Here is a 144,179-nt window from a genome sequence, read left to right as displayed (position 1 = left end):
ATTTATAATACAGTTAGAGTTTTTCCTCACATTCTGCATTCCTTCTTGGGATCCCATGACCTCTTAAATGATTTTTTATACATAAAGAGTCCCTCTTCAGTCAGTAAAATTCTATGGGTTTTGACAAATGCCTCTGTCATGGATCCACTACTGCAGTATCATGAGAATAGTTGTTCCCACACTAAAATGTTCCCTGTGTTCATTTATTTAAACTTTCCCCCTCCCCTTGACTATTTGTCAAACTCTGATCTTTTCTACATCTTTGTCTTTTGCAAAATGTCATATAATTGGAATCATACAATAAGTATAACTCAGACTTACTTCTTTCACTTAGCTATATGTATTTGTTTTACGTATGTATTCTTGCAAAACAATGGTTTATTTTTTTCACTGAAGAATAATATCTTATTGTATGGACGTAAGCAGGTTATCCATTCTTCTACCAAAGAGCATCTTGTTATTTTTCCAGTTTGGGGTGATTATAAATAAAGCTTCTTTAAATATTGACATGCATATTTGTGTGAGGAGGTAGGTTTTCAAAGCAGTGGAAAAAGCTAATATTTTTCTTCAGAGATATTATAAGATAATGAAAACTTCAACAGAAATGAACTAAGAAGAAATCTGTGCTTGAAAACAGCTCTTGGAATAGTTTTTTTTTAGCCAAGACTCATACTGGCTATAGGTGCCCTCAATGTACCTGAGGTAAGGGTGTTTGAGATCCAAAGAACAAATACAAAAAACAGGAGCAAGCCCAGGAAAAACCATGTGGTAATTCTTTAAGCAATATTGTATGAAACTACTGGATTTGATGCTTCTCTCACTCCATTGTTAAACAAAACAGAGCAAAACTAACAAACACAAAAGGAGAGGGAAAAAAAGTCTAGATTTTGAATGGTAGCCAAAATTTGTGAATTACTTTCTAAAATAATGCATGATCTTAATGGAAGGCAGGCAGATACCCAGAAAAAGGACCTTTTATGATGTGAAATATACTACACTACTTCCAGAGAGAACCTATCCTTTCATGAAAATTTTGCCCTTATCAGTTTCAATTTTCCAAATAAAGCCTTTAGAAATGTTTGTCCTCAAAGTACATCCAGATATACCTACCTTTAAAGGGAGGTGCCCTCTAAGAGAAGACCTACACAAAGACAAAGAAAATAAACCACAGCTGACTACAATTAAAAATAACTCTCTTTCATGTATATGTTTATTAACAATTACATCCATGGTGGGGGGGTGGGGTCTTTGTATGTCTGTAGTGTAAGCTGTGACAGTTGGGTTTTCTTTTTGTAATGCAAGTGCCTTATTTAAGCTTTGATAGTGGAAACATCCACTTCAAAAAGACTCATCCATTTCACAGAGGCCTCTGCTTCACTAAAGGCTATCTAAAATAAACATTTTGTCAGCCACACTACTAGATAAAGATTCATGCCACTTTCTCCCTGTGAGATTCCTTTGTTTTAGAGATCTTGGTTGATTTCTATAACTGACCATTTGGTCCACTGGGTTTTCCTCTTCCCATGTTTCAAATTCCTACTCTTGTGTTTTAAATTCACCAACAGTGAGCCTGTGAAACCCTAGGTCCTTACCCTTGACCCCAATAAACAGAGAAACCCAGGTCAGTCTGTACATGCGATCTCTCTCTCTCTCTCTTTTTTTCCCCCACCCACCAAATTTCTCTCCACCTGTGACTTCAGTGTGTGTCCCCTGGTATGCCTTTTATTCTCCAGGGCTTATAAGCGACAAACTATGTTTTTCTTCAAAGTTTTCTAATGGTTATGGTGGAAGGGCATCTTGGAATCGTAAAAAGAACCACAAAGGTTAGTTTAGTTGTAACACTGGCTAAGAAGGGGAAATGTCTGAGGGAAGCTCACTTATATTTAATTTTTTTTCTTCCAAATTGTCCAGGCATTTCTAACCCATAGCATTACTACAGATAGGCTCAGGCCAGCACAAAACAATGTCTAATCGATTTCTAAATAGTTTCAAAAGAATTTTTTATTTAGAAAAAGAAACAGCTATCAAAAGTACTCAGAGAACCATAGATTTAAACTTGTACAATACAAAATAAAACTTCAGTTCCTACATTAAATAAGATAGTGCATGATTAAACACAAATTTTTTGATTTGTTGCAAACTTCCAAAAAATATTTCCAACATATTTGTTGAAAAAATCTACATATAAATGCATCCTTGCAGCTCGAACCTGTGTTATTCATGAGTCAACTGTATAGGACATTCTTGGAAAGGCAAAACTATGGATATAGTAAAAAGATCATTGGTTGCCAGGGATATGCGTGGGGTTGGGAGATGGAGATGAAAACGCAGAGCATACAGGATGATAATGGCAATAAAAGTACTCTATATGACCTTATAATGATGGCTATATGTCATTATACTTTTGTCCAAATCTATGGAATGCACCATATCGAGAGTGAACTGAATGTAAACTATGCACTTTGGGTGATTATGATCTGTTGATATAATTGCATCCTCAGTAAAACATACCCCATCTGGGGGATTGTTATTGGTACTGGGGGATGCCCTGTGGATGCGAAAAATCTCTATATCCTCCTCTCAAATTTGTTATAAATATAAAACTGCTTTTAAAAATAGTCTTAAAAATAAAACAGAATGTATACGTTTTTATTCCAAATTGCTTTGGACATTCTTGGTTATGTATATTTCTGTATAAATTTTTGAATCATCATACAGTTTCAACAGAAAAACACTCTGGATTATTAATTCATAACACATGAACCTATCAATTAGTTTGGGGGAAAATTCACTTCTTCCCAAGATAAATACTTCCAATCCATGAAAATATACTTTCTACATCAACAATAATGTGATAATCAAGCAAATAAAATTATTTTCCCTTTCTGTTTCTAACTGTATTTTATTTTTAGTTTACTTATTAATTTTTTGGTGGGAGGGTATAGTAGAGAGAGAAAGAGAGAGAGAAAATCTAAAGCAGGCTCCATACCTGACATGGAGTTCAACTTCACAACCCTGACATCATGCCCTGAGCTGAAATCAAGAGTCAGACACTTATGATTATCATAAGTAATCATGATATTCCTTATGCTCCATGCTTATTTGTGCAGCATAAGGAATAACACAGAGGACAAGAGGAGATGGAGAGGAGAAGGGATTTGGGGGAAATTGGAGGGGAAGATGAACCGTGAGCGACTGAGGACTCAGAAAAACAAACTGAGGGTTTTGGAGGGGAGGGGGTAGGAGGTTGGGAGAGCCTGGTGGGTATTATGGAGGCACATATTGCATGGAGCACTGGGTGTGATGCATAAACAATGAATTCTGGAACACTGAAAAGAAATTTAAAAAATAAATAAAAATTAAAAAGAAAAGAGTCAAATACTTAATTGACTGAGCCACCTAGTCACTTTGTTATTTCTTATTTTGAGATTCATTGTACCAATTTTTAAAAATAGACTTATTGAGACGTAAGTCACAAATCATATAAACCACTTAAAGTGTACAACTCACTGATGTTTAGAGTAGTTACACATTTGTAAAACTATCACTTCAATCTAATTTTTGAATATTATATCATTAGCAGTCACTCCGCATTCCTTCCCATCTCCTACTCAGTCCTATGTAATCTAATCTACTTGGCCTATAGATTTGCCCATTCTACACATTTCCTATCAATGGAATGACAGAAAGTGTTCTTTTTGGCTGCTTCTTTCATTTGAGTTGGTACTTTCATGGTTCATCTCTATTTCTGTGTTTCTCTACTTCATTTTTATAATACCTAAATAATATTTCATCATATGATATACAACATCTTACTTTTTTATTCATCAGTTGCTGGAAATGTGGGTTGTTTCCATTTGGGGGCTTTTATAAACAATGCTGCTATAGACTTTATGTGGGCACATTTTTAATTTCCTTTGATTATACAACTAGGAAGAGAACTCCTGTGTCTAGTAGAAAGTCTGTGTTTAAGAAATTTGTTATTCTGGGGCACCTGGGTGGCTCAGTTGGTTAAGCATCTGTCTTCAGTTCAGATCATGATCTCAGGGTCTTGGGATCTAGCCTTGCAAAGGGCTCATTACTTAGGGGGAAGTCTGCTTCTCCCTCTCCCTCTGCTGTTTCCCCTGCTTGTGCTCTCTTCCTCTCTCTTTTTCTCTGTCAAATAAATAAATAGAATCTTTAAAAAAAGAAGTTTGTCATTCTGATTTCCACAATTACTGTTATCATTTTATATTCCTACTAGCAGTATATGTGGGTTCTAATTTCTCTACCTCTTCACCAAAGGTTGTTACTGTCATTTTGATTATAGCCATCCTAGTGGGTGTTGAGCAGCATTTGAGTGAGTGTTTTGATTTGTATTTCCTTAGTGATTAATTAACTTTTGATTTGGCCAATTGTATATCTTTTTGGATAAATAGCTTCTCAGATCCTTTGCCTGGTTTTTAAAAATTAGTTTGTCTTTTGAATACTGAGTTGCCTAAATTCTTTATATGTTCTTTTTTCTTTCACATATTCTTGATACAAATCCCTTAACATTACATAATTTGTAAATATTTTCTTCCATTCCATGGGCTAGCATTTTAATTTTTTCATTGTATTATTGTACAAAACCTAGTTTTTTAAAAAATTAATATATAATGTATTATTTGTTGCAGGAATCATCAGCCTCACACAATTCATAGCACTCACCATAGCACATACCCTATTTTGATAAGGGTTTTTGTTTGTTTGTTTTTGTTTTTTGTTTGTTTGTTTGTTTGTTTGTTTTTTTAATTATACTAAAGAATCACTGCCTAACCTAAGATCAGGAAGATTTTCTCTTTTCTCAATTAAGACTTACATTCTTTTAATTTACATTTTAGCTTCATAAGTTATTTTTAATTTATTTTTGTATATGGTACATGGTAGGGCCCAACTTCGTCCTTTTGCATAAACAAATACACTTATCTCAGAGCCATTTGTTAAAAAGACTACTTCCCCAATGACGTGTGTCGACAATCTTGTTGAATAGTAATTGGCCATAAGCAGGGGTTTATTTTGGACTCTTAGTTAATCTATACATCTATCTTTATGTCTTGATTACTATACCTTTATAGTAAATTGAGAAATTTTTTGTGATTTTTATACTAAATTTTAAAGTTAGGAAATTTCTCTAACTTTTTTTCTTTTTCAAAATAGTTTTGTCTAATATAAGTCTCTCATCTTCCCATATAACTTTTAAGATTTGATTGTCAATTTCTACAAAAAAGTCAGGTCTGATTTCGATAGCAGTCAAACTAACTTTCAGAGTATCTTTACAGAATTCTAACTCACATCTGAGTAACTTTACAGTAGCCAAAATCTTTGTTAACAACCATATTACTAAAATGCATAAATGACATATGTTTATATTCTGCTGGAAGTCATGGTTACAAAATATTAGTTCCCCCAACCCCTGCATAAAAAAAAAAAAAAAGCCAAAAAACCCAAACAAAAAACATTAGTTCCATTTAAAACATATGAACAAATCTAATGGCCAGATAGTAAATTTTAATATTTTCAGGTCTCTAGGTAGGACAAGTCCTAAGTTGCTTAAGTATAAATGAATATGGATGTTAACCAATCTTTAGAGTAGTAGGAATTGTGTTTCCATCCAATTTGAATAAGAAAATACCACAAAGTTCCATATCATTGTTAGAGAAGGCTGGTATTCTTCTTCTTCTTCTTCTTTTTTTTTTTTTTTTTGTAAGTTTTTTTTGTTTTGTTTTGTTTTGCTTTGTTTTGTTTATTTGACAGACAGAGATAACAAGTAGGCAGAGAGGCAGGCAGAGAGAGGAAGGGAAGCAGGCTCCCTGCTTAGCCAGAGAGCCCAATGTGGGACCCGATCCCAGGACCCTGGGTTCATGACCTGAGCTAAAGACAGAAGCTTTAACCCACTAAGTCACCCAGGTGCCCTGAGAGGGCTGGTATTCTACTCATAAAATCAATTATTTTATATCTGTTGTGAGAGACCTAAAAATAGAAATAATCTTCAGAACTGAGGTAAGTTTATTGGTAAAATATAGGAACACAAAAGTCTGTAGTTATTTAAAACATATTTGAACCAGTGTGCTTCTTCCATTTATTCTTTGTGATATACCTTGTACTGGTGCCTCACACCAGTCTGCATTTTCAGCTGTGGTTGGAGCCATGACTCTCCCATTATGCTCCTTAGTTAGGACCAACAGCATTAGAACCAAAGGTGAAACAGAAATGCAAATTCTCAGGCCCCAATCCACAACTACAAAATCAGAAAATTTGGTGTATTGGATCCTTCAGTTTGTGAATTAACACGCTTTCAAGATGACTCTGATGGCAGCTAAAGTTTGGTAGCCTCTGAGAAATGGTTTGAGAAAAGGATATTCTAAATTTGCCATATTGATTTAACACAAGCCTTGCTTTCTTTTCTCATTTCCTCTCCTGGATTCTGTATTTATAATGTTATTTTAAAATTCTGGTTAGCACCTATTGTAACATCCTGCATGTCTTTATCTATGGTTAGTGTTTTACAATTTAAGAACCTTTTGTGGAGAAGGTAATTACATGTGGTATTTAGGGCACAGCTAAATAGTTAAAGTAATGTTTTATCCTTTTAAAAACTTTACTTGTTATCATGTAGTTTTATTTATAGTAAAATTTAATATTTATTACTTGCAATATATTACAAAGACTTAGTATACATAAACACATGCACACATATATGTACATATACACACATAACAGAATATTATGTGTATTTATATTAGATATATATATTTATATATACATACATGCATATATATGTATTCAACAACTTACATAAATACATACATATTATTTTAATCATACTGGTTAACTCAGGAAAATAAAATTATTAATATTCCCATTATACAAATGAGGACACTGAAAACAGAGAATAATGAACTGGCCCCAAATTTAGAACTCTTAAGGGGCAGAGGGATTTAAAAAAGGCAGTCTGGCTCCAATTCATGATGCATGCTGGGGAATATAGACTGAATAAGCAGCATATGTTTGCTTTCCCCATTACGCATGATGTAAAATATTGGCACAGAACATATCTGTAGCAAATGAACTTGGATTCATAAACCATCCTGCAACTATGTGGGAATGATTTCCTATACACTGGCTACTTCTAAGCCAGTTAAGCTGCCTTTTGTAAAGAAAATAACCCTAGATATGTGATGAATACACTTCTGGCAAAATATGGCCATGGTTACATTTCTTAAAGAATAGGATCAAAATCAGATTAATAGTAAAAGTATACTCCACAACCAAGATATACTGTGATATCTTCAGGGGAAAAAAAAATTTACAAACTCAAGATGATGAAACGTTTTTTCCTTGCATGCTTTGGAGAAATGATGGCTTGCTACCCCTGGTGGGGAGAACACTGCTTTAAGTGCTGAACACTCCTCCCCAATCAGAGCACGGAGAAATCTGGACAAATAAAATCCTCCATCTGACTTAAGCCTGAGCTGACAGAGTGATCAGACATGAGGAGGAACACAGCACACACACATCTTTATCACAGTAGAGACAGACCATGGAGACAGATTTACGGACTGGCACATGTTAAGTATTAAATAAAGGTTGCTACAAATAAACAAAATTGCATGATAACAGGTAAAATTTCTTTTTAAAAAAGTCAAAAGAATCCTATTATAACTAATTGTGAGTGAAGGAAGATTATAGGTAGGTAGAAATGGGAGAAGCAAGTCATAGCATCCATTCAATACTCTACATGACAAAAGAATGAGTAAGCTAGATATAATCACATTAATGTTCCTCTGATTCAGTAATGCTTTGGAATGCTTATCTGAACCATGTAATAGAAGCACTTCAAAGTGTGTGTATTCCTGGTTTTAGGAAATGATTTAAGGAATTCTATATATCCTCTGCAAGTAGAGCATGCCCTTCACTTCTCCACTATTCTATGAAAAGTTCTATGAATGTGGAAACTACTGCATTCTTCAAAATGTAAAAAACTTCCCAACACATTTTATGAAGCCAGGATTACGCAATGACATGAAATACATAAAACAGATAAAGATATTACAAGAAAGGAAACCCAAAGACCAATATTCCTCATGAATATAAATGTAAGAATCCTCAACAAAATATTAGTAAACCAAGTACAATAATTTATAAAAATAAGTATACACCATGAGCAAGTGGGATTCATTCTACTTCTATAAAAATGTTTCAAAAAATAAGAATCTAACAATGTATTCCTTCCACATCAAAAAGATAAAGAAGAAAATCACATGATGATATTAAATGAAACAACAAAGTATTTGGCAAAATACAACACCTACTCATGATTAAATTTTCAGCAATTTAGGAATAAAGAGGAACTTTCTCAACTTGATAAAGAACATCTACATAACAAACACACACACACACACACAAAAAAACCTAGAGCTAACTTTATACTTAATGGTGAGCATGGACACTTTCCACTTATAACTGGGAAAAAGTAAGGACGCTCTCTTTCATTATACCCATTCAATATTGTACTGAAATTCTTAACTAGTGCAATGAAACAAGAAAAGAAAAAAAATGAGTACAGACTACAAAGAAAAAAATATAAATGTTTTTATCCATGGATGATATGCTTTTCTATTTAGGAAAACTCAAAAATTCAAGTAAGAAATTCCTGGGAAAATAAATGAATATATCAAGAGCATAGGATACAAGATAAAACTTCTAGAGATAAATAAAAGATTAAATAAACATTGACTTGGGTTTTATAATGAGTTTTTATATACAACACAAGAATACATGATATATGAATAATGAAAGTGATAAACTGGACTTTAATAAAATTAAAAACTTCTTCTGTATGAGATAACTTATCAAGAAAATGAAAATATTAGCCACAGATTAGAAGAAGAATATAAGATGTTGCAAAATACATATCTTCTATAGGACTTGTTTACAAAATATACAAATAACTATTAAAACTGAACAACAAAAAATATCCAACCCAATTAAAAAATGGGCAAAAGATCTGAACCTTACCAAAGAAGTTATGTGGACAATAAATAATCATATGAAAAGATAAGAAACATCATTTGACATTAGAGAATTACAAATTAAAATAGTAATATGATACCACTACTTACATATAATCATGGCTAAAATCCAAAAGGAGTCAAGACCAATTGCTGATTATACAACAGAGCAATTCATTCTCTGCTGGTGGGATTGCAAAAAGGTACAACCACTTTTGAAGACAATTTGACACTTTCTGAGAAAACTAAATGTAATATAGCTGCAGGATTCAGCAACAGTGTTCCTATTGACCCAATGATTTGAAACTTATATCCACATAAAACTTACATGCACATAAAATCCTGCATGTGAATATTTATAGATACTTTATTCATAATAGCCAAAGATCAAAAGCAACAAAATGTTCCTCAGTAGAGAACTAGATAAACAAGTCATGATACCTCATATAATAGAATATTGTTCAGTGATTAAAAAAAAAGAGCTATAAAGTCATAAGAGGATATGGAGGAGCCTTGAATGCATAATCTCCAAGTAAAAGAAACCAGCCTAAAGAGGCTATGTACCACACAATTTGACTTATACAACATTTTGGGAAAACCCAAACTATAGAGCCATTACAAAGATCAGTGCTTGTCAGGGGTAGGGAGGTGTGGAGAAGAAAGATTTAAATAAATGAAGCACAGGGAGTATTTTAGGACTATGAAACCATTCCAATGATACTATAATGATGGATACATGGCACTATGTATGGGTCAGGACCCACAGAACTTTACTGAACAAAGAGTATAAATTAAATAGGAGATCAAGTGATTTCTGGTAAAAATATAACATGTGCAAAAAGAAACTATTATAAATGTATGAAACAATTTCACTTAAAAGAATGGAACAAAAGTTGCTATGTAAGTAATTCTGGAAATAAATGGATTAAGACTAAAGCAAATCAAAGCAAACCAAACAACCTAACAAACTTTATATCTAAGCATTGTACTCTTATTCATTGTCATTTCCTGTGGAGTTACATGTTAACAGTTCTGATACTGCTACACATATATATTGGAAACGAACAGTTAAGTAAATTGATACTGTTAATAGGAATCAGGTTCTTCACTGATGGAAGTGTCTACAGATAAGCAAGTTTAGGTGGCTGAAATGACTCAAGTGGTAATGGATTACAGTTGGACATACTAGCACAACTCATATTTACTTTTTTATAAATTCATATGGTTACAGACAGAAATATGTATAGATGCACGCATATACACTGTTTAGTATACATACATATAGATAGATACTTAGTTGGAAAAATCTAAACAAATACAACCCAGTGACAATTATCTCACCAGGTGCTAAAATTTGGGTTTCTAATATTATTCTTAATTAAAAGAAAGAAAAGCTCCTCGGATAAATATCTAATTCTAAGTAATTGTACAAGATGAGGGTAGAGCATCCACAAAATAATAAAGTGTGCACACACACGTGCACGCACGCACACACACACACACACACACAATTGAGGTACGTCGAACGGACAGAGGAGATAACTGAAAGAACTCCCAATAACCAAAGCTGAAAAAATTTGAACAAAATAAATACAATTATATTAAATTATAACTCAAAGTATGAAATGAATATCATGAGCCCATAGTTATATAAATGAATGAATGAAGAGAAAGAGGAGACAAATATTTTCTGAAAAAGAACTGCAAACGATTTATGCTGATTCTTCTTCCCCAAGGATAAGAAACACAATTCCAACTCCTTTAGGTGGACTTCACATAGTAACTTCCTTTCAGATAGTCAGATATACATATAGATTTATAGATATAGATATAGATCTCTGTGGATATATATATATATATATATATATATATATATATATATACATAGAGAGAGAGAGAGAGAGATGGGGGAAAGGGAGAAAGTAACTTTGAATTTGAGAAACCTTTCAAATACTATTTCAGCCAAATAATCGAGGTTAACATAAACAGTGATAGGTACTGTTGATATTACGTGCCATTAATAGGATGTGATACAATGTCACCCTATCGGTGTTCTTCCTCCTGCAAACATATAATTCCATTCCAATGAGAAAGAAAAATTCAGATAAATCCAAATTAATTCAAAATACCAGTGCTCCTCAAATCTCTTAAGGTCATCAAAACCAAGGAAATTCTGAAAAAAAAAATTGTCAAAGCCAAGAGAAGTATCAGAAGATAGGACTATAAAATACAAAGTGGTATTTTGGATGGTATCTGTAACAGAGTAATACTAGGTAAGAACAAAGGAATCTGAATAAAATAGGGACTTTAGTTAAAAATAATACATCAGTTGATGTTCAAAATGCTCTCAATGAGTTCCAATCTAATCTAAATTCTCTAAAAGCTAGGGTAACTGAGACAGAAGATAGAATTAGTGATCTGGAGGACAAACAGATAGAGAGAAAGGATCAGGAGCAAGCCTGGAACAAACAGCTTAGAAACCACATAAACGGAATCAGGGAAATAAATGATGCCATGAAATGTTCCAACGTCAGAACTATTGGAATCCCTGAAGGGGAGGAGAAAGAAAGAAGTCTAGAGGATATAGTGGAACAAGTTGTCCATGAAAATTTTCCCAATCTCATGAATGGAACCAGCGTTCATGTACTAGAGGCAGAACGGTTTCGCCCCAAGATTATAGATTCTTGATAGTCCTCAAGACACCTAATAGTAAGAATGAAGAGTTATAATTGTAGGCAGACCCTCTTGAAAGCAGCCAGGACAAAGAAGCTCCTTACGTACAGAGGAAAGCCCATCAGAATACCGTCAGACCTGTCCACAGAGACCTGGCAAGCCAGAAACGGTTGGCAAGATATATTCAGGGCACTAAATAAGAAGAACATGCAGCCAAGAATACTTTATCCAGCAAGACTGACACATTCAAAATGGATGGAGAGATAGTCTCCAAGACCGGCAAGGCTTAAAAGACTATACAACCACTAAGATGACACTGCAGGAAATATTAATGGGGGGTTCTATAAAAGAGAAAAAATCCTAAAAATATCATTGAACAGAAATATAGAGACAATCGACAGAAAGAAAGAAAGAAAGATAACACGATGTCAATAAAAACATATCTATCAATAACCACTCTCAATGTGAATGGCCTAAATGCGCCCATAAAACCACACAGGGTTGCAGATTGGATAAAACGACAGGACCCATCCATATGTTGTCTACAAGAGACCCATTTTGAACCTAAAGATATACCCAAACGGAAAGTGAAGGGATGGAGAAGAATCTTTCACGTCAATGGGTCTCAAAAGAAGGCCAGGGTAGCCATTCTCAAATCAGATAAGTTAGATTTTAAACTAAAGACTGTAGTCAGAGATACAGAAGAACATACATAATTCTTAAAGGGACTATCCACCAAGACGATCTAACAATTGTAAATATCTACGCCCCCAATATGGGAGCAGCCAATTACATAAGAAAACTATTAATCAAGATAAAGAGTCATATTGATATGAATACATTAATAGTAGGAGATCTTAACATGCCTCTTTCAGTAATAGACAGATCATCAAAGCAGAAAATCAATAAAGAAATAAGAGAATAGAATGACACATTGGACCAGATGGACCTCATAGATATATACAGAAAATTCCACCCTAAAACAACAGAATACTCATTCTTCTCAAGTGTACATGGAACCTTCTCCAGAATAGACCATCTATATACTGGGTCACAAATCAGGACTCCAGCTATACCAAAAGACTGACATTATTCCCTGCATATTCTCAGATCACAATACTTTGAAACTGGAGCTCAATCACAAGGAAAAGTTCGGAAGGAACTCAAACACCAGGAAGCTAAAAGACCATCTTGCTTAAGAATGCTTGGATCAACCATGAGACCAAAGAAGAACTTAAACAATTCATGGAAACCAACAAGAATGAAGACACTTCGCTCCAAAACTTATGGGATACAGCAAGGCGGTCCTAAGGGGGAAATACATAGACATCCAAGCCTCCCTCAAAAAAATTGAAAAATCCAGAATACACTAACAGTCTCTACACCTTAAAAAGCCAGAGAACCAACAACAAATCAAACCAACTCCACACATAAGAAGGGAAATAATCAAGATTAGAGCAGAGATCAATGAGGTAGAAACCAGAGATACAGTAGAATGTATCAATAAAACTAGAAGCTGGTTTTTTGAAAGAATCAATAAGATCGATAAACCTCTGGCCACACTAATCCAAAAGAAAAGAGAGAAAGCTCAAATTAATAAAATTATGAATGAAAAGGGAGAGATCACAACTCATACCAAGGAAGTAGAAACAATTATCAGAAATTATTATTAACAGTTATATGCAAATAAGTTAAGCAACCTAGATGAAATGGATGCATTCCTGGAAAACTATAAACTCCCAAAATCGAACCAGGAAGAAACTGACAACCTGAATATACTGATATCTAGTAACGAGATTGAAGCAGTTATCAAAAACCTCCCAAAAAACAAGAGATTCCCTGGGGAATTCTAACAAACTTTCAAAGAAGAAATAACACCTATTCTCCTGAAGCTGTTTCAAAAAATTGAAGCAGAAGGAAAACTTCCAGACTCTTTCTATGAAGCCAGCATTACCCTGATCCCCAAACCAGGCAAAGACCCTACCAAGAAGGAGAATTTCAGACCAATATCACTGATAAAAATGGACGCTAAGATTCTCAACAAGGTCCTAGCAAACAGGATCCAAGAGTACATTAAAAAGATTATCCACCATGACCACGTGGGATTCATCCCTGGGTTACAAGGATGGTTCAACATTCACAAATCAATCAATGCTATAGAACAAATCAGTAAGAGAAGAGAGAAGAACCACATGGTCCTCTCAATTGATGCAGAAAATGCATTTGACAAAATCCAGCATCTGTTCCTGATTAAAACACTTCAAAGTATAGAGATAGAGGGAACATTCCTGAACTTCATAAAATCTATATATGAAAGACCCACAGCAAATATCATCCTCAGTGGGAAAGAGCCTGCAGCCTTCCTGTTGAGATCAGGAACACGACAAGGATGCCCACTCTCACCACTCTTGTTCAACATAGTATTAGAAGTCCTAGCAACAGCAATCAGACAACAAAGAGAAATAAAAGGTATCCAAATTGGCAATGAAGAAGTCAAACTCTCTCTCTTCGTAGATGACATGATTCTTTATATGGAAAACCCAAAAGATTCCACCCCCAAACTACTAGAACTCATACAGCAATTCAGTAACGTGGCAGGATACAAAATCGATGTACAGAAATCAGTGGCTTTCTTATACGCTAACAATGAAAATACTGAAAGCGAAATTAGAGAATTGATTCCATTTACTATAGCACCAAGAACCATAAGATACCTGGGAATAAATAAATAAATAAACAAAGAGGTAAAGGATCTGTACTCGAGGAACTACAAAATACTCATGAAAAAAATTGAAGAAACAAAAAGATGGAAGACCATTCCATGCACTTGGATCAGAAGAATTAACATTGTTAAAATGTTTATACTGCCTCGAGCAATCTATACGTTTAATGCCATTCTGATGAAAATTCCACTGGTATTTTTCAAAGAGCTGGAGCAAATAATCCTAAAATTTGTATGGGATCAGAAGAGACCCCGAATTGCTAAGGAAATGTTGAAAAATAAAAATAAAACTGGTGGCATCACGTTACCTGATTTCAAGCTTTACTACAAAGCTGGGATAACCAAGACAGCATGGTACTGGCATAAAAACAGACACATAGAGCAGTGGAACAGAGTAGAGAGCCCAGATATCGACCCTCAACTCTATGGTCAACTAATCTTCAACAAAACAGGAAAAACTATACAGTGGAAAAAAGACAGTCTCTTCAATAAATGGTTCTGAGGAAACTGGACAGCTATATGTAGAAGAATGAAACTCGACCATTCTCTTACACCGTACACAAAGATAAACTCAAAATGGATAAAATACCTCAACGTGAGACAGGAAGCCATCAGAATCCTAGAGGAGAACATAGGCGTTAACCTCTTCGATATCAGCCACAGCAACTTCTTTCAAGATATGTCTCCAAAAGCAAAGGAAACAAAAGCGAAGATGAACTTTTGGGACTTCATCAAGATCGAAAGCTTCTGCACGGCAAAGGAAACAGTCAAGAAAACAAAGAGGCAACCCATGGAATGGGAAAAGATATTTGCAAATGACAGTACAGACAAAAGGTTGATGATATCCAAGATCTATAAAGAACTCCTCAAACTCAACACACACAAAACAGATAATCATATAAAAAATGTGCAGAAGATATGAACAGACACTTCTCCAATGAAGACATACAAATGGCTATCAGAAACATGAAAAAATGTTCATCATCACTTGCCATCAGGGAAATTCAAATTAAAACCACATTGAGATACCACCTTACACCAGTTAGAATGGCCAAAATTAGCAAGACAGGAAACAACAAGTGTTGGAGAGGATGTGGAGGAAGGGGAACCCTCTTACACTGTTGGTGGAAATGCAAGTTGGTGCAGCCACTTTGGAGAACCGTGTGGAGATTCCTCAAGAAATTAAAAATAGAGCTTCCCTATGACCCTGCAATTGCACTACTGGGTATTTGCCCCAAAGATATAGATGTAGTAAAATGAAGGGCCATCTGTACCCCAGTGTTTATAGCAGTAATGGCCACCATGGGCGCCAAACTGTGGAAAGAAGCAAGATGCCCTTCAACAGACGAACGGATAAGGAAGATGTCGTCTATATACACTATGGAGTATTATGCCTCTATTAGAAAGGATGAATACCCAACTTTTGTAGCAACATGGACAGGACTGGAAGAGATTATGCTGAGTGAAATAAAACAAGCAAAGAGTCAATTATTATATGGTTTCACTTATTTGTGGACCATAACAAATAACATGGAGGACATGGGGAGATGGAGAGGAGAAGGAAGTTGAAGGAAATTGGAAGGGGAGTTGAACAATGAGAGACAATGGACTCTGAAAAACAACCTGGGGGTTTTGAAGGGGCAGGGGGTGGGAGGTTGGGGGAACAAGGTGGTGGGTATTAGGGAGGGCACATGTTGCATGGAGCACTGGGTATGGTGCAAAAACAATGAATACTGTTACGCTGAAAAGAAATAAAAAAATTTCATATATCAGTATTTGTTACTTAATTGTGCCAGATATACTATGTTAATGTAAGATATTGAAAATAGGGGAAACTGTATGTGGGATATATGGGATGTCTCTGAACTATCATGACAATTTTACTGTAAATTTAAAACTATTCTAAAATCAAATGTGGTTTTTTTTTTAAGATTTTATTTATTTATTTGACAGACAGAGATCACAAGTAGGCAGAGAGGCAGGCAGAGAGAGAGAGGGAAGCAGACTCCCTGCTGAGTGGAGAGCCCGATGCGGGACTCGATCCCAGGACCCTGAGATCATGACCTTAGCCAAAGGCAGCGGCTCAACCCACTGAACCACCCAGGCACCCCCAAATGTGTTTTTTGTAGTGAAACTTTCAAACATGTCTTGTATTATACTGACAGTCCTTTAATTTTGAACATGAACTTCCTTGACATTTTAGCCTCAGATATTCAAGTTATTACATTTTTCTTGAAAATTTTCATTCTCCCAAAGCAATTTTTTATGATGAATATTTATTATTATACTAGTTAAATCTTTTAGTGGGTGTTAATTTAAATAAGACTGTTTTGATGATGTTGGTAAACCTTCCTACTAAGCAGGTTAAACATATTTTGTACACAATGAAAATGTAAATCCATAAGTACTTTAGAACTGGAGGCCTTTTGAATTATTTTAGGTAGCTAAATTACTTAAAATTAATTAAATCAACTAAATTTAATTTAAAAATTTTAATTTAATTTAACATTAAGTTTAAATTATTAAAATTTAATAAAATCTCACAAATTACAGGACTGGTGAATCAGCATTTCTAACATTTTTCAGTTCAAGATCTATCATGAAGTTCCTTTAATAATTTCACTAAAGCATATTTCAAAGTGCAATAAATACAACTAGAGTATTTTATGTGAGCTTGGACTAAAATAGGATTTCATCCAAAACTTCTTAAAAATATTTCTGAATTTAAAACACAAGTATGCAATATTATTCACTTTTTAAAGTTATGTTTATTAAGTCTTTTGTTTACTTTTTTGCTTATTTTTCATATATGCTGTTAGAGTGAAAGTAGTTTACATGGAAAATAAACTAGCTGTCTGCAAGGTATGGTGTTCAAGCAAAATGGCAAGTACGCTTTGAATCACAATTCTAGTTTTGTGGTTTAATTGTACATTGTACAACATAATAATCACTAATTCATTCCCTCCTATGGTTACTTTTGGGTGCTACCATATATACACACAGTTTGCATAATTCAAGTCATTGGAACTTTGACATTTATGACAATGAGGCTTCTGAGAGGTGGTTAGTTTTCAAGCTGCTGTTAATAAGGGATATTTGAAAACAATCAGAACTATCCAATAATATAGAACTATCCAATAATATTATACAGTTCAGTATTCTATAGTTCCTAAAATAAATTCCTATTAAAATAATTTCCTACTTGACACATGGGTGACATGTATTTTGAAACCTGTAAATTTGAAAATTTTCTACTTATAGTGTTATTAATTGCATTACTATCAGCATGATTTGTATTCCTTTAAACTTTATTCTGTTGCGCACATTATCAATATCTATAATGTGTCATAAAAAAACCACAAAGTACTTTTTATTGGTCAAGATGAAAAAAAGTAAGAACTTAAGAATTAAATAATGTGTTTAATTTCCATTTGTCTCTACCAACAACCTGTGAACAAACATTAATATCTAGTCTAGTGCATGGTAATTGTGTAAGATGCAGGTAAAAGAGGACATGAAGGGTATTTTTTAGCCTTTAGATACATTGATAAAAGAGAAAAAAAGGTCAGATTAATGGTTCAGCCATCCCATTAAGTGATGAAGCAATGTGTTTTAAGATGGACACAACTGCAATGGATTCACCAAGCACTGGGCTCCCAGAGTGGGATTCTGTTCCCATGATGTTCTGCATATTTATAGAGCAAGAAAAATAGAGAAGCATCTAGGTGTTTACAAGAAAAAATGAAAAAGATGAGGCAAACACTGAAGAAGTTGTTCCCTGCTTAAAAAAAAAAAAAGGAAAGAAAAAGAAAAAAAAAGAATGCCTTCACAGATCTGACACTGGTATTAATCTGTTCTTCAGTTGAGCTAGATAAGACCGGCTGAGCCAACTTCTTAAACTACTTGGAAGGGGAAGGATGTGAATTTTCTAGACTTGTGTTTTTTCAGAAGAAAGATAATCCCAACTGAAAATGGTATTTATTATTGACCTTTTACTGAACAAGCTTTATCAAGTAAAGAAATTTCTATTCTATTTTCTAAAAAAAGAACTTTTTTTAGAAGCAATTGTATGAATGTAATGAGTCTTACTGGTAATGTGAGAAATCTGCCCTGCCTAAATTTTCTCTTGTTTTATTTCTGATATCTCAGTAGATAATTAGATTACATTAAAAATCCCAAGTAAAAGGATTTTATACATGAAGAAATTTACATTGACCCTTTTCATTTTGTGATTTAATAACTCTCATCATTTTGTGATGGAAGTGAGTTTTCTCAAAGTCAACAATTAACTTTCTTTTCTCAAATCAGGATTCTCTTGTTTTTAAAGACTTATTTTTTGTTTATGTCTTTTGGTTTCATTTTATTTTTGTTTTTGGAGTCATAGGTTTACAGAAAAATTAAAAGAAATGCATAGAGATTTCGCAGATATACCCTGTATTCAAACATGCATAGCCTCTTCCATTATCAATATCACAAACCAGAATCTACATTGGAACACCATTATCATCCAAAGTCCATTTTCTACTTTACTTTATGGGTCTGGACAAATGCTAATGATACATACCCATCATTATAATATCACCCAGAGTATTTTCACAGGATATCTGGGTATGTGGTTAAAACATACCTTAGTTTTTAATGTTTTTGGTGCCTACATAAATGGTATTGTGGTTTTACTTTCATGTTCCTCTAGTCCATTGTTGGTATCTAGGAAAACAACTGAGCTCTGTAAGTTAAACTTGTATGCTTCAAACTTGTTATAATTGCTTATATTTTATAAGAATTTTGATGTTGGTTCTTTTGAATTGTCTACACAGATGGCCAAGTCATCTAGTTTTATATCTTCCTTTATACTCTTAAATCTTCTATTTCCTTTTCTTGCCTTAATACATTAGCAGGGGCTTGCAGTGTGTTGGTGAAAAAGGAGTGATGGAAGGGGACAACTTTGACTTGTACCTGGTATTAACAGAAAAGCTTTGGGTTTCCAACCACTAAGTATGATGTTTGTTGCAAATATTTTGTAGACAGTCTTTATAAAATTAAAATTTCCCTTCTAGTTCCAGTTTACTGAGAAATTTTAGCATGAATAGAAGTGGATCTTGTCAAATGCTTTTTTTTTTTTCTTCTGTTAATATGATTATATGATTTTTGTTAGCCTGTTGATGTGGTGGATTATACTAATTGATTTTCAAATGCTGAATCAGTCTTGCATACTTGGGACAAATCCCTGTCCTTTTTATATTTTTTAGATTTGATTTGCTAACATTTATATGAGAATTTTTGAATATATGTCCATGAAAACTTGTTTTGTTTTACTGTAACATTTTTTGTTAATTTTTTTTAAAGAATTTTTTTTGTTTTTTTTATTATTTTTTTTTTTAAAGACAGATCACAAGTAGGCAGAGAGGCAGGCAGAGAGAGAGAGGAGGAGGACGCAGGCTCCCTACTGAGCAGAGAGCCCGATGCGGGACTCGATCCCAGGACCCTAAGATCATGACCTGAGCTGAAGGCAGAGACTTTAAACATTGAGCCACCCAGGTATCCCTACTGTAACATTTTTGTTTTGATATTAGGGTAATGTTGACCTCAAATGAATCAGGAAATAGTCCCTGTGTTTCTGTCATCTGAAAGAGATTGTAGATTATTGTCATAATTTTTTCCACAAATATTGGGAAAAATTCATTAGTGAGTCTATCAATCCAGTGCTTACTGTTTTGGAAGGTTCTTAATTAGTGATTCAATTTCTTTAATAGATACAGCCTTATTCAGATCCTCTATTTCTTCCTGAGTGATATATAGCAGATTGTATCTTTCAGGGAATTGGTCCATTTCAGCTAGGTTATAAAATCTGTGGACAGAGTTGTTCACAGTATTCTTTTATTATCCTTTTAATTTTCATAGATTAATATTGAGGTCCACAATTTCATCTCTGATATCAGTAATTTGGAGTCTATCTCTTTTTTTCTTAGTTAGCCTGGATAAAGGATTATCAATTTTATTGATCTTTCAAAGAATAAGCTTTTGTTTTCATTGATTTTCTCTACTGATTTCCTGTTTCCAATTTTACTGATTTCTGCTCCATTTCTTATTATTGATTTTATTCTGCTTAATTGGATTTAATTTGCTCTTCTTTTTCTTGGTTCCTAAAGTGAAATTGTAGGTTGCTGATTTTAGATCTTTCTTCTTTTCTGAGATATGTATTCAATGCTATAAATTTCCCTTAAGTATTGCTTTTGCTGCACTGAGCCAAAATTGTGTTTTTATTTAGTTTAAGATATTTTAAAATTCCTCTTGAGATCACTTCTTCAACTCATGTGTTATGCAGAAGTATATTGTTTAATCTCCACTGATTTGGGCATTTTCCAGTTTTTTTTCTGTTATTGATTTCCAGTTTAACTCCCTTGTGACATGGGGGCAGACACTGTATGATTTCCAACTTTTTAAATTTGTTCAGTTCTGTTTTATAGCCCAGAATGTTAATAAATCCATGTGAGCTTGAGAAAAATGTGTGGTCTGCTTTTGTTGGATAAAGGAGTCTACAGATGTCAATTGTAGCCAGTTAATTGATGGTGTTGTTGACTTCAATTCTGTCTTTACTTATTTTTAGCCTGCTAAAATCTGTCCGTTTCTGGGAAAAGAATGCTAAAGTCTTCAACGATGATAGTGTCTTTATCTATTTCTCTATTTTCCCTGCACTTCTATCAATTGCTGCCTCATATTGTTTGATATGTGCACTAGGCACCTACATATTAGAAAGTATTAGCTCTTCTCAGAGAATTGTCAGGTAATCCCCTTTTCTTCTCCTGGTAACTATTCTTTGAAAACTGTTCATTCTGAAATTAATGTAGCTACTCCTCCTTTCCTCTGATTGGCATTAAATGACATATTTTTCAATATCCATTTACTTTTTGAAATCTGTATATATCTATATTTATAGGCAACATATAGTTAGGTTATAGCTTTTGCTCTATTATGAAAATCCTGATATTTTAGTTGGTGCATTTAGACACTGACGTTCAAAGTGATTATTTGATATAGTTAGATTAATAGCAGCCATATTCATTAGTTCTTTATGTTGTCTTTCTTCATAACTATTTTTATCTTCCACTTTTTTTCTGCCTTTTGCAGTTTAAATCAAGCATTTCATAAGACTCAATTTTCTCTCCTTCTTTAGCATATAAATTATGCATTTTTCCCCCTCACTTTTTTCAGTGGTTTTCAATACACATTTACAAATAACCCCAGTCCAATTTCAAATATCACTATACCACTTCCCTGGAAATGTAAGGTATTCAACCTTACAATAACAAAATATTTCTAATTCTTCTTTCTCTTCCATTGTGTCATTGCTGTTATTTATTTCTTGTATATATATAAGCATACATCCATATGTGTGTGTGTGTGTATATATATATATATATACATATATATATATATATATATGCATAAGCATACAAAACCAAATATACTGTTGCCATTATTGTTTTGGTAGAAAAATCTGTTGCCAAATCAATTAAGAGTAAGGGAAACAAAAGTTTCCATTAAGGGAAGGGAAGGCAAAGTCTTCACTTATTGTTTCTTCAATGCTCTTCCCTTATGTAGATCATATACTACTTTCCATCTCTTTAAAGAAGGTAGGCAACAAATTAAATTTTTATTTATCTGATAGTCTGTATTTCTCCTATACTTTTCAAGGATATATATACATATATATGTATATATATGCACATACACACACACACACACATATATATATATATATATATATATGAAGAGAGAGAGACAGATATTTGATAAAAATCTATGCAACATATTTAAAAATCTATTACTAACCAACAAGAAAAATGGTATAAATGGCATAAATCTAATAAAAAGTGGTAAAGTATTAAACAAGAAGGTCTTAAACAGATATCCAAATGATTGATAAACCAATGAGAAAGTAGTCAACGCTATGAATCATCAGGGAAATGAAATTTTAAATTTAATACAGTATCAATCCATACCTATTATAAAGTATAAAATTAAAATGATAACAACTTATAAAGGCTATGACATATTAGGAGTGCTCATAAAATGTTGATAAGAATGTAAATAAATATGGTCATACATAATTAAATTCAACATATTTTTTTTTCTACTACCCAGCAGTTGTACCTCTGAGTACATACTCAAAACAACTGTTCTAAGATGCTCATCATTGGGGGGTGCTGGTTGGCTTAATCATTAAGGGTCTGCCTTCTGTTTAGGTCATGATCCCAGGGTCCTGAGATTGAGCCCTGCATCAGGCTCCCTGATTCTTCCTCTCCCACACTCTCTGCTTATGTTCCCTCTTTCACTGCGTCTCTGTCAAATAAATAAAATCTTAAGTATATATATGGTGTGCCTGGATGGTGCAGTTGGTTGAGCGTCTGACTCTTGATTTTGGCTCAGGTGATGATGTCAGGGTGATGAGTTAGAACCCCCATCTGGCTCTATGTTGGGTGTGAAGCCTGCTTGGGATTCTCTCTCTCCCTCCTTTTGCCTCCCCATGCTCCCTGTCTCTCCCTTTCTAAACAACAACAAAAACAAAATACAGAATTATATAAAAATACTATTCATAATAGTCCTAAGCTAGAAAACTCTCAGAAGTTAATATGCAGTTAATTGGATTAAAAAATGTGTTACTTACTCATTGCCTAAAAATCTATATAGTAATAAAAATAAACTGAAATTTAAGCAACTAGAAAGAGTTTAGATGAATCTCACAAGCATTGATAGGAAAGAAGCCAAACATAAAATAATACATATTGTATGATATTAAGTATATAAAGTTTAAAAATAAGAAAACTATTCTATGGTAAAAATTACAACAGTATCTGTATTAGTTATCTCTAAAATAAGTGTGTCAATTATAGAGTGTGTGTGTTTATATGGTATGCATACATATATGTATATATAGGAGACATGTATATATGAATATATATGTATATATAAATTGATATATTCATATACAAATATTTAAAAATATAAATGCATTAGATTTAAAATACATTATTTTGCATACATTACATAGACAAACACATATACAATAAATCTGTGGTTTTAGGACATATTCATCATTTAGAAAGTCTATAGATATTTCTTATTTTTTTAAAGATTTTATTTATTTATTTGATAGACAGAGATCACAAGTAGGCAGAGAGGCAGGCAGAGAAAGAGGAAGGGAAGTAGGCTCCCCGCTGAGCAAAGAGCCCGATGTGGGGCTGAATTCCAGGACCCCGGGATCATGACCTGAGCCAAAGGCAGAGGCTTTAACCCACTGAGCCACCCAGGCACCCCGATATTTCTTATTTTTATAGTTTATTTTTTGTTATTTTCTTTCCAAAATGCCCCAAATTATTTCTTCCTCCTCATAAATGTGACTCTCAGGAATCATTTACCATTTCTATAATTTTTTTGCTTTTGAAGCAACCATAATTACTTTAAATAACTTTAAATGTTAGTGTTTAAATTAAGACTTTCAAATTGAAATGTCATCAGCACTGTTAGCTTCTGAAGTAATTATCTGAAACACTGGAAAGTGAATACTTTTTGCAAACATTAAATAAAATAAACAAATCCTCATATTTAAATGTATGACATCACATTGAATTACATGTTATTCTCATTTTTAATCATTTTCTGTCTTTATTTTGATTTTTTAAGTAATCTATTTTATTTTTTATAACCAATTTTAAAGTTCTTTCACCAAAATGAGTTATCAGGTACTCTTACAATTACTATAAATGGGTAGTATTGAGATTCATTTCTATTTTGAAGAAATTAAAAACTGGAGGACAAGTGACAAAACCAGTATTAGAAACTATATATTTTTATTTTTAATTTGGACCTCATTATGCAATGACACAAACATCCATGTATGTGACTTTCCATTGAAATGAACATCTAGTTCATGAATATTTTAAAAACTGGTTAGAAATCTTATTTGCAACCATTTTTTGATGCTGTTATGAGAATAAACTAAATTTATAGTCAACCGGCAGTGCTCTACCCAAGCTCTAAAAGATACTTGAGAAGTGACCTAATACTAGAGGAATGTTGAATGCAAAATTCAAAAACAAGGTTAAAGAGAAGATTTTCTCTCCTATAAATTATTAAAATCAAAGGACTTATTATCCTAAAATTACAATTTTTCAAAGTAGCAGTCTCTTTCAAACTAATGGCTTCTTCAAGACGTTAAAGAGAAATAATTTTGATTGGTATGTAATTTTTAGTTTATTAAATTTACTATATGCTTCTTTATTAAGTACAATCAAGATATTGTTCCTTCTTTCAATAAATTTTTATTAAGCATCTTCTATTTCATGGTCTGGCTTACAAAGTGCTTACAATCTAGAGTTTAAAGTCATACACACATGTACTAAGTATTTATAACTTTGTTTCTTTCTTCTTCTTTTTTTTTATCCTAGACAAGTTTTGACATAAATGAAAGACTATTCGAGAAGACAGAAAACTACAAAATACTTACAATCAAAGTGATAGGAAAGATATTTAATGGTACATTCTAAGATAAAGAAAAATAAGAAAGTACTACCTGCATATGAAATGTCAAATTCAAAGAATTCTCCTTATTCCAGTGGCATATAAGTTATTGTTTCCTAAAGGTTCACATTCTATACCATCTATTCTTTGCAAAATTGGTTACTGAAAAGAAGTTAAAAACTATATGTCAACTATATGAAACACGGCTGATTTTAGCCCACCTGTTCACAGTACAACAGGACATGCTTCTAGCTGCTAAATGGGCTGGAAAAGAAAGGGAATTGTGCAAATCTGCAAGGAAATACAGTTGTGACTGATATTTCTGCATATAAAATGTGTCTATAGTAGACAATATAAAGTAAAAACTACAGTTGGGTCTGTAAGTATACTTTTGTCAGTATTCAGAATGCTGTCGTATGAATCAACATATAAATAAAGCAAAGCACAGCAGATGGTCCTTAACAATATATGTACTATTACCAGAACCATTCTACATCTTACAGTATTTTGAATTATTTGCTATATGTGATCTATAAAGAATAAAATTGATTTTTCATTCACATAACAATACAAAAACATGTTTTAATATAAATATATAAAATATATTTTGTATTTATACTATGTTGAGATTCTCTTTTTCTCTCTCTTTGTCCCTCCCTCCTTCCACTCTCTCTCTCTCTCTCATATATTATTATGTATACATTTTATGTATACATATTTTGTTTACACTGAAGTGAAAGAAAGGAAAATATTAAAAATGTAGCCTAACTCAAACTGTAGCATAACTCTGCAAACTGTACTACTTTTTAAGCCCATAGCTAATTATCCCTTTGAAAATACTTTTAAGTTACCAAGTTGATGAGAAACATCCTGCAGTTTCTTAATATCATGCCATTTAACATGGAAAAGTAAACAGTTCTTATTTAGGATCCAACTACCACAATTAAATGTTCCTCAACTTTCAAATTCTTAATCCTTACTTTGCTGAAAGTTTTTTTTTTAAGATTTTTTATTTATTTATTTGAGAGAAAGAGAGACAGAGTGAGAGAGCATGAGAGGGGAGGTCAGAGGGACAAGCAGACTCCCCATGGAGCTGGAAGCCTGATGTGGGACTCGAGCCCAGGACTCCGGGATCATGACCTAAACTGAAGGCAGTCACTTAACCAACTGAGCCACCCAGGTGCCCCTGAAAGTTTTTAAACTCATTTTTTTTTTTTTTACCTCAAATTAATGTATAGATTTCCTAAAGGCTTCTAGTTGGATTGTCACTTAAAAACATTTTCCATCTAAATATATATCAGGTACTCTTACATTTACTATAAATGGGTAGTATTGAGATTCATTTCTGTTTTGAAGAAATTAAAAACTGGAGGACAAGTGACAAAACCAGTATTAGAAACTATATATTTCTAACTAACATCAAGAAGTTAAAAAAATATATTTTTTTCTCAGTAAATACATCACACCTCTGTTGTATTATAGTATTGTGTTATAGTTAAACAATCACTTTCTGACTTAACAACCACAAAATAAAATCTCTATAACACCCAATTGGAAAAGTTTACTGACAGTGAAGTCTCCATGTAGCACTGTTAAAAAGATCAGTGAGGTGTACCTGGGTGGCTCAGTTGGTTAAATGTCAGACTCTTGATTTTTGGCTCAGGTCATGATCTCTGGGGTCAGGCTCAGTGCTCAGTGGGGTGTCTGCCTGAGATTCTCTCTCTCCCTCTCCATTTACCCCTCCCTCAACTCCCCCTCTCTCTCTTATATAAATAAATAAATATTTTTTTAAAAAAGGTCAGTGAAAAGGAACAATACAAAAGGCTTTTAAATGTATGCGATTCCATGAAAAAATACACAATTTATTAAGAGAAAATGTTTGTCAATCAAAAATGATTTTATGAGATTCTTTCACTTGATCTGTCTTTGGGATTTCATGCTGTCTTACAGTCCCTTCCCACTATGAATACTGTTCTGAAAATAGTGACTGTGTCAAGAAATCCTGGGAGCAGCTTTTTATACTCTCAAACAATGTTTTAAAGAAAGAAGACAAGATTTATGCCTACTAAATGAACTAGACCTTTCAAATTTTCAATCTTCTCTTCCATCATAATATTGTGTTTTTCTTCTTTTACTATAATGTTTTAGTCTTTTGCCCTAATTTCAAGTGGAAATAAAAGGGACAAATTTAACTAACACTCTGAAACTCTGAACGTAAGTATCCAGAGAGACAATTTTAAACATGAAACTATCTACTTGGACTGTAATTGTTTAAGGTTAATGTGGAGACAATTATTAATGGTTTCTTAACCTGTAGGACAATATTATAGATTACAATTCTCCACAGACAAAACATCTTCAAACTAACAGTACTTAACTTAAGAAATAATTACAAAAGGGAAGAAATTCATTAGCTGTACTTTCTTTCAAAGTAAATCTTGACAATTTATGATTTTAGGCCATCAGGCATATTATGAACATAAAATGAAATGCGCTAAAATAACGTTCACAGTCTCCTCCAAAAGTGGGAGTTGTTTTGTCTTTCTTTCCCCCAGATTAATTGATATTATAGATTTTCCTCATGAATAAGACATGCTAACCCTTGATCAAGACATGTAAGCAACCTTTCACATAGTCTCAAGTACTCTTGAGTGTTCTTCTAGATTCAAAATGATTCTTTTGGCTACTGTTATTAACTTTCAGAGGAAAATCACAAAATCTAAATGATTAAGAAAGGGTTACTTGCAGATCAAATGTGTTGTCTCCAAGGAGCTGTGATACTGAATTTTCACTATTGGATTTATTGTCATGGACTGACTCTTTTCCACTCCTACATCATCCATTCCTACTGGATCACTCTTCCATTATCTCTTTCTGATATTCCTTTAAGCCCAAGTTCTTTTTTTTTTTTTCCAAGTAATTGAGCTACTCAAGCTTTTATCTTTTATAGTGAAACATATATTTTCAGCATGTGTCCTCAAATAAAGAATTTCCAGGCTATCTTACCTATTTTTTAGATGCATAACGACTTCCACCCCTTTTATTAGTGCTTATAATTTTTTGAATTCAGAAAACTTTCCAACATGCAACTGGAGCTCATATTCTTCAGAAATATTTCCTGTACTTTGTTATTGTCCCAGAAGAAGCAGAAGACTTGATTCTAACACCAACTAGTTGAATTGTACTGAATATTGAGTAGCCCTGGAAAATGTATGAGGACATACTCTGGACATTTCTATAAGGACAACCACATGTGTACAACATACACCTTATGTAAAGGATGTTTCACCTGAATTGTTGATTGGGATGCAATATCTGGAGCAAAGTAAACATGTTCTATGTTCTAAACTTACAAATGTATGTAACTGTTATTAGGCTACCATGTTATTGATAAGGTTTTAAGTTGTTTTAATGAGGATATGACTATTTCTCATGAGAAAAAAAGCACCTGCTAGTGCTTAAAATATAAAAGGTAACATCTACTGTTTTCACTTTTGATGACTAGAGCTCTGAAGGCAGTAGTAAGAATGATGTAACCCTAGACTCAGAGAACGTAAGTCATGTCTAAAACAACCAGTCAGCATAAAAGTACAGTTTGCTTCACCAGCATCAAAAAGCCACAGTATCAGTCTCTCTGTGTCTCCCTAGAGGGCACTAAGCTGGTTGTGGACCATTTCACATATGTCATAAGGTCACTCTAACCCCATTACTCTCTTTGGATTAAACTTTCATGAACAAAGTATCATTTTGATGCACACACTAGAAATATAGATCAGTCAAAGGCATTAGATAAACTACCGAAAGTTGGCGGAAAGGCAGTGTCTCCTTCTCCTCTGTTGGTTTGTGCTTGGTGATGAAGTTAGTTAAGCAGCCATATTAATTAAGAGAATGGCCTCTTGACTGCTTGACTGAAGAGACTATTTGAAAAACATGTGAACAGAAATACATATGTCATAAGTAGTCAACGGTTTGTAGTTTTCTTGGTTGCCTCTTTCAATGGCATTCTTGAATTTCATATTTATCTTGAACCAAAGCCAAAATTCAGAGTTTTCATACAAATATAATAACTGCCAGTTGGCTGAAATAAAACAGAATGCTGAATCTTATCTGGCAGCAGTGATCAAGAAACTGAAAACCTCCTGCTGCTGATTCCTCTTTCCTCTCCATGGTTTAATCTTAACAGACAGATTGCAGTGAGCTCAGATTTAGACACCTGCCTAAAATTTTCTTTTGCATTCCAATCTGAAGTAATCAACAAACTCTAGGCTTTCTCCTTGTTATCTAATATTAAGAGCTAAAAGAACCCTTAACAGGCTTCAAGGAGGGGGAAAAAAAAAAGAGCATTTTTCTCTTATTTATTTTGGAATGATGAGCCTTGCTGCGGGAAGGAGAGAAAGGTACATCTGAAGGGAGGGAGAATTACTAAAGATAAACTTCAGTGCCTCAAACTGCTTAAGATCAATGTAATCTTCACATCATGAAGAAAACATAATAATAATATATACTTTGGAAAAGTTACATGATGCACATTAAGTAACTTGAAATCTTTAAAGGAATGAGAATTATAATCACAAGTGCTTTATAGTTTCAAACATTTCGATGACTCTTCATGATTGTATTTTACTTTCATGTCTACCTTTTCAGAATTATATTTACTTTCCTCACATGTGCTGAAAAGTTAGAGGTGGATATTATCCTAGATGTTCATATAATCAGATTTTTACATTTTTGAGGTTGAACCGTAGGAAATTAACATTTTTTTGAGGGTTTGAAATTGTTCACTACCGGCAATTTCATATCGCTCAACGTATTTGGATTTGAATATTGACTCACTGTCATGTACTCACAATGTGGTTATCCTTTTATTCCAGCTTTGCTGCCAAGAACATATGTAATTCTAGAAATAAAGTAATAAATTTTTTCACACTTTCTGTAAGTGCTAAAATGTATGTCATTTCATACCTCTGGTGTCATTGTGAAAATGCAGAATTTATATTATGCTATCTACTCTTGTCCTTTTCAAGACATTTCGCAGTGCTGATCTATTGAAACAGCCTGGCCAACTTCTAAATAGCCAGATTTTATCTCAACATATGAACCATAGAGTTGCAGCCAAAATCTATCTTTGAATATGAAATGAAATCTAGTTGTTGAAAATTTGCTATGATCTAAAATCCAAAATGTGTCAGTGGCTTTAAGTCTTGATTTGTTGGACTTAAACACACACACACACACACACACACACACACACACACATTTATCTAACTAGATCCTAGGTGAACCAATTTCTAAAACAAAGAAAAATACTCACAAATTATTTTCATGCCTACCTGTGTAAAAAAGACATGAGAACTTTCCTCATCATGAAGGAAAAGAACAGTAATAGTTATAAAACTGTCTTATACAAGGCAGTTCTTAAATATATTTTATAAATATACATTTTATGTATTAACTTATGTCCCTAAAAACAAGCTTCATTGAAAAGAGATTTAAACCTCTGTATTCACAAGACCATATTGTCAGGAATTCGATCATTTAGGGCAAGAAAATTATTTTATATATTAGTGAGAACTATATTGAAATTATATTTTAATATACCTTAATTCCATAGAAATGACAATACATTTACATGAGAATTTTCTGAAATCCTACACTAAGTAAAACACAGGAAGAAATACCTAGGAATGATATTTGTGATACACCAATGTATATCAGTGTAAATACTGATTTTATATATAAAGATAAATAGTAGTTTATTAAATTTTAATATGATCCATGATCTTATTACCATGTTTATTTTTATAAAATAAGTCACATTACACAAATCTGAGCTTACAAAAGACAGAATAACATAGTGATGAAGGCATCACTAGTGTCTGCTAGATAGGAAAGATATGGCCCAGCAAAAAAAAAATCATATGACTTAGCCCAGTGAATTAGATATGCACATATTTCTTAGTATTTCATTTGGAACACTCAGGAAAGTTGACGGTTATTCAAAATGAGCCTTGACAAAGAGGGAGTTTTGTCTCTGAACCTTTATATGTAGCTGGTTAATTCATCCACTATTGATAACAGAGAGTAACAACAAAATAGTTAGCTAATGGAAAATACTTCTATCTCGTTATACTTTACTTGCCTTCTTGTTTCCTGTTCATATTCTCCTGTCTTTTTAGCCCTGTTTTAAATTCTTATTTCTCATCATCACCCAAATCCACCCTCACCTCTTTCAGAGACTTACGGTATGTGAAATGCCTTTTAGTGAGCAATTCAATATACAAGCATAATGAATTATAATCATTTTAGGATGAGATGAAAGACTGAATATAATAAACTGAATAAACTGTTGAATACAATTATGTATATCATAAATACAACAAACCCGTTAGATACTGTTTTAATAAGCGAGAAAGCTACAGCAAAGTTATTTTCATGATGTACATGAAGTTTCATCTGTCATGAGATTCTGTGTGTTTCATTTTTAGCATATATCTAGAACCAGAACACTTCTCTACCATCACCACTTTGGTCAAAGCCACCACTGTTGCTCAGCTGGAACACTTCATGTTCTACTGCTTCTGCCCCTGTCCCATATGATGTATCAGAATCATAGCAGGATATTATACAATAATTTCAGATATGTCACAACTCATTTCAAAATCCTCAAAAGGCTACCCCTCTCCCCTTAGAGAAAAATACGAAAAGCCCTATTATATTCTACCAGGCTATATGTGATTCGAACATCCATTCCATTTTCTATCACTCCGTCCTTAGATCATTCTGATCTGTTTTTTGTTTGTTTGTTTGTTTTGTATTCTTTCTCAAACAAGCCTCTTCAAAATTTGACCCTTTCAAGTACTTTCCCCTCTGCATGGGAAGTGTTTCCCTCAGATACCCATATGACATATTACTTCATTTCTCACATGTCTCCGAGTAAAGACGATGTGGCCATTCAGACATTGCCTAACTCTCCATACAGAACAGAAACTCTGGCTTTCTGTCTCTCCTTTAACATTTTTTTTTCTTAGTTGCTTTTATTATCAGTTGAGATTATATATACTTACTTGTTTACTCTATGTCCTGACTAGACTGTAAACTTCAGGAGGTTAAGGCTATTTCACACACTATGTCCCCAATGCCTGGTCTAATGCATGCTCATAATAGGTAAATGATAAATAACTACTGAATTAATCCATGATCCACTCCCTACCAGGTGTTCATTCTAAGGTAGTCATGGTAATACCACCTCCTATGAAAGGTTTGTTTAAAAAATGGTTTTGTGACAACATAAAAGGAGGTCGCAAGAGGGATGTGGCAATTTTTTTCTCTTCCTCAGATAGCAAGACCTCAGAAAGACTACTCCCTTCTGCCTTTGCTTTTTCTTTGTGGAAAATGATGAGTGGAACTGCTGTTATCATCATGTTCTGAGCCTTTACATGCCACAGACACTGTGACTATCAGAGAGGAGAGGCAGAAAGACCTGAAAGAAACCTGATGTCATTTTTGCACTCCCAAATCAATTATCTTGGAGAATACCCTATCTTGGGGCTTCTGATACCCAAGATAATGTATTTCTTGACATTCAAAATGGATGGAGAGATAAAGAGTTTCCAAGACCAGCAAGGCTTAAAAGAATATGTGACCACCAAGCCAACACTGCAGGAAATATTAAGGGGGAGTTCTATAAAAGAGAAAAAATCCTAAAAATATCATTGAACAGAAATGTAGAGACAATCGACAGAAAGAAAGACCTCAAAGGTAACACGATGTCAATAAAAACATATCTATCAATAATCACTCTCCATGTGAATGGCCTAAATGCACCCATAAAATGACACAGTGTTGTAGATTGGATAAAATGACAGAACCCTTCCATATGTTGTCTACAAGAGACCCATTTCGAATCTTAGGATACACCCAGACTGAAAGTGAAGGAATGGAGAAGCATCTTTCCTTCCAATGGGCCTCAAAAGAAGGCCGGGGTACCCATGTTCATATCAGATAAATTAGATTTTAAACTAAAGACTGTAGTCAGAGATATTTCCTTACTCTAAACTTGAGTTACAGCTCTTCTGTTTGTGGCCAAAGCACTGTTTCCCTATCACAAAAGGTGGAATTCTACCCTTGAATCTGAGCTTGCCATATGACTTACCTTGGCCAATGAGACACTGTGACCAAAGATGGAATTTACAAACCACTGGGAAATGGGGGCTTTCATGCACGCTACTTTTGGAACTCTTTAACAGATAATATGTAAACAATTCCAAGCTAACTCACTCAATAATGGAGACCCAGTATGATGTGAAATGTACAATATTACCACTGAATCAAGTGACAGCCAAACATGTAAGTAGAGTCACTGACTGCCAGATGATTGCCAGTGCATGAATGAATCAAGTCATACCCAGCATACATGCTGCTTAGCTGAACTAAAACTAAGTGGTCCCCCAAACTGTAAGCTAAGCAAGTAGGTGTTATTCATACCACTAAATATTGGGTAGATTGTAACATACCAAATCTAAAAGAAATAGCATTTTGACTGATATATACAGTGACAAAGCAGAATTTGTTTCTACAACTATCCTTTCCACATTTTTTTAAATTTTTTATTTTTTATAAACATATATTTTTATCCCCAGGGGTACAGGTCTGTGAATCACCAGGTTTACACACTTCACAGCACTCACCAAAGCACATACCCTCCCCAATGTCCATAACCCCACCCCCCTTCTCCCAACCCCCTCCCCCAGCAACCCTCAGTTTGTTTTGTTAGATTAAGAGTCACTTATGGTTTGTCTCCCTCCCAATCCCATCTTGTTTCATTAATTCTTCTCCCACCCACTTAAGCCCCCATGTTGCATCACCACTTCCTCATATCAGGGAGATCATATGATAGTTGTCTTTCTCTGCTTGACTTATTTCGCTAAGCATGATACGCTCTAGTTCCATCCATGTTGTCGCAAATGGCAAGATGCACCCGAATGTTTATAGCAGCAATGTCCACAATAGCCAATAGAACCTAGATGTCCATCAACAGATGAATGGATAAAGAAGATGTGGTATATATACACAATGGAATACTATGCAGCCATCAAAAGAAATGAAATCCTTTCCACATTTTTAATATTAAGAATATTCAATACTTTCATATTCTACACCTACATATCCAATCTAAAGCTTAAAATTTGCAATAAAAAGGGACCAAATGGGATGATTAACAAATAGGTGTATAGAGTAGAAAAATATAGATAGGAAGGATGCTGGGATCATACTGTAAAAAAGGTCAATTTTAAGTGAAACAAATACCATTGCAAAGATTTGATTAAGAAAATAACATGAAAATCTTACCTTACCAGATTAATTTGATAGTTAAATGCAGGATAAATTATAGGGGAGAGTTAGAGGCCGTTAGAAAGCTTCTAAATCATTTAAACTTAATGGTTACTCAGAGCAGAAGATTGGGAATAGTGTATTTGTGTCTCTGTGTATTTATGTATGTATTGTGATCAAATAAGGTTAACAGATGCAACAGACAGTGTGAGGGAAGAATTGGCAAATCATTACCAACTGATTGTAGGTTACAATGGAGAAGAATACAACAAAAATTATATTTGTCCTGGGTGATGGCAAAGCACATAAATCAGTCATTCAGGAGAAGTGTTCCATTTCACAGGGAGACTGAACTGGTTTCAGATGCACTGAATTTTGTCTGATCCTGACATCTCGAAATGAAATTAATAACCAAATGAGAATTGTGGCCTTCACATGCAGACTGAGATCATAATAGGAATAAGTAATGAGAATAATGGGGACTCTCAAGACACCCTATTTAATTTTAAATAAAATTTAAAATGATTGAAAAATAATTTCACAGATGTTCAAAGTATGTTCTTCCCCTGAGACTGATTTGTAGACTCACTGGTTTAATCACATTACATGTTGAGCTAGTTAATATATAAACAGCATTCCAGCAAGAATTCAAAGCTTTTTTGATTAAATTCCTAGAAAATAATTGCCAGAATGCAATTAGAACTTATACTATTGCACTTTGAAGGCAGAAGTCAGAATGTGTAAATGTGGTTAGTCTAAATTAGCTGTAAAATGTCAGGACTAGACAGATGATTTTATTCTTTACAAACTAGCTTAATGTTAAATTCACTTTTCAATATCCTATATTTACACCTATGGCCAATTTTACATAAATATGAATATAAAATGAAAATTTATTTTTAGTTTTCTGTAAATCTTTATTCTCCTAAACTTCTCACTAGTTCACATAATTATCTTTCTACAGGCTCTAATAATATACTTAGAATTCAAATCCCATTTTCATGTGTTATTAGTACTGTTTTTATATACAAAATAGATACTTCATGTTAACATCCTAACCAAAATAATGATTACAGTGACATATTACTTTTAAGCATGGATATTAAATTATTAAATTGTTAACTATTAAGATCTTAAAATTTTACATATGGACTTTATTTTTTAGAAGGTTTATTTCTTTACTTTAGATTGAATGTGAGAATGCACATAAGTGGAGGGGCAGAGGGAGAGGAAGAATCTCAAGCATGCACCTTGTTGAGTTCAGAGCCTGATGTGGGACTTGATCTCAAGTTGCTGAGGACCTGAGCTGAAACCAAGAGTTGAACACTTAACTTACTGTGCCACCCAGGTGTGTCCCATATTTTTACATATGAACTTTATATGCCACAAAGAGAAATATCAATTAGACTAAAACAAGTATGCTAATTAAATTTCAAAATACTCCATTCATATTGCAATTACAATAGACTTTAAAGGTTTCCAAAAGCTCATATTGATCCCATTTTTATAATATTTAGATTATATTAACAAAATTATATCACATTAATATAAATAAAAATATTGCTATATATAAAATATCTGAATTAATTAACATTTTAAATTTTAAAACATTTAAAACATTTAAACATTTAAAACATTTAAAATTTTCTGATTAAAATTTAAAAAGAACAGAATTCTAATTACTAAAGTAGAAACTAATTAAGATAGGACAAAATGAACTTAATATAAAAATATATGAAATATATTTAAATTAAAAATTTTCTAAGAAAAGGATTTGTACAAATATTTATGTGAAGAGGTTGTGAGACATTTCAGAAAAAGATATCATTTTACTTTAAGTTAGTTAGCATTACAAAATTCCCACTTAACTACTTTACCTTATCTATCACTGTTACATTTACATATTTATGAAATGTAAAATCAATTGAGCTTTCTCTTTTTTTATTTCAATAATAAACAAATGTTTTTTGAATACCATGAGCTTAGTCAAAGATAGGTGATCTTAGATACAAATAATGATAAACACTCTGGATGTTTATAATGTAGTCCATAGAAAAATTATAGATGTAAAAAAAAATTAAGAATTAAATATACTTTTCTGTTCATCCATATTGTACCTAACTCAATGTCTTTTAAGAAAGAGGGAAAATAAACAGGGGAAAGAAAGAGGGAAAATAGATTAAAAATTTATGTGCAAAAGTGAAAGTGTAACTATTCCTGCACTGCACTAAAGGGTTGTATTAGTTCTCTCTCTCTTTTTATTAAGGTTTTATTCATTTATTAGACACACAGAGAGAAAGAGAGTGAGCACAAGCAGGGGGAGCTATAGGGAGAGGGAGAATCAGGCTCCCCATTGAGCTGGGAGATGGATGCATGATCTGAGCCAAAGGCAGACCCTTAACTGAGTGAGCCACCCAGGTGCCACGGTTGTATTAGTTTTCTAAGCTACATAACAAAAAAACATAAATTCAGTGACTTAACACAATATACATTTATTATCTCATTTTCCTTGTTTCACAAATGTAGATAACAGCTTAACTGGTTCTTTTGCTTAGTATCACAAGACTAAAATCAAGATATTGTCTGGACTGGATTCTCATTTGGAGTTTAGGGTCCTTTACTTACCTCACGTTGGGAGCAGAAATCAGTTCTTTTTGGTGGTAAGACTGGGATGCTCAGTTCCTAGAGCCAACTCCCTCCGCCCTAAGCCCCCACCAAGGGAGTTCACTACGGTGATATTTGTTTCTTCAAGGCCCGCAGGAGGAAATCTTTCCAGCTTTGACTGTTCTTTCAGGTAATGCCTGGACCCTATCCCCCCAAAATATCCCTTTTGAAAACCTGAAAATCAACTGAGTAGGGACTTTATTTATAGTAGTTTACCCTCGTCTGTGATCTCCCATTCTTTAGTTTTAGTTACCCATAGTCAAAGGTGGTCTGAAAGCAGATGATCCTCCTGTGATCAGTCATGAGGTCATCATAGCCTGATGCAACATTACAATGCCTACATCATTCACCTCACTTTGTCTCATCACATAGGCATCGTATTATCTCACAACATCATAAGAAGTAGGGTGAGTACTGTACAATATTTTGAGAAGGCAAAATCACATTCACAAAGCTTTTATAATACCATATTACTATAACTTTTCTATTTTATTAGTTATTAATCTCTTACTGTGTCAATTAATAAATTAAGCTTCATCACAGGCATGAATGTACAGGAGAAAACAGTATATACAGAGTTGGGTACTATTTGCTGTCTTAGGTATCCACTGGGAATCTAGAACATATCCCCTGCAGAAAAGGGGAAACTACATTACATCTCCAAATTTCTTTGGCTTTTGCTATGTCCTATCAGAAGCAAACCACATCTCTTTTCACACTCAAGGGGAAGGGATTACACAAAGATGTGGATAACTGGGGGAGGAAACCAACTCATTTTAGAATTCTCCTAACTATTACAGCAATAGGAGTGTAGCAATAGGAGTGTAACTTTAGTACTGTTCCAATCAGAGAAGTGAAATAAACGTGTTTGAACCATGAGTTTTATATTAAATTTTATCCTTAATGATTCATAATTTCAATAATGGTGATTATACAATGAGGATTACAAAGAAAATGGAGGCTATATGTATCACTAAATGCAAACTATATTAAGATTTTCAGTTTTAAAATTTCATTATTTGAATATTATGATTTCAAAATCCTGTTTGTCACATCAGCAAAACCTAACTTACATGTTTTGCATTTTCTAATGAATACTATTTATAGAATCATTTGCTTATTCAACAAAGTTATTAACTGTCTGAAGTATGCCTGTAAATTTGTCAGATTCTTAAAAGTAAATATTCCAAGATAAGAAGACAAAAGTCTCAAACCCTAAGGGATTCATAATCTAGTACATATACACTATATAAACACACAATCATATTCAGGTGGAGTTAGTACTAGTGGGTTATGGAAGGCTGGTATAAATAGGATGGGATGGAAAAGTAAGGCTTCCACACTTACTACGGAAACAGTACCTTAAAGAAACACTCTTTGGATATTGAGAAAGTATATGAATTAATAAATATACATACGGAAGCATGCATACATGTTCTATAGAAGAAAAATCAACTTACTTAATATATTATTATAAAGTTTGGAAATAGTCCTTAAGAACACCCTCACGTCTGACACTAATTTCGTGTCTGAGAGACTTCAAGACCACCTTCAGTTTCAATAATTCCCTTGAAGGACTCACAGACTCAAAGGATACAGATTAAAATCACACAGGGCAGAGTTCAGGAAAGTTCCACACAGAGAGTTCCAGTTGTTCTCTCCCAGTGGAGTGATAGTATTAAATTTCTTGGCATAAATGGGTGATAATATGCAGAATATTGCCAACCAGGGAAGCGTATCTGAGCCTTGGTGTTCAGAACTTTTATCAGGGCTTAGCCATGTAAGCTACTTAGAGGTTGGTCTCTCATGTTGCAGACCTCAGCCTCCAGGCCTCCAGAGACTGGACTAATACTCTGTGACCTAAAGCCCCCTCCAAATCACAATGTTAGACTATCCAGTATAGCCCATGATCCCAAGACACACAAAAATATTCTTATTAGACATTCTTACTATGATATTTTAAGGGCTCAGAGGTCATTTTCCATCAACCAGGAGTAAAAGCCATACTTCTTATTGAGTAAAATTAATTCTAATTTGTAAAATGAGATTGAATATTTTATAAAAGTTGAAAGTAATAGACATAAAGTTTATCTATGAGTTTTTTCATTACTGACCTGAAATTGCTTTCAATTATTCACAAAATATAACTTGTTTCTATTTTACTAAATTTTTATAAATCAAAGCTATGGTATATTGGACAAAATGGGGGGAAAAAAGCAATAGTCGTTGGAGGAAAGAGTATGTTATAAAATAATTAAGTATAAAGTCTGCAGAAGTAAACAAAAAAAATATGAAGAAGGATCTAGAATATGGAATTTATCTTGAGAATACTGGAGACACTACACTAAAGAGTGGTAAGCAGGGGAGTTACATGATCAGATTTTATTTCAAAACCTCATTATGGGCTTCCATGTTGAGAATGGTTAGGAAAATGTTAAGTCTGGATGAATAAAAGCCAGGTAGAAAATAAGAAAGTCTGAACTAATATTGTAGTGGGAGTTAGAGAAACATTCACAAATGTCAGATATGTATATTTGGTAAAGTCAATTACAAAGGGTCATAGGAGTAAAGAATGAAGAAGCAGGAGGAGTCACAAATGAGGACAAGATTATGGGGCTTGCATGCGGGGATGGGGCTTGCAGAATTAGGAGGTTATGGCAGACAATGTTCATTAGCTGTGAATTATCTCTAACGCTTCTTTTTTCCATTTCTTTTTGCAGATTCTAAAAAGTCAAATGCTCATTCTTACACTCTATTATTCACTATACTTAGTTCTCCACTTTATATATATGTCAGGCTTGAAGGCAACGTAATAAGATGAAACCAGTATTTTATTTTATTTTATTTTTTTTAAAGATTTTATTTATTTATTTGACAGAGAGAGATCACAAGTAGGCAGAGAGGCAGGCAGAGAGAAAGAGAGGGAAGCAGGCTCCCTGCTGAGCAGAGAGCCCGATTCGGGACTCGATCCCAGGACCCTGAGATCATGACCTGAGCCGAAGGCAGCGGCTTAACCCACTGAGCCACCCAGGTGCCCCGAAACCAGTATTTTAATAGATCCGTGACCTATATTGCACATTAATTGTTTTAAATTTGTGAGTTACACAGTGATATATATATGTATGTATATATATGTATATATATACATACATATATATACACATACACACACTAATAGTTCAGTGAACCTACGTGAAGTAGAAACAGAATGCTGGTCTAGTTCATTTATCTTTGTTTTTGAAAAGGTTATGTGATCTAAATAGCTAAAACTGTTTATAAGTATTAAGAGTATTAAAAAGTTTTGAATGGAATGTTATGAATGAAAAGTGAGGCTGCAATATCTTAATAGAGAAGCAGTATGCTAAAACAATCTTTAGATATTGTAAGGATATATATCTATATTTTTATCTATCTATATTCTGTAAGTGTATTTGCATGAAAAATAACTTACATTTTTTGAGGGCTTACTATTTATAAGGCCTTGGCATTGCTATTGAGTCACTTTCTTTAATACTTTTAACACTTTCAACAAGAAATTAAACAGATATATAATCATCCCCTTCTAAAGTTAAAGAAATTAATCATATCCACAAAGATCTTACCATTTGTTTGGGGGCAGATCTTGTACAAGAATCTAAGTGTCGGGCGCCTGGGTGGCTCAGTGGGTTAAAGCCTCTGCCTTCCACTCAGGTCATGATCCCAGGGTCCTTGGATCAAGCCCCGCATTGGGCTCTCTGCTCCTTGGAGAGCCTGCTCTCTCCTGTCTCTCTGCCTGTCTCTCTGCCTGCCTCTCTGCCTACTTGTCATCTCTGTCTATCAAATGAATAAATAAAATCTTAAAAAAAAAAAAAAAGAATCTAAGTGTCACAGACTTTAAGCCTACAGTATTAGCTTCCAGGTTCCTACCTTCCAAACCAGCAAGCATTTATTCAATAGGTAGTTTTACTAGTTTTAGCAAATAAAAACACAGAACATTCAGTGAAATTTGAACTTCAGATAAACAGTGAATGATGAATAATTTATAGTATAAGTATCTCCCATGTTAATATTTAGGACACGCTTAATAGCCTTCCCCCAAAAGTTGTTTACCTAAAATATATTTCAACCGGAATTCTGTATTTTTTCGTGATAACCCTACAAATAGACTGTCATTTTTTAGACAAGGTGTAGAGACCTGACCATGAACACTTGCACCTGAAAGTGAGTTCCAAGAAACTAAAGTCTGTGGGAGATTACAGATCATTTCTCAGCAAGCAGAGTTGCAAATGACTTGGCCATTTATTGTGACTCATAAATAAGAAAATACTATCTAAAAGAGTTATTGGAAAGGGGCATGTTTTATATTCTTCTAGACAATGTCCTGTAGTACACTGCATGGTGAGAGCAGTAGTGACCCTATAATGTTTATATGTGTTTAGTCTTAGGAATCTTCTGGTTGCCTGTCTTGAGTAATTTTATTCTGTTTAGTGCTAAGTTGTTTTTACTTCAGTGTGTTGGTCCTTTACTTTAAAAGCTGTAATGTTATGCATTAATGAGTTGAGGGTCAGGTTAAATTAAACAGCTATTTAATTAATTTCTCAATGCCATATTTTCACCATTCAGTGAATAAATGAGAGATATCAGTTTTCTCTCTATATCTTAGGCTATTACATATGTCTAGGAATTGTGGAGGAAGAATACCAGTTAATATGCTAAATTGCTTTCTCCCTTGCTTTGTCTCTCTTGAGAATTTTTAATCTACTTTAATATACCTATACACCAACTCGCTACTCTACCAATTAACCATTCATTACATAATTATCTCCTCCAGCTGAGAATTCCACTTCTTTAGAATAATTTCCCCCTTGTTATCATTCTTGTAACAGTATTATTTGTACTCTTTACTAAGTGATTTCCAGTAATTTGAATTGCATTCAAATAATTCAGCTAATTTACGGCAGACATTTTTTCAACTTTTCTTGGATTTTTGTTATTGAAATAGGTATCCTCTAATTTTTAAGTCCATTTCAGAATTATCAATCTCTCTTAGAATTTTACAAAATGTACTAACATCTCTTTTCAATGCAGAATTATAAAAAGTTCCAGGATACTAAACATATGGTAGAGGAATTCAACATTTACCAAAATGATTCATGGAATGAATATTCTGGATAAGTAATATCATTTTGTGATTCTGAGTAATTAGGGAAAGGAAACAAATATATTCCCATTGAAAAGAAGTTTGTTTTTTTTTTTTTTGTTTGTTTGTTTTTTTAAGTTTAAATCAGTCATATTGGTGTCCAGACTAGCTGTCCTACTATCAAGATTAAGAGAACTGTTTTCAGGCAATGGGATCAGGCAGCACAAGGCCCTGATACTTCTATAAAGGGAAACTCAAGAGTCTGAATTTCACACAAATTCCCAGCTACTGATCTATGGATAATATCCCAATTAACCACAGCCCAGAGCTGCGAATCTAAGAGAGAATGAAATCCCACAAAACTGAGAGAGTAGAGACTGAGGCAGGTGAACTGGCTGGAATCTGTGGGGTTAAGCATGATAGAGAGCAACACTTTGCAGAATGGGAGCTCTATAGGTCAGGGTTAAACTGTCTTATGTACAAGGGCCAGAAAATTACAGACACAAAATGAGGCCCTCAAATCTAAACAGATAATCAACTTCTGCAAGGTTGACCAACAACAGAACAGTGCTGGTCATGGGGAATTGCAAAAAAGCAGCATCTGGGGACATCCATCCAATTAGAGAGTTTGCCTTAACAAGTAGCTGAGATACCAGAAAGACCTCAGAATAAGAATCACATCCTAACAAAGGTGAAACCCAAATCCTGAAGAATATCCTTCAAAAATGTTATAAAATTTGAGCATTGCTAACTGAGTGAGACTAGGAAACACCTTCGGCTTCCCTTGGGTCTCCATCAAGAAAGTATGAAAACAAGTCTAAATAAATTCAAAAGATCCATCAATGACTAAACTGCCAGTTTAAGAAAAAAATAGAAAAATGTAACAGAATTCTACATTTCTGTAAGATAGTATCCACAATATCCAGTACTTAATTAAAAACAACAAGAGCAACACCAAAAACAGCTGTCATCAACAAAGCAGCTAAGAGGATTGACTCAGTGGGGAAAGAACAGTCTTTTGAACAAATAATGCTGGGACAACTGGATAGGTAGCTACATGGAAAACACTGAAGTTGGACTCCTACCCTCACATCAAACACAAAAATTAGCTAAGAATGGATCAAAGACTTAATATTAACTAAAGTCACATAACACTTAAGAAAAAACATAAGTGTACATATTCATGACTTTGGAGTAGGCAATGGTTTCTTAGATATGACACCAAAGCGCGCGTGCGTGCAAACACACACAAAAAGATACGTTGTACTTCATTAAAATCAAACACTTCTGTGCTTTAAAAAAAAAAAAAAAAAACCATCAAGAAAGTGAGAAGACGATCCACTGAATGGAAGAACATGTTTATAAATCATATTTCCTTTGCAAAAAACATTTTATTTATTTATTTATTTTTGAGAGAGAGCAAGTGAGAAGCATAGTGGGGAGGGGCAGAGGGTGAGGGAAAGGGACTTCCCACTAAAGAGGGAGTACTATATGGGGTTCTATCCCAGGATCCTGCGATCATGGCCTGAGCCCAAGGCAGGTGCTTAACATACTGAGCCACCTACACGTCTCTATAAATCATATTTCTGATAAGAAACTTGTATCCAGAATATATCAAGAACTCTTACAACTTAATTAAAAGACAAAGTACTCTTTTAAAAATGAACAAAGGCTCTAAATAGATATTTCTTAAAAAGAGATCAACAAAAGGCCAATAAGAATAAAATTTAAAAACAAATGCTCAACACCATTAGCCAGCAAACAAAACCCAAGCTGCAATGAGATACAACTTCACACCCACAAGGGCGGCTATTATATAAAAAAGACAGATAAGTCAATTTATGGAGAAACTGAAACCCTCATACGTTGCTGGTAGGAATGTAAAATAATGCTATCCCTTTGACAAAGGGTTTGGCAGTTTCTCAAAAATTCAACACGTAGTTACCATAACCTAGCAATACCGTTCCTAGGAATCTACCGAAGAGAAATAAAACGTGAAGTTCCCAGAAGCTTCACACAAAAAGGCTCATAAATGTATTAACCGCAAATAACCTTCCCAAGGTGGAAACAACCCAAATGCCCATAAACAGATGAACAAAGAAAATACCGAGTACCTGTGAAAAAGCGTACTTGTTCACAAAAAAGAAGGATGGTCGGCCTTGGCGCGTGCGCACTCCCTGCTGCTGGAGCAGGCTGAGCCCGCGCAGGATCTCAGGCGCCTGCGCAGTTACGCTGGTGGCGGTGGCGGGAAAGCTCCCAGGGGGCGGAGCTCGTTTTGAGCCTCCGTGAGATGCCCTGCCCTGACTGGGTAAGACGAGGGAGGTGTGATGGTCAGGACGCTGTGCAGACAGGTGTCAGAACCCCAAGGAAAAGACGTCAGATCTTTCACGGAGTTTGTGGCGGCCTTACGGGTGCCTTTCATGAATACTTCCGCTTAGACTGTCGCTGAAACCTTTCCTTTCGGGTAGCCTCGCTGCTGGTCCTCCGTGCTCGCTTCGGTGGTCTGCGGGAAAGCCCAGGCAGCAAACTCATCGCAAAGGTAAAATCCCCTGCCCTGAGCGTGCGACCACCTCGCGGTTTAGCCTTGGGTTGCCGGTTTAGCCTTGGCTACCGCTTACCCTGGCGGGCAGACCCTTGAAAGGGCACCTCTTTTGGGAAGCCCGACCCCAAAACACGAGACTGAGCCCTCTCCCACCGACGTGAGCCTCCGCCTCTCGACAGCGCTTCCTCCTGACCTTTCTTGTGCAGTCCCAGCCTGGTCCACTGCCTGGAATGGAACACAACTAGGAAATATGAATTTACTAGCATAGGGCTATGAAATTATAGGTTTGTTAAGAGCCATAATGCTGTGTGTAGTGCCAGACACGGAATGGGTGTGTGTGTGTGTGTGTGTGTGTGTGTGTATGTATATATATAAAATGAGTCACCTATGGCCACGAGTTTCCCCAGTGTTGCCAGAATTTTTTAATGGCCCCCAGTAAGGAATACTGCTTCTCATGGAGCTGAATTCACGAAAATATTAGGAACCCTTTATTATGCATTATATTCTAACTTTGTGCTTATGTTAAAATGTCTTTATAAAATTAAGATGTGTATAATAGGGGTTTGGGGTAAATTTGATAATCCATTTGGCAAAATAAATGATATCTCCTTTTTTACACACCACCACCCCAAATTGAAGTTTTGTTACATAGTACAACACGATGGAAAAAAAGCCAGGCATAAGAGACATTATGTGTATTATTTTTATTAAATGTGTGGAATAAGAAAAGCTGCAGAGATTAAAAGTAGATCAGTGGAGGAAGACAGAATGACTGCTAAAGGGTGCATGGTTTCTTTTAGGGGTGATCAGAATATTCTTAAATTGATTATGGTGATGGCCTAACGTGAATATACTAAAAGCAACTGCCTTGTTCATTTTAAATAAATGGTTTAATTATATAGTATGTTAAATTTAATTCAATAAAGCTTATACCTCCCCATCAATGATCATACAAAGAAACAAAAGTGTATATGTAATCCGTAGACTATGGAAAAGCAGTCACTAAAAATCAAACCTGAATGGTACAGTCTAACAGGGGTTAGACTGAGCAAATACACATTTAAGGCATCCATTACAAATAACTTAATTAAAGGAAAAATATCTGAATTAATTATAAATGTTAATCTTACCAGATAAATGGAGGTGATGATAAATAGAAAATAAATCTAGAATTAACTAAAACTATAGATAAAAAGAGAGCCAGTAGATTGAGGACAAATCTCAATTATCAATTTGAAAAACCTAGGGATAATGATTGAAGAAAAATGAACAGAGTCAGGAACTGAGTGGGACAATACCAAATAACACATTGGGACAGAGAAAACATTCTGGAAAATAATCAGCTAAAGCCTTTAAAATTCTATGAAAATTACATTTAGGTTACAGTAGCTGAGCAAAACACCAATGGCATAAATATAATCACCAGGTACATTAAGGGAAATTAGTAAGAAAATCAACTGAAACCTTAAAAGCAACCAGAAGGAAAAAAACAAAAACAAAAACAAAAGTTTCGTGCGGGTAAACAATGGTTAAGAGTTATTGCTGACTTTTTATCAATAATAGTAAAGCCAGAAATAATCAGTGATATGCTTAACATACTGATGAATTTATAATATGTTGAGGTAAAAGATATCATAAAAGAAGACGAGATATTAAATAGAGTTGTACCGTTTAATTATATTTACAAAGATGAAAGTGGGAATTTGGACATGAGGCTCTTAAGTGAGAAAGGAGCTATAAATTATTTGTGTGAAGATGATTAAGTGTCTCAGAGATTTAATTCTTGGACAGAGTTCTTAGTATTATTCTAGACATTGTACAGTAAGTACAGACTACATCACTGAACAAATAGGCTTTGTCCCTGTTTGAAGTAAGGACAAAAGCAGAAGGCAATTGTGAAGAGTCTTGTAAGGAAGATAATTATACTGATGTTTATTTAATTAGAGTTGAAATAAGTAATAAGGAATATTAAAGTGTAAAATTTGATAAGGATTATGTGGAGAGTTATTTTGATAGTGATATAAAGCAAGAAGATGTTATGTAAAATTTAGCAAATATTTCCATAATGATGTTTCTGTTTTGTTTTATCCCCAATTTATGGGGACCTATTTTAAGGCAATAGCAATCTTGTTCACATTTGGATCTGTTTGCTATACCTAGCCCTGTATCTGACACAGCACAAAATACACCTTCAAAGATCATGGTGTTTTCAACAAGAGAAGCAAATTCCATAATACAGTAAATCCTAGATAGATTACTGTCAGATTATATGTCAGGTCTTTAAAAAAAATGATAACTAAGTTAACATTTTCTGGGTGGAGAATAACACCCAGGCATATTTTCAAGATGCCCAATTTTGAGGTCATATATTTAGAAAGAGCACACTTTCTATAGTCCTTTTCTTAAATGTCCTTTTATGTTAATAAATTTAAATATTAGGAGAAATTTGTTCTCCTGGCATTCAGGAAACTTTCTGGTGTTTCTTTTGTGAATACTTTCTTGACTTGGGGACTCAGTGTTCTCTGTTTTTCTTATTTAGCTCAATTTTAATTATTAAGTAACAGTGAGAAATATTAAATTTTTCAAAAATGAAAACTAGATACCTGATTATTTTATTTTATGATACCTAAAATCTAAAAGTCTAATTTTTTATTTAACTATATTCTATTTTATTTTGTAGCATAATATAGAAAATAACATAAAGTATGTATTACCATACTAATTTTAATTATACATTCCTTAAATTGCCATTGTCTTATAAGATTCTTTTTCACCTTTGGTCATTTGAAACTATTTAGATGTTTGAAAGAAAAATTCAATTTTCATCTCAAAGTTTTCTTTTTCCGATGATTGGCTATTTCCAAAGTATACAATGATGCCAGAAAATTTTTCTGATTCAAATAATTCATTTTAACACATATTTATTTTATTGTGTTAACATAGTTAAATTTTTTTTTGGAACTGTTAATGGAAAGAAAGGAAAGGAATTTGTTCAGATTATTTTTAATGTTTAAATTGAATCTATTAACACAGCTAGCAAACATATGGCAAAGGAAAATGTTTACATTTCAGCAAAATTCTTTCCTCTTTTCAAATCTTAGCAATTACATATAGTTTTTAGGTCCATAATACAAAAGCGATTGCCATACATTTGACTAAATAGGAAATGAATGGCTGAGGGCATTAGTATTAATACTAAATCTTTCACACCTAGATTACTTGAATTTCTACCAATCAAGCTAGTTGTTTTAGTTACTAATCCATAGACAAAGACTCTATCACATATCCATTAATTTATCTAAAAGTATTCATGGAGTCTTTATGATTATACTAGATAACAAAAATTCAAAAATAAAATAAAACACAATCCTTGTTATGAATATTTTCACCATTTAGTCTGGGGAATATTCTTCTAAAGAAAAAAAATAATAAAATATGATAACTGCATCAGTAGGATTGGGTGATGTTGGCCTAAAATAGGTACAGTTTCCTAAGTTCCTATATTTATAATCATCAGTGTTACACAGTTTGTTATCTGAGAATGGTTGAGAGATACAGAGATGGTATTAGTATTTTAATTTGGAGCTGTTAAGAGAGTTTAGAAATGTCTGTTGATACATAAATTATAATGTACATCTCCAGGTATACACCAGCCTGAGTGTAATCAACATGAATCATAAATAAAAATAATACATTCAACTATCTATGATGCAATTTCTAACAAAAAATCTTTTTTTTTCCCCCAAATCTCAAAATTATGAAAAGCAGGACACTTCTTGGTTAGGGTTTATTAGTGAAAACTCATAGATGTTAACCATCCTGTAGGTAAAAGTCATACCTAAATATTCTCTATCAGGTATCAATAAACTTTTTTCTAAAGGGCTTGGTAGTAAATATTTTTGACTTTGTGGGCCATATGGTGTCTATTGCAATGACTCACTCCTACCACTGAGCAAAAGCAATCGTAAAAAATGAACAAATTGGTATGACACTTTTTGGCCCAGTGGCAAGCCGGATTTGGTCCACTGATTGTAGCTATTCCATTTCTATATGTGTATTCCCACAGCTAGCACTGTAGAGGTGTTGTTTAGTATCTCAACTAACATGAAAACTATGTCTTCACTTAAAGAACATAGACACTATATAAATCATTGGATTTGCTTCCTGGTTGCATTTTCTGGTACTAATCATGTTTTTTAAAAATTTTTTAATTTAATAGAAGTTAGTAGTGAGAATAAAAAAACAATAAACAAAGTAAAATTCTTTTAGAATAGCTTATCCTAAAAACTGTCTTATGATTTCCCCCAATATGCAATACCATAAGCAGAATGTTTAAATGTTATGTCAGAAGTGTTCCATGTTAAATTCAGTTTAATGAATATCTCTTAAACAAAGGTTGAGGTTAAATGTTAGACCTTTGTCAAAATATGCATGGTGATATTGAAGAAATTGTGTACTGTGACATCTAAAAGAGGAATTGACTACTTTAAATGATTCCTCATATTTATTTTACTACTAACTTCTAACTTCTAACATCTGTATAGAAAAAAACACATCAGGTAGATATGATATGTATGAATAGTTTGGGGCTGGCTTATGTCACTTAGTTTATAAAATTCTTTGATTCATTTATGTACAGTCATAAATAATCACTTGAAATATGGCAAAGAAGCATAGTCAGTTGGCTACAAAAACATGGTTATTTATAAAGTTATATGCACACACACCAACTGATTTGATCAAGAAATAAAATACTCATTATATCACTTCTTATGTCAACATTGAAGATAAACAATGAAGATATTTTAACTGGCATTTGGCTTTGGACAGTGGAGTATTATGCCATTTTTTATTAGAAAATAAAATGTACAAATTCTTAATGGTGACTAACATAATAAAAAAAGAAAAAATCTCTATGATTCTTTACAACATGGATAGTTACCTTAAAATATTGTAAAAAGTGTTCAGAAGAAGAATATTGGAATATATTTTAGGAAAGACATAAAAGTTTCTAGTAGTTAAGGAAAAAATGAACTGTCTTTAAGCTATGCATGCATTGTCTTTAAGAGATAAGCTTTGTGTTACTCTGCTCTACTGTAATTAAAAGAATTGTTAATTCATTGTGCAAAGAGGAGATGGCTCTTTATTTTAGACAGCTAAAATATATAAAGAAAAAACAAGTTAAAGGTTAATGGAGGAAAACAGAAAACTAAAGGATTAGGATCTGAGAAAATGTACCTACAGGAAGATGAAGTTTTCTATATTCTCTGTGCCCCCAGAGAAATCTGCAGATTCCTCTACTTCAGTATTTCAGTTCACTGTTGTAATTATCTATGTACTCTAGTCTTCTCAACTGCACTGAAGAATCCTCCAGGGCAGAAACCATATTTCTTAGTTCTTATATCCACGGTTTTTAGTGTAGTAGCTGACCCATAGTTGGTTCTCAATAAATCTTGGTTGAGTGGATATATTGCCTGATTACAGAAGGGATGACAGACTGAATGTGTGCTTTCTTTCCTCTGGTAGTAAAGGGTTTTGGTTTCCCTCCCAGATAATGCCATTAGCAGTCGGCCATTGTCCCTATCCTCCAGCTGCAGTGCCTGTGGACTATTGGTTTACAACTTTGCCCTTCTCTACAGACTTGCCTCAGCTTAAAGGTGGTTCAGAGGATGGTGTTATGTTTTTACTCTAGACGTGAATTTCACCAGCTAAAAAACTTTAGGTAGCAATGATTAATTTACAGTGCTGACAGGATAATTAAAATTAATTTATAAAACTCACATGCATGCCCAGTGTAATTATGCATAGTAAAATTTCTACAAGTATGTGCAGCATCCCCAAAATAAGTGGTACATATTATTTCTAGGGAAAGAAATGTTCCTAAATTCATGTTGCTTTATTAATGAGTCGTGCAGTTAATGAGAAAAAAATCTTGTAATTTTTTTCCAAAATTGATTCTCTACTAAGATAAATCTTCAACTTCTGAAAATGTAGGAATTATATTGACTTGCAAATTTGTTTTATTAGAGTAGGAATATATATTATTTCCTTCACAAAGTTTATGAGACCAGTTAATATTTAAAATGTTGGGAAAGTAACATGACAAACTGCAATTTCTTTACTGCTCACCACTCAAAGCAATTTATGTATTCAAATAAGTCAGAAACAACTTTCTGTTTTCACTTAAAATATTTCATCATGTCACCTACCTACCATTATAGTTCAAGATGCTGATACTTACTTGAATATCACCCTAAGCTGAAGAGTTCAGTTAATTATTTTATTTGGCTATCAGTGTGCAACTCATATTCAAGTTTCTAAATAGAAAAACAACAACAACAACAACAAACCCAAAACCCTATAAGTGATATAGCTTATAAGATGTGGTAATGATATTGCTAACTTCCATTTCAGTCATTGTTAATTTGGAGGAGGGAAAATATGTTAAAAAAAATTGAAAAAAAATTAAATGTATTATTTAATTCAGAAGCCAGGAAGTAGAAGTTACATTTAATGCAGAAGTAGACAATTGCTGTTAGGGGCACCATGCACCAAGGCTGCTAAGTATTTTGCACTTTTGACCTTGAAAAAATCCACTTTGATGTTGCAAATCAATCTTTCTTTCCTTCCCTCCTTCCTTCCCTCCTTCCTTGAATGATTCTCAGCAGAGAGGAGACAATGGACTCCAGAAAGAACAAATTGAAAACATCTAAATCAACTGAAGTACTCAAGTTGGATTTATTATTAAATTAAGTAATATTTTCTTACATGGAGGATAAAGTGAAGAGGAAGACTCAGTGTTGACTTAGCAGCATTAAAAATTATTGGAAATTAAAATTTAGTATGTTATTAAAAATAAATAGATGTAATTTTCAGATATAAAATCAGGCATATTTTTGTACATTATTTTAACAGCATAGTAACTGTAGTATAGTATTATAGTATTTTAAAATTAGGTACAAGAAGAAAATAAAGACAATGAAATTCAGTTAAGAATGTTAGGTCCAGAGAACTAACATTACAAAATATTGAAGCTACTTAAAATTAGAAAAACTAGAGATGAAAGTAAATGACGAAGAACATTCAGCTATACCATTTATCAAAGACATCACTTTTCCAGTAGTTAGGTTTTATGAACAATATCTTTAGAGTATTTCCTCATATATGGTACCTTTCTGGAAGAAAGAAAAAAATGCAAAAGAACCAAATGCATATAATTATTTTCTCACTTTTAGTAAATAATCCCATTTCCAAGGTAAATGCAAATGGTTAAGCTTAAAAACTGAAGAACTACTTAATGTGACAGCAGACATGAAAAACTTGCTATAAACCAAACAGGGCAGATTTCCTTGCTCAAGACCTGGTAGTGCAAATTCACTTAATGTCAGCAGAGCTAATTCCAGCAGAGTTGACACTAGGGTGATTCAGACCTTAATCCGTTTATATAGTCAATTTGGAGAGTCAAAGTCTTTGTTATATCTAGAAATATATTTCTTAGACATAGTGTTGTCTCAATTTTGAGGGAAAAATATTAAATGTATCTGAAGTTTCTGTGAAGTTTTATTAGGTCTGTTTTGTGCTTGTTTTCTATTTAAAAACAGAAATTTAAAAAAATGCTAAAGTCTGTTATTTTTCTACTGTTTAAGGTTACTTTTAAAAAGGTGACAGAATGTGTAATTCCAATAAAATCCTAGGCCGTCCATAAAAGACATATGTAAGTTTATTCTCTACGTAAAAAATAAGCCTATAATGTGATGGAGAATATCATAAAATGTTAAATAACTTTTTGTGTCACCAAATGTATTCTTCTCTATCATTTTCATAGAAAATTTTTCATTCCTTACTTTCTTATCAGTACATACTTAATTCAAGATTAAGTTGTATGTTAGAATGAATATTTATGTAATAGACTCATAAAATGGACAGTCTACATTATATCCACCTTTCTCTTGTCAGAGAATTAAGAAATCAATACTACTTTTGCCAGAAACTATCAGAAGAAATAAGATAATCTAAGAAAATCTAGTCTAAATTGCACAACATACAAATATGTATCTGAATATATATGAAAATATATGTATATGTATGATGGTTTTGAAATAGCCAGGGATATTTTGAAATTCCTGTCATCAAGGGGTGGAGTTATTTTTTTGGTTTTTGCTCTGAAACTATAAGAGTTCCTTATATATTTTGAATATTAACTTTTTATCAGATATATGGTTTGCAGATATATTCTCTGATTTTATAAGTTGCTTTTTCACTCTGTTGATCATTTCCTTGGCTGTGCAGAAACTTTTAGTATGATGTAGCTCTACTTGTTTGCTTTTGCTTTTGTTGCTTGTCTTTTGGTGTTGTATCCAGGATACGATCATCGAGATAATGGTCATGAAGGTTTTCCTCTGTTTTCTTCCAGAAATTTTATAGTTTCAGGTCTTGTGTTTATTTTTTTTTCCATTTTTTTTAAAGATTGAGAGAGTATGGAGCAGGTGGTAGTGAGGAGAGGGGGTAAAGGGAGAAAGTGAGAAACTTAAACAGACTCCACCCTGAGTGCAGAGTGTAGGGTCGAGGCAGGGCTCCATCTCACAATGCTGAGATCATGACCTGAGCCTAAACCATGAGTCCGCCATTTAATGGACTGGGCCACCTAAATTCCCCTCAGGTCTTATGTTTAAATCTTTAAATCATTTGTGGGTTATTTTTGTGCATGGTGTAAGATAAGGGTTCACTTTAATTCTTTCACATGTAGATAATCTAGTTTTCCTAAAATCATTTGTTGAAGAGAACATCCTTTGGCCTTTGTGTGTTCTTGAAATGTTTGTTGACTATCAGTTGACTGTGTAGGAGTGGGTGTATTTCTTGAGCTTTCTGTTCTGTTCCATTGGCCTGTATATCTGGTTTTATGTATATCTGTATTATGTCTATCTGTATATCTGTTTTTTTTTGCCAGAATCTTGCCATTTTGGTTATTGTAGCATTGCAATATAGTTTGAATTATGCAATCAGGAATGTGATACTTCTAGCTTTGTTCATTCTCATGATTGCTTAGAAATGTACAAATGACTTGAATAAACATTTCTCCAAGCAAAGACAGGAAAATAACCAACAGGTATATGAAAAGATGTCCAATATCATTAATCATCAGGGAAATTCAAATCAAAAGCACAATGAGATATTATTTCACATTTGTTTTAATGGCAATCATCAGACAACACCACCACCATATAACATGTGTTGGCAAGGATGTGGAGAAATTGGAAACACTGCATACTGTTGTTAGGAATCTAAAATGGTGCAACTTCTATGTAAACCAGTTTGGAAGTTCCTCAAAAAATTAAAGATACAACTACCATAACATCTAGCAATCCCACTTCTGGGCATATATCCAAAAGAGTGAAATCAAGATCTTAAAGCAATATCTATACTCTGATGTTTATTACAGAATTATTCATTATAATATATGAAATATATGAAATATATGAAAACAAACTAAATGTCCATTGATAGATAAATGGATAAAAATGTGATATAAAGAATACTAGCCAGTGTAAATAAAAGGGATATTTCATTTAAATATGATTAAAGTAGAAATACTAAATTGCTGTGAATTTCAGTATTACTCACATTTCTGTCTTTCACTAACAATATTTGTATATACTCTTGGCAGTATAGTCTCAAATAATGGGTTAATGGGTGGAGCATTTGTGTGTGTATGCCTTCAAGGGGGCAAATGTTTTACTAAAGAAGAGAAACAGTAAAAGTGGAAATAGAAACGTATAAATGGGCATTGTAATTCATTTTATAAAGTAATTGAAGGTGTGACTTGAAAACAGATGTGAATTTGAGGAGTTTAAGTAGTGCAAATGATTGCGAGTTCTCTAAGGATGTGACGTTTAATCTGAAACCTAAAACACTGAAAAGAACTGGTCATTCAGAGTTCCTAGAGAAGAAAGTTGTAAGTTTGAGGCACCATGAAGCACTAAAGGTCTTCTACAGGAAAAAACTTAATCTGTGTCCGGATGGAAGGGAAATTAAATAATAGTTGAGTGAACACTAGTGAGACAACACATTTTACGTATTTGTACATTATCTAAACATCCTTATCTCAAAAGTGACATATTTTTACTGAAGATATGTTCTCAAAAACTATCGGACTGCCAGGATGTTTATAAAGCCATTAACACCTATAGGAAATCCATTCTGGTCAATTTAGATACTGACTGGGAATTGTTTGTATTGGCTGGTTTTACATTCACCAAATAAGACACACATGAACTGAAAAATTGTGACATCTTTAATTTATCAGTCTGTAATTTACTTATTAGAAAACAAATGTTTACAAAATGATAGATAGCTATATGCTAATAAATTTATACAGACAATGATGGCTGCTCCCTAGGATATTTTTTAGTCAACACTAATTGAGAAGGAAGTTTATATCTGAGAAAAGGGCATCTTTTATATGAAAGGAAACAATCAACTCTAGGTATTATTCTCTATTCACTAGAAAACAGAAATATATAAAAAATTTTCACTTAAACTTTTCCTTTAAAAGACACAGGAAAGAGGGAATACCTGAGTGGAATCCCATGAAAAGTTAGGAGATCAATGGGTTTCAAATCTTGGTGGGGTTAAAATATTGCAGCCAAAATACTGGAGAATATTGTTGCTAAAAACATACAATATGGTGGTCAGTGAGTATGATGTTTTAAATTAAAATTTTGGAGAGCTAGATGACAATTTATTATGACAATGCTAAAGGTATGCCCATAGAAGTCATTAGATAGGACAAAGTCAGGTCTTTAGTAAGTATTAAATACCTGGGTTTTTTAAGGTACTTTTAATAGCAAAACTGGGAAAACTCATTGCTTATCAGTAGATTGCTAAGAAAAAAAAAAAAACATTATTTTGTATAAAATACAAAATACAAAATAATGCCATTGCCATGACCATGGAAAATTTGATAAATAGTAAAGACAGTTTACAAAACAGCATGTATATCATTTTTTGGAAGATTAAGTACATAAATGTGTATATGTTTGCTGATCTTTGTAAAAATATAAAGAATAATAATGCTTGGTAGGATGATCAAAAGTGAGTCATCAGTCATTATATCTTTAATTTTTAATGAACATATACATTTTTGATAAAACAGCAAAATATCTTTGCAAACATTTAATATTCAGATGAATATTGAACACATTTTAAAAATTTAAAAATCGCAATTTTTTAATTAGTTCAGATTCTCTTCTTTCTTTCAAGTAGAAGGAATTTTTTTAGGTAAAGCTTCCTCATCACTCAACATTTTCTAATATTTCTAAATATCCAGTGATTGTTTCTACTTGGACATGGGCAACACTACTTCAAGGTACCTCTCTAATTTATCTTCAAAATGCAAATTTTGATTATTTTATTGTATTATTTACTCTGAGATACAGATTTCCTATTGCCCCACTATTTTGTGCACTACAAAAATTAATATAACAGTGTTGTCAACCATTAATGATGGACAGTGGACTTCATTTTTCTTTCTCTCCACAGCCACTGGAGCTGAACCTTTCTCCCACTCTTTTGAACACAGCTTTGTTTTATTCTGTATTTGTTCAAAAGAAAAAATTCAGTTATATAACTCTTATGCTGTAAATGTAATTTCTTTATACTTAAAGCTAAACTGATCTGAAGCTAGTGACAAAACTTTAAATAAAAGCACATAATTAAAGTAATGCTTAAATATGAAAAAAGATATATTTGCATATCTCTGCACATGATTAAATGCTGCTGCTTAATCATGGTTAATAAACATATGATAGAGCAAGAAAATGTAAATTTTTTCTTCCACTCATAACCAAGAGAATTAGATTGTAAAAGGAGGATTTATTGATGATTCATGGAAATCAATTTCTTTAAAAAGCATTTTAAGGACATAAACAAGCATTGTGGTTACCCAGGGCAAAATTAAGCATAAAAACATATTGCCTCTGAGGCAGAACAAAATCGTTTCTTGCAGGGAACAATATTGCATAGTCGCAGCATGAGCTTTGCATTCTATTTCATGGAAGAGACTGAGGAAAGGAAAAACATAAGCTTCTGTCCATGATCACAGAAATCTAAAAGTCCTGATTTCGATATGTGTGTTGGAGTTAGAAAACTAGGCTTACTGTATGTAATTGGAAAGTTAATTAGTATCATGTTTCTATTACTCGGTTGTAGCTAAAGCATTCATTTTACTTAAAAATAATGGGTAATGTTATGATTAAGTACTTGGACTATTTTTTGAATCTCCCCTTGTTAAGTTGGCATAAACAAAACTCTTATTTTACTTTTTACATGTCACAAAGGAAACATTTAGTTTTAAATGTTTTCATAATGCTGTTTGCGGTAGTTGATAGATGAAACCATATGGCAAATACAGTGACATATTTTTGTAATACCAAGTAATTCTTTGCTATTCATTTTTCCCTAAATGTGTATACCTGTAATACCTTGCTTCCCTTTCTGTCTGCTGTATCTGTATTACTTTAACTCAGAATAAGGGTTTGGGTTAGTAGTTTCTCTTAAATCAAGCAGAAATGATATCATATGGCTGAACGGGTGCATGAGCGATTTGAACTGCACCTCAGCCACGGGAGTGAACTACCCTGGAGTATTTAGTCATCCAACAACATAATCAGTCCTGGGTCTGAAAAGCAGCCCATGTTCCAATATGGGATTTTTACTTTCCTGCACATTTCATTACTGTGTCACCTGGATTGCTTTACTTTTTTTTTTTTTTTTTTTAACTAGTTCCTTCAAAGCAGCCTTTTCTGCTCGCAGGTAATGAAAAAAGCAAAGGAATAGCAATATCCAGAAAAGAAAAAACAGCTGAATACACATAATCATCATGAAACTTCACACTGTGATATATTATCTCTGATGCAGTAGAGCAGATGTACTATATTTAGTTATAATATCTAGGAAACAGCATGGATTCAAAATTGTGCATTCGTCAGTCCTCATAGGAAACTATTTCATTTTCCATAATTTTCTCTTTTCATGGATACCAAGGATATAGTCTCTCTTTCTGTTTTTTTTCTATAATTTTTATATAGATGCTGGAAAGATTCCATTGTAACCTTTCTGAAATTCTGGATTCATCTGCCATTTTTCTGTTTGTAAAATTTCTCCATTTAAAGCTTTAGAAATGTTGTTTTGCCTCAAAGTTTTTTATATTTTTAAAGACAAGGACATCTTTCTGGATAAAATTTAATTTTGGTCTTATGTGGAATTACCATTCAGATTTTAAACCACTTTCATTTATGTTGGTGCATTTGATTAACTGGATAAGTAATTTCCTTTAATATCCCTAAAGATTACTATCCTCATTATGGTTAGCTGTCTCAACAGCAACTTTTTGAGAGAATGAATCTTCTGTAGTTCTCCTGATGTCGAATTTATTTAGAAGTACACAGCATGACTCTAGAAGGTGTTTTAAATTTTAGACCACTGTGATCTTTTGTCCCTCTCTCACCTCTTTTTATTCATGAACAAATGAATTTATTCATGAACTGACATTTTTAGTACCTATATAACATCACTTTCTATTTAATAACAAGGCCATATTTTTAGGGGCACCTGGGTGGCTCAGTGGGTTAAGCCGCTGCCTTAGGCTCGGGTCATGATCTCAGGGTCCTGGGATCGAGCCCCGCATTGGGCTCTCTGCTCAGCGGGGAGCCTGCTTTCCTCTCTCTCTGTCTCTGCCTGCCTCTCCATCTACTTGTGATTTCTCTCTGTCAAATAAATAAATAAGGGGCGCCTGGGTGGCTCAGTGGGTTACGCTGCTGCCTTCGGCTCGGGTCATGATCTCAGGGTCCTGGGATCGAGTCCCGCATCGGGCTCTCTGCTCAGCAGGGAGCCTGCTTCCTCCTCTCTCTCTCTGCCTGCCTCTCTGCCTACTTGTCTCTCTCTGTCAAATAAATAAATAAAATCTTTAAAAAATAAATAAATAAATAAATAAATAAATAAAATCTTAAAAAAAAAGACCATATTTTTAGAAATGCAGGTAAGGTTGATGTTAGAGTTCCTTTTCCTTAACTTTCAATGTATTCTGTCATATTATTATTAAAATTTATTATTATTATAAATTTATGAGTGTAGATTATTATAAAAAATGTAATGAAGAGGATATCTAATAGTAACAAATATTATCCTGAAAGACCAGATGGACATCACAGCTATTTTTAGAACATTCCATCCCAAAGCAACAGAATACACATTCTTCTCTAGTGCACATGGAACACTCTCCACATTAGATCACATCCTGGGTCACAGATCAGGTCTCAACCAGTATCAAAATATTGGGATCATTCCCTGCATATTTTCAGACAACAATGCTTTGAAACTAGAACTCAACCACAAGAGGAAAATTGGAAAGAACTCAAATATATGGAGGCTAAGGAGCATCCTACTAAAGAATGAATGGGTCAACCAGGAAATCAAAGAAGAATTTTAAAAATTCATGGAAACAAATGATAATGAACACATAGCTGTTCAAAATCCATGGGGCACAGCAAAGGTGGTCCTGAGACAAAGTATATAGCAATGTAAGACTTTCTCAAGAAACAAGAAAGGTCTCAAGTACACAACCTAACCCTACACCTAAAGGAGCTGGAGAAAGAACAGCAAAGAAAGCCTTAACCCAGTAGGAGATGAGAAAGAATAAAGACCTGAGCAGAGATCAATGAAATAGAAACCAAAAAGAACAGTAGAACTAAACAACGAAACTAGGAGCTGGTTCTTTGGAAGAATTAGTAAGACTGATAAACCCCTGGCCAGACTTATCAAAAAGAAGAGAAAGTACCCAAATTAATAAAACCATGAATGAAAGAAGAGAGATCACAACCAACACCAAAGAAATACAAACAATTGTAAGAACATATATTGAGCAACTATACAACAGCAAATTTAACAATTGGGAAGAAATGGATGTATTCCTAGCTATACATAAATACCAAAACTGAACCAGGAAGAAATAGAAATCCTGAAGAGACCCATAACATAAGGAGATTGAAGCAGTCATCAAAAGTCTCCCAAGAAACAAGAGCCCAGGGTCAGATGGCTGCCCAGGGGAATTCTACCAAACATTTAAAGAATTAATACCTATCTCTTGAAACTGTTCCAAAAAAATAGGAATGGAAGGAAAACTTTGAAACCCATTTTATGAGGCCAGTATTACGTTGATCTTAAAACCTGACAAAAACCCCATCAAAAAGAATTACAGACCAATATCCTTGATGAACACAGATGCAAAAATTCTCACCAAAATAGTAGCCGGTTGGATCCAACGTACATTAAAAGGATTATTCACCACGACCAAGGGGGATTTTTTCCTGGGCTGCAAGTTTGGTTCAATATCCACAAATCAATCAATGTGATACAATACATTAAAAAAAAAAAGAAAGAAAGAACAAGAACCATATGATACTCTTAATAGATGCTGAAAAAGCACTTGACAAAGTACAGCATCCTTTCTTGATCAAAACTCTTCAGAGTGTAGGGATAGAGAGTACATATCTCAATATCATCAAAGCCATCTATGAAAAACCCACAGCAACTATCATTCTCAATAGGGAAAAGATGAGAGCCTTTCCTCTAAGGTCAGGAGCATAGCAGGGCTGTCCACTATCACCACTGCTATTCAACATAGTACTAGAAGAGCTAGCCTCAGTAATCACACAACAACAACAACAACAAATAAAAGGCATCCTAATTGGCAAAGAAGTCTTCAAACTCTCATTCTTAGCTGATGATAGGATACTTTATGTGGAAACCTCAAAAGACTCCACTCCAAAACTGCTAGAACTCACAAGAATTCAGTAAAGTGTCAGGATATAAAATCAATGCACAGAAATCAGTTGCATTTCTATACACCAACAACAAGACAGAAGAAAGAGAAATTAAGGAGTCAATTCCACTTACAATTGCACCCAAAACCATAAGATACCTAGGAATAAAACTAACCAAAGAGATGAAGAATCTGTACCTAGAAAACTAGAAAGTACTCATGAAAGAAATAATTGAGAAAGAAATTGAGAAATTGAGAAAGAAATTGAAGAAGACACAAAGAAATGAAAAAATGTTCCAAGATTATGGATCGAAAGACCAAATAATGTGAAAATGTCTATGCTACTGAAAGCAAATACACATTTAAGGCTGCCTCTATCAAAATACCATCAAATTTCTTAAAAGAAATGGAACAAATAACCCTAAAATTTACATGGAGCCAGAAAAGACCCCGAATAGCCAGAGGAATGTTGAAAAAGGCAACCAAAGTTGGTGGCATCTCAATTCCAGACTTCAAACTCTATTACAAAGCTATAATCATCAAGACAGTATGGTGCAAAAACAGACATATATATCAATGGAAAAGAATAGAGAGCACAGAAATGGATCCTCAACTCTATGGACAACTAAAATAGAAATATTTACTCAGAATATGCTGAAAACTCTTATATCTAATAGTTAGAAAAAAAAATGTAACAGCCCAATAGAAAATGGGCAAATACTTGAACAGAAATAATACAAAAGAAGAAATATAAATGATCATTAAACACATGATAAGATGCTTAACCCTTAATTCATGAGGAAAACAAAAGTGAAATCCATTATTAGATACCTCTACACATCTACCAGAATAAATTAAAAAACAAAAGCAGAGAAACCCATAACAAAACACTATTTGGAGCAATGATGAGGGAACAAACAACTGAAACTACTATATGTTGATGATAGGATTGCAAACTGTTAAAGCCATTTTAAAAAACAGTTTTTCAATTTCTTATAAAATTAAACATTCTTTTGCTACATGAGCAAACAGTTTCATTACAATACAATTGTAATTGTATTTACTGGGTATTTATAAAAGAGAAACAAAAACCTACCTTGATGCAAAGTCCTGCACACAAAAGTTTGTAGTAAATTTATTCATAATAGCCAAAAGCTGGTAATAACTTAAATATCCACCAATAGGTAAATGGACAAACCATTTGAGGTATACTCTTTAAATAGAATATTTAGTAATAAAAAATTTTTTTTTTATGTTATAACATGGATGTATGTCAAAACATGCTGAATGCAAGAATCCAGACACAAAAGAATGTATGTAGAATTCTTTCATTTATAAGAAATTTTAGGAAAGATAAATCTAATCCATTGTGAAAAAAAGCCCCCAAAACCAAAAAACAAAACAAAACACACATACCACACATGTGTTTGGCTACCTTGGACTGGAGGTATGGAGAGTTTGAATGTGGTGGCACTCAAGGAAATTCTGTATTTTAATGTGGTGGTCACATGGGTGTTTGAAGTTGTCAAAGCTTGTTGAAGTATACATTTAAAATGGATGCTTTGTAATTGATATAAAATATACATCAGTCAACCTGATCTAAAATAAATAGAACTAACAGTAGTTTTTAGCTTGGTCACACATGGTATTCTTAAGTCAGTTTTTTGTTTGTTTGTTTTTAAGACTGTATTTATTTATTAAAAAGAGAGAGAACTCAGGAATGGGGGAGGGACAGAGGGAGGTGAATTATGCACCCCACTGAGCAAGGAGCCCCATGTGGGACTTGATCCCAGAATCCTGAGATCATAACCCAAGCAGAAGGCAGAGGCTTAACTGACTGAGCCACACAGGCACCCCTATTAAAGTCACATTAAAGTATATTTTAGCTTTATGGTGTTTTATAAAGTGAGAAGGATATAATTTGAGAAAATTATAGATTCTTATTTGTCATGAATAACATTTTGGGATAGCTATATGATTATATTTCTTTTGCTTGGGGAGGGGATCTATAATTTCTATAATCTCTACTCAGATCAAAGCATGGATTTTTTTTCATTTTTTAGATTTTATCTTAGTCTGTTAAATCATTTTCAATACTTTCCATTTAATCTGTGTAATTTATTCCCAGTATTCAGAATTGGGAACTGTTTTCTATCATTGTACTTGGATTATCATTTGATATATGATACGTATTTTTGTTGTTTTTAAGTATTGTGTTGACCCAGTTTTGAAGCTCTGGCTGGGTTCTCCTTGAGCATCTTGAGATGACTGATTAAGTCCATACCCCAACTGCTTCCCTAATAAGTCAGCTTTTAGACTTCAGGACCACTGTTACCTGTCCTAATTGCCTGAGGCCCAGTACTCAACACTCATATGCTAGAGAGTATGAAATCATTAAAATTAGCCAAACCATAGCTAGAAACTTTAGTTAGTGCATTTACACTTGCCATACATACATTGCCCCCCTATTAACTCCAGCTTTCTGTTATCCTATTCTGTGGTACAACCTCCGTGTAGTCCTTATGATAAACTTCTCTTACTTAGAGCTACAAGAAACAGAGTTCTGCTTTTCATCTCTCTGAGGCCATTTGTGTTGCATCCTGCTGTTGAAAGAATCTTTAAATTTTATAAAACCTTTGTAATACATGTTTCCAGATGGATCAGGAATAACCTGATATTTGAATTTGGCACAAGAGCTTAAATGCTAAAGCAATAAGTTTCTAGATGTACATTTAGCAGTAACTACAAAACAACCTCAGAAAGTGAAAATCTTTTTTTTTTCCTAAAATATTTAACTCGGTGTGATTCATGTTGTCCATACTGAAGAGTGTTATTACTATTTACATTAATTTGAAATATAGCCAAAGCCTTTAATTATCTTTGAGTTCTAGTTTATTTAGCATGTTTTTTTTTTTGTTTTTTTTTTTTTTTTTGTAAGTATTTATTTTATTTTATCTATTATGCAACTGTGCCAGAATAATTTGTATACTAAAAATATACACAAAATAAAGATCAAAGTGGTGCGATGGATAATACTTTCAGTTAACATCAGTTTATAACTTGTTAGAGTCCATGTTTTCATTCTATATAAATAGCTTAGATGAATAAAGATATTAGATAAATATTTGCAATTTTGGGGGGATTGTAAATTCTAGTGTCCTGTATAAGTTAAAAAAAAATACTATTTTTTCATGTATGTGCATAACATAGCCCTAAATTCTCATATAGTATGGTTATTGAGATATTTTTAGACTACCTCTAATCTAATTATTACCTAGATTCTCATTTTTAGATGAATGTTGACAAGTAGGATTACTGCAATACAGGTTGTGTAGGATAATGGATTGGGAATGAAGGGTTGTGGAAACCAGCCCCAAATCACACCACGTTTGTGGTACCTTCCTTCATTTACTCAGTCATAACATAATAACTGTGATTCAGGATGATGTCTTTGATTGGCTGAAAAGTAGACTCAAGATAATGTTAAATATATAGAGAGTACCATTAATGCTTTGTAATGCAATCTCCATGTCCTTTTATTTTAACTAAATCACATCTTCCCTGAACAATATTTCTGGGTCACTCTGCTTGATCAACTAATGGGTAGTTATTATGGGTCTCAAACTTGAATTAAGAATTTCAAATTAGTCTTCCTCTCAAACTTTAAGTTTTTCATGAGTTATTATTATCTTCATAATGGTTAAGAGAAGACAAGTATTTACTGAGTGCTGGATACTTACTTATTTTGCCAAACACAATTCCACATTGTCTCTCCTTATAAATATTTATATATTTATATATCCTTATAAATATTTATATTTATATTTTCATATATTTATATTTATATCTATATATTTATATATTATATATCTATATCTATATAGATATAGATAATATTTATTAATATAAATTAATATTTTATCATATAAAATATGTGATAAATATGTAATATTTATACATTATAATTTATACATTATAATAATATAAATATTACATATTTATCACAAAATAAATATTATGACTCTATTTGTTGGGTTTCCAATAGTTAAAACAAATTTAGAGGGTGAGAAATGTTGTAAAAATATAAGGTTTCCAGAAGAAGATTTCTGTAATCAGATAATTCTGGTTTTATTGTTGGCTGTAAGTGAAACCCAAATGTGTGATTTTGGATAAGTCACTTTGCTTTTAGGGTTTTCACTAGTAACATTGAGGATGTTGGAATACAGAAGCTCCAAAATTTTTCCTGCTCAAAAACTGCTTGATGTTATAACAATATTAATGTGCCAATATTAATAATCCCAGTTTAAATCAAGGCACTGAACATTTTAAGAAATTTTATTTTTGTCTCCTCTGGTTTCCTTTCATTTTATTTAGTAGAAACAAACTTTCACTAACCCTGGATGAAGATTCCTATAGTCTCATGAAATTTTCTCTACTTTTCTTTTTGTTATTATAAAGTACTATGGTAACTTTAATTCATAATGTAATCAAAGTGTGGTAATGAGAATTTCTAGTTCTATTTAGTATTTAAAAGCCCTGAATGAGTTAACATAAACTATGATAATCTTCCCCATCCCATTAATAATACTGTAACAAGAAAATTTCACATGTGGCCTAGGACATCATTTGTAGTTAATGCTACATATTATGTATGATATATTAGCTATTATTACATGTGAAAAACACTTTACATAAGGTTTGCTATTTAATACCATGTTTTAGGCCAAAATAAAATTTTTGCATGTTCAACATACTAGTTTTATTGAGTTTACAGAATATTTAGAATTTAGTGAATAGAGTGGACAATAAATAAAAGTAAACTGAACATATATAATTTAATTTGAATAAATATATGGCCTGATTTTCAAAAATATGCTCCCTCTTTTCAATTTGCATAATTTTTGCACAAGCATCTTTAAGAGAACGGTTTCTTTCTTTGTCATTCAGGTAAGGATTCCACATTTATGAATTAACAAGAAAAGGCCAAGATAGTTTAACAAACTTGAATCATAAAAGAGTGGCATGTTTTCACTAGTAATAGAGAAATAAGCATAATAGGAAAGATATTTTCATGACTCATGGTAGATATTCTGGTCTTCTAACCTTTCAGTCAGATATCCATCACTAATTCCCTATTTGTCCTATGCATAACCAGAATTATCAGTCATCCTTATTTCCTTCCTATCTGTGTTCCCTCTTAATGGGTCACAGATTAAATTATTTGAGGTTTTGCCTCCAAACCATCTCAAAGTAAAACCCTGATTACTTTAGATCTCTTTAATAACACTACATTACAAAGACACTTCCAGGTCATAGTGAAAGTTTTCTTTATGTTAAAGACAAAAATCTTACTTTAGATTGCTGAAAAATGTATTATTATTGAATTATTCAAATAGATTCATTTTAACTCTTGTTTTAAAAATTATAACATTGTAGGGGCACCTGGGTGGCTCAGTGGGTTAAGCCGCTGCCTTCGGCTCAGGTCATGATCTCAGGGTCCTGGGATCAAGTCCCGCATCAGGCTCTCTACTCAGCAGGGAACCTGCTTCCCTCTCTCTCTCTCTGCCTGCTTCTCCATCTACTTGTGATTTCTCTCTGTCAAATAAATAAATAAAATCTTTAAAAAAACATTATAACATTGTAACATTTAAAAATGAAGGAAATTCCTTCTCAAATGAATTTAAGAAGGGAAATGGTTGTAAGTCTGATGTATCTTAGTTGGACTAGTTTTGGTAATTTGTTCTTCCTGAATCTTTTAATTTTTTAATTTTTAATTTTTTTAAAGATTTTTATTGATTTGAGAAAGAGAATGAGTAGGGGAAGGGGCAGAGGGACAAGCAGACTCCCTGCTGAACAATCCTACCACCTTGAGATCATGACCTGAGCTGAAATCAGATGCTTAACTGGCTGAGCCACCCAGGCACCCCTTATATTGAATCTTTCTATAAAATTAGTGTTCGCCACTTAAAATTGCTTCCATGGTTTATTTTAATGCTCTAACACTTGCTCTTAGATGCATTCCAGACACTGTGAAGATAACTAATAATGGTAAGTAAATCACTGGTCTTCTTAACCAACAGTATATTTAAGGAAATAAATTACTTCAGTATGGTTAATGATATACAAATCTTAATTTGATTATTTTAAAACAGACAAAAAATTATTCATAATAGTGATTTTAAAAATGCAAATGAAAAATAGATTTGCTTCATACATCAAAAATGTTTGCAAATTGTCTTCATGAATTATATATATACATAGCTAATCACAGCCATTATATTTTACAAATTTTTGTAAATGGCATCATCATTCACTGATGTTATGGGAACCAAAATGTTAAAGTATTGAATTGGGATTCGTAAACCCTTCTATGGTGCACCTATATTCAATTTTAAGTACCGTCTAATTGTTTGAAGTTGTACACTTCAGGGAGAAGACAGATATATGGAATACGTTTTCATTCACAGACATATATATTAGTGGTATCTGCATTAATATGCTAATACTTATGAAAATTAATTAAGGAGGTATAATCTTCATTCCATATGGGACCACTAAATTAAATGTGACTTATTTAAATAGTAAAAATGATATCTTGGTTTTTTTCTTAACAAAAGAAAAAAAACTATTGCTAAATTATTTTACATTTTGATTCTGAAGTTATAGCCAGATATTTGATAGTTTGGGCTATTTTCCAAAAATTTTGTGCTAAACTGATGAGACAAATCACCCCAATTCTCTGTATTTTTCCTACACTCATATTTTTGAAAAATGAGTTCACATCTTCTCCCACCTAGAGAGAGAGACTCTGTGTTCCCCTCTGGAGTTGAGTGGCCTTTGGTTTTGCTTTGGTCAATAGAATATCACAGATAATGTTCCTTAAAAGGCCTTGCAGATTCTGCTATCTTTCCTAGTATTCTGCTTCCATCATGAGGATAAGCTCACACAAGATTTCTGAAGTATGCGAAGCTTGTGGAAAAAGCTCCATCATTCCTGGTCAAGACCATTCTACATATGTGATTGAGTCTTATAGAGACCAGAAAACTGTCAAGTCCATCTAAGCCAAGACCTGTATTATATGTATTATAGGGATAATACGTGGTTGTTGTTTTAATCCCCAAAGGATTTGGTTTATTACACATATGTTGTGGTATTAGAAAACAAACACTTTAAAAATTAGTAGCTATACTGTTCATTCTAGTAGCATGTAAATATTCTGAAAAAATACAAATTATTGGAGAGATGGAAAGGGATGGGCTAAATGGGTGATGGGTATTAAGGAGGGCATTTGTGATGACCCCTAGGTGTTATATGTAAGTGATTAATCACTAAATTCTAAACCTGAAACTAATTTTACCATATAAGCTGACTAGAATTTACATAAAAACTTGAAATAAAAATAAAATTTTGTTACCCCCCAAAGTCCTTCTTTAGTGAATTTTTCTTTTAAAACAATGAAAATAAAACAAAGGTAAAAAGATAAATAACTTGTTGTAAAGTTGTTTTTAACTTTACTGAGGTGTATAATTGACAAAATTGTGATGTATTTAAAGTGTGAACATGATGATTTGATTGATATATGTATACATTGTAAACTGATTCCCTTCTTCGGTAAATTTATTCCTCAATGCTTTATTTTTTTATGTTATTATAAATGGGAGTGTTTTTATAAGTCTTTCTTTCTGATAGCTTGTTCTTAATGTATAAAAACATCACTGATTTTTATATATTGATTTTGTATACTACAACTTTCTAGTCTTTGTTTATTTCTGCTCTGATCTTTGTTTTTTATTTTTTTTTTCTCTGATCTTTGTTATTTTCTTCTTTATACTAACTCTGGGCTTATTCTTCTTTTTCTAGTTTCTTGAGGTATAAAGTTAAGTTGTTACTTGAGATCTCTTTTTTTCTTAATACAATGTTTATTGCTGTTAGAACTGCTTTTACTGGGTCCCATAGGTATTGCTATGATGTGTTTCAATTTTTTTCTCAAGTTATATCTTTGATTTCATTTTGATTTCTTCCTCTACCTATTCAAGAGTGTGTTGTTAAATCTCCACATAGTTGTGAATTTTCCAGTTTTCTTTCTGTTACTGATTTCTAGTTTCACACCATTGTGTTTGGAAGAGATGCTTAAGATTTCAATCTTTCTAAATTTGTTAAAACTTGTTTAATGTGGTCCTCAGGGGCTCATGAACAGTAGATCCCATCATATCTCAGACCTTGGTGATTTGGAGCAAGGCCCTCAGGCGACCACCTTAAAATTTGGGGCACTAGACTTGTGCAGAAGCTCCATCCAGGGAGAAGCAGATTTGGTTTTATTTTTGGAGTAATAGGAAGAGAAGTCAGGGAAGTGCTGCCAGTTCTTTCAGTCCCCCAGGAGGATCTTGACTAGCTCTCAGACAGAGGCTGATTAAATGCCCAACCTTGGGCATCAGCTGGGAAAACATATAGTTTCTCCCCATCTAGGGAGAAACTGGGTACTTGGTGTTTTTGCTTGATCCCTCTGGGCTCAGAACAGAGAAACAGCCACAGAAAGTTTTCATGTGCCCATTTAAAAATTATGTCTTTATTTAGTTTGTCCCTGAGGGACTCACAAATGCTAAGCCTGTTGGCCTAGAAACTGTATGATTTGTGAGCCTGGTCTTCAGGTGGCAGCTGTAAATTTGGGATACTTGGGGTAGCTGGGTGGCTCAGTTAGTCTTCATGTCAGGGTTGTGCACTCAGCCATGCTGGAGCCTATTTAAAAAAAAAAAAAAAAAAAAAAAGGTTGGGATGCTAGATACACAGTCCAAACTCTTCACTCCTCAGGGAGAAACTGGGAGCTGGAAATTCTCTTCGGATTCTTCTAAAGTGCTGTGCCAGGGGTGGGGTTTTTGGTAAAGTGTGTTTTGCTTTTCCTTCCTGTTTTGATCTGAGTATTTTCTTATTCTCCTGATGTGTAAGAGTCACTCCACTAGTTTCTGAGTTTTCACCAGAGGGAAGTGATCCATGCATGTTTGTCTGGGAAGAAGGAAGGTTAGGAAACTCAAATTCTTCTATCTTACTCTGAAACAAAGTTTTATATAACCAAGTATATTTCTTTTCTTACCTTTTGATGTCTTGAAAACCTTCCTCCCATAGCCCCTAAATTTGCAGTCATTCTTCTCTCTTGTCAAAACCCTTTTAATCTAACAATGTAATTATAGCAATATGAGGTAAATATTCAGAAGATAACTTGATCTTTATTTCCATATTGTATTCTAAGTGCAAAAGGCTTTGCCATAAGTAGAAAAAGAACGTTACAATCTGGTGGTCTGTTGCATTATGCCATTTTATCAGAAAGATTTTTTATTTCTTTATCCCATTGAAATACCTCTTTAAAAAATTTCCAACAGTCACAAAATTTGTGATAGTTCTATTACTCTCAATACTAAACACAGATTTAGAACACAAACCCTGAAATATGAACATGTCAACTTGACTTTTGTAGAAAAATGTTTTAACTCTTGATAATCATTCATGAATTCAATTTAATATTCTCTATTTACTCTCTTATAGTGTCTGACTTATTACTACATGTTCATTCATTATAGTTTGTTTCTCCCACTAGAATGAATACTAAAGGAAGGAAGGGACTTCTTATCTTTTATTGATTGTCCACTCTAATATCTATAATATGAATTGTAGGTACTTCATAAATTATTGAAAAAAATGAATGAATTCTATTCAGTTCAATTCAGTGAATGTTAGACTTTCTTCAAATGCTAAATAAGTAAGATATTGTCTCTTCTTTCATGGTTTTACAAAAATCAAGTATAGAATTTATTATGAGTTAAACTAAAGGAGGGTCCTTGTTGTGATGAGCACTGGGTGTTGTGTGCATGTGATGAATCACTATACTCTACACCTGAAACTAATAGTACACTGTAATGTTAACTGGAATTTAAATAAAAACTTGAAGAAGAAGATAATACTGTATTTATGCTATATAGAAGGAGTATGTAAACAAAGGGTTTTAGAAAGAATGAATTTTTAAATGATAATAATTAAAATTTGAGTTCAGTTCTGAAGAGTGCAATGACATGTGAAACAACTCTCAACACTAATATAATCAGAAAATCAAAGCATGTCTTTTTGAAGATGGCAGGGCATACTAAACAAATGACAGGTTTTAACATACAGTTAAGATATTGAATAGCAATATTAGAGTGATAGAGACCAATTTAACCAAAAATGAATACTTTCTTCCAAAAATTACCTGACACGTTTTCATGAGACGAAATGCTATTGAAGCCCTTTGAATAGTAGTATAACTTGGTCAGATCTGTGTTTTAGAAAACTAATTATTTTGGCCGTACAGCAGATGGATTTGAAGCTGAGGAGATTGCCAATAGGCATACCAGTCTAGAGGCAATTTCTCTAGTTTAACTGATATATAATGTGAACAGGATTTGAAGAATGACAGTAGGGATGGAGATAAAGAAACAATTTGAAAGTTATATCAAGAAGAAATTGTAGACCAATCCGATATATTTGGTAAGAGAGAGGGAGGATTGAAAAATTCCTCCAGAGTCCTAGACAATGGTACAGATGGTAAAGCTAAAATTTTAGGTCAGATACCCAGGGAAAGCAAATCTAAGCATGCCAAATTTATTCTTTCAGTGCGTATATATAAATAGATGTATAATACTTCTTTTTAAAAAATGTCCAATGGAAACCCCTAATTCATAAATCAAAAGTTTTAGTCAAATTAATTTTCAGCATTTCCACTAACCTGCAATCAAACCTTTGTTTACATTCATTCTAGTCCTATTAACTTTCCTAACTATAAAGATATTCTACCGTTTTCAGTTTTATACAACGATTTGTATATTATCCTCTATCAGTAGGCTTATTGATTAAATCATACATTTAGTCAGCAAACACTTCTTTATCAGGAACTGTATGCAGGTAACGGGGTAAATTCTAGGAGTAAGAAGATGAATAAGGCCAAAAAAGAATCAGACTTTCAAGGGAGTTTATGGCCTCATCTAAGAGGTAGGGAAGAAAAATCTGTCTTTATAATGGTATATATCAGCTGTAGTGGTCAAGTGTGTGTTCTTCATTCTTGCTTCTACCTATCAAACAAATGGCCTAAAAATGTCTAAAAACCTAATGTCTTCTTAGCTTCTTCTCTGATTGCTGTATCTCACAGTGGTTTTTCTCATGTCTAAATATAAGCATTGTTATCTATATCATTCTGTTATATTTTTTAAATTAAAATTATTGAGATAATTATAAATTCACATATAAGAAATAATGCAAAGAGATCTCTCATGCATTTTGTCTTCCCAACGATAACATGGTACAAATTTATAATATCTCAACCAGGATATTGGAATTATTGTAATTCATCAGTCATATCCGAAATTCTCCAGATTTACTTATATTCACTTATGTGTGTCATAAGTTCTGAACAATTTTATCACCTGTGTAGGTTTATGTAGCTTATATCAGTCAAGGTACTAAACAGACCCAAGACCACAGTGATCTCTGTGTCACCCTTTTATAACCATAACCCCTCTGATACCTTCCTGCCCTTGGTCCCTAACCCTTAAACCCTGGCAAACACTGTACTGTCCTCAATTTCCAAAATGTTTTCATTTTCAAAAAATGTTGTATAAATGGAATCATACAACATGTAAACTTTAGGAATTGGCTTCTCCCCCCCCCCCCACGTATTAGTCCCTGGAGATTAATCTATGTTGGTATGTATAATAATAGTTCATTCTTTTTTATTGCTGATGAGTATTACATGGTTTACATGTACCAGCTTCTTTAAGCATAGCCATCCACTTGCTAAGGTACATCTGGAATGATTCTGGGTTTTGGCTTTTTTTTTTTTTTTTTTTTTTTTTTTGGTAGAAAGAGAGAGTGAGAGAGAGAATGAGAGAAGGTCAGAGGGAGAAGCAGACTCACCATAGAGCTGGGAGCCCAATGTGGGACTTGATCCTGGGACTCCGGGATCATGACATGAGCCGAAGGCAGTTGCTTAACCAACTGAGCCACCCAGGCAGCCCTGGGTTTTGGCTTTTACAAATAAAGTTGCTGCAAGTTCTTGTACAGTTTTTTGTTTGTTTGTTTGTTTGAGTGAAAGTTTTCATTTCTCTGAAGTAAATGCCCAAATGTATTTTCTGAATAATATAGTAATTGTATGTTAAGCGTTATAAGGAAATACCAAACTTATCTATGTTTGTGGCTGCAGCATTTTACATTCCTACAATCAATGCATGAGTGATTGGATTTCTCTTCATTCTTTCCAGATTTGGGTGTTGCCACCATTTTATATGTAGCTACTATTGTAGCCATATCCAAATCTTTGTATTTTTTGCATAGATGGAGTAATTACAAATAACTTCGATAATTCTGACTTCTTGGACGCAAAAGGTGTCACTTAGATCCTCCAGTGTTAGACTGTTGCTTCAGTTGTTGGGCGTAGGGTAGGCAGGCAATCTTCAACATCCTTAAGGATTGCCTCAGTGGCACAGATTGCATAAGGCAACATCCTTTTTGAAGATAGACCACATCTAATGGCTGACCGATAAGACAGTTTAAAGATGTGTCCATCATGACTCGACTTGGGACAACTGAGGAATAAGGCTAGTATTAGTTCCAAAGCTCACTCTGGAGTTGGCTGAGGATGTATGTCAACTCAATTTCTCTCTGCCATTTCCTGTTTACTTTTCCTCCCTTGAACAAGTTTTGATCTGAAGTGTGGTCCTTCACATTTCGCACACTAATGGCCATCTCTGATTCTTTTCAGGGAACCCAACCTTCAATACTAATATGATTTAATTTTTCATTGTTTAATTTACTTTATGTTCTGTTATGAATTCCTGAAATTTGATTAATGTTAGAGATTAGTAGTTGCTTTCCATTAACTTCCATTGTTGCTTATTAACTCCTATCCCTGAGCTTTAGACCTGGCCTCTGATATTTTTCTAAATGATGCTGACTTCTTGTTGCGGTTTTGCCCATTGAGGGCTCTCAAGTGATGGTGGATTGCTGGAGAAGGAAGGGACACATTCCTTTCCCTTTGCTTACTGCTCCATCAGTGTCACCAGCACAATTCATACCACTCGGCTCTCTACCCGAATCAGCCCCACCACATCCCTCAGAGATACCTGTGACAACCCCCCCTTTCTCTCCTCAGCAGTCTGACTTTGGGCTCAGTAGGGATGCTCCTTCAAATTGTACCATTTTAATAGTTTCAAACTCTTCTCTTTGTTCTCCAGTGCTAGGTGTGATAGCAGCTTCCTGCAATTACTAATGACCCGTCAGTATTCCCATTTGGACTTTTTGGTTCTTAAATAGCAGATTGCCGATTTGTAATATTGTATCTGTCTGTTCATGCTTCCATCATTTTTATATGAAAGAAGTTAATAAAATTCATGAGTTAAAAAGCAATGTTTTTATAAAAATGTAAAGTATTTAGGGATAATATGAAAATGGAAAAGATATACCCATCAAAATACAAGGTTATTTTTTAAATTAATCTAAGTATTTCCTAACAATTTTATATGCTCATCAGGGTAAGTATACTTCTTAAGCCCCATCATCTATTTAACCTGTCCCTCCCCTTCATCTCTGGTGATCATAAGTTTGTTCTCTATAATTAAGAATCTGTTTCTTGATTTGTCCCTCTCTTTTTTTTTTCCCCCTTTGCTTGTTTGTTGTTTCTTAAATTTCACATGTGAGTGAATTCATTTGGTATTTGTCTTTCTCTGACTAACTTATTTCTCTTAGCATGATATTCTTTATGGTTCTGTAATTTGACTATTGTAAATAATGCTGCTGTAAACAGAGGGGTGCCTGTATTTTTTAAAATTAGTGTTTTTATATTCTGTCCATAAATACCCAGTACTGGAATTACTGGATCATATGATAGTTCCATTTTTAATTTTGAGGAAACTCCATAGTGTTCTCCACAGTGGCTGTACCAGTTTGCATTCCTACCAGCAGTGCATGAGGGTTCCTTTTTCTCCACATCCTCTTTAAGACTTTTGTGTGTGTGTGTGCTTTTGATTTTAGGCGTTCTAACAGGTGTAAGGAGATATCTGTGTGTGTGTGTGTGTGTGTGTGTGTGTGTGTGTGTTTTAAACAGTTTCAAATTTTTATTTAAATTTACGTTAGTTAACATAAAGTGTAATATTCATTTCAGGTGTAGAATTTAATGATTCATCACTTAATTACAACACCCAGGGCTTATCACAGGTGCCCTCCTTAATAGTTATCCCTAAAATTGTTAGTTTGAATGGAGGGCTCTTCTTCACAAATTCATTCTTAGTTTGGTGCTTATTCATGCTTATTCATGCAAATGTACTATTTTTGGTGCAATTGTAAATGGGATTATTAATTTCTCTTTCTTCTCCTCCATTATTGGTGTATAGAAATGTAATAGATTTCTGCACATTGATTTTGTATCGTGCAAATTTGCTAAATTTGTTTACCATTTCTAGCAGGTTTTGGTGGAGTCCATCGGGTTTTCTATATGTAGTATCATGTCATCTGCAAATAGTTAAAGTTTTACTTCCTCCTTACTGATTTGGATACCTTTTATTTCTTTTTGCTATCTGATTGCTGTGGCTAGGACCTCAAGCCCTATATTGAGTAAAGATGGTGAGAGTGGACATCTTGTCTTGTTCCTGACTTCAGGGTAAAAGCTCTCTGGGTGATGTTAGCTGTGGATTTTTCACATACAGCCTTTAACATGTTGACATATGTTCCCTCTAAACCTACTTTGTTGAGGGCTTTTATTATAAATGGATATGGTACTTTGTCAGGTTTTTCCCCCTTGTGTTTATTGAAATACTATGGTTCTTACCCTTTTTCTTATTGATGTGATGTGTCACATTGATTGATTTGTGAATACTGAATCACCTTTGCAACCCAGGAATAAATCCCATTTGATTGTGGTAAATGATTTTTTTAATGCATTTTTGAATTCCATTTACTAGTCTTTTGTTGAGAATTTTGCATCAGGATCATCAGGGATATTGATTTGCCATTTTCTTTTTTAGTGATGTCTTTATTTGGTTTTGATATCAGGGTAACGCTGGTCTTATAGAATGAATTTGGAAGTCTTTTTCAAAATAATGCAAGATAGGATATACATTTCATTTAGAATATAATTTTTTAATCTACCTTTATATCACACATGCATAAAAATAGTACCTGAGGGGCACCTGGGTGGCTCAGTTGGTTAAGTATCTGACTTTGGCATGGGTCATGATCCCAGGGTCCTAGGACTGAGCCCTACATTGGGCTCCCTGCTCAGCTGAGAGCGTGCTTCTCCCTCTCCCTCTCCTGCTCCCCTTTCTTGTGCTGTCTCTATCAAACAAATTTTTAAAAATCTTAAAAACATAGTATCTGATGTAGTGAAAGAGAATAGATATTTACTGAGTGACGGAGTGCTATCATATGCTTTTTTAAAATTATTTTTTTATTAACTTTTTTGAGGTGTGGAAGGGAAAGGGAGAGAGAGAATATTAAGCAGCCTCCATCCCAGTGCAGAGCCAGCCATGGGGCTTGATCTCACAACACTGAGATCATGACATCAGCCAAAATCAAGAGGAGGGCACTGAATTGAGCCGCCCAGGTGCTCTCTTTTACATGCTTTTCAAATGTTATTGCATTTATAGATCTTGAGAAATGAGGGTTTTGTGGGGTTTTTTTTCCTTTTTTTTTTATTTAGAAAGGGGAGGTGAGGGGCAGAACAAAGGGAGAGGGAGAGAGAGATTCTTAAAAGCAGGCTCCATAGGACGTGGGGCTCTATCTAAACAACCTTTTAGATCATGACTTGAGCCGAAATCCAGACTCAGACACTGGACTGACAAGCCAGCCAGGCACCCCTGAGGTTTCTTGTTTTATTCATTATATAATTTGAATTGTAAGACATTCACTGCTACCCATTTGAACTACTCATTTGTACTGAAGTTTTCAGTCTGGATTTGTAGTGAGAGTGTAGTAAGTTCATAGATAATTTTTCCTGCAATTCAAGGAGGTCGTCCTCTGCATTGCTTGCAGTAACAGAAATTGGGGGAAAATAGTTTAATGTACAGCATAGAGGAGACTGGTTGAGTAAAATAAAAGATGACAAGCTTTTAACCAGCTATTAGATTTATGCTTCAAATGTATTTAAAAGTAATGGAAAATAGTCTTCTAAATGGAAAATAGATTTAAAAAAAAAAGAATGAGGAAGAGAAGCAAGAGACTTCTCTAGGAACATTATGCAATTTGCTTTTTTTTTTTGTTATGCAATGTAAATATTCTTCAAAATATAATCTGAGAAATAATCTTAATAATCTGTAATATAAGAAACTAGGATGGGGACGCCTGGGTGGCTCAGTTGGTTAAGCCGCTACCTTCGGCTCAGGTCATGATCCCAGCGTCCTGGGGTTGAGTCCCACATCAGGCTCCTTGCTCGGCAGGGAGCCTGCTTCTCCCTCTGCCTCTACCTGCCATTCTGTCTGCCTGTGCTCGCTCTCTCTCCCTCTCTCTCTCTGACAAATAAATAAATAAAAAAAAAACTAGGATGATATTAGACTTCATCATGTGTTGCTGCTATAGGTAAACTTTAAAATAATTGAATCTATTTATTTATTTTTCTTAAAATTTACCTACTGAGCAGAAATTTGGCAAATGCTTATAATATTCTGACTTCAAATTGCAAGTACTATCCTAAAACTATCAAATATCTGTAGATAAGTAGATATTTAGAGTTTTAGCCATTTGGGTTAAATAAATAAATTACTTAATTTTAATAGCAATATGGACATTTATTATTGACCATTCTTCATCAGATTTGGAGGAATGGAAATTTTAGTTTCTCAGTTATGACACACTTGTACCGTGGGTTTAATCTTCAGAATAAACTAGCTAATGAAGGAAAAATTAGGAAACATTTTGTGCATTTCTGTCTTCATAAAGTTTTTTTCTACAACTATTCTTTTAATAGACCAGTGCAAGTTTTAAATGTACTCAGGTTAAAGTTTCACACTTCTGCATTTTCTCTTTGTCATCTACATTATTTTCTTAAAAAAAAAAAATAAGATACTATTCAAGTCTAAATTTTCTTAGGGATAGGCTATGTATGGAAACAAGACATTTTGAGGAAAGTAAAATTTAATGTCTGGTTAAAATGTGATTTAGTAATTGCTTTATTTTAAATGGGCACAGAGGGAAGAAACTTAAGTATTATAAAAACTGAGAATCAGGTAACTCAGCACTGAGAGAGGATCATCATAGGTACAACAATTAAGTATTTGATAAATTGTAAAGCATCTTGCTAACAAGGGGCCTGAGGCAGTCATAAGTGTGAAGGCAGCTGTCCAGAGAATCTCAAAAATGAGCAGACCTAAACTTGCTTATGCATATATATGCATTATTTCAGTTTAGTGTAGTCTCCAGATTTTACTTCTAAGATTTTCCAATGTATTCTTCATTGCAAAACGATTGATCATATTAAAATCTTCCCAATGACTTCTTGTTACAGTTAGAATAAAATCCAAATGTCTCACTACACCCTATTAAGGCCCCTTATGAATTGTAGACTGTTTAACATTCTAACCTCAGGTTTTGTATGTTTGTTTGGGACAACTTCCAGCTATATGGATAAAACTGAAGCCACAGATCATTTCTTAATTTCTGTGTCAATATACTCTCACTGTTTGCACCAGCATATTCCTTTAAACCAATTTATCCTAATAAGTAGTTTGATAATCAACACAAATGGAATGCTGATGAAGAATTACTTCAAGACCCTTGCTAGCTGTAGCCAATAATATAAAACTGTTATTTCACAAGTAATTTTATGAATTTTTATTTATTTATTTGAGAGAGAGCACAAGCAGGTGGGAGCAGGGGGCAGACAGTGGGAGAGGGAGAAGCAGGCTTTCCACTGGGCAGGGAGCTGGGCTCCATCCCAGGGTCTTGAAATCATGACCTGAGCTGAAAGCAGTCCCTTAACAGACTGAGCCACCCAGGTACCCCTTACAAGTAATTTTAATACTCCCTCACAAGTAATTTTGATTGTAAGACTGGAATGCTATGCTTTAATTCACATTATCCCAGACCCCAAACCCAATATAAAATGCATTTTTCTTACTTGCCAGTTTGGAAACAACATTAAGATGAATACATTAGTAAGATTAATGAATTCAGTTTCATCTGGGCAACTGGATTTTATGACATTATCTACAGGGACATCAACAGTCCTAGAGTCCACATCAAAATCCAGATGTGATTGCCTTAGTTTTACAAGTCAAGAAACTTACTCAGAATCTGTGTGATCTGTTGCGTCCCTTGAGTCTCCTGCCACAGGGGTCTCTCCGTTTATGAAGGTGTGGTTTGTCATGGTGACATAAGTGCAGGATTGAGTCTGAGCTCCAGTTTCTTTTCACCACACCCTCTATTTTCTTCCCAAGAAATCAAGGTATTTCTTTTTAAGGATTCTTTGACTATAGGCAGATTTGAAATATTTTTGGTGGAATCTACCATGTAGCTAATGACTGTTTCTCCTCTTCCTTTTTTGTTGGGAATGCATTAAGACAGTTCTGAGGGAGGTCAACCCTGGGTTCAGAATGTCCCTGTCTTCATCCAGACTGGAGGGCTGTTGAGTAAAAATGTCTCTCTAGACTGATTTCTTACATGAGCAATTTTGCCTTGAATTACTTTTCAAAACTTTAGAACATTCCTCAGTCTATTTTGTTTTACCCATGAAAATTTAGTCAGAAAAATGACTTCTCTATACCTTTCTACCCCACTGATAGACAACTTTCAGGTTGAGTACCAGAGCCATGAATTCATCACCAAGATATCTAAATAATGCTTACCAGACCCTTGGGGATTTGTCTGAGATTAAGTCTATACTTTTTCCTTCCCAGAATTCTCTTATGTGTAGTATATTATGTTTTTGTGAATGCACTTAATTTTTCAAAATGACACAATGCTACCCTGTATAGTTAAGAATTACAATGGACACTCTAGAGAACTTTTTATATGGACAAAATTATCCATCTGAGAACTACCTAATGAACAAAATAAAGCAAAATTTCAAACAGAATGGTCTGTGTTGTTTGATTAGTATGGGGAATTTCTGAAAGAAACTCACTCAGATATCAAAATTGAATCCTGAATAAATTCTTTGTTGAAGATAAATCCCAGATATGAAAAATGTTAAACTTTGTATTTTCAGAGTCCCTCTCAATTTCAACCTAATTTTATTCTACACCCATTCTAAGCTCCACCAATGCAGGATGTCCTTGTCCCTTTTTCTGATCTTCTCATGTCTGTTGAAGGATCCAGAGCCCCTCAACATCAAACTGTCCTTAAATAAAATAGTCCTTCTTTATTTCTCTGTAATGCCAAAGCAAAATTTATGTATTTGAAAACAGTGATGCCATAGGCACAGCTTTGTGTTCTGCTTTGTGTAATTACTTTTTAATGTTTAATGGTACTATTTTTTATGCCCCCCCAAACATTAACATAACACTTAAGCAGTTACTTCTTAGTAGTTTATTGAGGTACCTGAATTCTTTTTTTTATAAATTTTTATTTATTTATTTATTTGACAGACAGAGATCATAAGTAGGCAGAGAGGCAGGCAGAGAGAGAGAGGAAGGGAAGCTGGTTCCCTGCTAAGCAGAGAGCCCTATGCAGGGCTTGATCCCAGGACCTTGGAATCATGACCAGCCGAAGGCAGAGGCATTAACTCACTGAGCCACCCAGGTGCCCTGAGGTACCTGAATTCTTTCCACAATCCCTGATCTGATATATTTAATATTATGGAACCTAATGTTTAGCACTAAGGAAGTTGAAGTTTCCTGCTGTTTTACTATTTTGGGTTTGTTTTTTGTTTGTTTGTTTTAAAGATTTTTTTTTTTTTTTTTTTTTTATAGACAGAGATCACAAGTAGGCAGAGAGACAGGCAAAAGAGAAAGAGAAGGGGAAGCAGGTATCCTGCTGAGCAGAGATCCTGATGTAGGGCTAGATCGAAGGACGCTGAGATGATGACCTGAGCAAAAGGCAGAGGCTTAACACACTGAGCCACCCAGGTGCCCCTGTTTTACTATTTTGTAATATGAGAGTGATCTTTTGCTATTTTTTAAATTAAAATGATTTGAAGTATAAGATAGATTCCATGTTTTAAATTCTATTTCCATGTTTTAGATAAGAAAAAATACAGAAGTATAAGAAAAATATATAGAAGAAAAAATATACAGAAGAGAAGAAAAAATGCACAAAAGTTAACATTTTGTTAAAATAAGTACAGTATCTAGGAGATGATGTATACATAGGAGTTAATCTTTCAATTCTGAAAGGCTGTAAGTCGTTCAAAGCTGTCATGTGTTGGTCACTAAAAGTATATTTAGAGTATAACTGAGTTTTATTAGCTACTGCGGGCAATAGGTCCCCACCTCTTCTGAAATTTTCTGATAACACTGAATGTTGGTATGAATGTGGAGCAAGAGACTTGCTCATTTATTGCTGATGAAAAATGGTAGCTACTTTGGAAGATAGTTTGACAATTTTTATTAAGTAAACTTAACCCATAAACCAACAATTTGGCTGCTAGGTATTTATACTAGTGAATTTAACATGTTTTATAGTTTTATAATTAAGTTATTCACAGAACTTACATGTGAATTTTTAGGAGGTTTATTGATGATTGCCGAAAACTCAAAGTAATCAAGATGACTTTGCACATGAATATCCAAACAAACTGCACTGCTTCTGTACAAAGTAATGTTGCTCAATAATAAAATAGAATAATCTATGGATACAAACAACAATATGTATGAATCCTACATGCGTATTTTGTTAAATGGAAGGAGACAGACCCAACTGAACATATATTGTAGAATCACATTTATATGGAAAACATCAGTGGTCCTCAGAGGTTGGGGCAGGGAGTAGTGGTTGACTATAAAAGGGAAACAAGGAAATGTAGGTGAAGGAAGGAATGGTCCTGTATAGTATAGAATGGTGAATAAATGACTCTATGTATTTATCATAGAACAGCATATCACAAAAGTAAGCCTCACTTTATGCAAAGTAAAGAAAAAAAAGATGAAATTAATCACAATGTCTGGGGAATTCCTGGGTGGAATATAGATTGTGCCAGATAACTAACTGCTATACGTGTATGAAAAAAAAACTACACTGAAGGGAGGGAGGGAGGAGCTGACTTAAGTTAATTAAAAAACAGTGTTTTTCAGAATTGTAAAGCTAAAGGCAAAAGAAACTGAAATAAATATCATATAGATTCCAAAAGTAGTTTTATGTAATTTAGAAATCAACAGTGTATGGTCTAAAATAACGCATTTGATTTACAAAGATATTTCATAGAAGAACGCGATGATATTAAATGTTAACTTAAAAGATTAAAGACTTTTATCTAAAAGTAATTTTAAAATTAATGTCACATATATTATCTTTGGAAAATATAGTAATTCACATTTACTAAATGGACATTTTATTAAATTTTATTCATATCTCTGAATGTAAGTATAGTAAATAGGCCAAAAATTTGTTTTTGGAAATACTTCATTGAGGAAATAGAAAATTTTCTTATTTTCAGGGTTACTTTACATGTAGGTGTGTTTTGCTTTGGTAATGAAAACCAAATGTTCCATCTATAAAACTTTATAGGGATTTAGCTTAATGGTGCTTAAGCCTTTCTTAAGTCCCATTTCCTTAAGAATTGCAGACTTTTTCTTGTCTATTCAACAAACATTCATTGCATCACTGCATATTGGATCAGGACACTGTTAAAAGATATAGCCAATGAATGAAATAGGTAACAATTCTTGTTTATGGGATTTACATTTGTGATTTTACTTTAAAATGTCAAGATTATTTAAGTTATGTGATTTAGAAATATATGTGTTTTGGGGCTCGTGGGTGGCACAGTCTATTGAGCATCAGACTCTTGGTTTCGGCTCAGGTCTGATCTTAGGGTCATAAGATCAAGCCCCACGCTCAGTGTCTGCTTGGGTTTTTCCCTCCCTCTCCCCCCTCTCCTCCCACCACTGTGTGTGTACTCTCTCTCTTTCTCTCTCTTTAAAATAAATAAATAAATATTTTAAAAATATGTATTTCATAATAGATGTTTCAAAATGATGTAGTGAAATAGCATCATTTCTTGTGGGACTAAACAGAAGAAAGCAGTTTATAAAGATACCTAATTATGACATGTTATAGCAACAATACCCTGTAAGTTTTCTTTTGGGATAATAGAATTTGACAACAATGACTAAATATTTATACTATACTAAAACTTTGGTTCTGGAAGGATCATATAACCTCTTACCTCTATACCCCTTGAACTTGCTATTATTAGTCATTCAATTCCTGTGCATTAAATTGCCAATATTTTTTATGAGAAATTTGCCAATAAAGAAATAGGTATTTTTATTTAAAGATTTTTATTTGATAATTTTAAGTCTTCACCAAAAGAAACTTTGGGGGAAAAAAAAGCTTATAAAAAGTTTTTTAAAAAAAATATAGAAATATATAGCATTTGTCTTTGAAATGTTTGAGAAATCATTTTCAATTTTGTTTTTATTTTATTCTATTTTAAGATCAATTTTGATATATTTATGGTGTGAAGTTCATTTTCAGAAATAGAAGTCCAGTTTATTTTTTATTTTATTTATTTTTTAAAAAGATTTTATTTATTTATTTGACAGACAGAGATCACAAGTAGGCAGAGAGGCAGGCAGAGAGAGAGGTAGAAGTAGGCTCCCTGATGAGCAGAGAGCCCGATGCGGGGCCTGATCCCAGGACCTGGGATCATGACCTGAGTGAAGGCAGAGGCTTTAATGCACTGAGCCACCCAGGCACCCCAGAAGTCCAGTTTATATCACTGGTTCTACCAGAAAAATAGAACTAAGCTAAACAATTCCCATGTGGCCAACACATAAAACATAACTTTATATGACATCCTAATGTACCAGCAAAATTTTGGTGTTATAAAAAAAATCGCAGTACATCTTATCATGTATACATTGAGAGTGAACATGTTGTTTTTTTTTAAAAAGGCATAATTTTTATTTATGTACATCAAGGAGAAAGTATAACTAGTTTAAACAGATTTTATATAGATAAACAAAGTTCATAAAGAAAATTCTAATGAGCATGAACAATAAAGCAAAATATTAAAATTTTAATAAGTTTTAATATTTTCATCATGCAGTGAAATAAAGTGTTATCTGAATATGAATACATAGGTAATCAAAATAAGTGAATAAATCCAGGTATCTATATCTCATTACTTTTGACTATGTATTATGTGAGTAATACATTTCAATTTACAGTATTAAAATAACTTCAACTCTACTCCCCTTTATCCATGTACCACAAATTGGTATCTATTTAAAGATTGCTAGTAGCATGTGGATATTATGTAAGTGTTGTAATACTTACAGTATTACAGCCTATTTTACTATTTAGAGATCTTCATTTGTCATACATGATTTTCCTGAGCAAATTAGGAATTTTAGTTAGCTGATTATTATTTGTTCATTCATTCTTTTTTTTTCTTCCTTTCAAATTATTTTTTCTTCCTTTTGAATTATTATTTACATATATTTACATATATTACATATATAGGTCAAAATTTAAAAGATACAGTAAGGTGTATGATGAAAAGAAAATTATCTTTCTTTTTTCTGTGAGACTTTTTATTTCCACTCTTTCTGCTTTCTAGCTTTATTAAAGTTTATTAATGTGGTTTATGTTTATGTCTTCAAGTATAATCTATGTACATGAATAATATACATCTACTCTAGCTTTTAAAAATTTGGAAATCAGTGTACTTAGAGTATCTCACTTTTTAAAAAATATTTTATCATTGTTCTCAAAAATTTACATAATGCTCTATAAATATAATACCACCTTTTCTTTTAGTCCTTATTCAGTAAAGCAGTTAAATACATTCAATGCCTCTTGACTGCTAACTTTCCATTTTTCTTTTGGTGGATGATATATGTTTTCTAAGAATTTCCTCAAAACGAACTTAGAGTTCAAATGAACTTCCTAGGAACTCTGGTTTCTTGTAAGTTCAAAAATATTGCTCCCTTGTCCCTGTTTCATTCATGTTTGAATGGTAGTTTGGCTAGCTATAAATTTATTAGGTCACACTTTCTTTCTTTGAAGATTGTATAGGTGGTTTTTCACAATTATTATAACATCGAGAATTGCCGTGGGAAGTTGAAGTTCAGCCTTTTTTTCCACCTGATAGATGAATCATATATATATATTTTTTTTTCCCTAGCTGCCCAAAGCATTCATTGATACACATACACACAGACATACACACACACAAGAAATTTGAAATTCGATTAACTTACCAGGTTTTATTTTATAGTGCATAATTTTAGGTCGGTGTCTCCTAGAATATAGCATTCTCTTTAAAGAAATAGATTGAATTTTTTTTTTATATATCTGAAAGGTTTTTCTCATATTTGAATCTCTAAATATTTTTTTAAATTTTTTCGATAATTTTGATAGAACCAATTTGGAGATATTAGTTAAGAGTGTAAGCTGTTTTGGATCTTGCTTTTAAAAAAGTATTGGTTATTTTAGTTTTCTTTATATTGTGTTCAGTCTTGTTTATCCTCACTTTATTTTGCTCAGTTTTTAGTCTTATTCTCTGTTGTTCCCTATTGTGATTTTAACTATGTGTATTACATTTGTTCTACTCCCACTTTAGCTTTTATTTCTAGGAAACATTTAAATTTTTATTTTTGAATTTTAACAGCCTAGGTTTTATTTTCTTTTACCACTCCTTTCCTATGGAAAAATGTCCATTGCTCTTGTGTTACCAAGATGATGACTTCAGTAGTTTTATAATTAACTGATATTTTTTAACAGTTCCACAGCAACATTTTTGTGATGAGTATTTTTCTTTTTATGGGTTTTCTTTTTTTTTTTTTTTAATTTGATCTATTTCCTTATATTTCATTCTATGAGTCTATTATTGTTACTTTTGAATTATTTCTCTTTTTTGAATCAGATGATTCTTCATGGGGTAGAATCCAAGTTCATGTTCCTGGAATTTCCCCCATATTTTAGGGCTATTCAGGGATGAATAAGATCTCCCCAGCCAGTCAAGTTTAGCAACAGAGGGCTGCTCACAACACAGTGTATCTCTCCTCCCCTTTGCTGAAATGTAATATTCCTGTCTAGACACACAAAAAAGGTGCATGTGTTCCTTGAGCCCCTGCCCTTCAAGCTACAAACCCAGAAAAGTCCCACAGCCAGTCTTTGTAAGGCTTTCCATAATCAGAGATGAAGATTGTTGGTTTACACTTTAGAGTGTGCTCCTTAATAAAGTGTGCTGTTAGCTTTTTTAACATCTGTAGCTGTGGAGGTGGCTCAGTGGGTTAAAGCCTCTGCCTTTGGCTCAGATCATGATCCCAGTCCTGGGATTGAGCCCCAAGTCTGAGTTGGCTCTCTTCTTGTCAGGGAGCCTGCTTCCTTCTCTCTCTCTCTCTGCCTGCTTCTCTGCCTACTTGTGATCTCTATATGTCAAATAAATAAGTAAAATCTTTAAAAAAAAAATTAAAAACAAAAGTGGATATACTGATCTACATTTTGCTGCACACATTATTTGACCTCCAAAAGCTTTTGGAAATAACCTCTCCTGTTTTGGGATTCAGAGTTTTAGATACTTTTGATTTCTTTGGATTTGATATGTTAATTTTGTTTCTCATTTTGCTGTTTTCTTTTGGGTGATTACCAAGAGAATATAAAAATAAATGCAATTTTTAAATGGTTGTTTCCCCAGATATTTAAGAGCAAGAGAACAAGTTTTATTAGTCAATGTAGTGTTTTTCTAAATTTATCAGACATAAACCAACATTGTAATTATGTATTTGTAAATTCAGGTTTGGCTTATATTTAGTGATTTAATTCCTATGAAAAGATGCGGTTGCATGTTCTTCCTATTTCTTCTAACTCATTATTTAGATACTTTGTCTCCGTTCATCATTTTTGTTCATCATTTTCTTATTCTGTATATACTCTATTTCCATTTTTTTCCACTACATATTCCTGTATTTTAAGACCGACTCTAAATTCACTAGTTTACATTTTTCTATGTGTTTATTTGTAACCTAGCTTTCATTAGCAGAGCCTAATTCTTCCATCTCTTATAAGTGACAGACTGGCAAAACAAATAGCTCATAGAGAAATAGAATCAAACTTAGTTATTTCTTTAATTTATTCATACACACAGGTATTCATTCATGATTTCTTCAAATAACAGCAACTTCCTGTTTATTTCCTCACACCTTGATTCCACTAAGCACATATAGTTCCCACCTAATTCCTTTCCTTCCCCCATTTAACTCAGCTAAGTTGTGAACTAATGTCAAATCTAGGCATTTTCCCTACCAAAATAAAAGAGAAGTTCATTATAAAGATATTGATGAATATGTTATATTTATTTTGCTCCCTGCAAGTTCTTTTTTAGCATTATTGCCTAACTGATTTTATATTTAAAAAAAAACTTTCAGACTTTCTATTCATTTATAGATTTGAAACTATCTCATATTTTTGTTGTTAGTTTTACTTCTTGGCAGAGTAATGATTCACTAAAAAATTCTAAATTTACTTTGAATCTCAGTTGTGATAATGTTTTTTATGTTACATATAAAAAAAATGAAAGTTAAGCCCCAGATTCCTTTAATAGTTATGTTGGTTATCATTTTATTTTATTTATTTATTTTTTAAGATTTTATTTATTTGACAGAGATCACAAGTAGACAGAGAGGCAGGCAGAGAGAGAGAGAGGGAAGCAGGCTCCCCGCTGAGCAGAGAGCCCGATGCGGGACTCGATCCCAGGACCCTGAGATCATGACCTGAGCCAAAGGCAGTGGCTTAACCCACTGAGCCACCCAGGCACCCTGGTTATCATTTTATGATTTTGTTCAGATAGGTATATAGTTGTCTTTGAGGGAAAAAAATCCTTTTTCAAAGTACATAATGTTTGAGAATGGTTTCTATATTAGTTTTAGTTTCTTGGAGTTTCAGAAAGGGGTTGTAGGGCAAAGCAAGGGACAAGACTAGAATTTCTAATTTTGAAGAATGTTTCCAGTTTTCCTTTAGGAAGAATATAAGGAATGATCGTAGTACAACTTCTGAGCCACTTATACTCAAGATATTGTTACATATTTCTAAGATGTCAATACACTGAAGAATGGTGACCGGAGGGAAATGCAGCCAAAGCCCAGAAACCAGGTGAAAATCTATTTGGAAAAGAACCAGTCTAAATTTTATCTCTGAACTCAAAGAGAAAAAAATATCATATTCAAAGAAGAAAACAATAGGGCAAAACTTTTAGAAAAATGTATAAGGTAAATGAAAATGTATCAAACTCAAAGATTATGTTGATGAATCCCATTCTTTCTATAATACGCATTGCAGGAAATTGTTCAGGTGCACTCTGCTTGCATATTAATGCAGTAATTGTGAGTATAATTTTGAGTATTAGGGAGTATTAATGAGTATTAGGGAATTATCAAGATTGATCTATAAAATATGAGCTTTTAGCTGTTAGAATTTAATTCCAAAATCATAAACACTCTAAGTAGCTAACTTTCATATTTGAACAAGTAATGCTATTTCCAGGTTAAAACACTGTGCTAACCTAATTTATAAGAGCAAATTAAGTAGAGTAGGCTATTGTAATAAAACAAAGAGAGTCAAAATATATAATGACTCACATAAAATGAAATTTCATTTCTTGTTCATCATATGCCAGTTCAGGTCAGGTTATTACAGGTCAGATTTTCATGCTCTAGAAAGAACATCAGTTGTCACCCAGCTGAGCCCGCAGAGGACAGAAATTGTGTGAGAGGAATCCTTCAGAATAATTGTCACTTAGAAGATGTAAAACACAATTAATCCTTTCTATAAAAAGAAATAGAGGATAGTCACACTTAACTTCATCTGATTGAAGTCCTGTCATAAAGCAGATGCTTGAGTTTTCTTGACAACGGGATATAAAAGAACATACTAAGTCCAATGCTTCCGTGAGAGAGGAGAGTTTTTAAATTTCTAACAATTAAGGCCTATAGTGAATGTATAAAGTATCTATTTTTTTTTTAATTTTAAAATTACATTTCTTTAAATAGAACCTTTGGACACCTTTTTTGGGTTGTGAAATTTTAACAAGATGTTTTCAAAAGAAGAGACATTTCTCTACATTAATCCTTGCTTCTACTAAAATGAAGCTTACAAAGGTCAGAAGCAGATGGAGCCTTCCTGCCCCTCCTTTTACTGTCATACCTATGGAACAGCAGGGTCCTCCAAACGAAAGGGCAGGAGTGATGTTCCCTATAATGAATAGTGCTATTTTGTTACTTGACCTTCAAGACAGCCTGAAAATTTCAAGTCAGAGATCAGTGTGGGAAAGCAAATTGATGAACGGGAACACTGTAATCTTAGCTGATAACTCTTTAAAAGGTAACCAAAGCGATTTCTTTTGCTCCCTGGATAACGATAAACTTTTCAAAGAACTTAAGAAAAATCCACTGGAGCATGAGGAAAAGTGAATATCTTGAATGGCTTTTTCAAGACCTTGGGTCATGTTAAGAATCTTGAGACAGTCATTTTTTACAAAGGGCTACTAAAAATGCTGAAAATACCCAAAACTAGAAATGAGAGTAATAAAAGACTATATGTAAACAAGGATTTGAAGACTTGGAGGAACTTCCAAGAGAAGTTCAGAAAGAAGAAAAATAATTAAGGGTGGGGGTGGGTGGGTGGAGCAGAAGACCTTTTAAGACAGGACCAAAGCTAAATCTTACTTAGTAGAATTTGGACTGGTGCCAGAGGCCATATTATCAGATATAAATATTAGGAAAACATAACAGAAGCAAAGGGAAACATTGAAAACACTTATTTTTTTTAAAGTTTTCTTAAAAAGAAGGAATGAGAAAAAGTTCAAAATGTGCTAATTACATTTTGTTTTATTTTGATAATTCTTACTGACTTAAATCCCTTGTCATATGCATGTATACACGCACATATACGTATACACATACATGAAATACATATATATACACAACACATATATATATATGAGTGTAGAGGAAAATGAGGATATTTCTAACCAGATAAAAGACAGTCATTATGCATAAATGTATGTAGACTTAAACATATATTTAGTCCAAAATTACCGTGTTTAATATACATTATAAAAGTGAAAATACTAAATAAAGCATTTCACAGAGTCAACAATATAATTTACTTTACCCAGATAAAAATAATTGTCTTACTGTAGTCACTTTTGTTTTAGTGACTGTTTCGATGGTTCAGATTAGCTGTATGACTGGGAAAAAGGGAATGATACCGTCAAAATAGGGAGCCGTATTAGCAGATACAGTGTTTTTCCAGCACACTTACATTTTCTGTTCCCCAGTAAAGCAACTAAGACTGAGAATACTAAAACAGCCAGCCTCAGGAAATCCTGTTAAAACTGAACACCATACACAATGCTGGTTCAGTCCCATACTCTTCCTTGTTCTTAATTTGGCCACAGGTTCTGTCCAGGTAGTGCTGATTGCACTGTTTTTCCTGATATTTGTCCTTTTAATCCTTGTTTTCATAAATCAATAGCCCCATGTCTTGCTTATGTGTTCTTTAAGCAAGCTACTTTAACTATTTTAAATGGTAAAGCCCTATATTCCAATATTTTGTTGTATGTTAGGAATTCAGCATGTTATTTTAACTGCATTAGTGCTTTTATTATTTTTATCAGGATAGTTAAAGCATAAGTTAATGTTCTTGTTGCACAGTTTCTTCAGACTTTAGATGTTCTGCCTCAAAACCTATTTCTCCATAGGTATATTGGTAATTTTCATGTACAGATTTGCATCATGCTATTTTATTAAAAATATGTATGTTGCATTATTGCAGATTGTCCATACATAGTAAAGCAATTAGTTAGGACTTGAAAGGGGACTACAATTGATTGACTCCTGGTAAAATATTTGATTATGACTGACATTATACACAGTAAAATCAGAAAGAGTACATTAAACATCATTGATGATAAATTTTCATTTTTTACACAGCAAAAATTTCTATCACATAGCCAATATAAGAAAATAGATAAATATGAAATTGAAGTCTGTTTCTTTTCTGTTATAGTCTTATGCTTTTTTTCAATATAAACTCCTGATTGTTTTCAATCAAGTTCTAGTTTAGATATGGAACAGAAAGTCTATACTGAAATCATATGAAAGCCTACCCAGGTCAAAAACTATAGTTTTAAACTATAGCTATATATTAGGTTGTGCTTCATAGCACACACAAGAATAATTTTATGCTGCAGTCAACTCTACAAAATGTTGCATACATGCTATCATCGTGTTCACAGATACTAGCATTGCCTTTTATTTAAACTGTGAGATTCCAACATAAAGCACAGGAGACAGAGGAAAATTGTTAATTATGAAGGAGAACGAAATAAATATCTGTACAAAAGTCACTGGATTTGCTGATCTGGGTAAATAGAAACCTATTCTGAGTGAGGGGAAAACTAACTGGGAACTGAACACAGTTTGAAAATTCTTTCCCATCTATCACAACCCATCGGCAACATTTAAATGACAGAACTGGGCGAACTTGGGTTGCTCTAACAAGCTTTAGCATCAGTGGCAGAGCTGAGAATGCAACATTCACTCATTTTTTTGAAACAGTGTTCTGACAAAAATGATCTGAACTCAATTTATTTCTTACCTGAAAAAGACTTTTAAAAGCTGAAAAGGAATGATACCGATTTTCCAGGGTTTCTACATCTACAGAAATCTGTAGCCTCTTTTGTCAGCACTGGGTCTTCCTTCCTCCCTTGATCAAAAACAAAACAAAACAAAACAAAAACAGGTCAGTTATTTTGCTCCTGAGCAAGTCAACTGTTTAAACCTTGTTCTTTGAGGTCTGGGATTTTTTTTTTTCCTTTCTTCTAGTTTGTGTGTTTAAAATTGAAATTTAGACTTGGAGCAGGGCTGATTAGATATTTACCTTAGTGACACACAGAATACTGAGAATATAGAACTGTTGGTAATAAAGACGTAATTATCAGAGTTTTGCTTCTGTGGTGAATCATGTTTAAAAATTTAATCTAACCCCATTAGATTTAGAAGATTCACCGTGAAAACCAGAATGATTCAGAGCCTGTATTATTAATATTACTTTTCTTTGATCTGATTACTACTTAACTTATAATTCAAGTATATAAGTTAAAAACTCTGCTATTGTCTCTATGGAAATTAATAGAGGGAAACCTCATTTAGAACAGGGGAGGACAGGCCTGAAGAGGGAACACTCAGGCAAGAACTTTCATCTCAGCTGATACTTCACAGGTCCTGGGTGGGAAAAAGTTCACATTTCCCCAAAAGAGGAAACAAACATTTTCTCCTAGCCCAGGGGAACCCTAGCTGATGAGGGAGCAGAAGGCAAGCTGAAGATAAAGCAGAAGCTAACAACCTGCAATATCCCCCCAGAGCCCTCCCCCACCCTCCTGGGGGGACAGGTGTGACTGTCTTCCTGGAATCTCCCAATTATGTTAATGTTAATACCTTGCTAGAGAGAAAAACAATCTCAACCTGACAATGGCAAGTCCTCTGGTATCTTGTAGGTCCTCTTTAGCATATGAAAATTTTATTGGAACCTCCCTTTTTCCTTCTCTCCCTAACCCCAAGTAACCTGCCACCCCCCACAACCCCAGGGCAGCAGCTCTTCATGCCCATGGGTCCTGTCCCTGTGCTTTAATAAACCACCATTTTGCACCAAAGACATCTCAAGAATTTCTTGGTCATCAGCTCCAGACCCTACCACACTGAACTTTACTTAAGTTCTGAAACCATCATAGTCACTGAGAACCTGCCACAGGTCTGCCAATGAGAAACCATCACCATGCTGAATACTGGCTTTCCCCCAGTAGAAGTGGTTCAGAGCAGCCCTTCCTCCTTTTTCTCTATAAAGTTCTTTTCCTTTGTTCTTAGAATTGCCTAGGGTTTGCCATAGTTTGCATGTCCTGAATTGTAATTCCTCTGCTATTCCCTAATAAACTCATCTTGCTGATGAAACAACAAAATATTTTTAAGAGTAGCATGTCTACCTAATTTTACCACTAACTAATTGTGCGGATATGTTTTTATGTGTAAAATGAATATTTTTAAATTCAAGTTTTTAAATTGTCCATTTCTCTTATTTCATGAAAGAGATTGTTAGATTTTTTTTCCCTTCTCCCATGTTAACAGTGAAGATAGCAGTTAAAATAGATCCTATTTAAGATCTCATAAACCTACACTTTCTTTAGGTAGGCTGTAATTCTCTCTATTTTTATCCTAGGAATCCTTACATTGATATTTTTAGTTACCATTGAACCTAGTAAAATACACACCTCAGAAAACATTTTGAAACTTCAATAAACATTCCTGGAGGAAGGAGTGAGAAACAAAAATTGGGTCCTCTCCACTTTCTTCAGAAAAATTAGCATTAAAATAGGTTTAATACAGCAATAATGGTGAGTATCTTCATGTATTCAAGACAATTTTTACTTTATTTACAACAATTAGGACTACCAGTAAACTCTACACATAGAATTGATTTGAGCTTTTGAATAAGAGTACTAGCAGATTTCAAAATTAAGGTAAAATCTGATAACTGAAAATTTCCACGTATATTTGCAAAATTAAACATTATACCAAAAATTATAATGATTAATGGGGAATCAAATTCCATAGAACATATTTAAATACAAGGATATATAGAGAGAATAAAATATATTGTAATAATATGCATTACCTATTTTACAGTAATAGATGGGTGTATGTATGCACATTGCTCAAATATTTAAGGAACTTCTTTATTGTATCTAGTTCATGCAAATCACAGAAAAATTTGAAAGCATTCTTTATATTAGAATGCATTCATTTGCCATAAAATTCAACACATTAGGGAAATTTATGTTTTATTCTATTGAATTAAATATTTTATGATTAATGTTTGAGTATTAAGTCCTCATGCAGTGACATGACATTTCACTAGTGCATTAATGCAGTACATTCTAAACATTTATTTTGCTGGTGGGAGATATGAAAGGAGGACAATGTTTAGTATTGTACATTTTTTTTTTAATTTTTTTTTAAAGATTTTATTTATTTATTTGACAGACAGAGATCACAAGTAGGCAGAGAGGCAGGCAGAGAGAGAGGAAGGGAAGCAGGCTCCCCGCTGAGCAGAAAGCCCGATGCGGGGCTGGATCCCAGGACCCTGGGATCATGACCTGAGCCGAAGGCAGAGGCTTTAACCCACTGAGCCACCCAGGCGCCCCAGTATTGTACATTTTTTAGAAACCTGATTTTTATCTCCAGACTGATTAGCAAGAGCAAACTACATAGCTAATCATAAACTAGACTGAAATGAATATTGATAAAGCACTGTGCAATTAAGTCAAATGATTGAAAATGAAGCAATTACACAATAACTTGTTTCTAACAAAGTGCAGGACAAATACATTTACCAACCCGGAAAATTGCCTAATTATTTTTTTTAACACAAAATGAGCTTATGTTTTGGAGTTTATTGCTCTAACATGATTTTTGAAGAGTAATGTTATAAGGAATCAGGGTTGTTTTCATATATTGTTATTAGTTATGAGGCTGTATATATAACCTGATGATTTTGAAGGTTGTGTGTTGAATTTGTCACCACAGAAGCATTTATTTTTCTTAGGAACTTTGATTTCTTTTCTTTTTTTTTTTTTTTAACCAGGAATTCTCTTTTCACTTGACAAAATTCATTATGGAATAGAAAATTGAACAGAATTTTAGCTTAATTCATCACAGTGTTGTCTGAAGAAAAAGAAAAAAAACCTCTAAATTGAATTCTTTCTTAGCCAAATACCTTTATTTTTTTGCTTACACTTATGTACATACTGTTATTCCTGCATAAAAATGCCCTTTTTCTTGACTCACAAGAATACTTTTACCAACATCCAATATTTAGACCAACAGATCCTTTCTGAAGTAGTATTTTTCACCTTTGTCAAAAGAAATCAATACTCATAATTTTATGAAGTTATTTAAACTCTAGGTGCTTTAATCATTTGTGTATGTATTCTTATCTTCAGTAGGCTATGAATACTGAAAGTAGGCACTTCATTAATTTTTTTTATATTCACTACATAGAAACTGTGGATGGTACATAACAAGCATTTTATAATAAGTGGTTATAGCAAAGCCCTATGTAGATTATTAAGATGAAAAGGACAAAATATCCAGCATCATCATTGCATTAATTTAACTTGATTTTTTTTTTCACTTCAGTGCAAACAAATCTGTAACATCCTTTACAGTTTCTTTCCCACGGCATCCTCTTCTTGTCTTCTGCCCTGAAAAGTAGGAAGTGGAGGGGTTTTATTAATAATTGTGACAAAATTACAATGGTCATATTTTACTGTACTGGCAGTTCCATCTCCAACCTTAAACCTGCCTTTTGTTTCATTTCCAACAATCCAGGAACTGTTCCCTGGCTAAGGCTATACAAAGATAGTCTTCCTGTTCAAAATTCAAGTTGTACTGTTGCTTCAGTTTCAAATATCTGCCATCTTAATCTGTATGAAATGTAATAAACACCTGAAGAATTTTAGTAACCAAACTTTCCTCTTCCATCCCAGTGAGTACTTTTTTTTTTTTTTTTAAGATTTTATTTATTTATTTGATAGAGATCACAAGTAGGCAGAGAGGAAGGCAGGAAGTAGGGGGGAGAAGGCCCCCCACTGAGCAGAGAGCCTGATGAGGGGCTCGATCCCAGAACCCTGAATCATGACCTGAACCGAAGGCAGAGGCTTCAACCCACTGAGCCCCCTAGGCGCCCCCCAGTGAGTACTTTTATTGAAAGGGAGATATTTTATCAGTTTGAATAAATTGTAATTAGGACTGAAATTCCTTGGAACGAAAACTTATAAGCATAAAGCAAGAAGACAGCTACCAGTAATTCAACTAATAAGAAGATAATAAGATATCTTAATTTTTATAATGTTAGAAAATGTTTGTAGGTATTATTTAATATGAACCTCTATCAAAAATCTAAGTCAAGATAGGCTTTATTGGGCGCCTGGGTGGCTCCATGGTTTAAGCCTCTGCCTTTGGCTCAGGTCATGATCTCAGGATCCTGGGATCGAGCCCCACATCGGGCTCTCTGCTCAGCAGGGAGTCTGCTTCCCCCCTCTCTCTCTGCCTGCCTCTCTGCCTACTTGTGATCTCTGTCTATCAAATAAATAAATAAAATCTTAAAAAAAATAGGCTTCATTATCCACCTGTGGTTAATAAGGCAAGTGAGCTCAAGCTCATTCAAAGGCTTCTAGCTTAAGCAGCATTTTAATTGTAATGGTAAGCCTGAAAATAAATTACCACTTTAAACTTTGGTACTTTTATAATTCTAATCCAGCTGTCACCAAAAACAATATTGCTAATATCAGTAATAAATCTACATACAGTTACTTTAACACTTTTCTCAATGTAATACCTTTATTTGGATATTGAGTGTTATACTTTAAGGTGTTTTCTATTAAAGGCTAAAAATTCAGATTCTTCCCTTTTTCTTCCAGAGAGCTTTGGAGTTCTGTCATAGCTTGCAGTTGATTTGTTTTTGGTTTTGTTATTTCATTTCCATTATCCAAGAAAAGTTTGTATATAGTAAGAGTAGAATTATTCCTCCTCTGTGTGTGTGTGTGTATGTGTGTATGTATATAAATTTAAATTTGACAATATCACCAAAACCTACCAGAAAATAGTAGGTCAAACACCAAATATTTTCTAACTCTAATGTTCTTTGGGCAGAATACTTGGTAGAATTCTGATTTATTTTGTATATGCGGCCATGGACCTGTCAATCACAAAACAGTGATAGCACAGAAATAAGTGAACTGTAAATACACTGCTACAGGCATTCTGATATCCAACTGAATAAACCCAATCACATTTCAGTAGACAGACCAAGTCATATATCTCAACGGATGGATGCACAAAGGTGATCATGAGGATGATTTAAAAATAAAAGACTCAATATAATTGGAATTATTTTGGAGTAAGTTCCAGAGCATGAGCAAAAAAAAAGGACACATATAAAAGCTGGTTCTTAAATAAATGCTACATAAAACCACTGAGTTTTCATGCTTTTCAGTTGTATAATATATATCTACCAATATAAGCAATATTTCATCATTCAAAACTAACATGGATTTTGAGGCATACTATAGATGGGTTTTTACACACTGGGAGCACTGGATGAGTAACCCAGTTCAACTGCTGATACTACAAAATCAGCAAATACGAATAATGAAAACTTATATAATTAGTGTCATATTAATTGTTGACACTTCTTAAGTTTTCTAGTTCACAAAGATTTAGTTGGAAAACAAGCATATTTTTATGGAAAGGGTGTTCAGTCATGGTAGAAATTAGTACATTGATTAAATTCAGAAACTATTCCTTAACCTCACTTTAGTTATTGTCATATACACTTATTTATTCAACAGACTTTAAGAGCTATTGCTATTGATTCATCTACATATATTTATATTATTTTTACTGTAAAGAGACAGGAAACAAATTTTACTTCAGTAAGTGCTTAAAATAATCTATTACTTTAGTCTTCTATAACTTTAAGATACTAACTTGGAGATTCTCTTCTTTGTTAAAACAACATATCTTTCATCTCTTCAATTTTAATAAAATTTATTTAGTTTTATTTCCAGAATGTTAGGGTTCTGTTTCCCAGATGGCTGTCTGACAAACTCCACAGATGTACTTATTAGCAAAACAAGCAGAACTGGGGAAGACTACTAAAAATAACCATTTAAGTTAAGTCCCTGGAAATTGTCCTAAGGAGATAAAGCCAATAAAGGCATATTCAGGACAATAGAATACTTTGTTGCTCTTAATTAATTCTGTGGCAGATTCTGTGGCATTTGAACCATGTCAGTTCAGCAAAACACAGAATCTCTATTCCACACAGGCCTGGCCAAAATGATGGCATCCCTCTCCCATCAGTTCTCACTGAAGAGTTACTGTATTTCACTGGAAGGGGGAAAATCAGTATTCCTCATCTTCAACTCTAACTAGAAGAGTAGATTTCTGGTGAGTGTGGCCAGAAGCGTGGGGCTTCTTCCTTGCATCCAGACTCTACACATTGGATGGATATTCTCCCCAGGTACACAGGCAGAAAGTACGAGGCCCCCAATTGCCTTGTCATCGTTCCCTCAGGGAGGAAATCCTAATACCACAAGTATCAACCCACCTAGCACGTAGAGGAATGACCCAGCGATTTTGCTAGAAGAAGCAGTCCATAAGAAAAGACAAATCTGACACTTTCCCTGAGGACACTGAATTTATTTGAAACAGAATGAGGGGGAGAAGTTAAAAATTATGGGTGTTCTTTAAAACAATTACTCCTTTTAATTAAGAGCAACAAGGTATACTATTGGCCATCCAGTTTCCTAGAGAGAATCAAAACTAGAGACAGCTAACAAGAGTTCTGTTGGGATTAGAACAAAACTCAGAGAAATGACCTCAAGAACTACCCCTGCTCAAATGTAATTGGACCGGACTATTAAAGAATTGTTGCCCCAGGGCATCATTAAAAATTAGAATAAACAGCCAGGAATTAGGGAAGCCTGATACCAAATAAGGAAGTGTAATACCCAATGAGGCAGACAGTTTAACAGAGAGATCAGGGGAAAAGATTGTCAAAGAGAGACCTGCTAACACCACTATGATCCCAAGGACTGTGCACATCCAAAATTGTACTTTATAGAACTACAGAAAACGCTACACACTGCAAGGGGAATGACTTTCCCTGCTATGGTAGCTTAGCCAAGTGACAAGTACACAAAAACAAAATAAATGTTCAGGGAGGGGGAGGGGGAATTAGCATCCAGATTTACTATATTATATTAAACGCCTATTTCTCAACAATAAATTATGACACATGCAGAGAAAAAGGAAAGTTTGACCCATGCACAGGCAAAGAGCAGGCAACAGAAGCTTCTTTTGTGAGAGGGGCCTGATACTGGATCTAACAAAGGCGTCCTATTAGTCATTATAAATTTGTTCAGAGAACTAAAGAAAACCATGCAAAGAAGCAAAGGAAGACAGGAAGGTAATGTAATAGTGAGTATCAGTTCCCATGAAATAGATAGCACACTGTAATAGATATTATGATAAAGAGTAAAATGGAAATTAGGAAGATGAAATTGCAGTAACTAAAATGGCAAATCCACTAAAGGACTCAATGGTACATTTTAACCAGCAGAAGACTTGACAATAGATTGACAGAGACATGCAAAGTGAAAACAAACTAAAATGAAAAATGAACTGAGCATCAGAGAAATGTGAGACACCATAAACTTCATCAAAATACACACAATAGGAGTACCAAAAAGAGAATAAAAAGAGTAAGAAGTAGGGAAAATATTGAAAAAAAAAAAAAAAAAGAATGGCTGAATACCAGCCTAGGCTGAATACCCTAGTTTTGCTGAAAACTGTTTGTCTGCAAATCCAGGAAAATCAGTAAATTCAAAGTACCATTAAGTGCAGAGATCCATGCCCAGACTCAGCAAAGTAAACTTACTGAAAGATAAAGACAAAGTCATGAAAATCTTTCCCTACATTAATACCGCTGGTGTGCCAACAGTCACATATGGGCAAGGAATCCTTGCCCATGCAAATTCTGATTGTTAGACTGCTGAACATCATGTACAGTAAAATAATTATAAAATTCTCTTTCCTAAGTCTATCAGCGTTTAATCAAATCTCGTTATTCTTTAGTATTTTAAAATTAATTTTATATTGACTTTTACTTATATCCCACAGAAAGCTTTTCAAATCCTTTTCATGCTCCTTGAGCTTCCAGATGAATTCTGCGTTTTTTCTTATTACTTCTATTATACTCAAACGATTGATGTCATATTGCATAAATTCTTCAATTTATTTCCAACTAAAAATGTCTTTTGTGTATCTTTACTCCTTTAATCTTCTATTCTTACATCAGAGTAAAGTTTTTTCTTTTCTCCATGCCAAAGCTATTTTCTCAGCTTATACCTTCAATAATGTTCTATCCAACTTTTCCATGTATTTTTCCCCACCAATTTTCTAATCACTTTAATATTTGCTTCCCTGTCTTCCCAGCCCATGTATTATCTCTCTTTCTTTTTTCCTGCAGAACTGATCAGGTTAGTGCTATAAAAACAAATAGAAAATTAAGGATGTCTGGGTAGCTTAGTAGCTTACGTGTCTGCCTTTGGCTCCAGTCGTGATACCAGGGTCCTGGGATCAAGTACTGTGTTGGGCTCCCAGCTCAGCAGGGAGCCTGCTTCTCCCTCTGCCTGCCTCTACCCCTGCTTGTGTTCTCCGTCTCTCTAACAAATAAATAAAAAATCTTTAAAAATTTAAAAAAAATTAGGAGTCTTTCCTTAACTGAGTTTTTCTTAAGCATCTATAAACACGAGAATAATCACCCTTCTTTTCATTACCTCACCATGCACTGAGACCTACTTAATTTATAACTTTATTTATATTTCCTTCTCATTTCTTTTTTATTGTTTAATTTCTTCCACAAACTGTTTTTCTTGATCTTTTATTATTGAGCTCTAAGTAATGGCATTTTCATAAAATTCTTTAATATTTCTTGTATGTTTTAGCACCTAATATGTAGTATGATTTCCAAAAGTTTTCTTATGTAATGAAGACTGTTGTACTTATTCACCATTGCAATTATTGTGTTGAATATGCCTTGATTTGGGAAGTTTAATGTTCTGTATATGAAATATTTATTTTCTCCTGAAATATGTTACTTCTTTACCTTACTATTCTCATAATTTGCTCAATTATTGCTTTCATATATAACGTATTATTAAAGTGTATACATGTAGAATGTTAATGGTGAATCAAACAGCTTACTATTAAATAATACTCATTTCCCCCCAAAAAAATGTTTTCTTGTTATTTACTATAAGTAATTATTCAATTTTATTTTGGTTATTTTTTTTCTATTACGTATTTTTCCATTTTTCTTTCAACTCACCTGTTTTATTTTACATATATTTTAGGTATGCCTTTTAAAAATACACCTGCAATAGCAATAGTTTAGAAAACTATATAAAATTTGTTTTGCAGCAAAAGTGGAGAACTGTATGTAAAGAAAGTATAGCAATTATTTCTTTGTATTTTAGGGGTTTTAGACAGGACACCCTCTAGTTGGTATTAGGAATGTGTTCCTTTTTTTTTTTTTAATGAGTTGTGGGTTTTTTGAGGCTCCAACCTGATTAGTCCTGATTAGTGCACGGTCAGCCCTCAACTAAGGCTGAGCCATCTCTGACTGAGGTGGTTTTGTTTGCTTTTGTTTTTTAAAAATCATGTATTTGAAACAAAGTGTTGTGCTCGTCTCAATGGGAATGGTGTAAAAAACTGAAAAGGCCTTATGTGATATGTATCTAGTTAATAAATCAATCTTGTAGAAAAACAAAAAAACACCCACCAAACTATAGGAATGTTTCATTCTCTTACAAATGTCTGGAATTAAACAAGAGTTTTCAAAACTCTACCTACATTAAATGTTTAATGTCAAAAGTTGAGTCCTTGGAAGAAGACTACAAAAGGGTATGAATTGTGCAAAGTTGGTTCTGAGGAAGGAGGGACATTTTAACTGCCCACCACACCCTTCCCCCAGAACTTTAATGTTTCGTTTTCCTTCTACACACAAAATACACCTACCTGCCCCCAGTCCTAAAACCATCAAATTTTCATCCAGTTATGATATTTAGACAGTCTAGAAGTCCAGAATCTCATCCTCTAAATTAGGACCAGATGAAATTAAAGCACCTTAGGTATACTTCCCCCAGTACAGCTGCTCAGGGCCAGTTCTTTAAAATGCAAGTTCTATTTCACTAAGCATAATAGAACTTGCATTTTAAAGAACTGTCCCTGAACAGCTGTACTGGGGGAAGTATACCTAAGGTGCCTTAATTTCATCTGGTCCTAATTTAGAGGATGAGATTCTGGATTTCTAGACTGTCTAAATATAAGTCAATCAGAGAAAGACAATTATCAGTGATCTCCCTGATATGAAGAAGTTGAGAGGCAACTTAGGGTGTTTGGGGGTTAGAATAAATGAAACAAGATGGGATATGGAGGGAGACAAATCGTAAGAGACTCTTAATCTCACAAAACAAACTGAGGGTTGCCGGGTGGGGGCGGGGGGGATTAGGGAGAGGGTGGTTGGGTTATGGACATTGGGGAAGGTATGTGTTATGGTGAGTGCTGTGAAGTGTATAAACCTGACGATTCACAGACCTATACCGCTGGGGCTAATAATACATTATATGTTAATTAAAAAATTTAAAAAAAAAACTACAATTGAAATGGTATGAAATAAAATAAAATAAAATGGTAGAAAAAATAAAATTAAAAAAAATGCATGTTCTATCATTCCAAGAGGATAAGTCCCAGTATGCAAGCACTTTAAAAACAAAACCAAACCTCTGCCTACAAGATTCCTGCTAAACTCTCATTGGCCAAATCCAGCCACATGGGGTATCCTAGACCCAAAGGGGGACCCATTATGCAAGAGAAAGAGCATCAGGAACCGAGATTATTGGCTGCCACATTGAAATAGTCTACCATGTGCTTTCTCTAAATCTTACAATTGCTTTTTTCTTCTTTCCTCCTGATTATAAGAACATAAAATTTTTGCTTCTGCTGATTACTTATTTCTCCAGCTATTTCTTTGAGACCTTGCATAATCAATCACTTCCCAAATTGGACCTTTCAACTACATAATCCACTAACTCCTCACATAAATCATTAATGCTTCTGAAGCCTTGAAACTTATTGTTTCACAGTAGATCTGTAGGTCTCGCAGGTGTCATACAGAAGCAGCGAGAATCAATACATACTCTATGAACAAACAAGCCAAGAATGAAGTTTTATTTTATTTTATTTTATTTTATTTTATTTTATTTTAAGGTTGTATTATATTCTTATTTTCTTCTTCTTAAGCACATATGGTTTGCCACATAAAGTCCCATTCTGTAGAGAAGCTGTTTTACAAAAATTGATACTTAAAACAGTTACTTATATTTATTTTAATTACCTTAGATATTTGCCTTGGTATCATTCATATGAGCACATGTGTATGAGTCAAGACCACTCACTTGTATTTACCTAATTTTTAACAAAATAAATCCAGAAACATTATCCTAAAATACTTTGTTTGGTGGCCTATAATTACAATCAAATATTATAATAGAATAATAGGATAATTTATTCTTATATTGTTTTTATCCTTATATGTATAGTATTCACAATGTACTTCCAATATCAGTACAAATTAAGCAATAATTATCACTTGTGAAAGGTTAGTTAAGGCATTATACTGGAATATGAGCTCTAAGTGGGCAAGGGGTTTTGTTTTGGTTCCCTGCTCTTATCTTTACTGCCAGGAGGTAGTACCTGAACTATAAACAGAAGCTTACAGTGTATTGAATAGATGAATGAAACAAGTGGAGAGGGAGTAATGCACTCATATCTTCAAAATCATATTAGGAAGAAATGTAAGGATAATACCAGAAAATTTAATATGTGAAAACCTATTCCATAGCAAGAGGAAAAAAAATCACATGTTCTCAAACCAGTGCCCCAAATGCATTTGTATAATAAGTTATAGCAAATGTTTATTGGAAGATTCCAGTTTTTCCACTCCCTGATTTTGGTTAGTCAAATAATTCATTTTTCCCTTCTTCTTTCATTTTTAAATACACATGGATAATCACACACAACTTTCCATGAATTAAGGTATTTGAATCAAGAAGAAAAATGAACCTTTTGCCTACTAGTCTGTTAATTTTATTTTTTAATTTGCTGTGTATTTTATATTCAGGGTTGATCAATGTGGAGAAACCACATATAGCAAAAAGAACAAATAATCTGTTCTCCTAATTGTCATTTTTGAAAGCTCCCAAAATATTTTAAGCATACATGTTTATAATATCTTATAATGTAAACTGCTAATGCAAAACTAATTTTAATTTTAAAAAATTTAAAATTAAGAAATGCGTGTATCTTTTCAGATTAGTGTTTTTGTATTCTTTCCATAAATATCCAGGAGTGGAATTACTAGATCATATGGTAGTTCTATTTTTAACTTTTTGAGGAACCTCCATCTGTTTTCCACAGTGGCTACAACAGTTTGCATTCCTACCAGCAGTGTATGAGGGTTCCTTTTATTCTTCATCCTCACCAATACTTGTTTCTTGTGGTTTTGATGTTAGTCATTCTGACAGCGGTGAGGTGATATCTCACTATGGTTTTGATTTGCATTTTCCTGATGATGAGTGATGTTCAGCATCTTTTCATGTGTCTTTTGGGCATCTGTGTCTTCTTTGGAAAAATGTCTGTTTATGTTTTCTGCCCATTTTTAAATTGGGTTATTTGGGGATTTGGGGTATTGAGTTGTTTAAGTCCATTATATATTTTTCATACTAACCCTTTATCAGATATGTTATTTGCATATATTTGCTTCCATTAAGTAGGTTTTCTCTTAGTTTTAAAGATTGTTTCCTTTGCTCTGCAGAAGCTTTTTTATTTGAATGTAGTCCCAGCAGTTTATTTTTGTTTTTGTTTCCCTTGCCTCAGGAGACACATCTAAAAAGTTGTTACTACACCATATGTCAGAGAAAATATTACCTGTGCTCTTAGGATTTTTAAGCTTTCAAGTCTCACATTTAGGTCTTTAATCCATTTTAGGTTTCTTTTTGTGTGTGGTGTTAAGGAAGTGGTCTGGTTTCATTATTTTGCATATAGCTGTCCAGGTTTTCCAGAACTAGTGGTTGAAGAGACTGTCCTTTTCCCATTGCTTATTCTTGACTACTTTCTTGAAGACTAATTGACCATATAATTGTGGGCTTATTTCTAGGTTCCCTATTATGTTTCACAGATCTCTGTGCTGTTTTTGTTGTTGTTGTTGTTGTTGTTTGTTTGTTTGTTTTGTTTTTGCTAGCACCACTTTGTGTTAACTACTAAAACTTTGTAATATATCTTGAAATCTACTCAGTCACAGAGAAGAATGAAATCTTGCCCTTTGAAACAACGTGGATGGATCTAGAGAGTATAATGAAATGTTAGTCAGAGAAAGATATATGCCACATGATTTCACTCATATGTGGAATCCGGGAAACAAAACAAATGAACAGAGAAAAAGAGACAAAGTGAAAAACAGACTCTTAATTGTAGAGAACAAACTGATAGTTACTAGAGGGAAGGTGGGTGGCGAATGGGTGAAATAGGTGAAGGTGTGGAGAGTACACTTAGGATAGGCAATTGTTGAATCACTATATTGCATACCTGAAACTAATTTAACACTCTATATTAATTATATTGGAATTTAAAACAAAGAAATGGTGAATTACCAAGTTTTTGTTTGTTTGTTTGTTTTGTTTTGTTTTTAGAGAGAGAGTGTATATGTGAACAGGGACGGGTTAGAGAGAGAAGTAGGGAGAGAATCTTCAGTGGGCTCCACCCCCAGTGTGGAGCCCAGCAAGGGTCTCAATCTCATGACTTTGAGATTGTGACCTGAGCCAACATCAAGAGTCTGACACTCAACTGACTGAGCCACGCTGACACCCTATAAATTTCTATTTTTAAGGAGATACTAAATTGGCATCATTCAGTAGTAAATTAATTTTTTGATCACTATACTTTGACTATTTTTCATGAGTCAGCGAAGCTCGGATTTTCCCCTCTGGTTTTTGTTGTTTGTTTGTTTTATTTTTTTGTCTGTTTTGTTTTGTTTTTATTTTAAACTCCATATAGCTAAATATATGTGTTAGGAATGGATTAGGCTATATGGCAGTAAGTACTGAAACCCTAGCTTGAGACCTAAGTCTCTTTATTCTTTGATTAACAATACAACAAAAGAGTGAAGTAAGTGCTCTTAGGCTTGTCAGTAGCTCTAAAATGTCAACAAAGTGAGACAATTTAAAAAATAACAACAAAGCAAACTAAATTGACTCTGACACCCGAACTCAGACAGGTGGCAGCTTGCCTCTGACTGTGCGCACCTAGAAACACAAATAAATAATCTTCAGGAAATATTAGCAAAGATAGAAGAACATTCTTCAGTCAAAAAATAATTAAATGTGTGCATATTCTGGATAACATGGGTGCCTGTTGCTCCTTCTTACCTTCCTTTTTCATTTTTGTACCTGTTAGCTAAAGGCAAAGTTAAACAATAATCTGATTGCCCTTCCTTCCTTTTTTTTTTTTTTAAGATTTTATTTATTTATTTATTTGACACAGAGAGAGAGAGAGAGAGAGAGAGTCCAAGCAGGCAGAGTGGCAGGCAGAGGGAGAGGGGGAAGCAGGCTCTTTGCTGAGCAAAGAACCAGACATGGGGCTCAGTCCCACGACTGGGATCATGACCAAGTCGAAGGCAGACACTTAACTGACTGAACCATCCAGGTACCCAGTCCTTTCTCCCTAAATCTCCCAATAAAGAACAGACTCTTATGTACATTATACCACCCCTAACTCACCTGGAACATGCCACATTGTATAAAAACCCTTTCAAATTATATACTACAGACTTCCTTGATGTGTCTTTCCCTTACTGTTTCAAGTTAAAAAGCTTTTATTTTATTTTTTTTAAAGATTTTATTTATTTATTTGACAGAGAACACAAGTAGGCAGAGAGAGAGAGAGAGAAGCAGGCTCTGCACTGAGCAGAGAGCCCGATGCGGGGCTCAATCCCAGGACCCTGGGATCATGACCCGGGCCGAAGGCAGAAGCTTTACTAGTGGGCTTTAACAAAATAGGAGATATCTTTGCATACCACTTTTTAATCTTCAGGCTCTTGGCTTTTTATTCCTCCTTGTTTCCTCAATGTCATAAGAATGTTGCTGTAATTTCACACATGCCATTACTCCTATATACTAAATTGGAAGAAAAAAAATGAAGCCACAATTCTTATTTTTCTCTTTCAAATTAACTTCTTATACAGTAAGCATAATATTTTCCAAAATAGCCCAGATAGGTTTTTCTATATGCATCACTGACCTCTAATAAATCAACCTTGTTTGGAAAGGAGATTGGAAAAATAAGTATAAATAATAAAATGATAAAAAGAAATGGTAATTCTGTGTTTTGATTAGACAGATAATGATCTATCCTTCAAGAAAATTAATTCTTTGCAACTGATTTATTAGGTTAGAATCACTTCACCTTGATAAAATAAAATAGTGTTTGTGCCTAAAATAATAATAGTAATAATAGCAATATTTTCATCAAACTTAAAAAATGAAGGATAATGATAGAATCTTCATGAAGTTTCGTAGAAGAGGAGAATGTGGAATTAAGGAATCAATGAATCTTACTATGTGTGTTGAAGGTCCACATCTGTAGAAGTAACTCTTATACTTAGGGGCAAAAATACTCAATACTTAAAAAAATATTCAAAGTCATTGGAAAATCAAAAGGAGACTGTGTGTTTGGATTTTTCACACATGGCTTATATTTTTTACTGAAATTTGACTGTAGGATCAGATGATGAGAATGTCCACAAGCCACCAAGAAATTATGAAACCATAGTTCACAACACATCAATTTTTACAAGTTTCCTTTTAGATTTGAACAACCCAAGTTTCCCTCCTTTTCACTTCTAGAAATAGCTTCTTAATCCACGGGAAAATTAGAGCTTTAAATTCATAAGAAAACAAATTATAAAAGGTTGTTTGCAATGGAATTGTGTAATATGTATTTGAAAAGACATTCAATATACATTTTGAAAAAAATGTATGTGTTAGGTGTTTGAATATAATGGGAGCCAAATACATATTTGTTTATGTATGATGAATTTGTATTTTTCGTAGTATTTGTTCAAAAGAACATAAGGAATATGGCCCTGCTCAATATTGAGCAGAAAATGAGAGTTCGGACAAATCCAATTCCAAATCTTAAATACTTGATATTTTAGGAACCCATTTTGCAATCAGCTGGTGCATCAAATTTTGTTTTCATTTCCATAACAAAATTAACGGTGTTTCTGCCTCACATAGTAGTTCAAGTGTTCCTGTTTGGTGGATGGCTTTCTACCATGCAGACATTCAAAAAAGCACACTCCTTCCATTTTATGGACGATATCACTAAGGGCCATAGAATTCTTTATGAAGGAGGAAGAAAGAGCTATCAATTTCTGATACAGAACAACTGTAACATATTCACCAGAGCTCTGGAAATCAAAGTGAGATCATTTTGAGAGATTATTTTGAGAGAGGCTCTTACAAGACAAAATTGGCCAATGGGCCGGGCCACATGTGTGAACGTCTAGTGAATGTCTAGACTCGAAAACCCATATTCTTCATCTTGTCTGTGGCTAACTTTCAGTGAATTTTGAACTCATAGTGTGAGCCTGCTTCTCCCTCTGCCTCTGCAGAGGAATTTTCACATTATAATATTTTTAATATGCTGGTCTTTTAATTTCCTATAATTTAATTATATTATAACCTGATATCTTGCTCTGCATGCCACTCCTGTTTGTGCTCTCTCTCTCTCTGTCAAATAAATAAAATCTTTAAAAAAATTAAAATGTAGCTCTTTTCAGATTTGGGGATTCTTCTTCTACAATTATAAAAAATTAATGAAGAAAAGAAATGCATAGTGCTGCTTATATTTATCTATCATCCAACCAGGTTTCATACATTCTGTACTCATTACAAATAAAGTAGATTATGTATGCATGTTAAAAATATTCTCTGAGGAGAGAGTTTTTATGTCTGCTAGTAAATATCATTGTTCTTGGATTTTCTACTGTCAATTTAGTTAATCTGCAAACTATGTTTTCCAGAATTCATGTTTCCTAATCTTTACCTTAAAATTATTTTGTTTCAATTTTTAGAAACATAACAAAGTATACATTATATAACCAAAGAAACAATCCTAAATACTTTCACTATTGAAAGTTTGGAGGGAATGATACACAGTATCATAGTAAGAGGAATCTTGGAAAACTGTACTCTGAGAAGCAACTAGATATTTGAGTAAAATGATACAGATGGATGGATAGATAGATTGATACTTACCTTTATGCTTATAGAAGCCAAGCTGTGATTACAGTATTTTCGTTTTTTAAACTATGAAAGCTTTTATTTACCATATAATGACTTAGTAGCCATAATAACATGTGGAATTTTTACTCTATTGAAGAAAAATTCTGATTTATAAATATTTGTGTTTCTATGAAATGTCATTATTTTAGTTAAGCTTCCTTGAACTTAATTTAAAAATTAGCACTGTATCACAAAAACAAGAGCATAAATTTGAGATGGAAATGTATAGCTGGTATAAAGAATCTGTGATCCCAATAGTTTTTACATTTGAAAGTCATGAGGCTTTCATATAAGTCTATCTCTTCAATAGAAAAAGATTTGTGTTTTTGGTAAAAGTATTGAACAAGTATATTATTAAGAGTGAAACTTATTTAATAATAAAATAATAGTAAAATACATCTAGACATTGTTCTGAATGTTTATGGCCTTGTAATAAATGAATTAATAGAGAATCTTTGAAAAAATATCTTGGCCTTAGATTTAATTAAGTAACAGCTGAACCACATCTGAACTTCGGTGTAGTACACAGTGTGAAATAGAATTTTTAATGTAAAGGTTAATGAGTTAATTAGCCACATTTAAATGTTTAATTCAAATAAATGCTCAACCAGTTAATTGTAAAGTTCAGCCATTTTGTCCCCTTTGCTTATTTGCTCTAAGATTCTTTTCTGAAGATTGATAAATGGTATAGCACAGAAGATTAAGGGGAGGAAACACAAGAATTTGAGTATGTTATTTTGATAAGGAATGCACATTGTAATATGAAATACTTGATAAAATCTGGTGAATAATGATCTGGTGATGGTAAAGACAGTCTCAAGTTAGCTTTTATAGTCATTTGTATATTCCTAGCATTTCATTAAATTACTCTTCTTTGGTGGATTGCAAATCATCTGAAAACTAAAGAATTCAAAGATTTTTAATAAATCCATTTCCAGTTAATGTCTTGTACCTCAAATGAGTATTTCCACTCCAATCTCTGTCATAAAGTATCACACCCATCTTCACAAAGAAAAATGAAGGAACAGAGCATGGATACATATTACATGATATTTATTTCTCTCTTATCTATTCTTTACTTTTGAAATATGAATAGTTTTATTTCTGTAAGAAGGATGTGGGAAAACATCTTTAAGGTGTTATATTTACTGATTGTTTTAAATAGTTTTAGAAATAATTATATACTATATGTAATGAGGGAATTATAGGTGGAATTTTCACATTATAATATTTTTAAAATGCTGGTCTTTTAATTTCCTGTAATAGAATAATATTTTAACCTGATATCTTGCTCAAAAATAGGAGTCTAATACACATTTTACTAGAATGCATATAATAATTTTAACTAGTTATGCAGTTTAATATACCTCTATCTTTATGGTTGCTATTTATTTTTGTATCTTGGTTCATCTTGGTCATTTGAGTTTTTGAGTTTTGAGTTCTAATTCATCATTGCCAGAACCACAAATTTCCATTGGAATGGATCCACATTCATTAGCTCTATCTGCTTTTACCCACTGTATTTCTTTTATCTGCAAACCCTTCTTACATTTCTGGCTTAAATGCAATTTGCTCATCAGCATTAAACACACCATTCACCATGCTACACTCAAAAAACAAAATTGCAGGATTATTCAGAGAAAACAAGCACTTGACTCCTTTTCAAAACTGTCCTCAATTATTTCTCAATTCAAAAGAGAAAATTGAAGTCACACTTCTGTTACTATAACACGGAAGCAGAATTTCAGAGAAGCCACAAGACTTGAGTCAATCACAATTATTTCTATGATATGAATAAGCTTTAAATAAAAAGACTCAACACTTTAAGTACATGCTTCAATTAAGAACTGAGGGTTAAATTTACTCTATGGGATAAGAGAGACTGAATTTAGTAACTTAAGTAACACCAAAGGCAAAATAAAAGGTAATTTATCCTTTAATACATTACCATATATTTCAAGTCTTGAAAATTATCAATTATTATATAAGCAGAATGATCAAAATTGTAGCTATTCTAGGATTTTCATTTAAGCACCAGTATGAATTAGTGACGATTATAAAAGATTCTCATAGGGAGGGATTACTAGTTAAAGCTCCATCCATAATTAATCTTTTTTTTACAATTCAAATATACACAATAATCACTGAATAAATTTAAATTTAAGAAACTTTCCCTGTTAATAACTTTAACTATTATGTTTTTTTATTAACAAATTATGTTTTATTTGCCCCAGGGGTACAAGTCTGTGAATTATCAGGCTTACACATTTCATAGCACTCATCAGAGTGCATACCCTCCCCAATGTCCATAACCCAGCCACCCTATCCTTCCCTCCCCAACCCCCCAGCAGCCCTCAGTTTCCTGGGATTAAGAGTCTCTTATGGGTTGTCTCCCTCCTGATCCCATCTTATTTCATTTTTTCCCTCCCCAGGCCCCATGACCCCTACCCTGCCTCTCCAGTTCCTCATATCAGAGATCATATGATAATTGTCTTTCTCTGATTGACTTATTTCACTTAGCATAATACCTTCTAGTTTCATCCACATTTCGTGGCAAGATTTCGTGGGTGTTTTTGGTGGCTGCATAGTAAAATAACTCTTATTTTTTTACTGACTCCTATCACTCATATAAAAAGTCAACACAAAACTTACCTCTATTCCTTTTTTTTTTTTAATTAGCAGCTGTTTTTTGAACTCTGTAATTATTTTGCCACTACTAGTTATCAGAGAAGTGTTTATTTTCCTGTGAATTACAATTTTTTTTCTCTACTGCCTACTTGAGATAATTCTGATTTTGCCCTATCAGTTTATTCCTCATCTATTCCTCATGGGTAACTTATGTTTTACTAGACAGTTTTCTCAGGTGCAGTTGATGTACTATCTGGAGAAAAGGAAGGCATAGGAAGTAAAGAGTGTGAAGCTAAGACTGGGAGAAGTGAATTTATAGGAAATTTGCAAGGGGGGCCTTTGTGATGAAATGAAGAAGCTCTGCTTCACAGAGTTATACTTCTCCATCTCTTTGCCTACAGTTCTTGCCAGTTATGGATTTTTTCCATTGTATCAAAGGACTCACCACTATCACATTTGGCTTCCGATGTAGGGCTTAGGGGGAAAGGCAGGGAAAGGTGTGCAAGTTCATTTTGAAGATATTATGCAGAGGTTGCACATCATTTCGTTCATATTTTATTTAACAGAAGTTGGCTACATGGTTACATTATGCTTCAAGGTTTTTTGGCTTTCTGTTGCCACTAAAACTTTAGTTTTATTTTCCATTACTAAAATAAAAATGGAGAGAACAGCTATTTGAAGACAACTAAACTCATCTGCTTAAAAAAAAAAAAATTGCCCTGAACAAAATTTTCTTTCACTCACCAACATATAACATCTTGATCAGAAGCATTTCACTGACCCTAGTTTACAGAGAATTAAATAAGTAGTATCAGCCATTCATAATGTCATTCTTGATTTTGTGAAGTGAATATTCACAGTTAAACTTACTACCGGAAAATTAACATATATCATTTAACTTTTGGGTTTTTCCCCCCTATTGAAAGAGTATTTATTTTTAAGTTTTTATTTAAATTCCATTTAGTTCATATAGATGTAATATTAGTTTTAGGTTAATATGTTTGAATCTTCATAAGTATGTTTCTTAAATAGTGATTTCATTTACATGCTTATTTTATGTTCAAATTTGTCTCAGTTAGAAAAAATAGACCTTAAATGAAGAGTTATTTATTTTATCATCAAGGTTTGATATAATGTTAAGAATAATCAACTCCAGAAAATAAAGACTACATTTGTTATTAAAAAATTACTTGTTCTCAGGGGCTCCTGGGTGGTTCAGTGGGTTAAGCCTCTCCCTTCAGCTCAGATCATGATCTCAGGGTCCTGGAATTGAACCCCACATTGGGCTCTCTGCTCATCAGGGAGCCTGCTTCCCCCAATCTCTCTGCCTGCCTACTTGTGATCTCTCTCTCTCAAATAATAAATAAAATCTTTAAAAAACTACTTGTTCTCGGATGACTATTTTACTTTGGTAATATGCAAATCAGTAATGAAAGTAGCATGAATTAATGAAACCAAATTAGTAATTATTTAAAACATACCTTTAAAAAACATAGTTTTTCTTTTTATTTATTCTTTTATTCCTTGAATATTTCCAGATTTCAAATAAACATACTAAGTAATGTTATTTGTATATTAAATGCTAATCAGTTCTAAATCATGAACTACATCCTAAATTTAGAATATTTTACTTACCTGTAGGTTACTGGTCATAAAGCTGAGAAAATCAGCTCATGTAAGTTACATTAATTATAACACACAAACATTATTCTTCATGCCAAGTTTATAATTAAGACTGTTTATTTTGCAGGATGTGCAAGAGCAGCTGTGGGCTATATCTGAGAGGAGTTATCTTTGCATTTTTCGTTGTTGCTTGGTAAGTGCCTAATTTTTTTCTTTGGTATTCCCTCTTATAAGGATTCCAATTACAAATACGATGTTTTCATTCTACTCTGGGTATTTTAAAATCACTGTTTTTTCAAGCTTTAACAATGGACATGCTGTTTTCATGTAATTAATAATTATTATTATAATAAATAATAATAATAATAGAATGTATTTAATGAGGCAGAGGCAAAATACACTAATAAATATACAGTCTGACTTTTCTGACTTTAGAAGCAAAAACAGATGTAGACATCAGTGTTGACAGATGATTGAGGAAATTAATACTATACGACAATTCATTTGGTTAAGTTAAAAGGCTCCTCATGTTTTCTTTATATTTGTGTTGTATCCTCAGACAGTATTTTTATAAGCATGGCATTCAGGTGTAGGGGGATGAAAAGGAGCACATAAATAAATGAATAAATAAATCTGACTTTAAATAAAAGTCAGATCTTGTTTATAGTTATGTGGAAATCTCTATTCATATCTCATAATGAAGAACAATGATTTTATTTTTAATTGGTTTGTAATCTCCTTTCTAATTTAATTTATAATATCCTATTAAATCATAGTTACATAGTTTAAATACATTTTCAAAAAACACAGCTAGTTTAGCTACGGTGATAGATGCTTATTCTTGTAATGAGACTTGTCTCTGTGACAGATATGGGCTTTAGACTGGACCTTATGTATGCTTTAAGCAGAGATGGTATGTGTCTGTGGGATATCTCTCTTGGGCAACATGTATGTGAGTAAATTTTATCCATTTAAGGAAAATGGAGTAAATGATCGGTGACTACAAAAGTGGACTACATGTAGCAGAGGCTGTGTTGTTTCTTCATTGAACTATTGTAATTTTCCTTATGCCTCAAAACATATTTACAGTTCCTCTTCCTTTTATGCTGGGTCCAGAACCTAACTCTAACAAGTTTGAAGTGGGAGAAAGTAAAATAGCTCCTTTCAGGTCTGAATTCTAAAACCTCCTGAATGAGATCTTTCTGTTTTGTTGTCTTTCTTTGCACTCTCTCTCTCTCTCTCTCTGTATATGTATATGTACACACACACATATACATATATATAAAAAGGCTCAAGAAAAAATAATTCTGCACTGTCCAGTAGAGTAGCCACATGCCACGTGTAGCCATTGAGAAGATGAAATGTGGCTAGTGCACTGGAGAAACTTCATGTTTAGCTTAAATTAATTTATGCTTAACAACCTACATGTGGTTATAGCTAGAGCAGTGGAGAGCATAGTCCTAGAAGTCCTAGAAGGTGTCAAAATTTAGAAGAAGCCAAGATCCTAAAACCTCACATTGAATCTTTCCCATTGAAAACTATAATTAGACCGTGTTATAAGAGATACATTTAGAAATTGTTAACACAATAAGATATTTTGATTATGTCTTGTAATAATCAGAGTTAGTCATCATGGCTAATATAACAGTAATATCATATTTATATTTGTAAATCTCAACATTTAGTTCAGTGCTGTCACATTTTTGGTGAATAAATGAATTCATACTTGATTTTCCTATACTCTGTAGGTATTAAAAGAACATTTGTTGAAAAATAATATATGGCCTATAAAGCAATTCCGTTGTTATCATATATAAATAAATATGCATATATAGGTGTGTGTATATATATATATACACACACAGACTTCAGAGCATAGTCAAATAATTCCATGTGAAAATAACATGGCCTAGTTTTCCTATAATTCTGAACGTAGTGCTTTAGCAGTAAACTCAATGTTCATGTTGAAGTTAAGAGATTTTTATGACCCTTCAGTAAAGCAACTGAGTGTAAAAGAGCTTAAGTAAAATCATCTTCGGATGACCTTTCCCTTACCCTTTCAATTGTTCCTTCCACGATGTTTATCAATGACTCATTTACTTGCCTTGTGATATTTCAAGATTTAGGTGTTTTTATTAATGAAATTTTAGGACTTAAAGAGTAAGGCATGTGGCAATTTTCTGAGAAAATTTGAACCCATGAAGATGTGAGTTTGTCTCTCAATTGCACACTGGTCTTTTCCGTGAATAATATATTTAGTGAAACAAACTAAGCACAGCTAAGCAGATCCTTCTGTCTTGATACTAGGTATCCAGTGCATTTGGTTAGGTATCCAATGCATATGACTTGGGGACAGCAGAGAGGCTGATGAGTATTCCCAGGGACTTTTTCACCCTAACACTCCTATCATACTTTGCCTCTGATAATATATTCTCTTGGAGGCAATGCATTTCCATCATTTAATGATTACTCTTACTTGGTTATTAGAACTCCTGGTATACTCACTATGCCGTGACTCAGAAACACTTGCATTGTTCTGGGAAAAAAATCTATAGCACATATATAGAAGGAAGTATAGAAATACTTAGAAAGTCTTCTATAATTGCTTACTATGATTTTTTTTCTAAAGAAATTCTGCCCCTATTTGGGGTTTTTTCCTGGGACAGAACCTGAGGAAATATTTGTGAATCAAAAATACAAAAGGTGCCTAATTCATTCCTGTCAGTAGAATTTGTCTTCTATTGAATTGGTCAATGCCATACAAGTTGTTCTTTTTTCTTTAAGTCAATAACATAGTCCCATAAGGAAATTAATAATAAGGCTCTGTTTTTATATACATTTTTAAGCCTTTTAAGCTTTTCTTCTTAACCTATTTTGTTTTTGGACAAAGTTGCTTTTAATTCTGAAAACATATGAATTCAATTTCTATACAATTTTTCTCTTCTCATTTTTAAATTAGATAAATATAAAATACACATTTTATATTTACATAAAAATATAAATTTTTATCCATAGGTTGGGCAAGTGGAATAGGGTACAGAGCCAAATGATGTTCAGTAAAAAAGACAGGTATGTATAGGAACTGGGTTGTATGCAGAGAGCTGGTAGTTAGGAAGAGGAGCACACATTTCATTCTGACAGGAGGAAAAGGAGGCATGGGGGCCAAGGCAGGTAGCTGGGTAGAACTGGTGACAGTTTGTGAGAGAGACCCATAATCTGATTTCCTTGTCTGAACTGTTTTGATAGAGGTGGCAAAGCATGAAGAACAAAATAATATACAATACTTGCCCTAAAACAGCACTCAAGTATTTTAGGGAACTGAAATATATGTTGAGGTAGCAATACCAATACTTAGCGTCTTATAAGAGCCCTGAAGTGGTCATTGAGACTACTGCAGTCATCTAGATTTGACAAACTACACCTTCTCTTGCCAATGCCAAGGAGAAGGCATTCTACTTGGGTTGAGTGCATTAGTCCATGTTGAAGTACAGTTAATGTCCTTTCAATTTATTGTCAGCTCAAATTGCATATTTCTATACTTTGAATGGATCAGAGCTGAAGAATTTGCCTTCTTTCATGCCTGACTGTATTATGGTCAAGAGATTTTTCTTTGGAAAGTAAGTAAGGCTTAAGCCTGTTATCACTGAGTTTATTGAAATGAATAAGCCATTGCTTCAGGCAAAAGTCTATACAAATCAGTTTGATAAACCTAATTACCACTTTTTATAACACCTTTGGGCCACTTTGAAATAGAGTCCAAACACCATACAGTGAATGGCTGACTTTCCCCAAAAGCACTGAGACATTGATTTAATTGAACTTTTTCCAAACAAAGAGCAGTTTCAATTTTTCTCACTCTCGTAAAATATAAGGAAAAGCAGAACTCAAACATATCCTGACAGTCCTTCATTTCAACTCTTAAGGCCTCAAATTCCTCTTACGAGCATCACCAGTGTCATTAGGTAGGAGGTTTAGTAGGTTTACATTTACACTTTGTTTTTGGCTTAACTTTATTAAACTGCAAGATATGCTAGTACATAAAATGCCTGATTTGCAAGGATTTATTCCCAATGTTATCACACGAAAGCATTGCTGCATACACTACTATCTGATTTGTTTTATCAGCTGTTCCCATTCCTAACTGCGTTGTCACCACTTCCTGCCTACCCTTCATTATCTACATTAATTTCATATGAGTCTGGGTAAAACAAAACTATGTTTAGGCCACTCTTTAGACTTTTGTGTGTAATTTTGGCATACCAAAACTTCTCAGAACTGTTTTTACAGATTATCACAGTACCATTCCAATTTCCAAATGTATATCTCACTGTTGTTCAGTATTAATTAAATCTTTAGCTTAACCATTCATATACTTTTACTCAGAACCTATTGATATTTATTTTAATTTTGAAAGTAAGCATTATTAAAGTATACTATCCATTTAGAAAACCTTATAAATCATAACTATGTACCTTAATAAATTTTTATAGTATGAATATATTTGCTTAATCAGCATGTAGGTCAAGAAACTGAACATTAGGAGCACTCCAAAAGCCGTCTTCATGACCCTTTAGGAAGTTGCTTCCACCAAGGGTAACCAGGATCCAAATTGTTCAAAGCCTGTTTTGAACTTTATACTTAAATCATATTGAATAAACTTTTTTCTGTCTACTTTTCCTAAACATTATGTTAATGGGATTCATTCAAGTTGTTGTTTATATTTATACTTTTTCTGTATTCTAGCAGGTTTGAGTTCTCAGCTCTTTATTATTGTTTATGATACACAGGAAATGCTATTTCCTAGCTTCAACTTCGTTTTCTGCCAACCTCCCTCTTGGAATTCCTGAACATTTCTCAAGTCTCAGTTCAAAGGCTTCTTCTTCCACAATGCAGTCCTTGTCACTTTTTTTTCTTCCCCTCTGTTCTCAGCCAAAGAATAGTCCTTGATATTCTAAATAAACCTAAAATGTGTATGATACTTCTAATATTGTACTCTGTATATTCTGCTCAAAGAAGTCAGTTTCAGCTACTAGAAGATAGAATGCTGAACCAAGTCAGACGCAGCCTCTTGCCTTACTTTGCAGTTAATGATTGTACAGTTACTTGTACTACATCTTTTCCCACTTACTGGATTCTAGATGCAGTATTAGATAATGGCATCATTAAAAGCAATGCAAACCTTACACTACACCAAGGAAGATAGACAAATTGTAGTATTAATATTCTCCCACAGATTGTTAAATTCCATGTAAATGAATTCCATTTTAGTCAACATTTCCTCATGGACTTCCCCTAGCTATTCTTTCCCATTATTGGACAAAATACAGCCCAAATGGCCTTTGTCAACATTTTAATCATTTCATCCAGATAGGATGGGCTTTGCTTAATTTGTTTCGGATATCATGGAGAATGATGTTATATGCAAAACAAAAGACTGTAAAAGTATTTATCATTCATATAATCAGATTTTTTTGGAGAAAGCAAATGACTTGAGAGAGAAGGGAAAGTGGCTCTGGGGCTCTTTGGTAATTAGGAGGTAGGGCTGGGATGATGATCTCCACACACCTGCTGGGGCTTGCAGATCTGAACTTCCTGTCTGTATCAAAGTAGGGGGCACCCAGAGCTTCTTATCAATGTGCACTGACTGATGTGGGGAAGAAGAGGAAGTCAACAGCAGTGGTGGGGCCTAAAATCTGTGAATCAGTCAAATGTTGAAAAGGGAGTCAGATTATATTTCAGTAAACTTATTGATTTTGTACCCTAAGATTCAAATAAAAATTCAGAGTATAGTTGTTTGTAGATATGGTGGGGAGTTAATACATTTGAGCTTTTGTTTTCATGAATTAATACAAATAGGTCCCTTGCTTTTGCCTAATGACAGAGGAATGGAGTTTTTTGGTGGCTTTTGTCGTGGTCGGTTGGTTTCAGTCATTTTGCTATGTGCACCAGATTCTGATAAAAGATTGAGAAACAAATGATGGTAAAAGTTCTATGCCATCTCCTTCCCATCCCTGAATTCAGTGCTAGTTTTGTTTTTTGTTGTCATTGTTGCTGCTCTTGTTCATTTTTTGTTTTGTTTGGATTGGTAGTCATTTTTGAATCTGTGCTATCCGGTAAATGTTTAACAACCACATTTTCCTCATTAGGAACCACAAATTGAACTTGACTTGTATCACAAGCTTATTTACATGGTGCAATATTGGTATAAAAGTCTATTTCAAGCAATCAGCAAAGTCATGCCACTCTTTGAAATCTTTAGGGATTAATGTCATGGGACGTGAAGTAGCTGACAAATATTTTCTGAGATTTGAGTCTTCAGTGCCTACATGCCAGGGGCTAACTGAGAGCTGAGAGACAGCTATGGTTCTCTTTCTGAGGGCCTGAGAAAACTACCGGCAGGCAACAGCGTGCTGTGCTGTGCTGTGCTGAACAGTGTTCTTCTCACACAGAAGCCACATGGAAAGCCATCAGGAGGATAGTGAAGCAGAAAAACACTATCTGGCTTCCTCCTGCGTACCAGAGATATAACTCTGCTGATTCCCATCCTGAATACCTGGGATGGGCAAGCGGATATTTTGAGGGCCTGTGAGAGCAGATTGAGACTAAGACAATATATTTATAATATCAATTTTTAAATCCAAAGTTGTTGAGGAGATGTGTTAACAGGAAAAGCTACTGGCGTTAGCATTGATTAAAAACAACTGGGAAAAACAAAACAAAACTGGGATACAACTATGACATAGAGATAAAAATTAAACTTTAGACTGAGAATATGAATATAATTCCAATTACAATGAATAATTCATGTTATTCGATCAAGACTACTATTGACAAAGCACAGTAAGGATTATTAATCCTTTAAATGTGAAGGTTTAATCCGATATTTGATTTGAACTTGGTGACATATTTTTAATTTTCATAATTCAGGCTGTTTGTAGTGTGCCCATTTGTACATGTAATGACTTAATTGCTCATCATTTAGATAATAAAAAGAGAGTCAAAATTACCAATTGCAGTGATATTTTTCCTTTTTATACCATGAACTATGTCAGTTAACCTCTGGGCGGTAGAAAAATTAATACACAGTGGCTGAATAATTGATAGGTATTTTTTTTTTACCTGACAAGATAACTGCTGGGCGGGCCTTCCTTGCCCAGTATCTCCTCCCTCAATGAGCTGCTTTTATCCTCCTGTACCATTGTTCTTTGTTTAAGACTTTAAATCTCAGAGTTTCAATCTAGCCATTATACATTTTTTGCTGTTGAAACAGTGAGAGAAGAACTACAACAATAAGGATTTCTTCTTCTCTTTTTTCTCCTATTTTTTTTTAATTTTTTATTTTTTATAAACATATATTTTTATCCCCAGGGGTACAGATCTGTGAATTACCAGGTTTACACACTTCACAGCACTCACCAAAGCACATACCCTCCCCAATGTCCATAATCCTACCCCCTTCTCCAAAACCCCCTCCCCCCAGCAACCCTCAGTTTGTTTTGTGAGATTAAGAGTCACTTATGGTTTGTCTCCCTCCCAATCCCATCTTGTTTCATTGATTCTTCTTGTACCCACTTAAGCCCCCATGTTGCATCACCACTTCCTCCTATCAGGGAGATCATATGATAGTTGTCTTTCTCTGCTTGACTTATTTCGCTAAGCATGACACGCTCTAGTTCCATCCATGTTGTCGCAAATGGCAAGATTTCATTTCTTTTGATGGCTGCATAGTATTCCATTGTGTATATATACCACATCTTCTTGATCCCTTCATCTGTTGATGGACATCTAGGTTCTTTCCATACATAGTTTGGCTATTGTGGACATTGCTGCTATAAACATTCGGGTGCATGTGCCCTTTTGGATCACTACAGCCATACCACCCTGAACGCGCCCGATCTCGTCTGTCTCCTATTTTTTTGTTTTTCTCCGTCCCTTGTCCTTCCTTTTCTTCCCTTTCCTCTTCCCTCCATCCCTTCTTCTCTCCCTCCTTCCTTCCTTCCTTCCTTCTTCCTTTCTTTCTGTGGGAAGAGAAAACCATCAACCTAAATGGTTGCTCTCTCACTAGCCTAAATTGTAAACTCAAAAATTCTACGTTCAGTGGAAGAACGGCCTCTATAGTAGAATAACACAAGGGAGAAGGAAGTTGACATGGGATTTGGGTACATCAATCTTCAACATCTATAAATGTGGATCTTACATTAGTCTTAGTTGTATAGCCCAGCATCCAACTCCTACGTTGAGAGTACACAGACAAGGAAAAAGAAAGCAAAAAACCTGACGCTTCAAAACTCAGCTATTCAGGACATTGTTGCTGTCATCACAGAATGTTAACTGCTGTAGATCACTCTACTTTCACTTTGAGGGTTAGCCTAGAGGGTAACAACTAGTGCAGTGCTATCACTGATGCCCAAGAATCAGTGTCTCAGGACAAGAAAGATATTCCATGGTGTAATAATTGGTAAGAAGGAAAAATATCGGGTAGCCATACAAGTCTGGCAAATGCCTGCAACTAATCCTTTTGGAACTACCATGAAAGTCATGTACCTTCTCTAACCAAAAAGTGCACAGGTTCTCGTTCTCAATTTGTTTGTTGTTGTTAAATATGAAAATGCAGAGCTTGTGTTGGGATCTCAGGGCAGTAGGTGTACAAAGAACACATTGTGAAATATGTTTTTGCTTAAACATTTAGTGGGATTGGAATGAATGGTCTAAAGTCAACTCTGGCAAAAATATACTTTGCTTGATTCCTTAGAACTTGCAGTTCTAGGGAGTCTTCTTATTCTCTTTTCTCAAAAGATTTCTCAGATCAGTTCGACTCCTTTCCTGCCATTGTGTCCCTGTGGTTTACAGACAAAACTCTTCGGTGTGCTCTCTTAGTGCATTCACCCGCCCATCTAGAAAAGAGGAAGCACATCTCATGTTTTCAAAATTTACATTTTTCCCATAGTAGTAAGATTTAGCATAATGTCATTCATCTTTCCTTCTCTGTGCTGTAGTAGTTTTATATAGTCAGGTGGCATTTTCCCTGGATGTCTGATTTTCTCTTAATGATGTGCATTTCTTTTGCATTTTGGATACTATTCTTTCAGAGCTATGCTTTTGAAATCTTTTCTCTGAAATACTGCTCTATCCTTCCATTATCAACAGAAATTACCAATTTCCAAAATTGTTAATTTTTACTTTCTTGATTTATTCATTTTGTATGCTTTTGTGAAGGTTCTTTTCTTTAAAAATTGAGGTCATGAACATGTTCTACAATTTCTTCCCTTTAGTTTTGAAGTTTAAGTTTATCTAGAATTGAATTTTGTGTGTAAAGTAAGGAAATAAGTTTACTTTCATATAATAATAAAGTTCCCATCCTTTTTTTTTTTTTTTTAAGATTTTATTTATTTACTTGACAGAGAGAGATCACAAGTAGTCAGAGAGGCAGGCAGAGAGAGAGGAGGAAGCAGGACCCCTGCCGAGCAGAGAGCCCAATGCGGGACTCGATCCCAGGACCCTGAGATCATGACCTGAGCTGAAGGCAGTGGCTTAACCCACTGAGCCACCCAGGGACCCTAAAGTTCGCATCCTTATGGGAACAATTTAAATAATTGTTCCAAAACAATTATTTTAAAGACTTATGATATTATCATTGTAATATAGCAGTGTTTACTGTATCTGTTCACCTCTTTCAGGAGTTTCTATAATGCTCTATATTTTAATTGGTTAATTAATCTACAAGACAGCACCACAGTGTCAAGTACCTGAGTTTCGTATCAAATACTGACATCCGGTAAGCCTAGACATCCAAACATACTTTTTTTCAGACTACTTTTAGAAATTGACTTCCTCATTTAAATTTTATACTTATTTTCTGAAAAATCTTGCAAAGGTATTTGTAATGGGTCTATAGAATTATTTTGGGGAAATTAATATATTTACAATATTGAGTTGTCCCTGGCAAAACGTTTGGCTAACTTTTATTGAACGTACTGTGGAAGGCAGAGTATATACCTTCCACACTGTAATGTTAGTCAGAATGTTATGCTATATTAAGAAAATTTCTATGTTATTGCTATTTCTTTCTTCTTTAAACAAAACATTGCAAGAAAAATATAAACAGGCTAGACACATGATGACTGTAAGTTATAATGGATGAAGAAAAGGTTCTCCTAGAATTGCTTATGGATTTACAATTTGATGAAGAACTTGGAGTTTTGGAGCCTTTGGCTTCAAATTACAAGGCATAAAAGTTAGAAGCTGTGACCCTGAAGTATGGTCTTCTGAAAAGATAAATATTTGTCTCAAACTCCTCGTAGGACACATCTTCTTTTATGAGTTTCTACCCTGTGATGGAGGCCAGCATAGAATGAGTCAGCATATAAAAGGGCACAAGGTCCCAACCAAGCTGCTTGTTTCATAAAGCAAAACAAGTTGACAGATGAGCAGAACGCAGAGACTGCTTAATATAATATAAAGCCCTCAGGCTTAACAACAGGATCTGTAGTTGTAGACAAGATCTGTAGTTGCATGTACATAGAAATGACCAGAAACAAATGGACTTTTTTTGAGGAGTTGTCTCACTAAGCATTGTATTGTCAAAACACAAAAAGTAAAGCATGGCCTGTAAAACTTAAAATTGTTCAACCCTTAGAGCACAAGTAAGAAGTAGGCCAAAAATGTTGTGCATCACCCAAATGACAGCTGATCTGAAGATTCGCATCTTTCAGCAACTCTGGAAAAGCCTTAGGTATTATCTCTAAAATACTACTTCTTTTCCAACTTTATTTCCTCTTTTATAGACTGTGATTAGCTAATTTTGTATCTTCTCATTCTATTTTTCATGCCCTATAATATCTGTTAGTTCTTTCTATATTTATATCTCTCTGTGCTTCACTTTAGTTAGTCACATCAAAAATTACAGCAATTTAGTGTGTGTCTAATCTGCTAGGGGTTTTTGTTTTTAGAACTTAGAAACAATTTTTTTTTTCATGTGTGAATGTGATTGTGTAAAATACAACTATAAAGTTTCCAAATTTCATAAGCTTGGGTGCCTGGGTGGCTCAGTGGGTTAAAGCCGCTGCCTTCGGCTCAGGTCATGGTCTCAGGGTCCTAGGATCGAGTCCCACATCGGGCTCTCTGCTCAGCAGGGAGCCTGCTTCTCTCTCTCTCTCTCTCTCTCTCTCTCTCTGCCTGCCTCTCCATCTACTTGTGATCTCTCTCTGTCAAATAAATAAATAAAATCTTTAAAAAAAAAAAAAAAGGAGTGCAGGAAGCAACTTTATAAAATAAAATTTAATAGGCTCTTTTCTAATCTTTTGTTCCTGGCTCATTTTTTGTGATTCCTTTTTTATTTCATATGTATTTCCTACATAATAATCTTATATTTCAAATCTAATGATTTCAGTATTTTAAATACTTGGGGACTGTACCTAAGGTTTGCTTTTTTTTTTAACCTTAATTTTCAGAAAACAGTAATAAAATGGTTATTTGCTTTCAAGGTTATCCTTCCTTTTGTTTTTGCTTATTGCCTTAGTGTCCCTGTTCTTATTTTGGTGTACTGCTTTTCATTCTATTTTTTTAGTCAAATTTGCTTTTATTTTTATTTTGTAGCTCAGCTAAAAAGTTTCTAATATATTAAGCTCTGCCTGCTGCAATTTGTATAGATTATACTTTCATTTAGAGAGATGACTGTTCAGAGTACCCAGTTCACATTATTGCCACCAACAGTGAATTATTTTCAGCCTAATCATATTATAAAACACATAAATTCATTTCATCTAAATTTTTACATATGATTAGCTTTAAAATTCAGTAAGCACACGTAGAAGGAATGTCTACTGCAAGCCATGAACTTTGTTCAATACTATCTCAGTATTTTAAGTGATTAAAGCTCTCATGGGGTGACAGATATGAAATCAATCAATTAATAAAGTATAATAGGAAATAACTAGATAAATACCACGCAGTGTTAAGATGGTGATGACCATAATATTGTCTGTTGTCGCAACCATAAACTCTGACTGATATGTGAGGTTTAAAGAAGGCAGTGTGGGAATACAGAGAAATGAGAATTTATATGTGCCTGTAGGGGTCAAGAAAGGCTTCACAGGAACAATGCAGACTGAAGAAAAATTGAGAAAATGAATATAACTTAAAGGCATGTAGGGTCAAGTGGGCAGAATAGTTTTCAGAGGAGAAAAAAAATCATATATTGAAACACTTCTACTTTATTATGTCATCATTGGGGATTTGGTAAAGAATTTCAGTTTCCAGTAAATGCTAATAGTGCTATTTAATAATGGGAAGTAAAAGGAGAGTTAATAAGATCAATAAAGAGTGATTTGAGATAACCTCAAAAGTAGATGATTAACTTGTAAGTAGCGGAATCGGGATGACGATGAGGGAACAGAGTATTAATAATAGATTAAATATTGAAAATGGATGGCATCTAGGATGGTTTCTGGTTTGTAATTTGGGCAAATGATTAAGGAGAATGTCATTAATCAATATTAGAAATACAGGAGAATAAGAAGGAGACTCTTGAAGATGTTTAATTTTGGATTAACTTGAAAATGATCATGAACATTTAGGAAATGATGTTTAATGTTAAGTATATAAAAATAAAATTTAGCATGAAGTGAGATAAAATGAGATGTGAATTACTGACTTCCAGTTTTTGCATGGTTTTTCTTTGGAGAGTGTATAAAATATAAAGAAGAAGTTAGACGGAGTCTTGAGCAAGCCAGTACTTACAGAATAGACAGACAGTAGAATAGTAGCCTACAGAAGTAAATTGCAATATCTTTTGTTTTCCTATTCTTAGTCCATTCTTTATTTTGTATTTGTATAATTTGAAAATGACTGGACTAATTTTAGATACATGTTTGTAGCCAAAATATAAATCTTCTCTCAAGTTGACAAATTGTTTACTTACTTCTATAGAATAGGTATGTTGATGATGTTTTATCATGCTATTTTAAGAAATTGTTCTATTGTGATGAAAAATTAACCTAATAAGTAAACTTCTTAACATTAAAACAAAACTTATACTATGGCTCTGGATTTTGAAATGATGAGAATTTCTTAATGTTCTCAGTTCTGTTTGTCATCCTGCTTATTATTATTATTCCTCCCATCATCTATCATAAGGGTACTCATATTGTAATGTTTTATATTGGTGAATACTATTATGTTCCAATGCTTGTGTTTGATAAAAATCTGTTGTATTTCCTTTTTCTCTTCTTTTTAGAACTGCTTTAAACATAGTAATTTTCTTTGTTCCCCAATTCTAAAACCACATAATTTGCTGTCTCTTAGCAACAGAGTAGAGAGGCTACCCGATGCATTTATTTATGTGCTTGATTTCTGAAGAGAAGTACACATACTATATATCATTCAAGGAGTGCCTGAAAGCACTTTCCCTAGTCAACAAGACTGTTTTCATTGGCTAACTAAAAAGGTGTAATGCATTTTGCTTGGCTTATTTTTTAAGAGATTCCAAAATATTTAATCATACTTGTTATAAAAAATAGGTTGAGGGTTGAAACCACTCTCCCCCACCAAAATTTTAAAGTGAATTCAGAGTAATAGAGAAGAACGGCTAAGTAAGACTTATTTTAACTGGAGTGCTGACTGAATGCCAAATTTAAGACAAATGTGAATAAAGTTCCTTTTAAAAGGAACAGTCTGTAATCAATAAGTTCACCTCTAAGAATCTATGAGAATACTTGCAAATCCAATGACTCTCCTGATCCATTTTGGGCAACCTAATTCACTTTAAGTTGAAAATTTACTAATTAAAATACCCAAAGATATAACTATAAACTGTGACCCTGACTTAGCAATCACTGCTCTTTTCTCTCCAATATCAGGACTGCTTTAATTTTTGGAAGATGTAATGGGAACAGAGCTGGGGCTGTGAGTTTGCTGGTATTTTAGCTTCCTGTAGTCACCCTCAAAAATTGCTCCAAGTTTAATGGCTTAAAACTACACAAATATTCCTATATAGTCTTGAGGAATGAGCCAAAATCAAAAAGATCTGTCGAGCTGTTTCCTCCAGAAGGTTCTGAGGGGAGCATCTATTGCCTTGCAGTTTCCTGCTTTTACTGACTGCCTGGACTCCTTGGCTTGAGCCCTTTCCTCTGCCTTCAAGTTGTATCTCTCCAGTCTCTGCACCTGTCACTGGAGAGCTCTCTTCTCTGATTCTGACTCTTCATGGGTCCCTCTGATAAGGTCCCTCACAATTACGTTGGGACCTATCCGGATAATCCCCGATGGTCTTCTCTTCTCAAGATCTTTAATTTAGTCACATCTGCAAAATCTCTTTTGCTGTAAAAGATAACATTCACAGGTTCCAAGGATTAAGACATAGACATATTTGGAGGACCCGTATTCAGGTTACTGCAAGTGATTTGTTCTCTTTTTGCCTGCTTTGAACTTCTCTCCTCTCCTCAAGGAACTTTTCCTCACAAAATCCTCCTTTTTATTGTATGTTCCTTTTTATATGTTTGATGTCATGGAGGGGTCATAGACTTGTGAAACTAGCCCTTCTAATCTTTGAAAAAAACTGCATATGGTTATTTAACACTACATTTTGAATTTTCACATGTTTTATTTTGGGGTCTAATTGCCATTTGAATTTTAACATTTGTTACATGTGAAAACCTGGGGAAAGAACATTTCAGATACAGAGAAGAGCATGTTCAAAAACTCTGTGGCATGTGTAAGCTTGACAATGTTCAGGGAGAGAAAGGAATTTGAGAGGGCTAGAATTAGCATTGCTAGATAAAATAGAGGATACTCAGTTAAAATTGAATTTTAAATAAAAAGATACATACCTTTTTCCTTTTTTTATTTCCTAGTACTATATCCCAACTATTACCTGGCACATACTTTAAAAAGAGGTTTTTTTTGTTTTGTTTTGTTTTTTGTTTGTTTGTTTTTTGTTTGTTTGTTTTAAATCTGAAATTTAAATTTAACTGCATGTTTTCTCTTTTTCTTCATTTTTTGGTTAAGTCTGGCAACCCAGGACAAGATCATGGTGAATAAGGGTATGTGTAGTTGATGAAATTAGAAAAATAAGAGTTCTATTATTCAGGGACCACAAGGCCAATGTAAAATGTTTGCAAATTTTTGCAGTTCAAAGCCATTGGAATGTTTTAAGCCTTCAAATGATAGATCTAATCTTACTTATATTCCTGGATGATTACACTGGTGTCATTGTGGAAGAAAGGTCATGAAAATCAATGCTTGAAATTGAGGAGACAGTATGAGTAGCTCTTTGATCAGTCTTGGTGAGAGATTATGGTGACTTGAATTTGTAATTCAAGAGGTAATGAAAGTTGAGCAAAGTGTCATTCACTTGGGATACACGTGTTCCAACTCAGTGAGGGGCATAGTGAACGTGGTTGGGAAGAGAACAGATTAATGTAGATTCAAACAGGATGTACCCAAGATTGGGAAAAAACTTCTCAAACATCCAACCTGACTGAGTATGTTAAGTGGTGGACAGGAACTTTTATAAAAACTAACTCTGGGGAAGTGATTAAATTTCTCTCTAATAAGGAATAACAATATGAAATAAATAAAATTTCCATATCTCTATCATTTCATGATATAGGGAGGAATTTCAAGAGTGTTAGCATGTTTTAAGAAGATTCTATTTTTTCACCTATTATAAAGGTGCCTGGGTATATATTGTATTTTACAACTATAAGAAATCAACTATTAAAACTTTAGCACCGTTTTTGAAGAGAAATTCAGTTTCCTACTTTTTATTATATTTTCTATCATTAAATAGGTTTTATCAGCAAATGTATCAGCCACAGTATTCTCGTTATTTTTTCCTCATAAATTAGTTGAACATAAAGCTCTAAGTATGAATTTCACAAAACATTATGTTGAGTAAATAATTACACTTTATAAATAGAATAATGTAGTTTTTGCTATGATAAGTAATTGAAAAAAATCATTAGTAAAATAAACTATGCACACAAGATAGTTTCATTGCCACTTTATAAAAGATTATGAATTATTTTAAAAAATTATGTATATTATTCCCTATATAATCATGTCATTTTAAAAAAGAGGTACAAAAATCAGGTAACAAGATAATTTTACATATACCACAAAACAAATGAAGAATTTAAAAAGCCCTAATGCTTACAATATTTGTCTTTTCCCTCAAAATTTTAACTCAAAATTGTGCATTTGCTTTAATTTCAAGGAACAAAAGTTACCTGGAACTAGTAAATATGTTTAATATGTTGTTTTTTATTACTAACGTATTACAGAAACATATATATCAAATATATGCCATTATCTCATTAGTGGTGATTCTCCAGTAGGAGTTACCTATTTAACATGAATATATTTAAAGTTCATGATTGTTTTCCAGATGAATTGTGCCTTTTAAACTGATACTAGCGATGTGTCACTGTTTCTGTTATATAGCATTAATGCTACTTCATCAGTTAATAAGATTATTAAAATCTGATGTCTGAAATTTAGAAAAAAAATGTAGGACCCTTATTTATTTATTTATTTATTTATTTATTTATTTATTTTTATTTTTATATGTTATGTAACCTAAAATTTTTCTGTGATTTATCTAATCATTCAGCTAAAGAAGGTTTGTGCTGTCCACACATTAAATTTCCTTTAGGTCTTCATAAACTTTAGCTATGTTTCCATGACCAAAATAAAGGCTTTCTTTCCTCTCTGATCCTGTTTTGACATCTCTCAGTTACACCAAATGTCTAAATTAATTTTGCTTGAACCTATGGTCTATAAAGTGATTGACCCATATTCTGAGAACCTACTTTATGTCCTCTCAGACTGTATCTCTCACAACAGGGTAGCTATAATATCCATATTTTACAAATGACAAAACTGGAATTTAGGATGATTAAGAAATTCAGCTAGTAAATTATAGTACTAGAATCTCCACCCAGATCTTTTTACCATACAAATTTGACTACCGCTCACTAGATCCTGTGGATTTCATTATATCAAGTCCATTTAGTGTAAAAAGAGCCATCAAACTTATAACTATTAGATATAGAAGAAATTGCTGTCCGTGCTTACCAAACCTTAAGATTTTCAAAACTTCCTAATAATGAGATTTAAAAATGCTCCTTCAGCCTCCTCAGATTTATTGATCTTTTTCATAAATTATATTATTATAAAAGAATTTCTCTGTGTTAAAGATTCAACTGACATTACAGAGGGTTGGTGAGGAAGTGAATTTAGCCTTCTGAGATTTGTTAATGACTTATCAACCAATAATTCCCCATGTCCAGCAATACTATCAATAAGCAGGATGATTTATTAGGAACTAAGAATTCAACAGAAAACAAAAATCAATGCTCTGTCTCTTTTTGGAATCAACATTTATTTTATGTTATTGGTTAAAATAAAGTACTAAGACATACCAATCGATTTGGATACATATTACTTAAGTCTACTCTAGGTAATTAATATCATTGATTTCTTGAGCATAAAATATATCAGTCAAATAAAAGTGCTTTTCTTAGTAAATATCAAAAGTGCAGATAAAAAATAAGGAGACTTTAAAAGTCTACTGTTAACAGATAAGGCATATAGAGTTAATGGACTGTGGTCCCTACAATCCATCAATTGTCACATAGCTGCTATCTAGTGATAAAATCAATGCAAGTGCTTTCAAATACACAGCACTGCTTCATTGAGAACTCTAACCTCAATATGTCATCACACAGGTATTTAAACATCAGGAAAGATGTAGAAAAGCTTCAAATGGTTTTGAACTTGAAAAGCCTGACAAAAGATTTATATATTTTACAGATTTGTTTTCTTCTAGCTCAGTACACAATTTCAGAATATATCAATCCATCAACCATTTTTCAAATGGTTGTAAATAAGTTGTAGCCAGGATTTTACTACATCTTACACTGACTAGTTAAATGTATTCCCTGACTTAAAAGAAGATAGAGAAAATGTATAACTCCCAGAGTACATAGATAAGCTTCCTATCCAGTATCTATTGTTAAGATATATGATTTTGAGTTTTAAAATTAAAGTCATCTTAAAACATTTCCCTTTAAATAATGTGATTTTCTGCATCAACACTCCCCAAAAGCCGTGATCTAAAAGTTATAAATGGGCTTAGAATGAATTTAAATTGAAATCCGATTTATATAGTGTGGAGAAATTTTAGTTCTAAAATAATCTATTTTTGTTTGGTGTGTTAGGGATAAAGATTGTTGTATAAACCTCACACATGATTTTTAGTATAGCAAATGTAACTGCCATGTGGAAAAATTGTTGCTCCTCTAATCATTACATTGGAGGGATATTGACTTATTTCCATGCCCCTGGGGTTAAGATATTATTTCATCAAGATTCATGCTAGAACTAGAGAATTCTTTTGCAGTTAATTAAAAGTTGATTCAAAATCAAAACAATGTAGATGCACAAATACATAAGAGTAACACAACCCATGATTAAGAAAACAGCATCAGCTATTTTTCAAAACCTTGTAATTTTCTTTCACATGTTATCATTTCATGTCAATAGTATTAATACATGCACTATTGGTGAATTTGGGAACATTAAAGAAAACTATACTTGGCAAATTCAGTTTCTCTATTTAGATGACTTAATCTATTGAATACATTTAATTCTTATGGTTTAATAACGTGAATGAACATGTGGTATACTTTCTCTTTCATAGGGAAAACAGAGGACTGACTAGAAGATTGATTGGGCCAGCGGAGCACAAATAGATATTAAGCAAAAGGATTATACAGAGAGCAATCTTGATTCTCAGTGCTGTTTTTAGTCTTACTCTTTTTTAAAGATTATTTATTTATTTTTAGAGAGAGACAGAGGGAGAACACAGATGGGGGGAGGGACAGGGGGAGAAACCTCAAATTGACTCTGCGCTGAGCATGGAGCATGATCTCAGAACCGTGAGATCAAGACCTACGTAGATATCAAGCATCAGTCATTTAACTGACTGAGCCACCCAGGCACCCCACTGCTTTTATTCTTTTAACTGCATTGTCTACCAAGAAAATACTGACTGGAAATTTCTGATTGACTTCTTTTCAGAAGACATTTTTTGTCTATATATATAATAAACAATACAGTTAAAATCATCTATACTTGGAAGCATATCACTTCATACATGTACATAAGTTCCTGCAAGATAATGTAATTGGTCAGATGATTGGACAGCATGCTCATTTTAGACTATTAGAATTTGTAGAAATATTCAGAAATTAGAATCAGGATTAAAATAAGAAAAATTTTAAAAATTGGTAATATGTGGGGCACCTGGGTGGCTCAGTGGGTTAAGCCACTGTCTTTGGCTCAGGTCATGATCTCAGGGTCCTGAGATCAAGTCCCACGTCGGGCTCTCTCCTTGGCGGGGAGCCTGCTTCCCTCTCTCTCTCTCTACCTGCCTCTCTGCCTGCTTGTGATCTCTGTTAAATAAATAAATAAAATCTTTAAAAAAAAATAAAAAAAATAAAAATTGGTAATATGTATTAGTTTTGTAGATATATTCAAAAGCTTTATGTTTAGAACATTTTTATTATAAAGAAAAGAGATGTAAGACTTTTGCTTTTTGTTTTGTTTTGTTTTTAATTTATTTACTTTTTAAGTTTATTTTTTGTGTATGGTGTGAGAAAATGATTCAGTTTCATTCTTGGGAATATTGCTGTCTAGTTTCCCCAACATCATTGGTTGAAGAAACTTTTTTTTTTTTCAGACCAAGAGAAAACCCAGAAATGAGGTGGAGTCTTTTTGTCTTTTCTACATAGAGTATCATGTTATCTGTGAATAGTGAAAGTCTGGCTTCTTTCTTGCTGATTTGGATGCCTTTTATTACTTTTTGTTGTCTGATTGCTGAGTATAGGACTTCCACTACTATGTAAAATAATAATGGTGAGAGTGGATATCCCTGCCTTGTTCCTGATGGTAGAGGAAAAGCTCTCAATTTTTCCCCATTGAGATGAGATTAACTGTAGGTTTCTTGTATATGGACTTTATTATGTTGAGGTATGTTCCCTCTAAACAAACAAGATCTAAAGCCAGTAGAAGAAAGGAAATAATAAAGATTCAAGCAGAAACGCATGATTTGATATAGATACTGGAAAACAAACAAGCAAAACCAGTGGAACAAATCAATGGAACCAAGAACACTGGTACTTTGAAAAAACTAATAAAATTGATAAACCTCGAGCCAGACTTACAAAAAGAAAAGAAAAAGAACATGAATAAGTAAAATCACAAATGAGAGAGGAAAAATAAGAACAGTTATAAGAGAATACTATGAAAAAAAGACATGCCAACAGAAAGGACAACCTAGTAGAAATTAATAAATTCCTAAAAGCATATAAACTGCCAAAGCTGACAAGGGAAGAAATAGAAAACTTGAACAGACCAATAACCAGCTAAGAAATTGAATCCATAACCAGAAATCTCCCAGTAAACAAATCCAGGGCCAGATGGTGTCACAGGTGCTTTCTATCAAATTTTAAAGAAAAGTTAATACCGATTCTTCTCAAATTATTCCAAGAAATAGAAAATGAAGGAAAACTTCCAAATTCATTCTATGAGGCCAGCATTACCCTGATACCAAAACCAAATAAAAATTCCACTAAAAAAGAGAAGTACAGGCTGATATTCCTGATGAACATGGATATAGAAATTCTCAATAAAATAATAGCAAACTGAATCCAACAATATATTAAAGGAATCATTCACCATGATCAAGTGGGATTTATTCCTGAGTTGCAAAGGTGATTCAATATTCATAAATCAATCAATATTATATACCACATTAATAAAAGAAAGGATAAGAGCCATATAATCATTTCAATAGATGCAGAAAATCATTTGACAAAGTGTAACATCTATGCATTATAAAAACCCTCAACAAAGTAAGACTGTCTTGAATTAAAAGGAAAATAACTGTTAAAAGGAAAATAACTTGGAATATGTGAATCCTACTTTTTAAAAAAAATACTAATTATATTAAGATTACCTTCTCTGTAGTACTGGTATAATTACACTAACAAAGAAGAAGTTGGAGAAAATATAACAACATCAAAAAAGACTGAAAATCTTTTAGATGACACCTAATATATAATATAATTTCATACACATAGGAAATAAAACCATGGAAATAAAAAATATATTATAAGGTTTCAGTATTTAGAAAATCTATAATAATTTTTATCTTCATATTATTTGTCTTTGTTTTTGTTTTATTTCTTTTCAGTGTTCCAGCATTCATTTTTGATGCACCACAGCCAGTGCTCCATGCAATATGGGCCCTCCATAATACCCACCACCAGGCTCACCCAACCCCCCACTCCACTCCCCTCCAAAACCCTCAGTTTGTTTCTCAGAGTCCACAGTCTCTCATGGTTTGTCTTCCCCACTGATTTCCCCCAACTCACTTCTCCACTCCATCTCCCAATGTCCTCTGTGTTATTCCTTATGCTCCACAAGTAAGTGAAACCATATGATAATTGACTCTCTCTGCTTGACATATTTCATTCATCATAATCTCTTCCAGTCCCATCCATGTTATACAGAAGTTTGGTATTTATCCTTTCTGATGGAAGCATAATGTTCCATTGTATATATGGACCATATCTTCTTTATTCATTCGTCTGTGGAAGGATATCTTGGTTCTTTCCACAGTTTGGTGACTGTGACCATGCTGCTATGAACGTTGGGGTAGAGATGGCCCTTCTTTAGACAACATAATCATTTGTCTTTAAAAAGTATATCGTTTCTCAAAAATTTAATTTATATCAGAAAATGTTTGACACATTTTATAAGTACTTGAAAATGTTATCAAAGCATGACTTTAATTGTTACCGTCATTCTTTTTCCAATAAAAATACAATGGCAATTTTTAGTGTTCTTCCTATTTTAAAAGTTTAAATGAAATGGTATCATATAAGTTTGGAATAAAATCTGCAACACACCCAAATTAGGTAAAATAAAAAAAAAAATCTTGGGATGAGTTGCCTTGAAATTATTTAATTTCAGATTCAAATTCTTCTGTAATTTTCTGACAATAATTATCATATAAATGTGAGTGATATACTTAGAACGTGGAAATCTTACGCTAAGTCTTTAAACATTGGCCCCAAAGTAATCCATATCACATTCCGCTAACAGTTCATTAGCCATACAAATCATAGTTAATATTTGACTTCTAGTTTCCAGTCCAAAGGGTTTGGAAGTTGTCCCTCTCATTCTCATGAAAAGAAAAAAGCCAAAGAACCATTCATCACTACCTCTCTTGGATCCAGGAGAGAATTACAGTCAAGGGAAATCAGTGCGCTGAGAAAGTGGAAAGAAGGCAGATGCAGAGCCTATAGTTTATTGGGAGCAGAATCAGACACTGGAGCCAGCATCAGTAATAATAGTAGAAAAAAATGTCACAAGTAGCCCAGGAACTCTCAGGAGAGGCCATACATCAATTCCATAGAGCCATTACTACAGGACTGAAGGAATATGTGGAGGCTGTCTCTTTTCAACACTTCATCAAAACATGATCACTTATCAGTATGGATGAAATTAAATAATTGATATTTACAACAGGAGAATATAAAAAGAAAATAAGACACACGTACCCCCCCCCACACACACACACACACACTTCTGATACACAGAAGAAGCAGTTTGGAACTTGGAGACTGAAAATCACACTTTTTGATTACCTTTTGGGAATGGCTATTTTAACTGGAGAGTTGATGTGGATGTATATAAACAGTGTGGGGGATGGGGACATTGGCACCCCCTTTCAAGTGAGCCAGTTTTTATGTCAGGTTTATGATGAGTTTTCATTCACTGGCAGTACTGGACCTTATGAGATTTCTAAGGAATTTTATTCCTTAAAACAAAGTTTGGCCAAAGTGGAGAATGCTTGTTATGCTTTAAAGTCAGAGGTTCAGAACTTCCAAAACATAAGCTGGCAGATGTCTTTTCAGTTAAAACCGAAATGATTGACCAAGAAGACATTTCTTAGAATACCATACTCAGCTGTTATACTCTTGAGAGACCAGTTTGTAAGACTGTTCTTTAGTATTTCATTGGACTTTATTGTGGCTTTTACATAGAAATGTTTTCAGTTGTACTTGTTTTAAGATGTACATAAGCTGTGCTTAAAAATTATTGAAACAAATTATTTCTTGTATCTTACTCATCAAAGTTTACATAAAAATGTTTACATATATGCCTGTTTGAATTTTTGCTGGCTTAAACTTCTATCACTTATCTTTGAAATGTGAACATTCTTTAAATTGTACCTTCTGTCATATCTATTTTAATTTACATTGTGTGAATTTTGCAGTGGTAATATTTAATGGAAGCCATTTATAATTTAAATTGGTGATTTTCTTATATATAGAAAATATATCTTAGTTATATAACTGGACTTGAATTTCATGTTTAAATTTCTTCATGGTATTTTTCCAAATAGGTTTATTCCTTAGAACAAGAATTAAAAATTATTAAGTTATCAGTATTATGAGGTATATAGTGAGAATTCATTTTACATTCTGGTCATTGTTTAGACCACTTTGAATCCATTTGAAATTGCCTTCCAGGAAAATTTTTGGATATCCAGATTTTAGTTTTTATCCTTTATCACAGAAAGTCTGACAGTCAATTGGAGCTAACATTATAATATTTTCACTGGTGTTTGAGTTCAATTGTACATATATCTGAAAAGTTTTTAGTAAGGATTATCAGTAGTTATTTTATTGTCATTATATTACAGTAGGCATATTTCTTATAAGATTCATCTATAAGAAATTTACATCTAAATAATTATAATGAAGTTTGAAACTTTTGAAATATTAAGTTAATTCAAATCTTTATAGTTGTCCAGTTTTGTTATTTAATAGTATAAAAAGTTACCGAAGAAAATTTAGCCTATACAATTCACAAATATGACAAGTCCCAAAACAGTTGGGAATAACAATGGTAGTCTCTAATAGTGTTTAGAATTCGAATTTGCTTATTGAAATTAGTTATAGATTATTCCCTGTGATGTGATGCTGGCTTGAGCATGACACTACTGGCTGACAACCAGACATTTCCATTTGGTTTTGTGAGTTTTGAGAATATGGATACTGGGTTTTATTTTTGGAAAGATTAGCTGTTCTGTTTGCAAGGACTTGATTCTTTGAAAGTGAAATTCCCCACCCCACCTCCAAAATCACATAATGGAAGCTAAAATGTAGACATGCCTAATAAATTAAGTTGGTTGGTTTATTTTGGTGGTAATAGTTTTTTTTTTTTTTGAAGACATAGTGCTAAAATATAGTCTTTTTTTTCCATATTTGAAGACATAGTGCTAAAATATAGTCTCATTACATAATTTTGTTTCTTCTGCCATTTGCAGTTAAATTTAAATGTTAAAAGTAAAATAATACATGGATTGATGAATGTCTTATGGATGTTTAAAACTGAAATCTTTAAATAAAATATTACAAGATAGAAAAAGTAAATTAATGAGTCAATGCATGAATTGATGGATTATTTAAAAAAAGAAAACCTATGAGATTGTGATAACTTTCTAACAAATATACAACTTCCCTTGCAAAGACAGTAGTTTGCAATACAAACTAGTTCGTGATAGTTTTAAGTGATTTACATTCTTCTGAAAATCTCTTGGTTAATCATGGATTGCAGTTGACCTTACTATATAGATCTTAAAGGGACTTTTTCTTTCTCTCTCTCTCTCTCTCTCTCTCTTTTTTTTTTTTTTTTAAGAGAGAGTATAGGGAGGGGTAGAGGGAAAAGCAGAAAGAGAATCTTAAGGAATCTTAAGCAGGCACTCCGCCCAGTGCAGAGCCCAAGGTAGGGCTCAAACTCACAGCCCTAAGATCATGACCAGAGCTGAAATCAAGATTCTGGGACTTAATCAACTGAGCCACTCAGGTGGCTCTTAAAGGGAGTTTTTCTTAACCAAAGCAAGTTATTAGCCAAAGAATATTGGTCTTTGTTATAAACCAAATGTTTGTGTTGCCCTAGACTCATATGCTGAAAACTGATTCACTGTGTGATGGTATTTGGACGTGGGACTTATGGGAAATCACAAGGGTGAAGATCTCAGGAATGAGATTATTGTCCTTATAAAAGAGATTCCACAGAGGTCACTTGCTTCTTCTGCCATGTGAGGATACAGCAAGAATACAGCCATTTATGAACTGGAACGTGGCCTTCATCATACCATGAATCTACGGGCAACTTGATTTTTGACTTCTAGTCTCAAGAAGTATAACATATAAATGTTGTTGAATCCATCCAGTCTATAGAATTTTGTAACAGAAACTGAAATGGACTAAAATGGAAGTTGGTTCTAAGAAGTGGAATGCTTCTGTAATCAATAACTAAAAATCTGAAAGCAGCTTTGGACCTAGAGAATGGGTAGAGCCTGGAAGAATTTTGAAGTGATGTTAGAAAAAGCTTACATTGCCATAGACCTACACTTTTAAAGGCAATTTTGGTGACAGCTCAGAAAGAAAAGAGCTGTAGAGAAAACCTCAGACTTGGAGAATATTTATGTAATCCTGAAGAGAATGTTGGTACAAATAAGAGCAGTAGAGGCCATCCAGTGAAGTCTCATAAATGCAGAATATATTATTGGAAACTGAAGGCAAGGCAAACCTTGTTATAAAGTGGTTGTTGGGTCCGTTATCAAAGGAACGAGACTGAGACAAGGTTACGCAAAGCCTTATTCTATGTCAAGCATTGGAAGTTAGACTGACCAGCCAGGGAAACGAGGCTGAGACAAAGTAAAAGTTATGTAAAGCTTTCTTCTATGCCAAGCATTAGAAGTCAGACTGACCCGCCAGGGCCGCCTCTGAAGAGAGCAACGCCCCTTGGTCTTACAGGCTAGTTTTTATAGGGCACAATCGCAGACATCTGCATTTATGGCTTTGGCTGATTGGATGTCTCCTACCTGTGTGTTTTAGTAACGGTTACCAATGGCCTTGTTTTAGGTGTTGTGTTTTAGTAATAGTTACCTGGAACTGGCCTTGTTTTAGGTGTGTGTTTTAGTAACAGTTACCTTGTTTTAGGTGTTGTGTTTTAGTAATAGTTACCTGGAACCGAGAATAGTAACTGCTGAGGCTTTTATTAAACAACAAAATGTCTACCTAGGCAACATGGAGTCACTATGGCTAAGTAGGCCCAAGCAGGCACTAGGGGTTCACATGTTAACGTGGAATCGAACCCAACATGGTAGAGAATTTAATTGCGTTTGTGTTCTGTTTTGTGGAAGGTAGAACTTGTGAGTAAGTTAGGTATTTATCTGAAACTATTTGTTTAAGGTTTTTTTTTTTTAAATATTTTATTTATTTGACAGACAGAGATCACAAGTAGGCAGAGAGAGGCAGAGAGAGAGAGGAGAGAAGCAGGCTCCCTGCTGAGCAGAGAGCCCGATGCGGGGCTCGATCCCAGGACCCTGGGATCATGACCTGAGCTGAAGGGAGAGGCTTTAACCCACTGAGCCACCCAGGTGCCCCTGAAGCTGTTTTTAAGCAAAGGGTTGAAACTTAGCGTGTCTCCTTCTGGATGCTTATAGTAAACCATGAGAAGAGAGAAATGACATAAAGATGGAATTGTTACCCTCTGATATCAGTCTGAGTGTTCCCACTCCTCTTTACCTCTCCACTGATGTCTTCTGCCCCTGTAGAGATACAGAAGTGTAAGATTTTTACATCTCAGCCTGATATCCTGGATGTTCAGGCTAAGTAGATATTTAGCTCCCTTTAAGGAACTGGTTGAAATAGGGTCTCCTACTTCTCTACCATCTTGCTCCTCCCAAATCTAAATATGGAATTGTTAAAAAAAAAAAAAAAAAAAAAAAGGAAGTAGAACTTACAATTTGGGGAAATTCCCAGACTATCCATATTGCAAAATATGAGAACACTAACGGCGTGGCCAGTTGGCCATTTGATAAGATCTGTACGAGTCAACCATCTCAACAGAAACCAGGTGCTATTGTTCCAGATCATGGAAGAATGATCCCAAAGGTAATTCAGAGATTATCAAGGCTGCAAAACCAGTCACAGGCCCAGAATGCAAGGACCTGGGAGACAGTGTGGTTTCAAAGAGAAGCCATGCCTGTGGGACCCAGCTGCACACTTCCTGCACAGTGCCTGATGCCACCTCTCATTGCATGCTCCCTTCACACTCTGGCACCAAGCTCCTCCCCTGTCCCAGGTATGATATTGGTAGGCCCCAGTCCAGTGATGGCCTCCTTTCAGAAATGCACAGGAAGCAAATCTGGCAGTTTCCTCTAACTAAAGTTGTAACGAGCAAGCAGAGTGTGAAAGCCCAAGGGGCATGTCTACCTCTACCTGGATTTCAAAAGATGGAGCCACCTGTCAGACTGGAGAGACCCAGACAGTGAGCCACTATAGGGCTGTTCCCCTGAGCCCTGGGAGTGACACTGCTACTCTCAGAGGGCCATAAAAGCAAAGCATTGAGTCAAAGAAAATAACTTTTGAGATTTAAGGTTTATTGTTATTTTCCCCCATTAGGTTTCAGACTTACCTGGAACTTATTACCTCTTTATTTCTTATTTCTCCCTTTTGGAATGGAAATGTTTATCTTATGTGTGTCTCACCCTTGTATTTTAGAAGCACATAATTTACTTGGGTTTACAAGTTTCACATCTGGATAGCAGGTTTGCCTCGGGATGAATCATACATACAGTCTTACCCGTATCTGATTTTGATGAGATTTTATACTTTAGCCTTTTGAGTTAATGCTGGAAAAGTTAAGACTTTGGGGCTGTTGAGATGGAATGAATTTATTTTTCATGTGACAGATACATGAATTTGGGGGAACCAGAGCAGAATTCTAGAGACCATGACCGCTCCAAAATTTGTATGTTGAAACCTAATCCCCAGTATGATGGTATTTAGTAGTAGTGTTCTTGGGAGGTGATTAGATTATGAGAACAGTATCCTCATAAATGCAATTAATGACCTTAGAAAAGACCCCAAAGAATACCCTTGCCTCATCTGCTATGTGAAGGCACCATGAGAAGAAAGCCATTTATGAACCAGAAAGACCTTTCCCAGAAATGAATCTTCTTACACCTTGATCTTGGACTTCCAGCCTTCAGAATTACTAAGATTTAAGTGTTTGTTGTTGAAGCCAACCAGTATGTGATATTTTGTTATAGCAGCCCTAATAGACTAAGAATATCACTCATTCCTCCCATCAATTCACTTAAAAATAACATGAAACATCACTACTTCCTCTCTCCCCACCAGGATCCCAAAAGCATAAACCTCTTCTATTTCTATAAAGAAAATAGAACAAAAATAAATAATTTCATATAAAAATTAAAAAAATCACAAAATATGGTACTTAAAACCATAACCAAATTGACATTTCACATATAATCAGCTTCGATCAACTTAACCAACTTTTAGATCTCCACTTTTTTCTTTGTTTTTGTTTCAGACTTACTTCCTCTCCTACTCTGAATTTATTCCTCTCTCCTGTTCTCTTCATTATTTATTTGCTGGGAAATTTTTAATATGACTTAAAATAATACTTAAAAATCTGCTGTTTAATATGACTTAAAATATTACTTAAAAATCTGCTGTTGTAGTTCCATTGTACAAGTTTATACCAATCTTAATTGTTTTTATAGGTAGATTGCTTTATTTACTTAGGTGTTTAGACAGAAACATATGTAAAAGATACTTTGTTATGAAAGGAGTAATGAAGAATATGATCTATCTGGAAAAGAATCTGTATCAAGTAGTCTAAGAAATTTCACAAAATTTAATAATAAATGAATAGTCTCTGAGTAATATTGAGAAAAAACTCATTCGAGAGTTTCAGAGTTACCTTTTGACCACAAAATGTTAGGAAAAAAGTTATAAATCATAGAAGTCAGCATTATTGGATCTGTAAGAAATTGTATTAAATCAAGGTTACATATATTAAACATAAAGCCTAGTCATAACTTATTTATTATAAACCATACATTTCTATTTGTTCACATCAGTGAAATATAGATGAGATGGTGAAATGAATTAATTATGAATTGCTTCCTATTGAATGAATGCTAATGTTATAGTTATTGATTTTTTCTGTGATTTTTCCCCTTCAAATTCAAGAGAAAATGTCCTTCAATTTCAGTTTAACCTTGTTATTGTATTATAGTCTATGAATGTATATTTCCATTATTGAGTATTCCAGTCTATTAGACCCTTTATAATTATACTCTGAATATCTCCCCTAACCTTTAGTCCTGAAGACCTATGTTTTTTTTCCTTTTTAAAGTAAAGCTTAGGGCAGTTGGGTGGTTCAGCTGGTTAAGTGTCCAACTCTTGATTTTAATTCAAGTCATGATCTTAGGGTTATGGGGTTGAGTCCCACATTGGGCACTGTGTACAGTACAGAGTCTACTTGTCCCTCTCCCTCTACTTCTTACCCCCTCAGTTCTCTCTCTCAAATTAATAAATAAAATCTTTTAAAATTTTTTAAAAAAATAAGTTAAAGCTTATCAGTTTAAAAATCAAAGATCATAGTATGTGGGGAGAAAAAAAGATCAGACATGAAAACTAATACCCGCTGGTCACTAACAAACCTGAGTAAGATAAGAAGACAAGACAAAAGAGAAGGTAATTGTAAAAATCACATGATGTCATAATCAAATCTTCCTCTTAAAAATCTTGACAAAATGTGAAAATCTTTTGTATCAAGGCAAAGGAAACCAGCAAAAATTGTGAATATTTGGGGAGCTATATTCTTGGATACCAGCAAAGTACAGAGTGATAATATGGGTGTTTGGGACCATTTTTCCTTCTGAAATGATTATTGATTTAAGAAGGGAAAGCAGTGGCAGTAGGCTGAGAAACTGAGCAGAGATTTTTTTACAGTCTCATGGGAATTTGAGGACCCTTTCGATAGGAAGACTTCATAAATTTCCCAAGCTATTAATTGAGAATCTGAAATGTCCACATTGGAATGAAAGGTGAAGTATAAATACTAAAGTTTGATTTCACATCATCGTAGTCTCTAACTGGGTTAACTCATATGGGATTGCGACTGTATTATGCAGAGAATAGCTGCTTGCCCCAAGAAACCATAAATGTTCTGAAGGACAACATAAAGCCTCTTACATGTATCTCTCTCTCTCTCTTTCTCTCTCTCTCTCTATTCCTATTCCATAGGAATATATGTGTGTGTGTGTGTGTGTGTACATATATATGTGTATATATATGTGTATATATGTGTGTGTGTGTGCGTGTACATATATGTGTATATATGTGTGTGTGTGTGTATAAAAATTAAACAAAACATTTGGAACACAACCTTTTTAAAAAGAAGAAAAATTCAATATATAATATATAAAGTGACCAGAGGTATTTTTTAAAAATTTCCAAACATTTAAAATAACTTTAAAATAATGATGATAAATAAATCTAAGGATATAAAAGACAACAAAGAAAATATTGGCAAATGTTTAAAAGGAGAAGCAAATATGAATAAAAAAACTAATAAATTATGAGTGTAATATATTTAATGAGCAATAGAGATAATGAACTGAAAAATAGATTGAGAAATACTCAGAATGAAGAATAGAGAGGCAGTGGTATGAAAATATAGATGAGATCATATGAGATATATAGAACAAAATAAAAAGACTAACAAGAATATACTATTGCACAAAAAAAGAGTTAGAATAGGATAGAATCAATCATTGAAGAGATTTTTGGGAAAGATAAGTTTCAAAATGGGGAGTAGAAATCATGCTACATAATATGCAATTGACACATGAAGAATGCCACATTTAAGTCCACTAAAGAAAAACTTCTGAAAATTAATGGTTGAGTAGGTTTAAGTTTTTCATATTTTTTTTCTTTTATATTTGCTCCCATCTGTTTCTTCTTTCTTGCTTTATTGTTGCCCTTTTTTGTATTAATTCTTTTTTTATTATATTTTAAACAATATTCTTTAAGGCATTTTTTTAAAGCTTTACAATATGGATTCTTAAATTACTATAGAATTCCATGAGCTAATTTTATGCCATTTTACTTATAAGATAGAAGTCTTAATAGAAGAATATATTTTTATGAGTCCTAGTCTGAAATCTTTACTACTGTTGACCTTTATTTTACTTCTTAATATATTATTCATCCCATAATATAGTTGTTTTTATGACAAATACAAAATGAGGTATTAATTAATACCTCATTGTTCTGTATATTATACTTGAATAAATTCCCAGTGGGTAATAACAGATATATATATCCCAAGAAGAAAAGAATCTGTTTCT

General features: G+C 33.6%; 1 pseudogene; it reads left to right on the top strand.

Annotated features, from left to right (window-relative positions):
- The first annotated feature begins 44,351 nt into the window (after positions 1–44,351).
- LOC101693094 lies at positions 44,352–135,887 on the top strand (annotated as a pseudogene).
- Positions 135,888–144,179: the final 8,292 nt, after the last annotated feature.

This window comes from Mustela putorius, unplaced genomic scaffold (genome assembly GCF_011764305.1).
Source record: "Mustela putorius furo isolate JIRA1106 unplaced genomic scaffold, ASM1176430v1.1 tig00000508_pilon_pilon_pilon, whole genome shotgun sequence".
In the NCBI taxonomy this organism is placed as follows: domain Eukaryota; kingdom Metazoa; phylum Chordata; class Mammalia; order Carnivora; family Mustelidae; genus Mustela; species Mustela putorius.
Note: the sequence above shows the minus strand (reverse complement) of the source record. Positions and strands in the feature narration are given on the sequence as shown.